Here is a 143,025-nt window from a genome sequence, read left to right as displayed (position 1 = left end):
CTCGCTTTAAATGGTACCACCTCTGTTGAGGTTCCAAGCATACCGTACCAATACTAAAATGTGACGTGAAAACACTGCAGATCACTAATTGGTTCAGACAGAATCGTCACTACCAGCGTCATTGTATTTGCGACACGAGACACTAAACCCGCTAGATTTAAATAGCCAGTAGACAACAGCCAACGCTGTAGCACCTGTTTTTAAAGTATTTGCTTGAAAAAATAAGTAAAAAACTTCAAATTCTGCCATCAGCCTCATTTTAAACACATTTCTCCATCTTGCAGTTAAAAACATCCACATGCCGAGAATCAAGAACACCATCCCCTCGATAGGCTCCATTGTTCCTGTGTTGTGCGTTTGAAATGTGGCGCGTTTACGATGATGTCATGGCAGTAGAGGCGGCAACTATAACGATCAGTCCCACCCACTTTGAAGCGGTACTAACTGCAGTGGGAAAGCAACCGAGCTAAAGCAAACCGAACTGTGCCGTACCGAGTCGAGTCGTACCACGCAGTGGAAAAGCGAAGCGAGTCGAACCGTACCGAGCCGAACCATGCAGTGGAAAAGCGCCTTTAGGATTAGGTGTGAGGGTGGGGTTAGGTTTAGGCAATCAGGTGGATTCAATGAGGGGGATAATTTAGGAGAGTCTCGAAATTCAGCATAACACCAGTCCTGTGTCTCACTTCGAAGGCTGCGTCCTCCGGAGGTCGCATACGTCATAAAGGATGTCTTATTTCAGAACAGTAACTATTATAAAATTGACTGTTAGTGGAGCATATATTTTTGTAATTTCTTAATGACTTTGGAATGCAGTGGTCAGTTTACTGAAATGAAGCAGCCTCAATGACCAAAGTGTGCTGCACAAGTCCTGAAAAGTGAAGCCAAAATGTTTAGTTTGCCCCAGGTGGTTGGTCCCAGTATAGGTCATAAACCCTGGCCTCTCTATGTAATCTAATGGGACGTGAGACAAACTAAACAATCAAATTACACTTCAAATAACTTTTTTTCAAAAGATGATTTTTGTAATTTTAGGTAGTTTTTATCACACTGATGTAAGTTCAAGTGTTTGTTTTTAAATAAGTTTGGCTTTAGTTAGTTGTTGCAGATGCTATAAAAACGGGAGTGTGACGTCATGATTGACAGCTTCTCTGAGCGAAGTCACTGAGGCACCAACAGACTTTTTTTCGGGATCTTCAGGATAAGATTGGAGTTTTAACTTTAATTTTTACATTTCCATAACCGTTTATTTCACAGCGACATAATGAGCTGTTTTGCACGGTTCTGCAGTAAATTGTGTGGGCGGGGCCTTGATACTAAGGCTCCACTTTCCCACTCACTACTGCAGAGATAATCAGAGCAAGAAGTCAGCACCATAAAGTTAAGATTGGAGGCTTCACTTTTCTATAATGGAAGAGAGTGAAGGTGCGTCGTCCATCTTTTTTTATATATATACAGTCTATGCAACAATGATCTCCGGAGGACGCAGCCTTCGAAATTAGACAGCTCAGATCTCGCCATTTTTTCTTGTTCGAGGAGCCATTTCACTCAGAGACCCTCTCCGTTTCATGCAGACTTTAAAATTACAGGCAGGTGTGTCTAGTCAGGGTTTTTGTGGACATGAGCACAAAACACATGCTTTTTCCGAATGTAATTGTAGCAAGTGTTACAATTTGGTGTATTTTTCATAACGGGGATTAGGCTAATTGCAAAGCTGTGACGGTAGAACTTTCGAGAATGTTTAAAATAGTTTAAAACAACCCAACACCCTATTCAGGCCTTTTTATAAAGTGTATACAAACAGTATTACTTTAATCCATCATGAATCGTTAGTATATCAATACCTTGAAAGCGATAACATGACTCTCTCTTCTCTCCTCAAGGTAAAAGTTCTTCATAGCTGAAACGGCGCGAAGACCAACTAATTAGTGATGGGTCGTTCGCGAATGAGCCGGATCTAAGAGCCGGCTCTTGTAGGTGAACGACGGGAGCCGGCTCGCATATCTGAAGAGCCGACTCTATTTTTAAAAATATAGCCTATAGAAATTAAATCATTATGTAGGCTAATAATGAAATAATGAATGATTTTAAATGCATTTAAAATAATTGACTAATTCAAAAACCAACAAAAACATAATTATATAGGCGTAAAGGCGCACACACATTTGTTTCGACTGTCTGATCAGCCTCACATTCTGTTCCTGTCAATCATACACGCGATGTCAACCAATTAAACTGCATGAGGGAGTGCCGAGCAAACTTACACACACACTAGAGATGCGGATAAACCGCGGATCAGGCGGATGACGTGACGAAAAATAATATTTTAATTAAATTCGGGCGGGTGGCGGTTGAACCAATCAAATGAAAAAAGTTTTTTCATGCAAGCAAACCTGCAAGCTATGCCCAGCTGTCAGTACTATTGGAGGAGGCCTAAACGTATCTTAGATGAGACCGCCTGGGTTATTTTGTTATTTTGTTTCGATATTAATTATATTTTAAAACAGCCAATCGTAGCCTACTACCACTGTGGAATATGCATTTAAAAGAGAGATTATGGTCCGATATGACTCAGAAATGACATCGGGCAATTGCAGCGCAAGATGTTCAGAAGAACGCAAGAGCTAAACTTCTACAAGCTCAATAATATCCACATTAAAAAGTAAAAAAAGAAGGTAAGAAAAATAGTCAGTCATAACTTTGCCCATTAATTAGATGTGCAAGGCAAGCAGGCTAGTTTTTGGGTTGTTATGGACAATTAAAAATGTGAATATTCACATTGCACAGTTGTGTGGAGGTCTTTCAGCGAATTAAAACATATATTTTTTAAAGAGCCGTTTGTGAGTCAAAAAGAGCCGGCTCTTTTCAGTGAGCCGAGTCAAATGAGCCGGCTCACGAAAAAGAGCCGGAATGCCCATCACTACAACTAATGTAGCTTGCAGCCCCCTCTGTTGGTGAAAATAATCACTACACGATTGCTCTGGTAACCATATCAAGGTTAACTAATAAAACACCAAATCAGGATTTACATGACATGAATTCCCTGGAGTGGAGCGTGTTTTAAGGTAAGTTGATCGACGCACAAATCCACGGCACATTTGAACCTCTAGTTTAATGCAGCTCGTGGAAGACAGAACACAAAAATATTACATTTTTAAAACTAACAATTAAATCATCATTAATTCACTATATTATTGGTTGTGATAATCTAACCAAATAATTTTGAACATGTCGATCTGGAATCTCATTACATAGCCAGTCATTAGCTTAACTAAAACAACACAGCACTCATTGCTTAACATTTCAAGTTCTCTATTCAAATGAACCGTTTTCCTTCAGCTGTTGGAATGAGCCTCCTGCCACCTACTGGATTAAAATGGCACATTTATACTCTTAACAGACTTGCTTAACACTTTGCCCTTCCTATATTCTCAGAATTGGTCTACACTTAAAATATTTAATTAATATAATGAAAACCCTAAGCCTAATGGGTTGATCAGATGCTTTTCAATCTGCAAATATAGAACTTCAAATTCAGAAAGAAAAAAAGAAAACAAGCAAACATTTTATCACAAAAAAACAGGTTTATTTAATATCTCTTTCTTTTTTTAAAATAATTAGATTTATTCTATTCATCAAACCCTTTCTTTTGAATTTTTTATACATATCAAATTTGGGCCATCATAAAACACACAATGAGCTTGGGAGAGTTAAAACAAGGAAGAGAGAGAGAGAGAGAGAGAGAGAGAGAGAGAGAGAGAGAGAGAGAGAGAGAGAGAGAGAGAGAGAGAGAGAGAGAGAGAGAGAGAGAGAGAGAGAGAGAGAGAGAGAGAGAGAGAGAGAGAGAGAGAGAGAGAAAGAGAGAGAGAGAAAGAGAGAGAGAGAGACGTGATTAAGCCAAAAAAAAAATATATATAATAAAATACATCCTCCTCACATGTAAAATCCACAACCACGATTGTTGGGACTTCAAATAAAAGAAGAGAAGAAAAGGGGCTGAAGTCCCATGAGAACAACTAATGATCTAGCTCGAAGTGCTTTTTAGTTCTAGCCTGGCCTGGCGGCTGGTATTTCAGAAGAGAGATTATGACCTACCGGATCAGCGTTTACCTACATAGGCCCTAAAAACCCCCAACATAAGCAGGATTTCATTTCAAACACTCCATGAACAGAAAGAAAAACCTTGTCTCGCTCAGCTCAGTCATGTAGATGACATCCAACCACCCTGAAATCGAAAACTAATAGAGCTGAGCAGTGGAAATCTGGGTGGAACATGAGAAAAATGTCCAGAATATTCTTTACGAAAAATATATATGTCACTTAACGGTTTTAAAAACACTGGATGAGCTCTGAACACTGTGTGCCACCAAAATTCCACAAGTCCGAGAAACTGAGCTTGACATACTCTTGGTAACAACTGAATTTCCACATGGGAATTCCCAAGAGTCTCCACAGCAGACAGCATGATGCTATGACCGGATAATTTCCTGGTTCACAAGTTAAAAAAATAAAGGTCCTCGGAGAGGTTTGTCCTCTTTATTGAGCACAGGTAACCACCGTAGCCGACTGCGGCCCATCTTGGACGTTAAGATTCCTGGTCAGCGAAAAGCACCTGTCCATAATGTACAGTAAAGGACCAGGCTGATCATCCTGTAAAAGAAAAAAATGCACACCACAGAGAGGATGTATAATGTTTTTTTTTTCCTCCCCAATTCTGTTTTCCGTATATTCACGTCATGGGTTTATAGTTTGCGTCCCCTGAGTCAGGGGAGTCAAATTATGTCTAGATGGAAAAGTCTCTCTTCATAAAAAAAATAATAAATAAAAAAATTGTGGTGGCAGCGGGATCCTCATATAAGACATCTTTAATCGCAGGGTGAGCACAGACCCTAAAGTCCCAGGGCACTTCCTTGGAGAACAATATCGACATGGAGACACTGAACAACTTCTGAACTGAAAGTTTTTTTTTTTTTTTTTTAAATATATCCTTTGACCATAGCTGATTATCATTTGACCATATTTTTTTACAACGAGGAGTGCACATTAAGTCTCTTCAAATTTTCTGTTTTTTCTTTTCTTCCTTTCAGTGTAGTAGTATGATACAGGAAAGAGGGAGAGGATTATTTACAGTGCTGTTGAAAGAGAGGAAATGAATGAGGGAGTGTGCGGTAAAGTACGCAGCATGAGAAGCAAAGAGGGGTCCCTGTGGAAGAGTAGAAAGGGATTGGTTGGGGCCAAACAGAAGGTTGGAGACGAGGTCCGTGTTAGGTGGGAATGACGCCGTCGCTGTTCTGGATGCCCCGTCTGAGCTCCAGGTCCTCCAGCTTCCTCCATAGATCTTCCCGTTCCTTGTCCTTCTTCCTTTCCCTACAGGAAAGTGAGAAAGAGGTTATCTGAACTGCTTTGTAAAGTGCAGGAGTTTAAAACAACACTTTACACTGTCTGTTTCTTGCCTTTGCCTGTCTGATTTGTAATTGGCGGCGAGTTCATCGAACAAAGCGCTGTTCATCTCCATGAATGCTTTGAGGACATTGTAGATCAAAGCTGATATTGCCCTGATGGTAGAGAAAAACAGACATGAACATCAAAACACTTTGTCTAAATTATCTACTCTGCTATTATTATACACCATTTCAAAGTTTGGGGTCAGTATAGTTTGACTATAGTTATATAGTATAACTAGTATAGTATGGGGTATAGTTTTGACCCCAGTATAGTTTGGGGTCAGTATAAAGTTTGGGGTTTTTATATATATAAAAAATTCAGCAAGCCCACATTAAAGTGATTAAAAGTGACAAATCTTTTGTAATAATAGAAAAGTTTTAAGGATTTCAAATAAATGCAGGCCAGTCAAGTTTTTCCACACCAAACTCATCCAACCATGTCTTTATGGATCTTGATCTGTGCACTAGGGAAAAGTCTTCCCCAAACTGTTACCACAAATTTGGAAGCAGAGTGTTGTCCAAAATGTCCTGGTATGCTGAAGCAATAAGATTTCTCTTAAGGGACCAAGTAAGGGGCCAAGCCCAACCTATGAACAACCCCATATCATTATCCCTCCTCTACTAAACTTTATAGTAAGCACAATGCAGTCAGGCAGGTAACATTCTCCTGGTATCCGCCAAATGATGACTTGACCATCAGACTGCCAAACAGAGAAGCCCAATTTGTCACTTCCCAGAACACGTCTCCACTGCTCTAGAGTCCAGTGGCGGCATGCTTTACACCACTTGCGCATGGCATTGTACTTGGTGATGTGAGGCTTGCATGAAGCTGCTCGGCCATGGAAACCCATTCCATGAAACTCCTGGCGCACAGTTTTTGTGCTGAAATTAATGCCAGTGGAAGTTTGGAACTCTTCGGCTATGGAATCAGCAGAGCATTGGCGACTCTTGCGTACCATGCGCCTCAGCACTCGTTGACCCAGCTCTCTGACTTTACGTGGTCTTCTGCTTAGTGGTGGAGTTGCTGCTGTTATTAAACAATTTCACTTTCCAATAATACCACTTACAGATGTCTGTGGAATATCTAGCAGGGTTGAAATTTCACAAACTGACTTATTGCAAAGGATTGGCATCCTATCACAGAACCACACAGAGCTCTTCAGAACAACCCATTTTGTTCACCAATGTTTGTAAATGTAGACTGCATGGCTAGGTGCTGGATTTTATACATCTGTGGCAATAGGTCTGATTGAAATGCCTGATTTCAAGAATTAAGAGCTATGCCCCAATACTTTTGTCCATTTAGTGTGTGTGTGTGTGTATGTGTAATATATATATATATATATATATATATATATATATATATATATATAAAACATGAAACTCACGGGTTCCAATGCTCTTTGGAGATCCTGTAGAGACTGGCAAACATGATAGGCAGGATGACGCTAGAGTTCTCCTCAATCAGACTCATGATGTACTCATTGTTCCAATAGTACAAGGCTCGCTCTGCCACCTGAAACGATATACATTTAAAAATGTATCAGTATTTTTAGATTGCAGAACCTGAAGCATTCACTTGCACTCAAATGTGCCATTTTCATGCCAAAAACACAACTTAACATGGAAGTAGAGTTGATTTTAAAGTAGCAAATGTTCTCTTTTTATTTAATAGATATTTATGCCCAGAATTGTGTGATATTAATGAACAAACATGCTAATTTTACAGTGGACTGGTGACGTGAGCAAATGAATAAGGGTTTCTCTGGGAAATTGCTTTTGAATATCTTCAAGTTAAGGTTTCTAGCTATTACAAGATATCACAAGGTTTGTGAGGAGGATTTAGCGTGGAGTGTGTTCACCTGAAAATGGGGGCTGGACACACATCTAGCAATCTGTTTGAAAAGAGGCTCCTGGATCTTAACAAACTGAGTGGGCTCGATCACATCTAGAATCTCCTCCAACTCTCCAAGAAACATAACCTACAAAAAAAAATATGTTATAGAAATGTTTAGGAAAAGCATGTGAAGGATTTCTCTTGAATAATGCAAGAAAACAATAGTGGAAGAAATCATATCTTCACTTTCTATGACTTTTTAAATTATGGTTTGGTAGAAGATTCAACAACTATTTCTTTTTGAGAGCAAGTCACAAAAAATGGACACTGGATTAATGACTTGCAGGTATGATTCTATAAAATGAAGACATTACCTCTTTTTGACTACAGGTTTTTGGCCAAAATTTCAACAAGCCTCTGATCACCTGAAAAAAAACACAAAAAACAGGCAAACTAGTGAAAATCCTTTAGGAACAAGCCAAAACAAGATGGGACTTGATGAAGAATGAGGAAGATAATGGTGACAAGGAACACTTACAGGTTCTGTTAACGTGGGATCTTTCTCTAGGAACTGTACAATACAATAGGCCAGCTACAAAAAAAGGGTGATTTTAGATTAATATAAATGCATTTCAAATGTTTAGATTCATAAACTGTTCCATAAACAATCAAGACAAGGATTCTGTTTCTTCTGTCCTTGAAATGCATGCAAGCAAGCACAGACGTGTATAGATAAACAGTTGAGTGTGTGTACCTGGGCATGGAAGAGAGATAAGCTCCTCACTGTGTGCAGAGGCAGCAGAACTTTCACCAAGAACTGTTTGTGCTCAGCTTTGAGAGGAAGCGCAAAACCATTGATGATGCTGTAAACCAGAGACGTATGAGGCTTCACCGCTGATCTGACATTGATAACCATGACAAAAACTGATAATATGCAGGAAACTGAGACATCTAAATGACACCTAAAGGCCCCGATATACTTCAAGCAAAATCAAAGAATGAACTGGTGTGACGTCATTTCGAACAAAATCAGGCGAAAATGAAGTTCGAAACAGCTTGTCAAAACGAACATTGCGGAAAAGTTCGCTCCGTCTGGTAAACACCTTTTGAACTACCATTGGTGATTACGTACTAGGTAGGTGTGTGCTTAGGCTCCGCCTTCTTTGACATGGATCAATTTGAATCTTGAGAATCATGAATCATCTCTAGTTCATTTATCCTGTTCAGTCAGTTGAGATCAGACGTCCACGAGTGAAAACACATTGGAAAGCTACTTTATAGTTGTAATTCTGATGAAATAAGACTAGCACTGGTTTTCATGTTTAAACCTGCTTGCTTTTAAGCAATCTATTGTATGAAGTGCTATATAAATAAACCTGCCATGACTTTACTAGTGTGCCGAATTGCAGAGCTCGTGCAAACATATCCATGTTGCTATGATCAGATTCTTGTGCTTCATTTAAAAAAAAATTGAAATTTTTCAAATTTTGCCCCCCCCCCAGCAAAGAACGAAAAAGAACTTCGCTGTGAGTATATCGGGGCCTTAAGACAGGGTGGAGTAAGATAAAACAGGAATGTGACCTCTGTGGGTCGCACCTTTATGTCTTCCCAAACTTTCAGTTTCTTAGTTTAAATTTCTCAATATCTCTTTCAACCAATTAATAGGCTCTAAAATATGACATACCTTCCCAAAATCTCCAGCAGTTCAGCTACACCATTGAAGCGCTCTGTCTCATATACAAAACTGCCAGAGCAGGACAGGAGGAAAAAGAACTATGTCAGCATACCATTATATTTCATCTTGAATATACACAACTAAATAGCGTGACAGTTACTTACCAAAGAAAAATGTTGTTGATCTGTTTTCGGATGAAGGCCCTGAGGCCGAGGAACTTGCCATAAATTCTGTGCAGAACGGTCTTCAGGCAGTCCCTCTCCCGTGGATCCTCGCTATCAAACAGCTCCAAGAGCTAGAAATTAGGAAGACTTTTATTGACTACATGATCTTCATCATAAGCAATGTGTATCGCTCTTTGAAAAAAGACTGTCCATGCATTACCTTTATAAATACACAGCTACTAAAACAAAAAAATGAAACAAAAACCAACCAAACCAAACCAAATATGGATCTGAGATTAAATTAATTATGTGAGAAGAGTACTAGTTCTGTAACAGCACTTTGGGGAAGTAGTTATCAGTGACATCAGTAAAATGTACAGTTTAGTGTCAATTATTCTAAACTATTTGACAGCAAATTGCCACAACTGACCTAGGAGAAACTTGAACTATTCCAGAGAGCTATATCAGTGCTGTTTTACTAGCAATAATGGCTTCATTTGATTTATACTAGGATGAGAAGTCATAACCGGCAATCACTCACCTGTAATACAAATTTCTGGTCAATGTATTTTTTGGCAACGCTGGGCTGAAATTCCTGACTTTCTAAGAAGCGAATGAAGAACTCATAAACAAGCTTAAGCAGAAAAGGAAGAGAGAGAGAGAGATCAGAAAACTTGTCCTTGAAAATGAGACCCTACAAATATCTCAAGACCTTTATAACGCCAATGTTTGAATTTTTTATTTTTTTTTACATGTTTGACCATTGAAATATAAAAAGAAAACCAATGCATGTAGAAACAGACAAAGTGTAAATTAAGAATTTTCTTTTGCATATGATGGCAGCCGGGACTCTGTACCTGTAAGTGTGGCCATGAGGCCTCCAGCGTGGGCTCATCTTCCTCTGGGTCAAACTCGTTACTGTCACTAGGCGGAAGAGTCCGAAATATATTGTAGGACACCTGTGACAAATAAAAAGGAGGAAACCCTCGAGTTATATCTGAAATATTGATATAGTAGGGGTGTAACGGTACGTACCTCGGTTTTTAAGTCACGGTACGGGTTCGGTACAGCGGGGGAGGGGAACTAAACAAAATTGCTTTTTTATTTTTTATTAAACTGTGTTTGTTTGTTTGTTTTGTTTTTTTAACAAATGTGTCTCTGTTTAAATAAATTAAATTATAATTAATTTTTTCTTAAGGATAACAACATCTATCTTAGCTAATGCTGTAAACTATATGGGTAGCCCTTACTTACACATTAGCCCTTACTTACACATTACTGTAATATTAAAGGTTACAATTAACAACAGATCCCAAATTATTAAATTCAGTTGCTATAATCAACACTAAAATAAAATAAAAACATGTTAACTGCACATAAGGCAGGTTTTGCATTAACTTCTAAATCTAATGATAAAGTTAATTTTCTACTTCAATTCATTTTTGAATTATAACCATCTACACAGTGGCTGTCATAACTTGTTTTCATGACAAATTTATTTAAACATACATTAAATAAATCAAGACATTAAGTACATAATGAATAAGCTAATATATAGTGCTAATATCATTTCTCTAGCGAACTAACCTGCTGTCGACACTAAATGCCTGAGGTAAATATAATGCTACGTGAGATATTATTCTCAAGCAGTTTTATTGATATCTTTCAGAAGTTGAAACTGGTTGAGAGATGTAAACGGAGCGATCGACTCTTCTTCTTCTGCGCTTTTTACTGGTAGCAAACAGCATTGCATTACTGAGCGCGCCCCTTCTGGACTGGAGTGTGGATTGCGTGTGATTGCATGCACCGAACCGTGACGTCTGTACCGCACAGTTCCGGAAGTATACATGTATCGTTACACCACTATGATATAAGCATATAAATTAGACGATAACAGAATATACATTTTCCAATCACACAACATGCTTCTAATCTTTTAATCTCACCATTTTGACAACCTCGGGGTAGGTCTGCTCAGTCAAGTAGCCCCGGCTGAGGGTGACGTAGTCCACCAGCTCATTAAGGGTGGACCGCTTATACTCTTTCATTTTGAGGTCAGAAAGTGTGTCCATGAAGTCAAACAGAGTACAGCACTGCTGCAGCTTCTTGAGGAACAGTTCTGGTTGCTCCTGCGCAGAAACATCTAGACAGAGAGAAAGAGAAATTTAATGCAAAACAGTAGTACTAGAATTCCACAAATGGTTTATATCAACATCCTTGACTTTCCAACTGTAATCTGTCTTGTGTTTCGGGACTGTTGATGGGAGGCCTAAAATACTTCACATATTAGCTTGGAGATCCATCTGGCATTTGACCCCTAAATATTCCAAGTGATAGGGGCTTGAGTTTTAAAAGCCATTCAAGACACAGTAATATATGTGCCACAACCAACCATTACAGTGGCAATGTTCATGTAGGTACATAGGTTTACTGACAGTATTTGAACACTTTAGACAAACAGAAAGATAGCGCACACACACTTTAAGCATAAACACTGCACAAAGTAGATTTTTTATAAAACTATAGATATACTGTTCACAAATGAAGTTAATGTATTTGGATATTTTGTGGTTGTCAAGCTTTAGTCTAACATGTTCACGATTAATGTGATGAACTACACTTGGGGAGCAATGAGTTTATACATCCACAACAAATCAACTAGGCAGTGAAATATACTAGAGATGCACCGATCGGAATCAGCCAATTTTCCGCATGATCAGCCCGGACCGGGCCATCTAAACTTGGTTTCAAAAACATTATAAAATAAAAAATAAAATAAAAAAGTCTAACCGACTCTAAATACGGACATTAAATCTGGGGACAACATGACACAGACTTGACAGAACAATCCCATCTTGACAAATAAGACCTTTCTTTCACACAGTGACAGGTTTGACTGCATTCCGTTGCTTTTATTTATTTTTTATTTTAGTACAACCAGCTCTATCAGAACAATTAAAATAGCTCAAAGCCCTGTGACACCAACCACTATCTTCATATGACCACATTAACAGAACTTACCTTTCAGCAGAGGCAGCTGCACCAGCTCTATGGGCTTGTCCTGAGATCTGAACTGGGACGAGCTCTGTGCTCGCTTCTGTCTGGCTTTTCTGACAGACTTCCTGGTGAAGCCGTCCACCTTGTCCACAGACGGGGCTGTGGTGGCTGCTGAAGACATAACCCTGTAGAGACAAAAAGGAAACAAACAGAGAAAAAGTCAGTTATAATGTGCAGAATGAATGAAAATGAGATTTTGTGCAAAAAGAGATTAAGACATTAAGACATAAATAAATAAAAATACATTAAGACCCATGTTTTAATGCAACCAAGTGAAAAGACTCTACGACCTCAGGTCTTAGTGACAGAAGCCTAACATGCCTGCTAGGCTGCTAGCAGACGTGCGGTAATACAATACATTGCGAAAATAAACATGTACAATATAGTTATCGTAGGCACTTCAAAATACCGTGAATAATTCCTTATTAAGAAATGCATTTTTAGGAAGAATACTTTTCCATCAACCGGTTAAAATTTACAACTGCCTGTATGCTGCATCAAAGAGGCATGCTCACACTGATGTATACAACAACGTTCATGAGAAGCATGGCGGATTGCTTTGATGGAACAGCAGAAACGTAGCATTTACCCTGTAACCCCTTAAACAAACCAGGCTGCACTACTTTATGGCCACGTTCATTCACACAGCAGCAGAATACAGAATCCTGCATTTGAGTCCTTAATACATTTACGTTCACAGACAGTTCAGTTATTTATGGGAGTGACAACTGCATTACATAACCGAACACACACCAGTAAATTTTCACTGAAAAAACTCTGAGGTGTGGTAACCGTAGTATAAGCAGAATAATTGACTCTGGGGTGTGCATCATTTTTCTGATAGTTCAACGGCCCGGCGTCAATTATTCCTTACTTAATAATAATGTCAACATGTACTAATACATTATTCGAATCAAAGGTTTTATCTGTTAACATTGGACCTGAACCTATACTGAACAGTTGTATTTTTATTAACTAACATTAAAGAATAATAACTACTGTAACAAATCTAGATATTGCTCATTGTTAGTTAATGTTAGTTATTGGATTAACTAACATTAACTTATGGGACCTCATTATAAAGTGCTTCCATTTGTTCTCTATAGTTCTTTTGCACTTTAATCTGTTTGAAAATGTGTTTACATAATACATTTTTGTGTATTGTTTTATCGTATTTGAATGTTCTTTTTGTTATATTAAAAGTTATTAAATCTGTTGGGAGGACAACACTTTTTGGTAACTTAATTCAATACCGTGATAATATAATATGATGATAATTGCTGAAGCTTTTATCATGGTATATTAAAAATTGTCTAATGCCAATAATATTAATCAAACAAAAAATGTGAGAATCATTCACTGCTCTTGAGTGAATAACTTTGTAGCCTTAAGGATCAATATTTAATTCAAACAGAGAAGAATATGCAGCGTTTTTTTGATTTATCCCATTTCTATAGTTTTCCCTAATTTGAATGCTACTCTTAAATAGTCTGTACCTGAAAAATGTATTTATATTTCTTATACTGTATTTGTACTACTGTTTTTTAATTTGCATCTTTGTTCAAATTTTTATATCATAGAGAAATTAAGTAACAAAAATAACTATCTTGATACATGTTTGTGAAATAAAATTAATCATGAAATATGATTTTGGTGTAATTGTTCAACCCTAAATGACGTGATTGAGAATATAATTAACCTACATCATGATGATGCTCATGGATTCAATGTCAAACAAGTGTGATTTATTTTGTGACAAGCAAACTTTTTTCTTCATCATTGGAGTTTGATGAGGCAGTTGAGGTCAGTAATAACTTCAGTTTAGCTTGATCTGAAATTAATGAATTAATAAAACAACGAATTTTATGTTCAGTGTTCTATCTTCTATTTTCTAATTACTTTTTCTTGTTTTAGGTTTTTGCTGTAGAATTAGTAGAGATATTTTAATCAGATAACCGTATTGAAGTCACAACACTAATCTAAGGGACAAATGCAAGTGAGATGCCTACAGAGGTGCATTTAAGGATGCACTCCAGATGCAAAGTCTGTTCCAAATTAAAATCTTCACTCTGAACCGGTTTCAGCCTTTCAAATTCAAAGTTGGTAAACGGCGGCGAGACATCACAGGTTAAATTGTACTTAAATTGAATGGAGGGGCTGGTGTCCCTGATGCTTCTAAGCCTTACGTAAAGGCTCAAAACACACCAAAAGGACTGCTGTGCACTGGGATTACCGTGGGCTGGACAGGACAGGAAGTAATCAGGCTTTAGTACTCCTCCCATGCAAAGCAAGAAGTAGAGGAGAGGCAGGAGGAGGTGGGAACACTGTACACGTTTAGCAAACTAGGCCATATCTTCACTAAAAAAAAGGGAGGAGTGGAGTGTTGAAAAAAATTATGGGTGACAAAACAAAACCCAAAACAAAAATGAAACTGAAGAAAAAAAGAAAGAAAAAAAAGGACATGACTGAAGATAATGACTTGAAGTTCAATGAATAAAGGACCGTTCACACCTCACAACCAAGAATGATAACTATAACAATAAGAGACAACTATATTAGCGTCCACACCAACGTTCGACATTGTTCTATTCATTATCTGCATGAGCAGCACTCGTCCACCCCTTTAAATGCTTGAGCTCTTTAAAGCAGGATGATGGGCTGTCAAAGTTTTTATTGTTCATCAGCTGGAATATAGTTTCTCTGTGCTGTTATCATTATAGTTAGGTGTAGTGTGGACTCTGCCATTACATTTAAAACTATTTTTAAAACTTTATCTTTATCGTCCTTGGTGTGAACCAGCCTTAAGTCAAGAACCGTTGAGAAACACTCATTCAAACAGATAACTCAAGAATTCAAGTTTATGTTTTAAGTCCTTAAAAAGACCATAATGTAGATTAATGAAAATCATTCATTCAGACTAAGAACCAGTTCTTGGTTCCTAACCCCACCTGTCTTTTCAGCTAAAATGTTAACATCCTGACACGCTGCTATGGTAGGAGCTGGATGAGAATAACAGACAGCTGATTAATTTCACAGCAGGCACAAATACTTTGTTCTCCAGAGAGAATCTACAGGGGGTCTATGGATATGACCTTCTGTTCCGCCCCATGTTCTACATTTGGGTCATGTTAATTTCAGGTCCATCTTATTAAAAAGAAACCTAACTGAAGACCAGATAAAACAAAGTGGCTATTAGTATTAAACACTCATAATTTAACATTCCATACTGATCTGAACCTTCGTGGGTTCAAAGTTAATGGTCTAGGGCCTTTCGCTTTCTTCTGGATTCCTGTATTGGGTGTTGGCTAACAGAGTCCTCACAGTTACGGTTATTGTGCAAATCAAAGTGCTCTCATTATGACAGCTCACATCATCAAGAGTCATCCAACAATGATCATAAAACATCTACCAATTAAAAGCATTGTATCTGCTGACAAGGAAGGAGCAAGACTCATCTGAAAGTTAGAGTAAATAACACATAAGATATTTGTTTAAGTCTACTTTTCTGGTAGGTTGAAAGTTCGCACCACCACAACTGCTCTGCCTTGTCCTGATGTATTATCTCCATGTTAACACATGTGTCTTACCCTACTTGTGTTGAATCTCCATACTTAGCTTCATTAAACTTGTTTCATTATTAGTGAAAATGCCTTTTATTTTGACAACAAAACAAAGGGAAAAGTTTTGATGTTTTGCATAGCCATTTGCTATGATGAGCATAGCTGCTGAGTGTACATCTGATTTTTTACAGACCCTGTAATAAATACAAATTCCCTTGGCATTCAAAAAAAATGACTAATTGTGTAATCCAAAAGCAAAAGGGAAAAGCCTCCAAAATGAAAAGCAATGACAAATTTAAGCAAGCTCTCATGCTAAATAAATACTCTTTGCTTATAAATTTCACAACTAACAGAGTGTGTAACTGTCAGTTATCACACTGATAAATGTGAGGCTGTCATAACACTAGTCATAAACTAAAAGGACTTTGGAAGCAAAGCCATTCCATGTAGGGAAGTCATTCTGCCATCCCTGAAGTTGCTTGCATATTGAAAAACAAGAACAAGTCATATAAAAGGGCTCGACGATAAGGACTATCCGAAGGCTGTCACGTATGCATGTGTAACATATTGGATCTGTGCATTCGGTCTTAAAGTGACAGCAGCCTGATATTCCTGCTGCCATCTGTTTTTAATGTTGACCTAAAAACAAAAACTTTGAACCACCAGAAAAAAATCCTTAGCATTGAGCCCTATAGACAAGTAAATTAGCCTATGTTTAACAGCTATCCCGACTGTATTAGTAACATAAAAGGTCACCAATCTAAAATTACAATAAACAATGAAGCCATAACATTTCTGACAAACTCTTCAGCAAGAAGCAACTAAACGCTACACAACCTTATACTGACATGGTTTCAGTGATCTGTTATTCATATGATGAACTGCATGTAGCCCATGGATGCCTTACCAAAACAGAGATGAACTTAAGACCACGAGACCCTTACGTAAAAGTGAAGTTTGGAGAACAGCCGACTGCTTTTCCATTCTGCAGATTTGTTTACATTATGGTGGCTGTAATATGGCCCTAAACGGCCAGCCAGTATGAGCCTGGGATTTAAAGCTGAGAGAAACAAAGCACCGCACATTTAACAACGGTCCAGGATTTATTCCCCATTCACCTAACAGCATTATAAATCAACACTCAAGATACCAAGTTGTTTATTAGATGTTCAAGGTTTCATACAGAAGGACTTTGCATATATCGGTAAGAGAACCACTGTGATAACATTTAAGACAATTCATTTAACTTAAAATGTTAGCTCACCTTCTTTAGAGTTCATAAACTGAACTATTGAACTTCTCATGTCATGACAAGCAAGGAAATGCCAAATGGAGAGTCAGGACTTTGACATGGCTGTTCTAAAGCATAAAATGTCTTCGACTGAAACTGCTTGGTTATACATTTACTTAAGAGCATAGGATCATTGTTGTACAGCATGACCCACATTCGGTTAAGCTTCGGCTCACAAACGGACACCTTGATGCTTTTACAATCTCCTGTAAAACACCCAGGCAAAATACAGAATTTGTTGTTTTGCTGAGACAAGTGTAAAGCTGTCCCACTCCCAAGACAGCAAATCAGCCCCAAAATAATACACTCCCTTGAATCATGAACAGGATGCGGCCAAAGATTTCTGGATGTTCTCCAATTAAAAACAGTGTTTACTATGTGGTTGATTCGCTAGACAAACTGATGGTACGGATAGACATGATGTAAAAAAAAAAAAAAAAAAAAAAAAAAAGGATATAGAAAAAAAACAACAGCAACAACTTAACAGTTTGTTGCATAAGTGTAAATCTCTGAAAAACAACAGACTGAAAGTCAATTCATTTCCATTGTAGAGTAACTTTTGCAGTTACACCGTTATGTGACCGCCAGAACGAATGATATAGCCTAATCTAATCAAAACCATTAGATTAGCGAAGAACACCAATATTTATTTGCATCAATTAGCCCTAAAAACCAATTATATTCTGCTTTCAAATGTATTAGTGATATAGTCATACATTCATCATTCACTCATTTTACCATGGTGAATAAATGGCTGTTTCATGATAGATTTGTAGGTTCCATGCAACTGAGGGCAAAATATGACAATCGTATACAAATGTCAGAAATAGTGGAACTGCTGCTTAAAGGGTTAGTTCACCCAAAAATGAAATTTCTGTCATTAATTACTCCCCCTTATGTCGTTCCAAACCCACAAGACCTTCTTTCATCTTCGGAACACAAATAAAGATATTTTTGATGAAATCAGAGAGGTTTCATTCTGACCCTCCATAGACTGCAACTTCATTGCAACTTCCAAGGTCATAAAGGTAGTAAAGACATCATTAAAATAGTCCATGTGACTCCAATGGCTCAACCTTAATGTTATAAAGCGACGAGAATACGACTTTATTCAACTCTTCCACGTCATTCCCCTACGCTGTTGACGCATTGTAAACACAGTGCAGCGCTTCCTGGTTCTAAGTCAAAACGCCGGCTAACTATTGGCTAGCTCCTGCGTCAGCATCACACGCATGTGTCCTGGTGCTCAAGTGACCAGCGTCGGCCAATAGTGAGCCGGCGTTCTGACGTGGAAACAGGAAGCGCTGCACTGTTAACACGGAGTAATTAATGACAGAAATTTCATTTATTGGGTGAACTAACTTTAAACTGTGATAATGGTATAGTTCTCATTGGACTGACCAAATTTAGACATGCAAACGCACAATTTTAGCTACAATGTTTGACACTTTTTTTTAACCTTGAGCAATTCAATTATACAAGACACTATATTGTTTCAAAATCTTAAGAGACATGCCACATCTGACTGTATAGTAACCCTTTCCATCTTCAGTAATAGCTGCAACATTTTGTTATTTGCCCCAAATAAATTCTTTCACTAGTATATTTCAAACTTTTCAAGACTCAAATTTAGAGCATACTGAGAGACAACAGCTAGAGTCTGTGTTTGTTTTATAAGGAAGGGCCCTGTAACATACAATTGACTCATCTCATTGATTGGAACGCCTGACTCAAATTACAACCATATAGATAGTGTCCCTTTAGATTTAGACACTATTTTTGACAAAGCAAACACTTGACCAATTTTATGAAGTTAACTTTCCTTCTATATGTTTTGGTAGTCCAATACTCAACTATCTAAACCAAGAGGCAACAGACAGTTCTGACAAGTTACTCATGTCGCTCAAGATTTAACTCTTTTTATTCGTATACACAAAGTGCATTTTCTGCATCTCAGCAAAAGTGATGGGTTTGATCTTGCACTGCACTTTCTGATTAAACGCATGCCCTTGAGAGATATAAAAAAAAGTGTCCTGCCTCAAAATATAAGCACTATCAGACAGAAAACAAGAAGGTCAGGAGAGTTTGAATCAGTGTGGCTGAAAAGTCTCAATTGTCAGTCCGTGAAACGCATGACCGCAGCTGTGGAACAAAAACAGGTGTGGAATATATTGCATTCCCAAGAGCCTGAAAGACAAGGCCATTAAACAAGACTGTTGACTTGTTAAAGCCAGCAAAAGCACAAGAAAACCTGAAGGAGACAACCCCAACACCAGATATTTGGAATTATGTTAACATACACTCTGGACATGGACCATATCAAATGGACACTTCAAAAAGGTCTTATACAAGCTGCTAAAAAAAAGATTCAAAACAAGATTGTGGCAGATTTAGAAAGAGGCGATGTTCTCATCCCACCAAAGGCTGATCAGACTCTCACAAGTGCCTGAGAATATACCTCAACATTTGTGAAGAAAACACAATAATCATCACTGCACAGTGAACAACCGGTGCTCATTTCACAGCAGTGACAGTGTCCCATACCAGAATGAAGAAGGCGTTGCTGAATACCTCAAGTGCAGATATGTAAAAAACTGAATGACAAGATTATAATCAAAGCACGATCGTGCCTCTAATCTAAAATTCTGAGGTCGTTTCGTGTTTATAGGCAGATAAACTCGAATCGACCGCAGAGGTTTAGATTTTTTTTTAGAGAGCATAGTCCTCTAGTTTAAAAAAATATCTTGTCCACTTCTTTAAATGATCTGACACTGTCTTGTTAAATATGAGTCTAAAATCACTCTTCATTTAATAATGATGTGTGCAATTGGGCTTCTTACCTCTCTTGATGGTTCTCGGGTCCAGGTGGCTCGTTTTAAGCAGCTAACCTTGTACTTGCAGGCGACCCAGCTAGCCAGCTAACTCAATCGCTTCACTTGCGGACTATTTAAACCGGTCTAAGCTTTCGAATACAATCCGCGTGTGAATGGTGAGGATTTTTCCGACTGAAGACACACCAAAATCCCCGTTTATGAGATAATTATCAAGCCGCCTGAAGGTATGTCAGCATTGCACTGCTAGCAGGAGCTCCCCGCACAGCTAATCCCTGTAGCTGCCGTCCCAGCCTGCACCAAAAGCCACATTCATACACATTCGCTGACCGACTACATACCCAGATGTTGGTCACTAAGGTCAGATTATCCTTCTCCTTACTGCTAACCTCACTCAAATAGCGACTAATTGTTAACCTGTTATCGTAAGTAAATGTTAGCAGACTGTGCTAGTGCTCTGTGCCAATTTTTTTTCCTGGCTCAAAACAGACCGCTAAACCTAGCATGATGGAACGCTGGTTTGTGCTATTTGGCCAATGATTGGCCAGTTTCTGCACAAATAACGTGTGGATTGGTTCCTGGAGTTGTCAATCAAAAACAGTGTTAGCTACGCCTAGAAAGTCAAAAGTCATTGATGTCGAGGAGCTATGGAGGTAGGTTGCGGCGTAAATGTCTGAGATGGAGATTGGATGAAGGCAAGGACCTGAAATGCCCGTATGGCAAGAAATGTCACCCGAGCTGCGGTCCGCTCGCTCTCTACATGCTCAGTTTATCTCAAATTAGGTAAATTACAACAAATTAATTACGCTTATATAGAAAGCCGTAAGACAAACGATTCCACTAAGGGTTTCTATTCTTAGAAAAGGATTTGAGGGATTGTTTACCCTGTTCCATTACTGAGTCCTCACTTTGAACACGATGTTACATAACACGAATGACACTGACCAGTGATGATGTTTCTCCTCGTTCATTTATTCATCTCCATCTATTCGTTCTCGCTTCTTCTCTCAACTGAGCAAATGTAATGCTTCACAGTTGCCACGTTGTTTTATAGGCTACAGCTTACAATTACTAATAATTTTCTTTATTTACTTAAACTTGTTCATAATTCTTCACTTGATAACATTTAAATCTCTTTAGTTGTCAGGTGATTTTTAATGAAGTATAATACGGCTTAATTTGGTCGTGACTCGGTATATTAAGGATAAGGAATTATTTGAGTGAAAAAATCACTCATAACACAAAAGATTCTCACGAGTCGCTGCCTACTGGTGTAATTATACAGTGCACGAATCAGCAAACGAATCTTTTGGTGAACGAAGATTCGAGTAGGCTAACTGATTCAAAATCCCACCACTAATTGCCTTTGAATGTCCGTTCTTATGAAGATTAGTTATTTAATTGTTTTAGTTAGTTATTAAACTACACCATTACATGATAATTACATTAATATTATTTTTTTTCAACAAAAGTTCAACAAAAGAGCCCATTCCACTGTTCCCCACGATGCACTTTGTACTTACAACCACACGATGGCGATAAAGTACCTTAACTTTGTGGCTGCCATTCTCTGTGAAGGTTCAGTATGATGAACTCAATGAACGTGGTTTGATAAAATATGAAAACTGTTCAAAAATCTTCCCTAGTTGATGACAATTAGTTTACTTTGTCCTATTTTATAAGTATAAATATTCCATGTAGTCTCATTATGAGGTCTTTTTTTTTTTTTTTTTGAATTGGAAAAACGTTATTTAAAATTAGTTTTAAAGCAAACACATCATGTCACACTACTGATGTCACTACTTGAAATTTCATGCCAACTACCCTCCCAATAAATGGGATTTTATTTATTTTTTTATTCTGCAGTGAATGTGTAAAAACAACCTGAGTTAATAGTGAATGAGGAAAAATACAACCCGAGTTAGTACACAGAGCCTAAATATGTGTATTGTAGGAAGACGCTTGACTATAGTGTGGAAATATATGTGCAGTAGGAAATAAGCAAGGTCCTCTATAACTTACACACTGGGTTAAAATGAATACATCATGCAGAAAGTAGACCTTTGTCCAGAGATCTGACAAACTGAGAAACAAACTCAAGCACACACACACTTACACTGATAAGGTGAAAACACTGTTGTAAGTGCATTGAGTTGGTCCTAATCAAAAAGCCATTTTTCACAAACACCATGCTGTAATTTATCACACAAAATGCTGTTATCACTTTGTAATGGAATTATTGAATAAAAATAATAATTTCAGATGACAAGAACACAAATACAGTGGTAATTTATACTAGTTTCTATTCACTGTCAGTACAGAAAATGGTAAGAGCATTGCAGACGAGGAGCCATAGATTATAGATACAGTACATTTGTGAGTTTAGACGACCATGAACGGGCTCAAAGTTCAGTACAGGTAGAATGTACAAGCTTCATTCATAATGCATTTACTCGTTTCATCTAGCCTTCTGTGATACCCACTTCACCTCAGTGCACTGTATAATGACCGTTGAAAATGGCTGATCATTCAGTTATGGCACTTTTACCATGTAACTGATCACAAATGAATATATGCTCAACTGTTTCCTTTATACTGGTGCACAGGTAAATTGTTTACTAATTTGTCACCATCTAAATATGTTACCAGAAACCTGGTAATAAATTCCACATAATGTACATTTAAAAAAAAAAAAGGTGAAAGGAAAAGCCTTCAATTACATAACCAACAATGTCTTTTTGCAAATAAACATTAAGTATGTGTAATGATATTTATGTCTTTTGCACCATCAAAACTGTTCACAGAAAGACAGCTGTGGTGTCTTGTGCCTAGTTAGAGGATAAAGTTGCCCTGAAAACAAGGACGCAAGGCACTGGGGTTTCTGAGAAGTGAGCAATGAATGTATATCAGAGATCTGTCCTCCATGGCTTTACAACATTTTCTTGTGAAACTAAACACGCTAATAAAATAACTGCAAGTACAGAGTACTAGTTCAATGACAAACAACATATCAACTACCTAGGTTAATACTGACAACTTGTTATCTGAAAATATGACCATAATCATATTTAAACGATTAAAACTGCAGAAGTGAAGACAGCAGGGAAGTTCAGTCGATCCATTAAATAAAGCCACACTGAGTGAATTTCTGGAGAAACAAGGATTTCAAAGTATCTTCTCCAAACTGCTGACAGTATGGAACAAACCGGATGTCTTAAAGCAGTCGAACAGAGACATGCAGAACATCTGCAGCACAAGCTGACAACACGTGACAGCTCTGAATTTCAATGACTCAATTTAGCCTAACGTTACTAAAAGGGATAGTTCAATCAAAAATTATAAATTATATATAATTTTAATGCCATAATGAAAGTAAATTGGGTTAAATATTTGTTGTCTGTTTGTTTTTTCTTGCACATTCTGTTTGTCTTTTGTATTTTTTGTCCATATAATGACAGTCAATGGTGTCCAAAAACTGGTCTATGTTCCACAGAGTTTTACAGGTTTGTGCATGACGATGAATAAATCATTACATGAATTTTCATTTTTGGGTGAACAACTAATGAAAGAAAACTGAAAAACACCAATGGAAAATGTTACAAAAGTCTACTTTCAAGTTGCAATTATTTGTTTAAATTAAAAATGGTACAATTTGCTTGAGTTTACTGAGCTATTCACTCACTGCATAAATAATATTACTCGCTGTAGTAATACTCGAAAACATATCATATATCGTGTATAAATACTATACTGACAATGACAGAATGTTAAGAGAGATATGTGGCTTTCATATTCAGAGCAGTATTTTCCTAGCTTGGGTTTCAGAGCAACACATCCACAGGAAGTTCATGTATACAGCATTCATACTGACAGGAAGCTCCCTCCCCTCATTCTCTCGATGCATTACCTCGTATTGTGAGGCCTGAGTTCAACCCGCTTTTAGATAAGAACAGAACTTTCTACAGTGTCAATTTGGAGTGTCTTTCCTTAACCGTTGAATGAACCATTGGGGTCACAGCATTGAATGGATCCACAGAAGAAACAAGCCCTGGTATAAATGAAAAATTACAAATTGTTATGAGAGTGAGCCCTTGAGGGAAAACCATGACAAGGATACAAATGTCTGTCAAGGGTAGTCACTCGGGTTAGTTCGTTTCAGAAGGATGAAAACAGGACCGCAGACTGAGACAAATTCTGTATATAATGAGAAACATTCCTGCGTATTAGGTTCAGGATGGGTGGGTGTCAGTCTGCTGAGGAGAAACCACTGAAGACAAATGCAGGAAACATTTGAGACCTTTCTGAGAATGGCTTATAAACATCACTGTTTGAACAGGTCACATGCACTCACTTTCACAAAAATCTCCCACAGAGGGCAACAAATGTGCCTAAAAACCCTGCTTAAAATGATTAGATTAATAAAATCTTCAAACAAAACAAGTGAAATAAATTAGCATGGAAATGGAGCAGGTGAAATTATCAACATCATTTGTGTTTGCATCCAAAAGGCTTTTTTTTTACAACAGCTGTGGACCCTGACTAGTCCAGGTCAGGTATAGATTTTAGCTAGGATAAAAACCAGATAATAACAAGGATGACGTGGGGATTTTCTTCAGGATAAGCCAAGGAAGCTAAAGAGAAGTGGGACCAGGAACACGCAGCAGTAGGCCACTGTGCCATAAACAATAAACCGATATGCAAGTTCCACTTGCGCATGTTGTCTAGCCTTCCGCACGTCATCTGAAGGCACACCGAAGATCTTGCATGCCAATGGGATCGCCACAACCTTCATGGCAGCCCTGACGGCCAGAAGCACCGCCACTCCCACCAGGAGGCGCAAGACTGAGCGGGTCAATAGGGCCCTGTCGATCAGGGGAAGGGTGAGCGGTAGAGCTTCTTCAGGAGGATCTGGCTGCAGACCCAGTTGGTGGTTCAGACGGGACGCCAACGCGGCCCCGACAGCTGTGGCCAACGCCTGGGCCGTGTCGCCGCGGGATGTGCTCCATGAGTCCAGCGAGAAGGCCACCAAGCTGAAGCCCACGTGCACTAGCAGGACGACCAGAGGGGCGTAGCTATGGGACAGGTAGAACGTGTCAATGTCATCCAGTAGGGGGTGAAGGACCGCCAGGATGAGCACACTGTAGAGGAAGCCTGTGATCACCTCCTGTAAAGATGAAGGCACAATCTTATTAGACAGAAAAATAATGAATGGTCCTTGGGTTATGATACAAATCAAGTCAAACGTTATTCTGATTTTGACACATGGTGCAATTTTTAAATAAACTGGCATTTCACATTGTTTATTACTACTGGCCACAGTGGCCAGGCAAACATATGAAGGTCAGTGAAAACAGGAGTGGTACTGCTTGATACAAGTTAACTGCATATAAACAGTCATTACGGGAACAGGAATTGGGTGCAGAATTAACCAAAACATCCATAGCTTACAAGAACATTAATCCCGAAATGAAAAATGCAGTGAATTCTACAGTAAGCCGAAACAGACCTGAGAACAAGCTGAAAGAATATAACATATTGTAGATCTGATTAAGAGGTACCATTTATTTAGGTTTTACACTAACTTCAGCTGCTTTATTTTGTGGGTGGCACAAAAAGTTAAAGCCCATGTTCAGGGCACTTCTCCACTTTGTGTGAGATTTCACAAGACTGTAGACATCTTCCCTTGTGTCTTCCAGCTCAACGTTTCTTACACTGCAGCCTTGTGAAAATTAGGAACTGATATTTATGAAAATTGGCAACTGAATCTTGTAACATTATTCCTTCAGACTTCCTGCTTTTTGACATTTTAAGTCCATTCTGACCTTGTAATTTCTTTGCAAAGAAAGGACAGTCATTATTTAACATTATTTAATTTAACGTGTTTTTATTTATTTGGCCTCGTGATGTTACCAACCCATATATTTTTCTGGTCACTCTTTTCAATATAATAAAAAATGAATGCTGACAATCTTCAAAAGGAAAGGGGATCTTCCCATCTTCCACAGAAGAAAGTATGTCAAACGGTTTTGAAAGGCATGAGGTAGTTCAGTAAATTATTATTTCCCCCAAGTCGCCTGATCTGATGTGGTGCATGTTCAAGGTTAACAGAAGATTAGAGACTAACTTTGGACACTTCGCGATAACACTACGATCTGATCGTCTTTATGTGATACAATCATGCTGATATGTACTTAAAATGGGTAAAAGGTCAATGCAACCTGCAGAATGAACTCTTCTCTTTAGAGATTGCAGACACTTAGGCTACACAAGTTCACACTGTCAGTCCAAATCCGATTTTTGTGCATATCCGACTGAAATCAGATCAGATTTAGCAAGTGTGAACAGCAAAAAATAAAATAAAAATAAAAATCACATGAAATCTGTTTTGAGCTCGTTCATATGTGGTTTGAAAACCTATTCAAATAACATTTCTGGAAATCCGTTTCATTCTGACTGCCTCTGATCGGATTTCGGATGGTTTATGTGACTTTCTCACGCCACGAAAAATTAAAATATCAGACGTTGCTATAGGAAACATGCTGAAAAATCGCTGCAGAAACAAGGTTGTGTTGTTGCAAAGTGCAGGATTACAACATTTACAACATTGTCATGTTGTAAATAAGACAACAACTCTATTGCAAACCCCTCCATGTTGTTTTGGCGTATACCTACCAAAGCAATGCCATTGCCATAGAAACCAATGAAGATATTCCGGAAAACTAAAGAGCGGCATGGACACACAAATCAGATCTGTACAGTTGTTACACACAATTTGGACAGTCACTGTTAGATCAGATTCCAATGGGATACACAAATAATCGGATTTGGACTGTGAAGAATAACAAATTTTAAGAATCTATTTCAAATATGCTTCCGTACATAACATGAATGATTCTGCTAAGCAAAGTTGCAATTCCTGTTTCTCACCTTTTGGAGCCCCAGCTCCAGACGTTGAATAGTTAGGCTGACTGGATTAGCATATATGTGTTTGAATAGTTATGCTGATTGGGTCTGTTTCTCTTGAGCAAGCCAGATAACCTGCCTAACCAGTTTTTACTTGATAGAATCAAATCATCCCTACATTTGCATGCTTTGTTTGGATTTGTCTCCACCTTTTTCAGTCCCTCCTCCTCGTAAATGTATAAAAAATTATACTGTATAGAACTAAATTAGACCGTTGGACGAACTGCAGCAACGCTCAATAAAGAATAACTTCTGCTTGAACGATATCCCAACATCTCCTGGTCTTGCTTCGATGAAGGAATAAAGTTTCCAACAACTGACAGTGTGAACAGTGTGAACATATATACATGTATAATGTGCACACATGCTTCTCCATATACTGCAGGCCAAAAGACTCAAATTCTTTACAGCACATTCTCTCATTTTGTACTCCTGCTCTAGTCCTTCCCTCTATCGCTCTTTAGCGATAGAAGTTAGAGGGCTGAATGGGTGCTGGAAAGATCTAAGCTCTCCTCGAGACTTTCTTTCGTAATCCGTTTTACCAAAGATCTCTGATCATAGGCTTTTCAGTCCTAAGCTGTCAAACAGCCCATCAGGGGCTCAACAAAAAGAATTTTTCTCAATCCTGGCTTGGTTGGCCCACTAGTTGAGGGCACGCATCGGTTCTCCCGCGTCAAGAAAGTGCATTTGAGCTTCCACAAGAACCAATGTACAGTTGAGCTTCTGTTTACCATATTTAATGAGCCCTATGTGTGTTGATCAATGTTTAGTAAAAGGCTGTTAAATCTGTTTATCATATAAATTGATAATGTCTCTTCAGAAGACTTGGATTAAACCGCTCGATTCATCCGGGTTACTTTTACAATGTCTTTATTAACTTTTTAAAATGTCAAAGTTCTGGCATGAACTTTCAGTGAAGGGACAGAGATCCCTCAGGTTTCATTGAAAATGTTTTCATTTGTGTTTTTCGAAGATGAACAAAAGTCTTATAAAAAGCAAGATTCTGAAAAAAGTGAGATATGATGCAACAGCCAAAGATGTCAATCTGCATGTGTACAACCAACAACAACAAAAAAGTTGATATATGCAACAAATTGCTATTAAATTAATTCAATTAGCGATTAATCAACATACTTTTTCTGAAAACCGTCAGTGCAAAACATGACTGATTTGTTGATAATAACTTGTAACTATCGTTTCAAAGTTATTCTCGTCATTTTGAAATATTCTGATTAGATGTTAGTTAGTTAGTTAGTTGGACAACTTTTGACTTGGCATACATAAATCAGTACAATTTGCAACAATGTTCAATGTTCACACATCATTAAAAATAAATTGTGTGTAATCAATCGACATAAGATATAGTGGGTTATCGAAACACCCTTAATGCTGAGCCCCGGTCTACATACTTAATTGGATTGAACTGTTCACACAATATTCACACAGTACACAGTCTAAACTTCCTAAATCATTGAGTGTGCACATTTCCACAAAGATGACTCAGCCACCTTCGTCGTGAGCACAGCATTAAAATAACAAGGTTCCCATCACCTAGGCAACCAGCATCTGCTTTCTAAATCTGTCTGTTCTCACCAACAGCTTTAAACAGATAAAGACAGACATCCTTTATTAAAATAACAGGTGTGTGAAGTTGGTCATAATTGTTACTGCATGTGAAACCTGCAGAACTGATGACTAATACACAGCATGTTGATTTTGATGACTAAAGCAAAGCTTGTGTTTTGAGCTGTCTACACATCAAAATGTAAATGGATCCCCACTGGCTCATACAAGCCCAAGGGAAGCAATTATCCGATCAGAGATCTTTTGCAAGAAAAGCATGGAAAACAGATGAGCAATCGAAGATCAGAGGACACTGAGTCAGCCGTGATGACTCACTGATTTGCTTAGTTTCAGGGGCTCTACTGACAGGAGAGGTTTGCAAAGACTGAAGCAGCATTTATTAGGCTTCTTCTTAAACTGTTACTAAAACCTTAGTCACGAAGCTGCTGGAAAGTTCCTCAACCTCAAAAGCTGTGGAGTGCAAATTATAGTGCACAGCTGAACGTGCCTGAACTACATAAAACATATTAAGACACTCTAAAATAACAATCATGCACACTTACTAACGTGGTCAGATTTTAAAGAGATAGTTAATCCAGAAATGAAAACTCTGCCATCATTTACTTGACCTCATGTTGTTCCAAAACCTATGACTGTCCCTTTTAGGTAGACAGAATGATTAAATGTGATGAAAACATTACTCACCAGGACAGAGTGCATGCCCATATAAATCCTGCTGATGCACACGAGGACACTCCAGAACAGAGCTAAGCTCAATCCAATCATGAACGGGTACTGTTGAACACACAGAGAAGAAAGACTTATGAGGAAACTGCAGTTCAAAAGGCAGTAAGATAATTTCAGCACTGTTAAATAACATGATCTAAATTCTTATCAGGGTATAAAAGCTATATTTTAGCAATAAAATACACATAAAAATATAAATGATCCAATATAAATTTCCAACACAGTGCATAATGTAGTGTACAATACTGTTCAAAAGGTTGGGATCAGTAAGACTTTATAAAAAGGACATTACAGGAAAAAAAAAAATGACATTCAAAAGAGAAAGGGTTATTTTAAATTGTTATATTTCACAATTGTACTGTTTTTAAGCAAATAAATGCGGCCAAGAAATTCTTACTGACCCCTAACTTTTGAACACGTATTCCCCTCCTACTGTCCCACACATATGCAATAACATGCTGTGTATATGTACAAGGCCAAATTTACCTCATATTGTGACATAGGCAAAAGACATTTTTGACAACAGCTCACTTAATATGATTTTATGTTAAAATGTGTTGTTTTTCACGTTAACTCAGGTCTATTTTGACCGAGAACAATGCACTGTGGTTTTAATTCAGTGTGAGCAGCGCAGCAAAAATAGACTCAGTGCTTTAAAACAACAACTTCTACTTGTTCTACTTGTTCTAACTCCTGCTACTGCCACGCCGCCTCAGTGTGCAGTTTGAATGCTCTAATCCAGTGATCTCAAACTCAATTCCTGGAGGGCCACAGCTCTGCACAGTTTTGCTCCAACCCTAATCAAACACACCTGATCCAGCTAATCAAGGTCTTCAGGATTACTAGAAACTTCCTTGCAGGTGTGAGTTGGAGCTGGTTGGAGCTAAACTGTGCAGAGCTGTGGCCATCCAGGAATTGAGTTTGAGATCACTGCTCTAATCTGTTTACAAGGGTGCCGAAAAAAATACGCTCTGCTTACAAGTGTGAAACAGGCCTTAAAGGACAAAAAGCTTATAATTTAACAGTACCTATGATGATCAGTGACAAATAAAGCAACAGTATCAGGACAGAGTAGGGCAAAGTTCCTCAAGAGTCCATCAAGGATTGAGACTAGCAGGCACAATGTAAATTTAAGATCATATGTTTGATGAATTCCTACTCTAATACTAGAGGAAGACCATGTGCAGTTGGAAGAGAAGTGGATTGAAGTAGCTGCTGATCTGCAGAAATGCTGGATTTCTCATTATTCAGACCACAGATCTATTCATTTTTGGCATTAGGCTAAACTTTCTTTCTGTGCTCATGCATTTTTTCACTCCAGTAGTCTGGGCAATATACCAGTACCTCCCACAAACCCATCAACATTGACTAGCCTGTGCATATGTTAAAAATTTGAACTAACTTGACCTCACTGGCTCTCATCTGCAACTTCCAAAATAAAGTTTAAAGGGGTCCTATTATGGCCTTTTACCCAGTCTGGCCCAAACGCGTTGTTAGTTCCTGTTTTGATGAAACCCCTCCTTCCAAAATACAAAATGTACTGTGATTGGTTAGCTGGCCCAGTTTGTTGTGATTGCCACAGTGTTTGGGAAACGTCACACCCCTTTCCATAACCGCGAGTTTCATTTGCTCAGGTATAAATATTAAGGATGGCGTCAATTTCAAACCAATTCAAGCCTGATTAAGAAAGTTACCAGAGAAGAGGATCGTGCAGAACGAATTTCATGCATGGACTTTGCAAGCATGGAAATGCTTTCCAAGCATTCACAGGACGTTTCAGAATGGTATAGTTTTTTTTTGTAATTTTCTTATACATTGTAGATACAATGTTATACACCATTTAATCATGCACTCATCAAAAAAAACTGTTAATACAAAGAGTAATCGATCACAAAACCATGGTTAATTTTCCTATGGGGCGGCAGACAGTCTTACAAAAGTGAGAGCTTACAAAAGCTACAGTAAACACTAGATCAACACTAATGTTGCCTAGCAGGCAAGCAGAGTCAAACAGCTTTGCCCTTTGTTTACATCATAATATAAAACTTTGAACTGTTAATAGAAAACGCAACTACAAATTGAGGAACAATGTTTAAAATAAATTTTACCCACTAAGTTCAGCAGCCTTAGGAAGGTCAAACAAATGAGTTTTGGAAACAGGGTGGAAAAAAAATAGTCTCTCTTTGACAGTGACAACACTCTCTTCTCTAATGCAGCTCAACCAGGCCTCGCACCTTTTTTTGCATATTCTGTGGGCGGGGATTATTTAAACGAGTAACATTGTGACTTCATAAAGCCCGGAAAAAAAACGTGTTGTAGTCCAAACAAGCCGTTCGTTGTAGTTCTTGAAAAGGGGATTCTGTTAAATAAAATATCCCCCTTTGGAGTGGACTTGAGTTTCTTTGCAGATCTTTTTTATGCTCAAACAACAACACACACTAATTAAAGTTGAATAAGTAAAAAAGCATAATAGGACCCCTTTAATACAAATCTTCAGTTTTCCTTAAATGGTAAATCTCTTTTACCATTTAAGTACAGTGGTTGTTAAAGCACAAACATGAATACAAAACTGCTAGTTTGGCAATGGCAAAATACTTGAATCAATCATCTGCAAAACATCAACAGGCAGGCACAACGGTGAAAGAAGAGGAAACATGTTTGAGGCTATTGTTTCTAGTTTCCTGCTAAATTTAAGGGATATGAAAGCAAGAAAATCTATTGAGACTGTTCTGTTTTGTGCTCAAAATGATGGTTAAGACTTCAGCCTTCAGTAGGTACAAGGCACATTATCAGTCAGTTTCTGCTAACTTCAGAGGAAGTGCTGGGGGAAAAGGATGATCCTCCATAAAAATCTCTGGCGTATATAATAGATGTATCAAAAGAGTTATCATAAGCAATCGCACAACCTCTTCTGACTAGGCTATATGCTAATTATTGTTGAATGTAATGATTTATTTGACACCAACAGGCATATGATTCAATCAACCCAGCAGAGAAATCCATATTTATGAATAATAGAGTGCACTGCATAGACATTTACTGGTTAAGTAACAAAGCCTGCATATTTTGCAAAAAGATGGAGATTAATGTCCTGTCTGGAAATGCATTCACTGGGAACCTCAGTTTGCCAGATGAGTCAGTTCTACAATAATATGGAAAAGTAAAACTATTTTCCACTGAATGCAATAGACTGACCACTTTTGTGATCTGTGAAAATCAATAACGTTTGAACTTTGAAGACACAGACAGCAATCATTCTAGCATGTCTTCCCAAAGCATGGTCAAATGAACTGAATACAGAAAGAAAAATCATAACTTCCCCTTAAGAGAAACAGCTTATTTCAGTGTTTTTGATTCTGCAAGATGTGGTCAGTTTTAAAGAACAAAGCATTAAAAATAAAGGCCCATTCACACCAAGAACGATAAATATAAGGCCATCCTTAAAAATATTTTGGTTTGCAGTAACAACAAAAAAGAAAAGAAAAAAAGGGTCGGTAGGTAGGTCTATATTTTTATATATATAAAAAAAAATATATATATAAAAAAGTATATATTTTTTTTATAAAAAAAATAAATAAGCGGGGGTCGGGGGGCATTTTTCACCGATGTCTAGGGGCTGTTTACACCAGGCCACTTCATGCGTTTTCTCAGATCGGATTGCAATCTGATTTATCAAAACGATTCCATTTACACCTGGTTACATAGGCTAAATGTGTGTGTGTTTTTTTTTGCGGATAAATCCGATCTTCAATTCCCGCTATATGCAGATTTAATGGAGTGCACGTCACCGAAAGCAACAGTTATAAGATACATTATTTTATTGATCATCAGCTAAAATTTCTGAATCAAAGCCCGCAATAAGAGAAAGCGGAAACAGCCCTGGTAAGATCATTTCGTTTCTTTACATTTAATGAAGATGATTGTGTGTTAAGCGTCTGCGACTTACTTTCACTTTGATTTGCGATAGCACGTTGATGCTCAGCTTCTCATCTGCGGCGATGCGTGTTGCAGTAGTGTCGTCATATCTGACTAAAACGTGACATATAGCCTATAACACGCTCTCACATGTTTATTTTTTAATAAACCATAATTAACAACATATAAAAATGAAATAATCTTTAGAGTAAAGCCGCAGCCATCATTACCAAGCGCGAACCATTGACAGTGAATGAAACGAAGCGAACTGCAGGCCGTAGTGTGACATGCGTAAACCAATGGTGCAAACATAATCATAGATGACGCGCCACGGGTTTTTATTTAAAAGAAAGAACGTAGCTTATGTTTGTATGTAGGTCTAGGCAATTTATATTCACAATACTTAATAACTAATATTATTTTATTGCATTTGTATTAGTTGTTTGAAGAGTTAAAAAAAAATCGGTCGGTCTTAACGCATTTTACAACCGGCAAGTCGGTCGGACTAAAAGGGAAAATAAATAAATAATTGGGTCGGTACTAAATTGACAGGGTCGGTCGGGTTACGGCAAACAAGAATATTTTTAAGGATGGCCTAACTGTGTGTCCACAACAAAGCATGATATCATTCTGTTTATTCGAAAAGCGTGCAGCAGTTTTTGTCGTCTGACACTTTAAATGTCACTCTTTAAAGCAGGATGGATTCTGATTGATTGTCATTATATTTATAGTTCTGCAGCTGGAAAAAAATCATTCTGAAAATGATTCAAACTATATTGATTCTCTGTGACGTTATCGTTACAGTTGTGGTGTGGACTCTGCTATTCTTTTATATTTAAAACGATTTTTAGAACTATGTTTATCGTTATCCTTGGTGTAAACTGGCCTTATGCCTTAAATTCTATGCTTGAATAAATATGATTAATTCAAACTAATGGTAACTTAAACATTTTTAATAGCTCATTTAATCTAAGGATGATGAGAGGCTGGCATCAAATGTATGGAGAGTATGTATGTATGTATGTAGAGACGGCAAAATCTTCAAAGGGTTAAGTTTGATTGCGATAAATGAGAATGAGAAAGTTCTGCTGTGTCAATAAATGGCAATACATAATGACATTTTTGGGATGAGACCATTACATAACTCTCTTGATGCTACATCAGCAGCTGAGGTATGATGTGAGAAGAACACATCCTTATCATCAGCCTCTTTTACTGAGACACTGACTGCTTGCTAAAGGCAGGTTGTTTTGATAATGAGGACAGATGTTCAGAAAGAATATAGCACACCTAACACAGAACAGCAAGTCTTTTTAACATGTACCCCATAGACCTAGCTTGTATTTGTTTTCATTGACTTGCATACATTATATTTATCAAATGTGCCAGAGGGCCCATGATGAAGGTTTTGTACAGGGCACAATAATTGCCAACTGTGGCTCTCCTAGTAATTTTTCCAATAGTTACAAGTATCTATTTTTGTTGTACTAGTGCTTCAGCTCATTAATTGTACTCATTTGGCAATGGTAGGCTTGACAGACACCACTGCACCAGTATCCAAATCCTATACTAAAAATATTTCTTATGTCAGTAAGTACAATTACTTTTAACTTGTCATATGTAATGACAAGTCAGAATGGCTACTTCATAGGACTAGGCTATGCATTCATATAGAAAGCCTAAGTCCCTCCCCTTCCGGTCGACCACCATGGGACCTTATTTCGGAAAAATATTGTATGGTAGTCAATGGCGAGAGACAACAAATATTTTGATCTCGTTTGAATTGTGCCCTGATTTACACATATGATGTTTGTCAATTTAAAAGATACATTTTAAAGTCAAGAAAGTCGCAGCTTGATGTAAAACTGCTGAGGTATAAGGCTATGTTCACACTTAGCGTCTTTTTTCAAACTGCCAGCGTCTGTTCTACATTATAACCCTATGGAGTAAACCGTTTTTTCAAAAAAGTCCTGAGCGCTTTTTTAGACGCCACCGCCGGCGTCTTTTTCTGCAGCTCAGAGCGTCTTTTTAAGTTGAAAAAAGTTCAACTTTTCTGAAAAGAACGCCCTACGTCAAGCGCCTTTTTGACAGCTGACCAATGACAAGCGAGTAGCGAGACCTGTCGTTTCCATAACAACAAGAAAAAATGGAGACGGTGCCGGTAGATAAACTAATCGTCCTTGTTTCGGAGCACACGTCTTTGTGAACCGACATTCTCCTCCCCGGTAACTTCAAAAGCCAACGCAAGAGTCAACTTTCTCTTTCTCGACATTTTTTGCATCACACAGCACTAGGCTACTGTTGCAGCTGTTGTTATAGCAACAAAAGACGCGCTCGGCTGCTATTTGTAACCGAACGCTAAAAAAACGCTGTTGTCAACTTTTTCTTGTCAAAAAAGACGCTAAGTGTGAACATAGCCTAAGACTGTGAAAATACGTAATTACAAAGACTACAAACCCAGAAGGCGCACGTGTGACGTCATACCTTTTCTCTCAATGAATGAAGCTAACTTTACTGAAGCTAACGTCTGTCATTTTTTCTATAGTCTTACGTTATAATCGTAACGTTACGCCGTCATGCCTGAGTGTTTTGAGCCAGAACACACACATACAAGCAACGGATCTTGTGACGTACATAGTGCGAGACGAGAGATGTAGTTCATTGAGCGATTTTCACATAAAACTAAACGTTACTCTTCTGTTTTATGACAAACTGCGACTTTCTTGACTTTCATAATTACCTTTTAAATTGACAAACATCATATGTGTAGTTCAGTGCACAGTTCTGTCGGAATAAAAAGATAAGTTGTCTCTCGCCATTGACTTCCATACATATTTTTTCGAAATAAGGTCCCATGAGCCGGAAGCGGAGGGGAGGGGCTATGCATTAGATACGTTAGGTCAGAGGTCACCCTTCTGCAGGAACTCGACTCTTAAAACACACAAATGGCTGTTGCCGGAAGCCAGTGATTATAGCATAAAAAGGTTTAAATATGGATATTTTTCTTAGAAAAACCCATTGCCTCGCTTGAGAAGGCCTTTATTAACACCCTGGAGTCTTATGGATTACTTTTAGGATGAATGGATGCGCTTTTTGGAGCTTCCAAAACGTAGGCACTACTCAATGTTATTACAAAGCTGGGAAGAGCCAGGATATTATCAGATTGTGTCTGGCTGAAAGAAGAAAGTCATATAGCCTACAACTAGGATGGCTTGAGGGCGAGTAAATTATGGGATAATTTTCATTTTTAAGAGAACTATTCTTTCTTACAAATGATAACTAATGGTAGTGATACACAAAATTTGTGATTTGTGGCCAGTGGCAGTTACAGTGGAACAGTACTAGTATATAATGCATGAAGATGAAAAGATACTAATCACTATAGGAATAAGTGGTAATGCACATTACGTAAAATAAAAATAAATGGTAGTTTAGGAAAATTGTTAAAACAGATTGCCATAAACAGAAATAGTCAACTTTCTACTTGCTTCATGTGGGTAAGATTATCGATTGGTTTTGTGTGTGGAAGTATAGGCTTCTGTAACGTTACCTCCCACCGGCTGCATGTGAGCATGAACAGAGAGAAGGGCAGCGCGGTGCCGGACATGGCATGTGTGGAGGGCATGCTGTACTCCGTGTTGTAGAACACCTCAACTTTGACCACAGGAGGAGACGGAGGACGGGTCCACCGGACCAGATCTTTCGTGGACTGGCCGAAGAACAGCACCCAGGCCCACACCACGATGAGCTGCCGGCTCACATAGGGATCGACGTTCCACATCAAGAATGGGAAGAACACGATGAAAAACATCTCATTGCCCAGCTCGGTACCAATGGTGAAGAGATAGAAGAGAAACTTGTTCTCGATTATGAACTCCTGGCCAACATCCCCAGTCAAAGAGTTCCTGCGTAAAGGCTTCACTCTGCCTTTGGAGTCCCTCTCTGCCTCTAGCCCCGAGGGTGCGTTGAGAAAAGCAGCGGGACATTCTTCCGGTTCAACATCTCCAGCGGCATTTAAACTTTTTCTCAGCCTTTGGCCCGGGAGTCCGTGTGCTGAATCCCCACTAGCCGCGCGGTCTTCCTGACATTCCCCCACGCAAACACCGTTGACCGCAAGCTTCGCGTCACTCTCGCTAGCCTCGGTTGTTTTTTTAGGAAACGTCCCACGGACGCCGCAAAACTGCTGGAATCTGGCGACATGGCAGGGATCCTGTAGGTATCGACAAAGGCAAACGAATCTGTTTAACGCCTCGCTTGCCATGGTGAAACCGAAATGGCTCTTTTACCCTGAATCAATATCACGCGCGCGCTGCTCGCGAGATGCTGTAAACACAAGCGCGTGCAAAGCTGCGCTAAACAATGGCAGATTATATTGTACGGCACATAGCTTTACAATCCTCGAGTCTTCAAACCACAAGAGACATTGGTAAAATAGAGTGGCTGTTTGACTAGGGACTAGGAAGTGCCCGGCCGTTATTAAGCAGGGAGGGCGACAGATGAGGCATGTAACGTAACGTTACGTAGTTGAAGGCGGGGACGCGCGCTGGTAATGACGCACAGTAGGTCCCGGTTATTTTCAATTACTGTCTGCAGAAAATATTTAATCACTAATAAGTTATAATAACTATCATGAAACAGGAGGATCTGAAAATGGGCGGCGCTCGCCACATAACGTTAGTCAGGAACGATGAGTCCGAATAATAAATCTTCCTCATTAATTAACTGTGCATATTCAATGGATATTATTACGTTTTTGGTGTCATTTTCAAATGTAAATGATCGTACAGGACGCTTCTGAAGCAGCTCGTTTAATGGTGTTTTCGCGTGGTACCTGTTACTTTTCTCCTCGCTGGTCAGGCTTAACCAATCACACTCGTTTGGAAGAACTAGCCTACTAAATCATTTTGTAGGGATTGCTGGGGATTTCTATTTGTACGAATGGCGGAAAAATACTCAGAAAAAACTCACTTAAATCATTCGTTTTTTAAGCAGATGTCTCAAAGACAAAAACGTAATTTATAAGATTTAATTGTGGCCTTTGAGTTTTCGGCTAGCGCCCCCCGAAGGAGTAGCTAAATATTTTTTTGTAAATATCATTGTCAATTTTTAACCTGTGCAACAGTATAAATTTAAAATTCACAAGTAACTTTTCAAAAAAGCAAGAAACTGATGCATAAACAGAACAGGAATATAGCATAAAACAAGACAATTATTTCAACCTATATAGGTCTAAATGAGTAAAAGAGATCAATTTGGATCATGAAATACCTCATAATTTAGAATAATTATTTTTTTAGTTTTTATTGATCAGTTATCTTAAGAATAGAAAAAGGGAAAGGAAAATGTGGACAAAACTGATTACATTACTGTAAGTTACAACTACCTGCAGATCAAATTTGTGAAAGTTTTTAGGTTGATATGCAGAATTAGTCAGATTCCTCATTTAATAATAAGGTTTCTTGTGTACACATGTCGAGGATATGTGTAATGAGTAGTTCTGCTGACACCGGTACAACTGCATCTCATGGATGGTTTAAACAGACAAAGAGCAGCACTACACAACACTGGATTCAGACCTTTAACACTGCCTTCTCATGCTGATTACAACATATGACTATGTGGAGCACACTGGGCACAGAGGGAGCTTTGTGGTCAGGGTTTCCCCTAAATTAATCGGATTTCATTTACCCTGTGGGACTATCATAGACGTAACGTCTTGTGGCCACTGTAAGAGTGATGTCAAAGATGCTTAAATTTTTTTTTAAAGAACCTCGGGTGCAGTGACGTTTTGAACATTTCTCCACTAGAGGGAGACTTTACACAGCTATTGATTTACTGGCAGTGTTGAGATATTATATGAAGAGTTCAGATGCAAAAGCCTCTAAGTGCCATCTGAAATTTTCTTCTAGAATGATCATTTTTATCAAGCTCGTATATTTAAGTTCAGTAATTTCACTTAAATGGCAATGAAAATTACCTATTAATTGTAATTTAAGTGAAATTACTGAACTTAAATATACGAGCTTGATAAAAATGATCATTCTAGAAGAAAATTTCAGATGGCACTTAGAGGCTTTTGCATCTGAACTCTTCAAATATATATATATATCAAAATTTTAAATGATTTGGCCGAAGCGTGTAACATGAAGAACATCAAGGCTTACTAATAATATAAACGCTCACCTGTGCTTTCTCAATATGAACATTGCATCTAGCTAAGCAAGAAAGCAGATTTGTAAGCTGAATCATACCAGAAATGCAATAAGAGGATGGTTCGATTTCTTTATTTTATTTATTTATGTATACACGCATATGTAAATGTATATAAAAAAATAATAAACATAAGAAATAATGAAATGCTTTACACTTCAAGTATTCAAATTATAAAATAAAACTCTGGATTACATAATGCAATGTTTGACAACTTCTCAATTTAACATAGATGCTAGGATGAAAAATGTGCTGTTTTGTGCAATTTAACTGACACATAATTAATGACTTAGTGCAATATTTCACCACTTGAATCTTCTCCGGTCTTTGCGTCTCACTGGAAGAGGAAAAACAAATACATACACGTATACATCAAGTAATATAATACACAAGTAATCAAGTAATATATACACAAGTTAAATGTATCACAGTAAATTTGACTGTTTATTAAACTACACTTACATGCATTTTTGTCTTCCTCCATCACACTCAGAAGCCAGTCCTGTGTCTGTTCTGGCTCCCCTTTTTCAGACAAAATACATCATATCAGCACCAACTTCTGACCCAAAATTTGTTTGTTTTATATGTCTAAAAGAGGGCCTTAGCCAGTTCTGACCTGGTCTGCCAAAGTTTTGATAGGTTCTGGTCCTGAGGGATGGGGGTCTCCCTTTACGACCAGACAGGGCTTGAGTTCCAGAGCCTGATGTTACCATCTCAACCTTTCTGTGGCGCCTAGATTTTGTTCCCTTACCATGTGCCAAAGCCATGTCAAGAGAGAAACAACCCATTTTCTGTCTACAACATGAGTTTCCAAAGAGTTGACTGTACAGCCAAATAATTGAAAAACAAACATACAGATAATTAATATATATTTGTATTCTAAAAGGGATCTGAAAGGGGCCGTGAAAATGCAGTTTCAGATTTTTATATAGTTTCTGGAGGTTAGTGTGTCAAAAAAAGAAGCTAAAAACAATATTTTCCCATCCACATTTTCACTCTGTCACACTTAACCTTGACAGCAGTATCGCTCTTGTGATCGATGGACAGACAAGAGTTGTTAAGATGATTGATTTACATACTCATGCTAGGGGCATGTAGAGGAAAATTGTGACATTACAAATGGGGCAGTTTCAATTCCTGGCGTTTCAGAAGCGTGGAAAACAAAAACCCATGACCCCTTTAAACTGAACAATGACCTTAATGATGTCAATGTTTTGTGAGTACTGTCCTCAACTAAAGCAACAAGCAAAACAGTATTTGTAGCAACAAGAAAATCTCAAACCTTTGACACGTGACCATATGATTTGGACTTGATGGCGGCAAGCAGATCAGCTCTACTGGAGGACTGCAAAAACAATGCCACAATGTTTAATTTCCATAAATTCAGACACCTTTTTTGTATCCATATGAAGCAGGGTTTAACTCGCCTCTGATTTCTGAGTGGTTTCATTTTTAGAGTCGTTATCCTTTGCAGCCTAAGTACAAATGAAATAATACACACTAGTAAGACAATTAGGCCTATATAAACTGAAAAAAACAACAACAAAAAAACACTTCAAGGACATTCAGAAATGAAAACTAGTCAATGCATAGTATTACAAGTCCACCAACTCACAGTGGTTTTGTGCTGCCACTGCTGGTACTCAAAAGTACATTTCCGAAGCAAATCTGTCAGGTTAAGCAGTGTCACTCCAGATGATGTGGGCATTGATGATTTCTTCAGTCTCTCATAATGACCGTGCACGTTTGCAATTTCCTGCATATAAAAAAAAATACGTTTATATGTATTAATTTCAAATAATCAATTACTAATTATTTCAATCCTCCATTAATTTCAAATTATTTATATGACAAGAAAGATTACACAAGTCAGAACTGTTTTAAATAGAAAATAAATATTACAATTAAAACATTTCACTATACTAAATACTCACTCCTAGCATTTCAAAGGAAGCAAGTTCAGCCACTCTGTCCTTGCGGGCCCGAAACTCTTCGTTCACATCATGCTGAACACGTTCGCTCGCTTCAAATGTCAGCTGTGAGTCAGTCACATTCAGAGAGTTTTCAGACACTGTTGGAAGATACACCCCAAAACACAACAGCAGAGGTAGAACATGCTGACCTTCTTGGGCATGGCAGTGAAATAAAAGGCCTTAGCTGACAAAAGCCTTTTTAAGATGTAAACAACATCCAAATGCTGGCAACTTTTTGCCTCTGTGATAAGCTTCTGCACATCGTTCCAGTCCTTCAAAGCAATCCTGATCTGGGTGAAACAGACAATCAACTGTATGTTTCTCATATTCAGAAAAAAAAAAATTACAGGTAATGCTGAATCATCGAGCTTGATTAAAAAGAGTGAGAGAATAGACATGGATCACCTTTTCCTTTGGCCAAACAAGTTGTGTATTGTAAAGGGCATAGATCATATACAGGCCTCCAACCCGAATTTGAAAGCTGTATGGGGGCAGAATGTATCTGTAGGCTATGGTGAAAGAGAGCCGCGTGAAGGATCTGTTCTCATGGTTGGAATGAGTTCCACTGATGAAAAAAACAAAAAACAGGAGAGTGACCGAAAAACATTACTCGTTTCACATTTACTTGATTACAGTAAAAACAAAGTCTAACTTATTCACTCAAATGTTTAAAAACTAGCCTATTATATCTCTTTTTCCTTCAAAATTAAAAGATAATGCAGAATGGCCTGGCTGATTTTTTATTTTTTATTTTTTTGCATACAATGTGAAGGGGGTGGATTGGAATCCACTGCTGCTTCAATGTATATGTAATGAGTGATTATAATCAAGGTATTAATCAATTTTTTATTTTTTTTGTTCTAAATATCAAATGAGTTGAATGACTGCTCTGGAGATTTTACTTTGTTATAGAAGTTACCAGTGTGATTACTGAAATGTTCTTTTCATGTACTTTTTTTAATGTCAGTATTTGATATTTGAATATGGTAACATTGCTTGCTTATTTACTATTTACATAGCTTGCCCATTGCTTCCAGAAGTTAAATAGGGAACTGTTTTGTGTTTGAGAAAGGTCTTAAACGTGTTAAAACATATAGGGGTCATTGAAGTCTATAGTTTAAGGGACCATTTGTCAGTTAAAGCCTATATTTTCCATTAGACTAAAGTGTCCTATCCTGAGAGAAAGAACTTGTTATCTTGATGTTTTGAGACGAGACTCCTGTTTATAGTTAGAGCCTGGCCAAATCCAACCTTGGAAAAGATGTGTGTCGGTGTGTGTGTTAGTCTTCTTGCTTACAGGTTAAGGAACCACTGGCATTATTGGAGATTGACTGAGTTGTTGTTCTGGACATGCTGGCACCCAGCAACCCAAATCTGCGACCTAGAAGGTCACGACGTGCCTAACTTCAGGGTCTGAGTGTCAGCTGCATAATCTATGGAGATATGCTTCAGTCTATCTGTATGTGTGGAAAATTACTATGTTTATCATTATTTCTTGGCCAATGAGAATCATTCAACCTGTAAGCAATGACGTAGCTTAGACCTTGGAAATGGTATAATTGCTGTGATCTTTGTAACTGTAAGCGGGGCGGCCTACGAACTCCTGTGTGAGTCTTGAAGCTGACTTCTGCTGATGAAACTGCAAACTATCTTCAGTAAAACTTTTCTTCAATTTTTTATAATTCTGACTCCAGGTCTTCTTTCAAACATCTGGTCCTTGGGTCCTAAACCGTTAACCCCTAACAAATGAAAGTGAATGGAAACGGACTTTGCAAAAATGGAAAAAGACCCATTCAAATAGTCTGACAATATTCCAGGTTTTCCAATTCTGAAAGGTAATGAACACACATTAAAAAAAAAGTGTGCTTGCACACATTAAAATATGGGTCATCAGTTCTGACATCAATTATGATCAGTCATAAGACACAAAGGAACCAATGACAACTGACTTCAAATCAGTAAGAGTGGCTGAACTTCATTAATGCTGACAGAATCAGCTTGATCCAGTTTTTTAATTTAGCTGACTTAAAAGGATAGTTCAGTCAAAAATTTAAATTCTGACATTTACTCACCAACCTTTCATTCCAAACCTGCACGACTTTCTTCTGGGGAACATAAAATAAGATTTTTTGGAGAAATGCCTCAGTATTTTTCCATTAAAATTAAGTCAGTGGTAGGCTAACCACAAATTTGGTTACCAACACTCTGACACCCTGATGAAGGCATGTAGCCGCAACGCGTAGGTGTACTTCTCACCAATTTTTTTAAATAAGCCAGGAATGAAATAAAGGCTTTTTAACTTTTTTCACTAATATTCGAGTGCCTTGGAATTCTTGTCTTCAGAGATATATTATCCCACAACCAAAGAGCACCGAGATTTTATACACCCCATGCAGCACTTATGTTTTTGCATTAAGCTTTGGTTACCAACACTATTCAAAATATCTTCTTTTGTGTTCCACAGAAGAAGAATTAAAGTCATACAGATTTGAAAACGATATTATGGCGTGTAAATATAACAATTTTTGGGTGAAGTCTGTTCCTCACACACAATTGGGTTCTCTATGAAATGTTAAATTCTCCTTTAGTTTTTTCTTCCAAAGACAACAAGTAACTTGGTGGTGTTTGGAACAAAATGAGTATGAGTGAATGACAATTTTCATTGTTGGGTAAACCATTTAAGTGTGGCAAACATCTTAAAACATCATAGTGCCTGTACGGGTGACCTTTAGGGATTCAATAGCAGTGAATAAATTAACAACCATATGCACGCGCCTGATTCGAAGATTTTGATAAGCAATAAGTCAATTTAATTATCTTTAAAACCACTTAACAATTAACGTTTAGTACAATAAATGTCGTAGTGCAGCGCTGTAAATGTGTGACTTACGAAAAAACACTAGAGAAGTCCATCTCCCTCCATATGGCAGAAAACTCCTCAAACCGAACCGTCTCGGTCTGCTGGAAGCGGCCCAGAAGCTCCTCGCAGTCGCTTTTGAAAGGAGCCCAGTAGTACTCGCACTGCTTTTCTACACAACCACACACTCACGTGAGAACCTAGCACTGATATCAAGCAACCATGTATGAAATCATATTTACAGTAACTTACTCTGCGCCATCACCTCACGTCCTCGAACTTTCCTGTTCACAGAATGGTGATTATGTGAGTGCACCTGTGCGCGCGGTGATTTAACAACCGAGCAGGTGATATTGTGTGGGTGCGATCTGTTAGGCCTATAGCTTACGAATATGGTTCAAACCGGGAAAATATAATCAAAATATATTCATATGAATACACGTTGCTTGCGACATTACACAATAGCAATATTGTATTATAATGTACCCTATTGTTGCACATTATAAGATCACGTGACACAGGCACGCTCTAATCACCCATTTTCTCACTCAGTGAAAAAACAACGCGTAGCAAAGAGTACACTGACAACAGGCAAGAGAGAGCAGGTTATTTTTGATAAAGAACAAAGTTTAAGCTTTCAAATTATCTTAGTGTTATTACAAAATTCAAACAATAAATAGCCTACCGTTTTGGCGCTCTTTAATGTGACGTGGGATCGCTGTAGCAGTTCAAGCGGTAAGTGTCGTGACCAATCTGTCCTCCTCTTAATTCAACACAAAGCACAGCACCAAATAAACATGAATGAACATGTTGAAAGATACATTTTACTGAAATTTATGTCATCGCTCAATCGGTGTTTCAACCGCGGAAAGACGTGAATAAAACAGCTGGAGAACAAAATGTCACCTAAAGCCATTCAATGACCAGCATGTTAGTTCGAGAGGATCCTTTTGCTAAATATATGCACTAGCCTATATTACATCATGTTTATCATATTTTTAATCTTACATCATTAAAAAATATTATAAAATTATTATACCTGGAGGAAAGAGATTTACACTTTGATGAACATCTCACCTTGTGAGAAGACAAATTGGGACCAGTCATTGTGGATGAGGTAGGCTACAGGCTGTTGGACAGGAACAGTAATGTCTAGTGAAAACACTGTTGCTGGTTTTGCATGGTACCTGCCCGTGCCAAAATACTCTGGAGGGCATATGCTCTTGTATTCAAATATTGACCGGTTTGGCAATGACACCTACGAAAACTATCAATAGATTTTTTGATCAAATCAATTTCATTTCTGATCTTTAAACTATCACTCTAAAATGCCTGGTGTGGTGACAAAGAATCATTGACCAAATGTACTAATTGAAGAATCGCCAATCAACACTAGAATAAAGGAATGTAGTGATATTTAAGAGCTTGTGAATACTAATTATTCTCCTCTCTCCCTGCATCCTTCTTTTCTCCTATCATCTACATTACCAGTCCTAATAGGCATCTCATCAAGCGGATGAGGATGGTTCTCTGTTGTTTTGGTGGTAATTTTGCAATACATACAGTATATAGGGTAACATGGGGGGAGATGCCCCCCCTTCAAGAACAATGTGAATTTACTTTTAAACTGTAACATATTTAGATATAAATTTAGCATGTGAAGGATGATGATGCTTCAGCCAATGTGTTATTATAGGAAATAAATAGAAACATTTGCTAATTTAGTTGCTATAACACAAAATGTAAATTATTAAGAGGGTTAAGATGAAACCCTCATCATAAATTAAATTTAAGTAACAACATGCCATTTGGGGCCTTCTGCGCCAAATCTGGGGGGTCATCTTACCCCAAGGGTCTAATTTTATCTTTTTACTTCAAAAATAAAAACTAGGCTATTACTCCACAAATCCAAAAACATTGATGTGTCCACAAATCCCTCATTAACAAAAAGACACAAAAAGCTTTGATATTCAACAGACACAAAATGAAATGCATTCATCTCAAAACTGTTTCGGCTGACTAAATCTCACAAATGTTAATATTCAGATGAAATGACAAAAACACACACATACATTACGTATATATAACACTGTATAATACTATATAACAAGTATATATAACACAATATATAACATAACACTCCACACTTTGCTCTTCCTCTTCATCGTTCCTTCTATTGTTGGCATCAACATTCAGTGCACCTGTGCACTCTGAGCTGCAGGCTCATATTTTGTAGTTTGATCGCATTATTAGAAACAACAATTTTGAGCCGTTGTGTGTAAACGATGACAGCTGTGTTGCAGTTGTGTTTAACTTTTGCCGCTCTTGTTTAGCGTTTTGCAACACAAGTGCATCACAGTGCAGAATGTGTTTTAGTGAGTGAGAATGTGTTTAGAGTTTTGCAAAAAGAGTGCATGAGATTGCAAATGGTGTCTAACAGCCTGAACTTGTTTAAGGTTTTGCAGAAAGAGTGATTTATTTGTGTCAGTTTAGGCCTTTGAGAATTTGGTTCAGAGAATGGAGTTTAGTGTTTGTGAAAAACTGTATTATAAAAATGGCCTTGTATGCAATTGTAAAAATAAATGTGCTTCTTACAATGGCTTCCAGCATATATTTACGATTATAATATTTAAAAAATACAACTTTTTTTCTTTTCTTAAAGACAAAGAAAAACTATTTCATATTGTAAAACACAGCTGTTTTACTGCTTAATGTAATTAAATTACAGTTTTAACTTTTTAACTTAAAAATAGTAATTCAGAAAATGAAAGAATGTTCATCATAGAAGTGTATTCAAGTCACATATGAATTACATTTTAATGTACTTCTGAATAACTTAATAGATCCAGATTTAAAAAAAAAAAAATTTATATTTATATATATATATATATATATATATATATATATATATATTATAAAGTGGTATGTCAATTGAAACATGCGCCACAAAATTCTGGTCCACAATTGTCTTTTACTGATTTATGCAATAAACAATACATTTAGTGTTAAGAGATTAAAGGAGAAGACTGGAGACTGCAGAGATAATTGAACAGAAGATTACAATAACATAAAAAGAAAATGTCTTTCCTATTGAAAAACGAGAAAAGTTCATAAAATACTTGCAGGACATTGTCAACAGGCTGAATTAATCTGAAAGCATAAATGAAAAATATTGTCTTACTTAAAACTAAGCATTTGTGTTCTAATGCATTATAAATACTTGTAAAACTGGGACAAATGATACATCAGCTTTGCATGATCTAAAACTGCTCATGAAGCAGAAAAATGGTTACCAGCTATGGCTTCTTGCAAGCATTAAGAATCTACCACATAGGGAACTAAACAAATAAAAATGAACACTAAAAATATAAAAATCTATTGCATAATTAAACTATAAATCTGTTTTAACCTCTTAATGAGAAAACCCATCATGAGAACATCATACCATGATTGTAAATTCCCTTTTTTTTGCACATTCTCCATTACTTTGTCTCTTTTACAATTCATATGTGCTGTTCAAGAGAAAACTCAAAAGGTATGCAAGTAAATATCAATGCAATGAAAAGCAACACTCACAAACATACAACAGCGTTTAACCATTGAGCCTATGAGTGCACACACAGAGCTCTTACGTAACCGTTACACAACAAAACAGAGAAAAAATAAATTGTTCAATCTTTCATTAAAAGTACATATTTGTAAAAATGGTTTTGTATATTGCATGGACTGCTGGTATTCTGTCTTAAGAAAATAGATTATTGTGCGACTGTAGCTACAATACACACACTTTGGGGGGGATAAAACACAACGGGAGTTTTTATATAGGTGAAAGTAGGGAATCCAGAGGGAGTGTGTGAGATTGCACGCATCAGTGTTGGGGCAAGTTGTGCATTTCACATTAAGGCTCTTAACTCTTGTGATGCCACTGTAAAGTTACATTACGCTTCTCTGTCTCCAGGCCCTCTACACACTGGGATGGATGGACTCCCTCTGGGCTCCTCTTCGCATCACTGACGGGATCAATATAAGGTGCAGGTCATTTATTACATTTTTAAAACACTGGGGTTTATAGAGAATAAATGGGGTTTGGAATAAAAGGAGACATATGGAGGAAGATTTCAGGGGTCAAGGGGCGAGAGAGGGATGCAATGTCCAGAATGGCTAAACACAGCAGAGTTCAGTTGACTTGGTCCAGAGCACGCAGGAGCTCCTCTCCCTGGAGCAGATGATGGCGGTCCTGCACAGGAGCGTTGACTTCGCAGTCATAACGAGTTAGCTGAGGCAGCCCGCCGCTGCTCTCCAGAGAACTGCACAACAGACGACTGGCCACATCTACAGTCAGGGGAAAGAATACAAACTGATTTACTGACAACTGTATTACAACACGCTAAGATTCAAAGAAAAAATAAGTGTTACCTTCAAATAAAAAGTGCCATACTAAATATACGTCATTTTTTTCAACAAATATCTTGATATTTAAATCATGATCATGAATATGGCTTTCCTGTGTTTCTCACAATGGCTTTCATCAACTTGGTTACACAATAGTGCTTTCGATAATATTTTGAAATAAGGGACTGTTCGTTATTTATTTAAGGGGCCACCGGAGGAGTTTTGAGATCTGTTGTCAAAAAAGACATGACCCTCCCTTCGCCAGCAATAAATTTTTCTAGGACCCTCCAAAATGATTGTGAAAAAAGGCATGACCCTCCCCGATAATTTATTGATTAGCCTACTTCTGTACTGGTTTGCGCTTGGCAAAGATGTTCAGATAGCCATTGTTTGTTTGTTTTTTTAAACCATAAACTCTTGCTTTCTCATCTTGGCTGTAACGATAGACCAAACCTACGATTCGGCTCGTATCACGATTTTTGATTTTAGATTTGAAAAAAAAAAATCATGTTTTCGGTGCTGATGCGGTGTGACTCGTTCAACATGTGGGTGGCGTTGCGAATAAAGCATCTAAAAGCTGTCACAAAGAACCGGCAAAAGTAATGATTATTAATATGTCATATATAGCTAGGAGACAATTTAATTGTTTATTAATAAACAAGTGTTTTCTGTGTCTACTGCAAAGATGAAGTTGACGATGCGTCGCGATCTTCTCAGGACGCGCCAGAGAGAAATGCACATTTCATAAGCAGAAAGCAGTCTGTTTTCTTTCTTATGAATTGTTCTGTTTAGACATTTCAAGCTTTCTATATATTTCTTAGGTCTGTGAGGCAAGTAGCCTACCTTACGCTGAGTTTCGGTTCATTTATGAGACAAGAGTCCAGTTCACTCGCCCGCGCCTCCGTGTCATGATTATCTATTTTCTACTATATTTAGACTACTTCTTATTTATTAAATCCAGATGAAACATTGATTAAAATTAAGATAAAATTAATAAAAAAACGAAATTCACTTTAAAGAAAGGCTTTGTGCTTTCTGTTTGAGGTCTCTGTGAAATTTTTAAAGTCGCTTCAGAGCAGTCATGTTCGTAATGGAGAACTGTCACGCCCGTAACATTTTTTTTCTTCACATAAATGCGAACACGAAAAATAAAATAAAAATAATATAATATTTTATGTTCTGTGGAGGCCGATCTTTATTCATCCGGTGGGTATATATATTTTGGTTTGCACAGTGTAATTTATAGAATTACTAAAAAATATTTTGCCACCTAAAAGTTAAAGATTTATTTGTGTCACGTCACATGTGTATTTCCCTCATATTAAATATAAAACGCATGTGTAGACTGATATTTTTCTAATGTCTTGACTCCTTTCAGACGTTTCAAATAAATGCATTTTCAGAGAATTTTTATTTTAAGTTTTGACTGCAAATGTCACGTCCATTCACTGTAATCGCCCAATTTTAACGAATTTATCCTCAACTAGTTTTTGTGGTGTAGGTCTATGTATTTTATGTTAACTTAAATAATAGCCTACTAATAGTGATGTGGTAGCGCTGCGAAAATCGCGAGTCAACTTCATCTGTCTAGCCGACACTGACATAAAAAATAACTGTTTTATTTAAACTATTTAAATGTCTCCTGCTATATTGAACATATTTGCCTGTTCCTTACAAAACACTGACAGTGGGGTTTTTGACGGTTTTTTTTTTTTTTTTTTTTTGAGCAGCTGCGGACAAATTATTTCGACACACACACAATATTGATAAACAGGATTTTTTTGTTGCTTTTTTAATACAATAAAAATTTAATTTAATTTATTGTTTAATAAAATTATAAGCCTATTATTTTTAGTTTATTAACAGCAACAACAGCTGTAAAGATGAAGTTGACGATCGCCATCTCCGTAGTAGTGAACACGCCTATAGAGAGAAATGCACATCATTATTTCTTTTCGTTTTAAATTGTTAAAAAGACATTTCAAGCTTTCTTAAAATATATTTCATGTCTGTGAGGCATATGCTGAGTTTCGTTAAGTTAGGATGAGATGCGCTCCTGTTTACGAGCAGTGCAAGTGACCACGCGGGCGCATGATGATTGTGTTGTCTGCTATATTTTGTATTTGGCAATTGGTTGATAAAATTGTTTTTTAAAATTAAGATACAATTTATACAAAACGAAATTCACTTAAAAAAATCGTTTTCTGCAAAACAAAACTTAATTAAGTGGTCAAAATCATGTCTGACCCGCTCCATGTCTCTCGATATTGCGTACTCGTGTGTGCGGTTCACTTTTCATCATCAACATAGATGAAAAAATAACATTATTATATTTTAACAAAAATGAAACTAAATGAGCTTATTTAATGGTAACAACACAGTAGGCCTACAGACTCTGTATCTGTACAAATTGCTGCACATTCATTTTATTCTGAATTTTGCACACACAAGTTGAAAGGCATTTGTTTGTGCATGCATGTAAAACATATCTGCAACATTTATCAAGTTCTGATAATTATGCGTGCATTTATTAATTATTATCTTAATGAATAATGTAACAAGGACGAAGCATGTAAACTGTTTGTTTAGAATTTGGATCGATCATCGCAAATAGATCCGAATGAAGAAACGTACAAAACCATAGTAGAAAATGGGTGGGCCCGGACCTAAAATGCCCAATGGTAGCGCCGCGGCTGGTGGTAGCCCTACATTTTACACATCGTGGAAACAAAATAAGAATGGAAACTAAAATATGCAGTATCGCCCTACAGCGCACATTCTATCAGCAGTTCTGGCGCCTCAGTCCCAATACTGTTAAACTCGACGTACATTCACATCACATGTTAATGCAGCGGTAGAGTTACACTCACAGGACACTGTGCACTTAACAACAGTTCATTATTTGCTCGTGTTTTAAGTCTTTGCCGGGTAAACATTTCTTTGGCATTCTGTTCTGACATGATGCACGAACTGAAGTGCGCGCGCACTGTCAAACAGCGCCAAACTGGATTTTTGTTGGGTCAGACCCATCTGATATCGAAGGGGGGCTGATAACGCGAGATCAACATGGAGCTAAATGGAAAAAAATGGCACCAAACAAGCCACTTTGAAATGTTGCTGTTTTAATGAATATAAAAGTTGGGTGACCCTCCCCCTAGACTAAAAAAAGTTGGATGACCCTCCCCTCAACAAAGAATAAAAAGACATGACCCTCCCCTATTTTCCTCCGGTGGCCCCTTCCATAAATACCGAACGGTCCCTAAGACATGTTTTAATACATGCACTGCTTTTTTTTCTTCTTTTTTTTTAACCTACACGCATGTAAATAATTAAAGTGCATATTAATTAATAACAGCACTATGCTGCCTATATTATGATCTAAATTGTTTTAATATATAGTGCAGCCTTAGAAAAAGGTCTAATGAGGCGGTTCATGGATTCCCATCTGTGGAATTCGCCACTGCCGGTATTTTGCTGGTTACGCGACACTGGTAAATTTCAATCGACTATTTTTTTAAATCGACTACTCAAATTTAGTCGAGGAATCGTGACAGCCCTACTTATAACTGTGTATACACGCCAAAATAGTATTGCTTTTATTAGTAGAACGCGTTTAAAGTGTTTATTATAAATAATTTATCCATGCATTATTACTTTTTTTCAAATGTATGTGCACTCTTAATCCTTAAATCAAAAATGTCAACCTCCCCTCCACCTCCTAATGACGTAGTTTTACTTCATGATGCATGTCTCGTGGAGGGCTGGGCTAAATATTCACCACAGCTGACTGCAGACTGGCAACTTCCTACGATCCAATCATTTTCCGCCCAATCAAGTCTCGCCCTACATTTCTTTTCTCATTCCAGAAGTCATTTTACTCTGATATAATGTCACAATAGGGAAGAAAAGACTAATCGCAACTTCCGTTTCATGCCGACTTTAAAATTCCATAAAATAGATGGTACAATGATGATGGTCTCGTCACTCACCAGAGGGCAGTATAAGAATGGTTTTGTCCCCCCCGAGCACACTCGATCCTTTAACTTCTAAAACCTTTGCTCTTTTTCCAGGCTCGATAGCACTGTCCACACTCTGAAGCAAAGCACCCTGCGGGAAATAGCAGAGTGGCCATTAGCATGGCTGTTACATAGAAAACAGATCTCAAAAAGATCACTTATTTTGTCAGCCAAGTTAAAAATATATGCAAAAATAAATAAAAAACTGGAATATATAGTGCATAAAACAATTAAAATGTAATACAATATTAATATTAAAAATAATATTTAACAAAATAAAGTACTTTTATATATGCATCTTTACATACAATCTGTGTATAAAATCTAATAACATACTGACCAGTCCAACAGCCTCAGAAAGAGATGTCACTTCCAGCTTTCTCTTACGTTGGACATTCTGGATGGCTAACATCTTTGGAGACAGCTCTCTGAGAAATTGGAGCAACGGACAGAAGATCAGATAATCTACAATTATTGTCATCAAAAAGTAAGTCCAAATCAAAGCTCTTATGCTCATGATAGAACTGTTTTGGCTCGACTCCAATCTACTTAAAGTTTAATACGGATCAGCTATCTGATCCCTGTGCAAATCGATTGTTAATGATGCCAGCAGGTAGTTGTGCCAACGAGAGCTTTACCTGTTATTGAGCTGATTGCTGCTCTTTGGGGTGGGGGATCGAGCCGGGGAAGCGTCCCGACTGCCGCTGAAGGGCGAGACGGGAGCGCTGCACACCTCCTGCAGTTGATGCAGTGGTGAAGGGGCCTGTGATGATGGCTCCTGCGTCACTGCGCTGCTGGAGGAAGAGGCTGGAGATGCTGGGGAGGGTAAGGGCTGGAACAGGGAGCTCATGGCTGAAACAGAGAGAGAGCTGGAGGGGAGCGGATCCAGTGGAGAGGGGGTGCGCAGCTGGAAGTCATCATCCATTGGGATGTATGGAGCCAGCATTTCTAGGTCGAGATCCCCCATGGCCTAGAGGTCACAGAAATGTGTGTTCTGAAGTTTATGCAAATGCATAAATGACCACAGAGAGAGAGATATGGCAGATAAAGGTTTACCTGGGAGTTAAAGGGGGTCTTTGCCTCGGTATCAATAGCAAACAGTTTTTCAACCAGGTCCAGTTTGAATTCAGAACTGATGTCAGAGTCCACTTGGAAACAGTAATCCATGGGGCTGTTGGGCTAAGAACAAAAAAAACAAACAGCTAAAGCAAATCTTTGAGAGACACAGAATCTCATTAGCCCTTAAAAATAAGCAATCATTTTGAAATGAATGACAAAATGTTTAATTTGTCTTTACCCCCGAGGAAATGAGTCCAGATGTGGAGAGTTTGTTTGTGGAGTCTGGAACACAATCAGAGGCAGAGCTGAAAGGGAAGTCCTCTGCTCCGGACTCTAGTTTGGACAGAACTGGGCTGGAGTCACTGGGTGTCAGAGTAGACAGACTGATGGGCAGTTTCTCACTGCTGGAGGGCAGCATGACATCATTGTAGAGGGGCACCTCCTTCTGCAGCTGCATCTCAGAGTCTGGAGGGAATTGAATACTCTTAATTATTATCGGCAGCACACCAAGGAATTGTGTGTATATTTATTATTTAATTTCTTTCAACAATAAGATCATGAATCCATATTTCTCAAACAGTCTAAGAGGACTAGTTAATGTCTTTGTACATGTTTCTCTCTTTAAAAGATTAAAAAGCTGTTGAGAAAACACATTTGGTTATGTAATGGTACACTACCATTCAAAAGGTTTGGGGTCAGGAAGATATTTTTTTTGGAAATAACTTGGACTTTTACACTGTTACAAAAGATTTATATTTCGAATAAATGCTGTTCAATGTTTTTGAAATTGATAAGAAATGTTTCTTGAGCACCAAACATCAACATATTAGAATGATTTCTGAAGGATCATGTGATGCTGAAGACTGGAGTAATAGCTGCGGAAAATTCAGCTGTCATCACAAGAGTTAATTACATTTTAAGTATATATTAAAATAGAAAACAGTTATTTTATTTAAATCAAAATAATATGTCATAATATTACTGTTTTAGATTTATATGACATAATATTACTGTCAAATAAATACAGCCTTGAGAATGCATAACTGCATAAGCGACTTCTTTCAAAGACATCACAAAATAAAATCTTACTGACCTCAAACTTTTGAATGGTTGTATATGTACACATGACAGTGTCAGACACTGTTGGTCACCAACTAGCTGTCGATCGCAAATATGCGTTCTTCAAATTCTGGTTGTCTTACAGTACTTGTGGGCTGCACAAGGTAGCATAACTCCAGGTCACAAACCATATATCATTAATGTCATTTTATTTTGAATTACACTTTTTGTAACTCATCTCGGCTAAACGAGAAGAGAATATAAATATAATAAAAAAACACTCGCTCTTTGCTCAAGTTGACTTGAACCGCCAGCTCTCAATAAAAGCGAATGACATCCGATTATTGCAAGTTGCTGTTAAAGTGAGCAAAGCTTAATCTGTTCCATTTAAAAATGTAACCATCCACCAGAAAGCACCTGAGTTGTTGAAGTCCAAAGAGATGATGACGTCTCCTGCTGCAGGTGCCAACACAGTGAGGGCCTCAGGCTCCGCTTTTAGCTTCTCATAAAGGTCAGAGCTCTCCATGGGACACTTGAGGGTATCTGTCTTGAAGAGTTTGAGCATGTCCACCTCAGAGGCCTCATCTTTCATTTCCTGGCTCTCTTTCTCTACAGCCTTGGGCTCTGTCATGGTCTGCTGCAGGGACAGGACAACATCCCCCTCCACAATGCCACTGGATGGGACAGAACAGTTAAGTTAGAGATATGATCACAGACGCACTTTGGTCTCTATAAAAATGTTGATCCACTAAAAATGAAACAAAACTGGATCCGTACCTGAGAACGAAGTTGACGCACACAATGCACTGTGGCTGTGAATTCTTGGGGTTGTAGATAACGGTGGCCTGAGTCTCCACCCAAACAAAACCACCTTTCTTAGCCATCATGCGGTACTGGCTTGTGGTAGCCTGGCCCTTTGCGAACACTGGAAAAAAATAACATTCTCCAATTAGACATCTTTTGTAGCAGTTTTGCATGTTGAAGTAAAACCTCTAACATGATCAGGTAGACATTGTCACCTGTACTAAATTAGTAAACTATGGCCAATAAGGCCATCCTTAAAAATATTTTGGTTTGCAGTAACAGCAAAAAAATCGGGGGTCGGGGGGGGGGAGATGGGGGGGGGGACATTTTTCACCGATGTCTAGGGGCTGTTTACACCAGGCCAGTTCATGCGTTTTCTCAGATCGGATTGCAATCTGATTTATCAAAACGATTCCATTTACACCTGGTTACATAGGCTAAATGTGTGTGTGTTTTTTTGCGGATAAATCCGATCTTCAATTCCCGCTATATGCAGATTTAATGGAGTGCACGTCACCGAAAGCAACAGTTATGAGATACATTATTTTATTGATCATCAGCTAAAATTTCTGAATCAAAGCCCGCAATAAGAGAAAGCGGAAACAGCCCTGGTAAGATCATTTCGTTTCTTTACATTTAATGAAGATGATTGTGTGTTAAGCGTCTGCGACTTACTTTCACTTTGATTTGCGATAGCACGTTGATGCTCAGCTTCTCATCTGCGGCGATGCGTGTTGCAGTAGTGTCGTCATATCTGACTAAAACGTGACATATAGCCTATAACACGCTCTCACATGTTTATTTTTTAATAAACCATAATTAACAACATATAAAAATGAAATAATCTTTAGAGAAAAGCCGCAGCCATCATTACCAAGCGCGAACCATTGACAGTGAATGAAACGAAGCGAACTTAGCCTGCAGGCCATAGTGTGACATGCGTAAACCAATGGTGCAAACATAATCATAGATGACGCGCCACGGGTTTTTATTTAAAAGAAAGAACGTAGCTTATGTTTGTATGTAGGTCTAGGCAATTTATATTCACAATGCTTAATAACTAATATTATTTTATTGCATTTGTATTAGTTGTTTGAAGAGTTAAAAAAAATCGGTCGGTCTTAACGCATTTTACAACCGGCAAGTCGGTCGGACTAAAAGGGAAAATAAATAAATAATTGGGTCGGTACTAAATTGACAGGGTCGGTCGGGTTACGGCAAACAAGAATATTTTTAAGGATGGCCTAATTATCTAAATCCAGATACTCACGGTTTTGATGCGTCTTGGTGAGGTGATCTGAATCCAGGGCATGATAGTATTCGTACACTGACCTGTTCAGCAGATCATCTGGTTCATATCCCATCAGCTCTGTGATCCTTTGAGAAAGAGTCAGAATGTGTGTGAATTAAGTAGCAACATACTAAAACATTTAATTGAATGGTTAGTTAATAGTTTTAGGTAAGAATAACAACAACACTGCTCAAAACAAAACAGTTCTGCATTTCTAGCTACTCCGAAGCCGAGTCAGTGTAACAGCTTCACGGTTAGCAGAGGCTTAAAATAAAACACTGGCTTCTGCCACTAGGTGGCGTTAATTACATTCGTAAAAGTACAGAATACAGGCTTTTGTTCTTTGGCATGCTAGACCAGTTCTGCAGCATTGCTTTAATTCAAAGAGATGTAAACAACTCGTTGGTATGCACAACATTCATTGCTAGGTATAGATACCATCAAGGTAAACCCAAACTCAAAAAGAAAAGACAAATGTGAAGTGGGGAAGGCAAAACCTTTAACACGAAAACAAAATAAAGGGAAGAAAGAAAAGATGACATCTGCCAATCTGTCTATCACCTAATCTGGGGGAAATTTGATTGTAGTTGTGTGTATATAAGAGCATTACATCTCTCTGCTAACCTTTCATCACAGTACGAGAACTTCATGTCCAGAGTGTGACGGCTAAGGAAGGTCTTGCTGTCCAGAGGCACCTCGATGTTTGAGGGATGAGGAATGGGCTCACAGATGAGCACAAGGTAAGTCAGAGGGGGCTCTTTAAAGCCAGAATCCTCTGAACCTTCGCTGCGCTCCTGCAAACGGACATGACCAGCGCAGTGAAGAACCTGTAGCAGGAAAGAGAAGGGCGAAACTATTGCAGTCCATTTATAGCAAGTCAGACATGCATAAAAATAATTTAAAGGATGCTCTATGCACAATAGGACTCAAGCCAGTTTCCTTTCCTTCTTCCTTGTTACATTTTGTGTATTCTTGTAATGTCATAAAAATGAATAAACCATTTAAAATCAAGTCAGGGAAATACAATCTTATCTTCTAAAACAAATACCTAAAAATCTACCAGGAAAGGGTCAAGCTAAAGGGGAAAACCATATATAAGCTAAGAGATTAGTGAGAAAACTGCATCAATTCAGACATCTCACCTTCCACGTAGCAGACTTGATATTGACAGTACGTCCTCTGCTAGTGAGAGTGCACTTCATACGCAGGAAGAAGCTGCGCTCTGTGTTTTGTTCCTTGGTCTTTTTGGATCCTAAACATGGACAAAAAAAATTCAGTTTATGCATTTTTTTTTATTAATCGCTGATGCATTTATCTGCAGAGAAAATATTTTTACTAGGGGTGCGCCAAAATATCGATATGGCGATATCTCGCGATATTTTCTCTCGCGATCGATTCTCTATGTGCTCTTGCCAAGTATCGATCTTAAAAGCCGTTAGGGCGGGCGTACACGGTGCGAGTTCGGACACTCGGGAGGTCGTGAGATATTGCACACGTTGCGAGTCAGTTTAACTGATAATCGCGTCAAAGCAGCTGGTACACGGCACGACTGTCCTGCATGAATTTTATCCCAAGCCGGCAGCAATCCCATCGACGTGGTTGTGTATGATTTGGCAATAGGGGACAGCTGGTGAAAAAACATGTTTAAAAATTATCGGGAGGTCGGGAGGTGCTTGTAACGTGCTCGGCTCGGCTTGTAATTCCTCTCACACGCTGCGAGCCGCGACCATGCGAGCATCACCGATTCCACTCGATTTCTCCCGAGTGAAAAAAATCATCTGCAGCAAAACAAAAATAGTGTCTGTGACTGTTTTGTTGCAACTGATAAGACACAAGTTGTTTTTGTTATTGTGTTTCATCCAAAAAAATAAATGGAGATTCATTTTCCTAATTAAAAAAAAAATTATTTTTATTTCTTAAAACATGATATATTGTGAGTTATTACTGATAATATATCGATTATCGCCATATTGTGATATTATCGGTATCGTGAACAATGTATCGCGTATCGTATCGTATCGTGAAGTACCCAGTGATTCCCAGCCCTAATTTTTACCATGCGTGACTCACCTGTCCTATGGACCAGCATCTCTCTCAACTCCTCATGGTCACATGGGTGTGAAAATTCAAAGACGCTGTGACCGGTCAGATCAAACTGAGAGAAAAGAGTGCAGAGATAGTTAGCTACACCATAAGCTTTAAATCTAAACAGCACAGACTAAAATGTAAACATCTGGCTACCTGTGTAAGGCCCATGCTCTTGCTGACATTCTCAGAGAGATAAACCATGTCTCCATCCTCAGATAGCACCATGAGGAAACCCTCCAGGGCCTTCAGATAAAATCCATTCAGCTGACTCTCCAGCTCATTTTCTTTCTCCGAGTCATCTGCACAGTCAAACAACAGCAATTTAACCATATAAAGTCATAGTGGCACATTATGCCTTTACACACTCTCAGAAAATGGCACCTTTACAGTTACAACAGCAGGATACATATTAGTACATAAAATGTACATACCAGTACTGTAATGCACCCTTGAGGGGAAGATAAGGTACATGTTAATACCTAAAGGGGGCACTATAGTACCTATGTACTCTTGAGAGGTAGATAAGTTACACAGAATCTAAAGGGTGCATACTGGTACTAAAAGGCACCCGTACATTAAGGCACATAATAGGGCAGTTTGTGGGGAAAAAATTAAATTGCATTATTTTGTGATAACAATAATTATTATTATTATTACAACTAAATAAAAAAATATTAGACAATATCCTAATCATTTGTTAACATGTATTCACTACTTTAATGAGCTCATTGTTTTCTGCCTTTAATGCAATGTTGGCTAACTGTGTGATTTGTATATGTACATTTCTGAAATGCATAATTAGTCCCAGTCACCTCTGATAGCAGATCACGCTAAATTGTAATGTAACTATGTATTGTGAAAAGTGCTTTACAAAAAATGTGAATTGAAAATAAGAAATACTACTATTGTAATATTAATTACAATTAAAATAATTAAGTATTTAAAAAATGACATTATAAAACAACTTTTTTTACAGTACAACTAAAATTACAATACTAATATTTACGGCTGTCTTAATTTCATTAAAAGCTTACCTAAAACAACAAAACTTTACAATAAGGTCTCATTAGTTAACGTTAGTTCATGCATTAACACATTAACAATGAGCAAGAACTACATTTGCTGCAGAGGTTATTATTATTTGTTAAAGAATAATTCTTTGTTAAAATACAACTGCTAGTTCATGTTAGCTCAGATCCATTAAATAATAGTTACAACTTTTGATTTTAAGAAAGTGTTTCATAAATGTTGAAATTAAATTAACTAACATCAATAAATGCTCTAGAAGTATTTTTCATTGTCAGTTTATGTTAACTAATGAATTAACTAATGTTAAATAATGGTGCCTTATTGTAAAGTGTGACTGAACAATAAAATAATCAGAGTTTTATTCAATCAATATCTAGGGCATGTTGTAGTCCAGATTAAAATGTCAAAATATTTAAGTTTGAAAATAAATAGCTTTAAGTATTTGGTGCTGTGATGAACACCATTGCAAATACAATGCAACATTTTTGAAACATTTCAATACTGCAGTAGCGCAACTGCTTTGTTTATGGGGTAACCGCAGCATTTCTGTTGTTCCATCAACGCCTCTGCTGTCAGAGAGTGAATGTGCATTTTCATTCAGCGCATCTCCTTCACTCGTTCCGCCATGTGCTTCTCATTCAGCCATGTGCTTGTTAACATCAGTCCACGCATGCCTCTTTGACACAGCATACAGCAGTGTTGTGAATTTTAAACGGTTGATGGGTAAAGTACTCTTAAAATGCACTCAAAAAATCTGAATAATTAGTAATAATGATTCACCGTATTTTTAAGTGCCCACGATAACAATATTGTGCATGTTCATTATCGTGATATCTCGTATTACCGAATACCGGCACATTATACCTGACCCAAACTCAAAGCAGAAGCGGACGAGCAGCATTTACTGCAAACACAGTCTCTCTGAGACACTGAAAACACCAGATCATGAGCTGCTTGTGTGTAAAGGAACACTGCGCCGCGGCTGAACGATTAATCGAAATCGAATCGCGATTTGAAACGTTGCGATTAGCTAATCGCAAAAGGCTTTTTCATTTCCTTCTCTCTGGGCCTCGAGTTTTTTCACGTAGTAAAACTGCGTAGCGCATCTGTGCTGTACGTCACACGTAGGCTCACTATTGGCCGACGCTGGTCATGTGTGTGATGCGTCTGACGTACAACCCAGAAGCGCTACGCAGTTTTACTACGTGAACTAACTCGAGACCCAGAGAGAAGGAAATGAATAGTGGAATAAAGTCGTTATTTTTGTTGTTTTTTGCGCACAAAAAGTATTCTCGTCGCTTTATAAACTTAAGATTGAGCCACTGTAGTCACTTGGGCTACTTTGATGATGTCTGTATTAGCTTTCTGGACATGGACAGTATACCGTACATACATTTTCAATGGAGGGACAGAAAGCTCTCGGACTAAATCTAAAATATCTTAAACTGTGTTCCGAAGATGAACGGAGGTCTTACGGGCTTGGAATGACATGAGGTTGAGTCATTAATGACATAATTTTAATTTTTGGGTGAACTAACCCTTTAAGCGTTTCCCAACCCAAGCTGTCAAACTTACATCATCAGAGAAGGAACGCCATTCCAGACCGGAAGTAACTTTTCAGACTTTGATTAAAGATTACGACGGCAAACTATTTTTTTCTGTGTATTAACTTGCACGGATTAATTTTTCATCACAAGACTAATAATATGCGCTAACAAAGTAAATAGGGTCAATTTTGATTTCAGTTGGACTTTAATAGAAAAACATTAAACATTTACATTTTTGAGATAAGTTTCTTGTTTAACCAGTAGTTGTGATAAATAGCCTATAATAAATCAGGAAACTAGATGAGGTCAAATAAACCATGTGTGTGGGTTGACATTCTCTTGATTTGTGCTTATAGGTGAAAGTGCAATAATTCTGATGAAATACATTTCTCAAATGACAATAATATTATGATTATAATTTTAAGCAAAATAATTGGGACTATCAATTTAACCATTATGCAGCAGGACGAAAATGTGACTAAGTTTTCATTGACGAAAACTAGACTAAACAAATACAGGATATGGTTGACGAAATATGATAACTAAAAAGTACATTTGAGGCGGGACTAAGACTAAATAAAAATAAAAAAACGGACAAAATGAACACTAACAGAAAGGTACACTGAATCTACTAGACTACAAGGTAGTGGAGGGGTCTAAAGTTAAAGGCATGTTGTACTCCTTTAATTTAGAGTGTGTGCTGCACACTACTGAGAATATTGAGCTGAAGCTTGACTTTACAAAATTAAATCGCAATATCTGTCAGAAAAATCGCAATATCTGTCAGAAAAATCGCAATTAGATATTTTCCCCAAATCGCACAGCCCTAGTGTATATTTAATTACATTGCGGTTTATAATCGTGCTTGGCCATAATCATGATTTTGGTTTGATTTAGATTAATCATGCAGATATACATATTATATCTAAAAGGTACAAACTAGTACTAATATGCACCCTCTGAGGACTGCCCCAGTGACTGCAGATTGTACATATTTCCCTCCTTGCTTCATGTTTACAGCATCTCTAAGGTTTTGAATCCGTTTTGCATGCGGTGTAAATTTTATGCGCCTCTAGATACAAATATTCATATCAGCGAACTGACCAGAGATGAGCAACTTCCTCATGCGCAGATAGCTGATGGCCAGCCTCATGATGGAGGCTTTGTCCAGGTGGGAGGTGACATTGTGTGGCAGGGGAAGCTGGTGCGCTAACTCGTAGAACACCTCGGACTCCTTTCCCCTGCGAGATCTCGCTGCATCCCTGGACTTCTCCTTCCTGCGCTCCGAGCTCACCCTGGAAAAATAAGGGAGGAGATTGCGGCATTAGTTTGGCTCTGTGTTTGTGAAAAGAGAGACATCCTGCGCTAATGCTTGAGGACAGCAACAAGGTCTACTTTTTAAAAAAAATCTCTCATTTGCATGGCGTCAAAACTTGCAGTGTCAAAGGACAGACAGATAGTTTCATTGTGACTGGCTGGTGAAAGGTTGTGGACACAGTGTGAAAGACACAGTTACAGCCCTTGGAGGTCAGCCAACGGTGGTAAATGTTGTCGTGTCTGACAGTTTTCAGATTTCCTAGCATAAACTTTTCGGTGCACTACAAAGAACAAACTTTAACATACAAACAAGCAACATCTGGTCTTACAAACAAGCAAGGTCGGGATTTGGACAATAAACAGTTCATGGCAATAAAATAAACCCTTTCCTAACAAATAGGTCACCATGAAAAGGTTTCCTGATAAAATTAGTGTCTAAAGAAGCATATCTATTACCCTTGGGACCTACAAGACAGACTCCCACATATTTAATACGTGTTTCACTTAAATGCAAGAATGGAAAGCTCTAAAAAAACAAGCCAAACTATGGGCAACAAAGAGCAATTAGGCTATGTAATGCACACCCTTTAACAAAAGATCCCTTACACACTAATACCCTCAGGTGTTCATTCATGATTTACTGTTATAGAAAGTTGTTCACCGTTAACAAAAGCTGCCATGACACTAAGGAAAATTGACTAAATCCCGAATAAACTCGTATTTTCTTAATTCTTTTAGAATTTCACATTCTTGTTCACATTTCACAAACTTGAAGTGGTTTAAACAGAGATAAAAAAAAAAGAGTATATTAACACCTATTATCATAGATATAGAGTGGTGCAGGTATGATGTCACTTTGTATGCCAACCGGCAGTTAACATCACACTGGTTCCCTCGACAAAAACACAATAGGATTTTTTTGGATTATCGCAAAAAACAAGTTCTGTGATCAACAAAAGTTTATGATACTTGCACATTTTGTCCTCCAAGATAATTTTCACAGATTAACACAACTTTCGAATTTTGAAGCCTAAATGGCTATAAAAGAACTACACCACGGTCGCTCTACTTCAATGTCATCACCAAGCTTCCGAAAAAAATTCCCAGAAAGTTTGAGTTAGAATAGTTCATATGAGCAAAAATATAAGCATAATGAGGCTGTAAAAGTGGACTGAGTTTACCTGTGTGATGACGTTTACTCTCCTCGACGGTCTCTGTAGTCCCATTTAGCTACTTGTTAGCAACCGCCTTTTTCAAGACACGTAACAGCTTAAAAAAAGTCACGAGTGGGTAATGCTGATGTATTTTATGTCATAGAATAAAACATGAAAGTGTCTTGAGCTTGTGTTAACTACAGACCTTATTTTAGCCATTTAACCAAAAATCCATTGACTTCGGGATGATGGAACCAGAAATGCAAAAATGCTAACTTGTTTGCGTGTTATGTCATACCTGCACCACTATTTTTATCTATCTCTAAAAGATATTAAGCATCAAACGAGCTTCAGATTAGATATGGAAACATTATTAAAGGTATGGTTCGGAGTAATTTCGGTACGGTACCAAACTTCTACAGTAGTACAAATAGGTTCTGTACTCATAAAACGAGGCATTGGAAAGTTTGTAAGTACATCAGGAGTTTATATAAATAACACTTGCCTGATGGCTTATGCTACAGCAAACCCGGACGTCGAGGTCACTTCCGTGATTTGGGAAAAGCCCGTAAAAGTCCTGGCAGAAAGCGATGCATAAGGATGTAGTGTAACGACGCCCAGTTCCAGGAATGCACTAATATTTTGTTGGTAACAACTGGTATTACCAACAAAATATTAGTGCATTCCTGGAACTGGGCGTCGTTACAGTGAACGTTTTCAATTAATTCCCATGGAAATTGATCTAATAATAGTCTAAAATACAGGGGAAGCTCTTAAATACGTCTAAAAGTATTTTTAAAAGTACTGAATCAAAAAGAATTTTTCTGAATTTGCAAAAATGCTTCTGACTCTTACTGAAGACAAGCAAATAGTGAATTGACCAATGAGGTCTCTGTGCAACTGCCAACAAATCTACATAGGCCTATTCCCCATAAGAGCTCAAGGTCAAAGCAGCAATGAGAAACAATGAGCAGGCCTTGCGTCAACTGTCAAAGGCATGCAAGACAAAGGAAGGAAAACGGTTAAGACAGCCTAGTGACCTGGCAGGAAAAAAACAATTTTGAGACAGAAGGCTCCCATCCTCCCTATCAAAGCGCTCTCTGAAGTAAAGCGGAAATCATTTGGCCAGAAACGGAGGAAAACCCTTGTGCACAGGGGTTGTTCATATGCGCATTTCATTGCAGTTTTCAGCCTGTTTGTGTCTGTGCACAGTATCAGTATCTTATGTAAGTTCCATATATGGACTTCTTAATAATATATGTCTACATTTCTGACTGTTTTCAGAGTAGCTGGAAGACCCCTTTGGCAAAGGAAAGCTTTTTAACTTAACTGTAAATGCATAAGTATGAGGTTGCATTGTATGGTTTTAAAATGCAATAAGAAGAGAACAATACAAGAGTTTCCTTTGAAACGGGTGTTTCTCATCATGATGACAAGATGGCAAATAAAGCAAACTGATAATAACCGTACGTCATGTTCTGAAACCGCATTTGTTGTTGATGCAAATTTAATTGGTTGTATTCTCTCTGTCTATTTGCAAAAGCAATCACCAGCTTCTCATGTTTATAATGACTGGTAAAACTTAATTGCCCGTTTGATTTCTTTTTTAATTTTCTAAGTTTATGTTGTAATAAACCCAGTACTAGGGCTGAACGATTAATCGCACTTTCCATGTAATCGCACTTAAATCGAGATGGCTTATCGCGATTTTAAAATCGCAAAGGCTGCAATTATTTTTTATGCGCAGTTTGTCATTGATGTACGGCTCTGTAAACGCTGCTCCATCTGAAAGCACTGTGAGTTTGAGTCACTTATAACGTGCATTTGAAAAAACAACACGCATCAAACATCTTTCCAAAACATGAGAAGCATTTATGAACCTCTTGTCCAACAACAGACAACATTTAATAACATGCATTTACTCCAAACTCACTTCATAAAGACAGCTGAGCTCATCCTTCTGTGAGATGATGTGCCTTCTTACACAGAATAAGGCAGTCGTGTATTTATAAGTCATGTTTAATCAAAGCGTTTCAATCTTCTGTTTATTCAGCTACAGCGATAGGGATTTCCTGGAATGATGCTCTGCGTGGGGCATATTTATCGTGTTTGCGTGAGAGCGCCCTCTGGCGTTCAAATGGGGCAGTATTTACTACCAATCAGCCACACTCTACTGACAAGCTGCGCATAAGATAATCGCAAATCGCGTGCGGTTTTGTTGCGATTAATCGTTCAGCCCTACCCAGTACACAGTACAAAGTACCTTACCCATGTGAATCGCAAGCCCAGTATCAATCCTCTACAATGCGAGTAAATCACTCGCATATGCAGCTAAATTTTCATGCTAGGCAACTAAATAATGTCTATCATCATTAGCCAATAATAAAAGCATGGCTAATAAAATGTTAGATTTCACCCGCCAGTGTTTGAGTTAGAAGCTAAGTGTAAGTTTAACACCGATATATTTTCACTCGCTGAACACTCTGACTGAGCACTTGAGTTTCGTACTATTCCAATTCATCTCAATGGATGCGCAGCATATTTGATGTAAAACTCTAGTGTGAATGTACGCGCTACATGTAAATTATACTCTTTGTTGTATCTTCCTGTTAAAATAACTGAGTTCAGCCTTTAAAAGCAAGCAAAAGCCACTGCAAATTTCTTCAGTAGTGCGCGGAACTAACGCACAAATGGAAATCTCATTGGCTAGCACTCACCTATTACTGTCCCCGTTTTAATTTCAGCAAATCAGTCTGAGCGAAAGCAGACAACGTGAATGATTAATATTCATTAGCCCATCAGCTCATCAGACCGTAGCACATTTTATATTGCTATTAGTAATAGAATTAGTAGTAGTATTTTTTTTTTACAGAAACGCCACCGTCAGTCCTAAGTTCTGTTAAAATTATAAAAAATAAATCTGTTAAATCTGCTTCTGTTGCATAGAACTGAATAAAGAATAATACATTGTTATTTAATATTATTTTAATTTGTGCTGTCAAAATTAACACGTTAACGCATGAGATTAAATTTTTTCGGTTTAACACGTTAAAAATATTTGACGCAATTTTTCTCCATCATCCTTTGGCTAGCGCGTCAATATATGATCACGCTCTTATACATGCAAATAATTTTGAACCATTCAAGCGCGATAAGACAAGAGAGAATGCAGTGCAGTACTGGCGTGCATCTGTGAATCTCCTGTCGGTATGACACACACACGGCTCGTGTGCATAGAAAGTATGTGGCATAGCTCAAATAAGTTAAATGAAGTCTTAAATGAAAGTAAAGAGTTGATCAAATGTGTGTCAGATGTGTGTGTAAATCTTGACTGACAAAACGATTGTGGAAGATTGGGTTTTCAAACTAGCGAAGCGAAATGTAAAAGTGCCTATTTAAGCACTTTGTCATTGTACTGTTTTGTTGTTGTGTTTTTCATTAAAATGAATAATGAACCCACCATTCAAGCAATTGACGCTCCCGAATTGCCGCTAATAAAACCCGCACGGGAGTTCATTATGGTGCGTGTCCACTGGTGCGAAGAGAGCAGAGCAGAGCAAGCATTTTCAGTTCATTCCTATGGAGGTTCCAGAGCTTCCAGAGGAATTAGCGTAATTGAAAACGCTCGCTCGCTCTGCACCAGTGGACACGAACCATACAGAAAAAGCGAGGAGGAAAAAGAGGGGAAAACTCCTCACCATCACATCTCTAACTGGGATCAAGAAAGGACCCCGAGCTGGGACTTGAACTCAGGTTGCCCGAAGCACACCCGAACTCTCTCGAAGCACTGCCTACAAGACAATCAGTTCTGACAGTCAGAACATATTTAGGCTAAATGTTATAATCTAGAAAAGAAAAAAAAATCAGAATTGCGAGATATAAACTGGCACACCTAAGAAAAAAAGTCTGAATTAATTGAGAGAAATAAACTGGCATTTCTAAGAAAAAAGTCAGAATTGTGAGATATAAATTGCCAATTCTGAGGAAAAAAGTCAGAATTGCGAGTTTATTAATATATCTTGCAATTCTGACTTTATAACACGCAATTGCGACTTCATAATGCAAATTACTGACTAGTTTGTATGGAAGATACAGTTTTGCACGCCCTAACTGCTCAGCATACTGTAGGCCTATATGGATTGTAACATATATATGGCCTAATCCTACCTACCATATAAGAACAGGGCTTCTGAGCTCCTAAAAATACCTTGTTGACCACTGATCAGTAAACCAAAATTGATGCCAGTCTAAAAGGTGGTCTGTTTTATGGCATGATTCCCAGTCTAACTGGATTCATATAGATCACATACAAGACCTTGAGACACAATGACTGAATCAATAGACATCCCCTTGACCCGAGGATTTTAAAAACACGCAAAAAAAAAAGGGCTGGGCGATATGGCCAAAGAAATTATTGTTTATAATTAAACATCATTTCTAACATTTATCGAACTCATGTTATCGTTTTATCGAGGAAAATTACATCACGATAATAATTATTGTTTTAATGCCCAGTCCTTCTCCAAAACAAGAAAATATGATAAGAGGGACCCATTTTAACATTCAAACTGATAGAGGACTTGCAGCTGTCTTGCCACAAGACTGGGCAGGAAGTTGCATTGACGTCAATGCTGGGAGTGATTAAGATTTGAGAGAAGAGCATGTAGTTGCTTGAACTTGGATGCCAACCAAATTCATGACAGGAAAATATTGCCACTGAAAACAGGGTATTACTCACTTTATATGGGGCCTATCACACTGTATTGTTTTAACTAAAAATAAAAAATGAGATTATGTTCTGGGCAAGATTCATATGGTCAAATTGACACTAATAGGATTGAATACAATTCACCAAAAATCACATTATGACAAAAAAACAGCAAACCTTTAACATTAATATTCCTTCACACATTACAAAAAAATAACTACTGTAACTACTTTTGCAAAAAAACTAAAAACAGTTTAACATTTTAAACAGAAGTATGTAAAAGCAGTTCTGTGTGCTTTCCTGAAGCTCAAACAATAGAGCAAGATGCAAGCAATACCAAGATCATGAGAAGTCCAACGAACTGAATGATTCTGTATGAGCTGATAAAAATGTACGCCTTCAATGCAATGCAGTGTAAGTTTCATTGGATTAAAGCATCTTCCAAATTAATAAAATATAAAGAGGGTAGATATGAAAGACTAAAAAACAAAATATATCCCAAAAAAAGTTTATTATGGGTCAGTACAGTTGGATCTAATGATGAGATATCAAAAATCTAAATAGAAATGTTGTACACCCATTCCACAACACATCAAAATGTTGACAACTTGCTAATGAACCTAAATGGGGAAAAGTAACAATATTATATCTATATAAATTATACGTTTATCAACCAGTACTTCTAAAAAATCAAAAAGGGTCAAATTGACACCATAACATAAAATAAATGGTGGCACACTGCGTGTATCTTAGCTTAACTACAGTGCCAGTCTAATTCGTCCTGTGAATTCATTAGTACAGAAAAACCAAGCAACTATTTCCAGACTTAGCAATGAGAACACTGCTTTCCATCTCATCTAAACTTTGAGCCCACACTAATGACAGTCCTGACAAATAATAAGACACTGTGTCAGCAGAATCCAAGGATGAATTCCAGCTTCCAGTCCTATATCAACAAATATGCCAGACGAGCTGGCTGAACGAGGGCAACGAGTTAGTGTGACCCGTGGGGTCAAGTGGTTTGAGGGGTGAAGAAGGGATCAGTCATATTACTAGTACATGGCTCTTTTATCTCACAAATAAACGACATCAAAACATTCAGAGCTTAAGTACACAATACAAGAATACCAAGTAAAAACCACTGAACTAAAAACAAAGATTATACCATTTAACTCCACTAGTATAATAGACAACAGTAAACGTTACAGCTGTCTGATCATTTCACTATGGAAAAAGAAGCGGAGTAAGTTATGTATTTTGTGCTTATTGCAAGCATTCATTTGACATATAATCAGCTTGTTTATGCACTCCCAGTGAAACTGAAGTATGTCTATACTACTATAAACTGTTTATAGCGGTTTAAGCCATAAATCAGTGGAAGTTTAAGTTAGCATACCGCTAGTTTCATAGCCTATTTCCACAGACACTCTGCTACCTCGAATAAAGCCAAATATTGCGTTACAAAGCAAAAAATATCACTCTTTTTATTGTTTGTAAAAATATATAATAGGCTTTTAAACACAAATAGCCGGTATGTGCGCTTTAAACTTGCTCGTAAATCCAACACAAAATGGCGACACATTCGGTGTGACGGGGGATGAAGATCTTTCTGTCTGACTAGCAGTACATGGACATAACAAAATCCGATCAGCAACCACTTTCTATAAAACAGAAACGGGAATCCCTACCTTTTCTTTTCAGTGACAACTCCAGTATCCATTCCTGGGTAAAACCACTCAGTATGTTAGGTTTTTCCAAACCGCGAGGCCAGAAAATCAAGGACGTGGCCACCTCTTGCTAACAAATAAAAATGTTTCTAAAAGAAACCGAGCAAACGCGATAAAATTGTCCGATTCAAGTCCGGTGTGGTGTGTTGAAAGCGTCAGAACGGTAGAGATCAACCCTCCGGTTCGCTGAAGGTCAAATCATTTGTCTGGCACCCAATCGGTGCAGCTTCTGGTCGGTACAAAGAGTTAGCCGTGCCTCCTACTACTCTCTCTATGTGGCCCGCGCGTTCACGCTGACGGGAACGCGCACAGACGTCGGTGTCGCATCAAAAACTCTTTCACACCGAAGGGGCATCAATCCAACCAGCAGTTCAGTCGACCCCCACGCTGTGATGTAATCACCACTATTGATTTGACCACAGATCGAGTAAATGTGAATTATTTGCTTATCCTACAACCAAGTTTTTTTTTTTTTTTCAGTTAATGGTGTGTTGTTTAGTATAAAACGTCTAATATTTTATTATTATTTTTTGAGATTATAATAATGATCAGGTAACTGAAAACAATTGTTTTCCAAAATAATTACATCAGTAACCAGCAAGAAGACCTTAACATTGCCTGCAACCACACAGAACACATTAGAAGCAACCAGCCAGAACACTCTAACAACCAGTTAAAATAACCTAACGACCAGCCAAAACACCAGCCATCTAATAACCCTAGCATGTTTAACAACACTGTAAAAGAAAAAAAAAAAATATATATATATATATATGATCAATAAGTTGACAACGTTTTTACATTGGTTGAGCTCATCAAAATAAAAAATAGCCACTAATTTTTAAGTCAGTTTAATATAATTTAAGTTGAAGTGACTTAAACATCCAAGTTGATTGCACTTAAAAATTGAAGGCAGATTTTTTTTTTACAGTGAACATACTGGTACCCAATCTATCAAGCCAACAAAAACTTTCTTGACAAACCTTACTTTTCTATAGCATATCTTTATTTAAAAATGCACACAGTTATAAACCAGGTTATTCCTTTACTCATTAAAATAAAATTTTAATAAATCCTATGAACACTGACAAAAATCACTTTCAGAATGATTTTATTTTTCATCTGATGAATGATAAAAACACTGACAGATAATCAGAATTCACCCAAGAATTTAAAGAGGTATAGACTACATGACATACAGAAAGCTGGTGTGCGTTGTTGTGGACAATATTGACAACTTACTGTTATAGTTACAATTTTGGTGTGATATTTCTGCTCGTATGGGAAGTACTGATGTTGATGATGAAATGTTTTGCAGAAATTTCAGCAGTTTCCTCAAGTGTGTTAATGTTAGCCTATTTCTTTCTGCTGGTATAAGACCTCATTTTGCACCAATCACCAATCTAAATGATAGGCCTATATTCAGGTCCGGTAACACTTTATTTTAAGTTGACGTAGTTAAATGTAACTACATGTACTCACTATAGTAATAAAAGTAAATTATGCATAATTACAAGTAACTAACCCTAAACCAAACCCTTACCCTAACCGTAACCCTATAGTAAGTACATTAAAGGGATGGTTTGGAGTAATTTCAACCTAGGATCTTTTGCACCATGAAATTACTATGATAGGCCTATATTCAGATCTGGTAACACTTTATTTTAAGTTGACATAGTTAAATGTATTTATTTATTATTTTTTATATTAGTGCATATTAGTGGCGGCGGGTGTTTGGCTCGAGGTCATGGTGCAAACGACCCTAGGTTGAAATGACTCTGAACCATCCCTTTAATTAACATCAGTACTTATTTGAGTAAGTACAATGTAACTACGTCACCTTAAAATAAAGTGTAACTTCAGGTCCTTTTAATGATTATTTATAAGTGGTAGTTTAGATTCATATGTAAATGCACATATTTAAGCTCACAATTCTGTCAAATTCACTTAAAGATAAAATTGTTCCAGTATTCCATGAAAATAGTTGTTAATGCTGTTTATAAACTGTGTCAGTGGATACAGCATCATAGGAGTTAAGTGTCAGGTCCAGCCAAGGCCATATGGAAGGTTTCTGATGTGGAGGCAGTGACTGTTATTGACTCATGATCACTGAGAGACATAACCAGATGGACAACATGACTGAAAAACCAATGAAACTGAAATAATCTAATGGTTTGTGCATGACCAAACATATATGATAAGATCACCTGACTGTATAAAGAGTGATACATGTTTTTAATATGGATATATGAAAGAAAAGATTGGAGCTTGTGTGTCAATTTGCTGTTTTAACCAAGTTTCAGTCTACCAGCACCTGACAGCTTTGATCAAACCTTTAAGCAAAGAAGTTGCTTTAGCAGGTGTTAAACTCTTTCACCTGTCAAAGTGGGTTGTGAAGGGCTTTAAGGCTCTAAAAATAAGCAGTTGCTTTCTCTCTGCAATTCAGGAAAGATTAGAGGAATTATCAGGTTGCTGTTGGGAAAAGTTTCATCAAAAGCAATCAGCTTATCCTTTACTGCAAAATAACACTGTAAACACTGTTATAAATCATTTATTTCCCAGTACCGTCATCTTTTGTAACATTGTGCAGGTGACTGTAACTGACCAAGATGTTTGTTTTTAATAGTTAAGCATTTGAAATGAAGGTGGAAAAGTGAACAGCCAAACTCTACTGAAGACCGCAGAAAACATCCAAGCTCCTGAATTAGCTGAGACATATTTCAGTTCCAGTAAGAGCTTAGTCTGCTTGCCAAAACCATTACTTTTGAATTTGAATGTAATACAATTGGCACATGTCTTACTAGAGGAACCCAGTGAACTTCTCAGCAGTGCTGACTCAATGAATGGTTTGAGTCATGAAGCATCCATCCAGCCAGACATGGCTGGTTTTTGGCAGTTTAACACCATACGCCTAACTGGGAAAATCACCAGAGCACCTGACTGCAAGTCAAAACATTTCACACACAATCACTGAAGATTCAGATTTCATCATATGGCCTGCAGGAAAATGGTCTTGGAAACAATATCAACATTGGTTACAGAGTGAAACATAATGTAAGTGAATGGAGCCAATCCGTAAATGTTAAAATACTCATTGTTTCAATACACTGTAAAAAATGATCGTAATTTTAACGGTGAAAAACTGTTAATTGGTTAACAGAAAGTTTCCGTACTATATACGGTAAATAACTGTGATAGATGTAATGGTACATTTGATGGTCTGGTACAAAACACTCAGGCATGACACTGTAAAAAATTAAACAGCGATTTTTACGGTAAAAAACCGGCAGCTGTGGTTGCCAGTAGGCCTACTTTACCGTCAAAAATACGGTAGCAACGTTATTGGTTTTACAGACTTAACTTAAAATTTACAGTAATAAACCGTAATTCATTATCTGATATAATGTGAATTTAACGTCCTATTGAAGTATTAATATCTGTTTTGTACCATTGTAATACACTGATAACCAACAATCACAGCAGTGATGAGTCACATGATCAATCAAAGCTCATCACAAGCAGCTCTTCCGCAAGAAATGTAATAATAATATAATAGAAGCTGCACAGTGTCATTCACACAAGTTATTCTATCACAGTTATTTACCGTATATAGTACGGAAACAGTTTTTCACTGTAGCATTTTTACAGACTTTTACCGTTAAAATCACGATCATTTTTTACAGTGCAGCTCAAATAATACACAAATTTGAAAATAATGAATGTGCTTTTATAAAATTATGAGCTTTACATGTTTTCTTACAAATCATCCAAAAAAATGCCCACATTCACTTTCATTGTAAGTGACTCATCGTAACCGTGTTTTTGTTGTTTTTTACAGAAAATGAGTAAAAAATATTAGCATTATGCCACAAATGCTGTTGACTGATGATCTTAACCTGTAGCCTACAGAACCCGCAATATTCCTTGAATCTGGCATATATATAACTAGTACCAAAAATAAAGTGCTGGACAATAAACAAGCAGACCAATACATTTTCTTCACTATCTCAGAAGTGAAGATGTTTGTCTATCTCAAACATGTTTGTCACTATAACTCACTATCACTTATATTGTCTGCCAGAACATGATGCCAAAGAAAATGTGTCAGAGGCAGAGCCACAGAGTTTCCAGTTAAACTGGTTTAGGGCAAGTGTGTAAAACCCCATATTGGGTAATTCACCAAGTCACTTTTAACAATAGAATGCTTGAATAGCAAACCCCCCCCCCCCCCCCAAAAAAACCAATCCCTTCAACCAAATTTTCAGACATGAAATTTAAGCATAAACAATCAAAAGGAAAAAAGCAGATGAATGGGGCCATTAGTCCAGTTGTATAAGCTGGTTACTGAATGAAATTGAAATGAGTTGGCAGTGTCAAATCGACCTGACTCTAAATATGGATAATGTTCATAATAGCATCCTAATCTCATTAATCTCATCAAAGTGAGCAGCACTATTGTGCATTATGAGTGCATTAACGCTGCTTCAAATACAGGGTGAGTTCGTGAGAACAACAAATAAATCGAGGGTAATAAATAATTCATGGAGGATTTGCAGGCCTACAGATAAATGTGACATGACCGCAGCTGTTTGTCTTTGAGGTGTAAAGGATATATTATTTTGTTTTTCTCATGAAAATTTAATGTTTCTATCTCAAGCCACAGATCCCCTGATTCATTATTCAATACTGGACAGGTGATATGTGTCACATGTGGTTTAGGTAAACCAAAATTGTTCTTTACAATCTGTTACAAAAGGAATTTTCAAGTTTATTACTCAGACTTCAGTTAGCAATACTTTACAATACATAAATTAACTCATTGCAATAACTCAATAACAACAACAATAGCACTGGATGGTGCTGTGGAGTATATTGCATTTCCTTCTTCTAAATTTTGAATCGTCTCCATATTTTTGTCGTAGCAACAAGTCTGTCAACGGAGTGCATTACAACAAGTTCGCTAGAGAGAGTTGATAAGGGAAAGTAACATAATCTAAATAAGCCTTGGCTAATGTTAGTTCCATCGCAGCTCTGGAGCTGTGTAAGTGAAGTCTTTAAAATTGTCCTGGTGGAAAGGGAAAAGGCTGTCCTCTATTGGTGTAAGACAGGGTTCCTCTTGGGTGAAGTCAGGGTCAAAATTTGCCACATCCTCAATAGATTCCTACAAACCAAAACCAAAACATTATTTTTGACCAATATTAACACTTTTCAAATTAATCGGATATTGGTTATTTAATGTCACATCAGCTGATAAATAGCATAATTTGGTGCATCTATGAAGAATAGCACTCAACAACAGTATTTTACTGGTAAAGTAACTAAAGTAATTTTACTTAAATCACTTAAACGTTCACTTTAAGTATGTATATATATATAATTAAATATATTAATATAAGTATTGTAAAATGTCTTCAATTCTATCAAACAATTTTGTAAATATAATGGAATAAATAATAATAATAATCAAGGCTATTTGTTACAGTGTGGAGGTGGATCCAAATTAGCGATCAAAGACTTCAGATTTTGCATTGGTTAACATGAACTAACTATAATCAATATATTTTTACAGCATTTATTAACCTTTGTTAATGTTATAAAATGTACATGTTCATGTTATTTTACAATACATTAAAGGTGGGGTATGTGATTCTCTTTTTTGTCGATTTTTTCAAAATCACTTGAAATCCTATTCCTAACCCACTTACAGCCACTGAGTTAGAAGCACTGAAATGAAAATTAAGCAATTTAATCATCTGTGGAACGGGCAAAACTCCAGCCAATCATTTCCAAGACCACCTAGAATCATTGGACAGTAAGTTCGTCAATCAAACGGTCGTATCATACCCCCACCCCCCTCCCCCCATTCGGATGGGTGGAGTCAGGGCCAGCGTTGGAGCAAATAAGGTAGGACCATTTGAGTTGTGTATTTTCAAAATCTGCCGGCCGTTTTGCAAATCCCATACCCTACCTTTAACTGATGTTAAAAAATAAAACTTTTGATCTTAAAAATGTATTAGTAAATGTTGAGATTAACATGAACCGAGATCAATAAATGCTGTGGACATATTGTTCGTTGTAACTCATGGTAAATAATGTTGTTAACTAATGTCAACAAATGAACCCTTATTAATGTGTTACCAGTGTTTTATTAAATAAATTAAAATGAAATAAATTAAAATAAATCAGTAATCAAAAATTGGTTCTGATTATTCAATATAAAGAAAGTCCATAACTGAATCAATATTGGTCAGTGTCTACATACAACACACAGAAGAGAATTAAACAGTAGAAGTGCAGAGGTAGGCTTACTATTCGAGGTGTGAACGGTGGTGTGATCTCTCGTTTGTTCAGCTTCTCCCAGTCCAGTCCTGTGAAAAACGGGTGTGCAGTGATGGCCTCTTCCCCTCCATCTCTTTCCATGCAGCCTAACCGACACGCTGGGTCTCTGGTGAGTAACTGGGTAGATAGCAAACACAAATCTTCATTATTAAGCTTTCGAACACAGTGCTTGAAGAGGGCACTTGCTCAGTCTTTCAAATAAATGCAAATGCTGTAAAAAAAAAAAAAGTGGTAACAAATGTTACCTTAAAGTGGGACTTCTACCTGATTTCACAGAAAATGTTTGTTTTTTTGCTATAAATGAATGTACTGTATATAAGTTGGTTCAGTTATGTCAAATAGCATTGTAGACTTGAATAAAACCAATTAATTTAGATGTTACCATTTTTAGATTACCACTTTTTCATTGCACTTGGTTGCCAAAATGGTCTCTGTCATACTGGTCTGCAACATTTACTGTCCACAATACTGCATAGATCAGATCACTGACTTAAGCCCTTGGAAAGGAGATTTTGGGATATTACTCCACTAATACAAGAAGACCTCTACTTAGTCACGTGATGTTAATCCTTCTACCATGACACAGCTCTTTAACCCTTCATGGAGCACAATGTAACGAGGCACAAAGGGCAGGGATAGCCTGTGATAGTGACATCTTGGGTCAAACAGCAGCAATGGGGTCTGCTCACAGGCTGTGCTCTCTGCTCCTTATTAGCCTCATCATGTTTTACTGGTGCTTACATATCAGGGCCAAGACCCTCAGAACAGCCAAGAAACATGTTCACTCTGAGCTCTTTAAATGAAGCAAGATTTGAGGTTATTCTGGTGAGAAGAAGAATCAGAGCTTGTTGAAGACTAGAACAGAATCAGGTTTCAGTATGAAGGCTTTTTTATGAAATGTTTGCACAATGGTAGAGGAAGAGAGTGGTTTAATCATAAGACGTCACTGCCAGGAAAGTCACAGATTTCCCAACATAGCTGCCTGAGATGCAAGTTAAGACTCTGGATTGTGTCCTTAGAGTAAATGTAAAGAGACTGGTGTAGTAAAAGTCAGATAAATGTACTTGTAGTGCAAAACAATGGATTTGATTCAAGTGGCGCCTTTGAGTACGCTTACATTAAAGCTTTAATTGAGACAGGCCTTTCTTTGTGTGATTTCTAGATAATCAAATATTTGCATGCATCTCACCTCTGTTTGGAGCATGTGCTTAGGCCAGTTGTATTCCAATTAACGCGTAAACATACTGGACGAAATAACTGAAATACCCGATTTACATGCAAATCAATAACCCACCATGCACGTAACCGCGTTTACAAGACTGTATAAAAAAAAACAGGTTGTTGCCTGCCTGGTGGTGACGTCAAAACGTAAGCATCCATGTATTACACTCTGTTCATTATGTGAGTTGTGACATTAAATAAAGCATAAGAAACCCCAGTATTTCAGAGTATTTCAAAATGTCAGCGGGAAAGACTCTCCTCTAGTATTTGAGGTTTCTACAACTGTACCACTTGTCCTGTGGCTGCATGAGATGAGAACACATTTTTTATACTTCTTGGGTCAAGAAAAAGCCAGAGTTTACTCGCCTACCGTGAAACACTCGCTGTGGCTGGATGTGCTTAATCTGCCATATAAGGATGTATTTCTCTCACATGTCACACTTCAGTAAGCTGACAGAACGCAGATTAAGAGTTTACATGCTGGGAGAAATCGTGGAAATGGGCAAAAATCTAGCTGTGTCGATCAGTTTATTCTTAAGCTGTTTATGACCTTTCGGCATTAAAGGAAAAAGGTTTAACGCGTTTACATGACCACACACGTTGTCGGCTTATTAAGCGTTATCGGGTTAAGAGCGTGCATTTTATAAAGACAAATTGTTTTGGTCTGACTTATTTTAAGTCATCATGTGTAATCAATCTGATTGTTTGACTGCAGATCTGGACTCACTCCTCTAAGGATGTCCTCTGCCTCGTTGCTGAGCCAGGATGAATAAATGATCTCTTCTTTGAGGATGCACTCAAACAGCTCGTCCTCAGTCTCCGCTTCAAATGGAGCATGTCCCGACAGCATCTCATAAAGCAGCACGCCCAGAGCCCACCAGTCCACTGATACGCCATACAGCTCCTCCAGGATGATCTGAGAGAGACACACAGCATTAAACATCTACATGTGAAGAGAACGCACACACACACACACACACACACACACGCACACACACATTAACCATCATCTTATATATCCTCTTATTGTAATGTTCACCTCAGGTGCAATATAATCTGGAGTCCCACAGAAGGTGCTAGTAAGTTTTCCATTAAAGATTTCCTCTTTGCACATGCCAAAATCTGCCAGTTTGCAGTGGCCATGTCTGTCCAGGAGAATATTGTCCAGTTTCAAGTCCCTTTAAAACACAAAACAGAATGACAAAACTCAAATTATTAATAAATAGTAAAATAGCAATGGGTGTAACCATCAAGTAAGTGACAACAAGGTAAAAGTTATTATTATTAAATAACAATAATTAATCATTTACTTTTTTTTTACAGATGTAAAAATGTTTTTCTGCACTTTCTTCACTTATTTTGAGACAAAATGTGTGCAATTCTGCTGAAAGGATTTAAACGTTAAAATGCATCAAATGAAGCAAAAAGTAATACACTCTTATCGGAAGCTAAAAGCATTATTGAATGCTTTACATAGCCAACATATTTTATTAAACAGCTGACGGATTTGTATAATTTTATGAATGAAAGAAATTACAACTGTAATTTATGTGTGCCTACACATAAGTCATAAATAACAAGCTGAAAGACAGCCTGCGGTAGCACGAACAATGTAAACTAAATATCACAAAACATACAATAGTGAATAACAAATGAGGTTCACAGAGTTCAAATGGTATTGACGCACAATGACAAATGAGCGTGTACTGCAATGCTTGCATGCTTGACACAAGTGTGTAGTATCATTCAGTCTCCTGTCATCAGAGAAGGAAAGGCCATATTGATCCAGTGGAAAAGAGAATGACGGAATGTATATTGGATTAACAGCTTCTTGTGGCCAAAGGTTTCCAAGGAAATGTGGTCTAATTTAATTAGAAAACAATTAACAGAGAACACATTGAGAGGTGACCTCTTTACTGTGTTGTTAAAAGTTCATGACTGTGCCGCATTACTTAGTAAACAACAAAGAATAGAGTGTTTTATAACAACACTATACACACATGTTGTTCCATCTCCCATTACTTCGTTCAGTCAGGGTAACACTGGAGCCTCAACACTGGACAAAATATCCCCACAAAGATGACAATATCCGAAATCCGAAGACATTTTTTGGTCCCCATGATTAAAACAGTTTATAAATCATACTAAGATATATATATATATATATATATATATATATATATATATATATATATATATATATATATATACAGACCCTTAAACTTCCATATATTATAGATTCAGGGCCCACAACTTAAACGATTTCAAGTATTTAGTTGTTTATTTGTACATAATTTGGTCTTCCAGCTCATAAAACCCACGAAAACAGGATTTCAAAAAATTAGAATATTACATGAAATCACACAGTAATTACACAGTGATACCATGGTCATTGAACCAGGTTTTGGTTATTTTGGCAGTGTGGGCAGGTGCAAATCCTACTGGAAAATGAAGGAAGCATGAAGTGCTCTGAAAATGTCCTGGTAGACGGCTGCGTTGACTCTGGATTTAATAAAGCACAGTGGACCAAAGTCCTTTTTTCTGATGAGAGCAAATTTTGCATCTCATTTGGAAACCAAGGTCCCAGAGTCTGGAGGAAGAATGGAGAGGCACACAATCCAAGATGCTTGAAGTCCAGTGTGAAGTTTCCACAGTCTGTGTTGTTTTGGGGAGCCATGTCATCGGCTGGTGTTGGTCCACTGTGCTGTCCACTCAACGCAGCCGTCTACCAGGACATTTTCAGAGCACTTCATGCTTCCTTCAGCAGACAAGCTTTATGGAGATGCTTCCTTCATTTTCCAGCAGGATTTGCACCTGCCCACACTGCCAAAAGAACCAAAACCTGGTTCAATGACCATGGTATCACTGTGTAATTACTGTGTGATTTCATGTAATATTCTAATTTTTTGAAATCCTGTTTTCGTGGGTTTTATGAGCTGGAAGCCCAAATTATGTACAAATAAACAACTAAATACTTGAAATCGTTTAAGTTGTGGGCCATGAATCTATAATCTATGGAAGTTTAACGTTTTGAATGGAATTATGGAAATAAATAAACTTTTCCATGACATTCTAATTTTTTGGAAAGGGTCTGTATATATATATTTGAAAATGTAAAAATGCAGAAAGTTTTCTGTGATGGGAGGTTTAGGGGCAGGGTTAGTTAAGGGGATAAAATATTCAGTTTGTACAGTATAAAAATCATTATGTCTATGGAAAGTGCCCATAAAACATTAAAACACAATGTGTGCGTGTATGTGAGTGTGTGTGTGTGTTTCTGGAAACTTGTGTCTTCTTGTTTCTTCTCAAATAATTTATACAAATGTTATTCTCAAGTGTTATGAATCAGATAATTTACACAAATGGAAAAGAGAAAGAAAGTCAGAGACTACTACAAAATCAAAAAGATATCTTAACTTCCTTTACTTTATGCCTAGTGAACAAGCACAGAGACATGCAGAGACTCACGCTCACAGTTTCTCACAGGGCTGGCGCTGGCAAAAATAACAGCATGGCAAACTCACCAGCCTGGCCATCAACCACAGCCCAAATCTGCAGCTGGAGGACTGGCAGAACTATTGCAGAGTCCGCAAAAATGGGCAAATCTCTGTTCTGCTTAACCATCAGTGACGTAACCGAATGCTTTCCTCTCTACGTAAAACAACCCAAGACTCTTGCAATGTTGCAACAAAAGTCTTCAAACACCAAGTATTCTGATTTAAAAAAAAAGGGTTTATCATTTAATTAAAAAAAGAATAAAACAACAAAGGAGAGTTCGTCATTTCTGATGCCCTTTTGGAAACCAGATATAATTTAGCAACGGTGGAACAATTTGAGAGGTCAATAAACACTCTGCATTTGCACTTTATCCAAGCCTCCGTGTATAACAGGCTTACTATTCAGTGAGACTAAAACACTAAAGTCATTAATGAACTCTTCATTTCCTTCATGCACTGTCCATTCTTTTTGAATAAATCCAGTATAGTCTAGTCCTCGGATTAGAGCAGAGCCAGATTACACAGCATTACAGCATCTAATATAAGATCAGGGTTAAGTAAGGTGAAGTGGAGAAGAACAGCTTGATGACACAGAGGTCAACGAATCGTTGTATTGCTGGTTTTATAAAAGGTGTGTTACAGGTTTCCCTTCAAAATCAATGCTGAAATATTGTGATGGGATTTTTAATATTTATTCAGAATAATATGTTGTGCTATATTGCACTTTGTAACAGAAAAAGAGTCATGTGATAAAAACCAGAGCAGGCCGCTCTCTCACTCTCCCTCCCTTGCTCTCTCTGTCTTTCTGAGTAAACAGCTTATGTAATAATAGCTCCATTGCATGCTGGGCAGGCCTGTGATGTCAGCTCAAGTCCACACTCAAAATGTCCCCATAGTCCTCTTACAATACAACACTGCCATCTTTCCCAGGACTCTACTCTTCTCCCCATAACCTTCACTTCACAGAAGCGTTATAATTACCCTAAAATAATTTGCTTTAAAGCCCAATAAAATCGAAAGGAAAGGTGAGAGTGGCCATAAAGAGGCCCATATGATTGTAAAGACGACAGAGGGTCAGCAAAGTTCACTGGAATTCCAGAAAAGACCCCACAGGGAAGCTTGTAAATGCTGCGAGCCTCATTTGAATGGGAAAGCAGTTTGCCAGATCTGTTTATATTTGGGCTTGGCTCGGCTCTAATACAAGGGTGATCGGAAAGCTTATTCAGGTAGACAAAGGTCATGTGATTACTGCCAGGAAGAGCTCAATGTTCCGACAAGGAATAGGAAGACTAAGTCTAGGGCGGAGACTGTCTGTAAAATCTGACGAACTGTGTCAGGACATGTGTAGACTGAACACATGCGCATGTCAAAGCAAACAACTGAAGGGCAGTTGCACTAGGGTGTGAAAATCTACAGTAATTTCAGATGAACATAATGAATTTCAAATATTCTTTCCTTCTGACAAAGGAATCACATGTTTTGTACATAAAAAAGGTCTGAAAAGATAAGCTAACTTGGACAGCTAGCTCCAAAATAATGTAGCAAAATTTAAACCAGAGAGAAAAGATAAAATAATGAGAGGAAATGTGTGACATTAACATGATCCACAGTATTCCTCACCTGTAAATTATTCCTTTGGAGTGAAGGAACATCAGGGCCGAAATGATCTCCGCGGCATAAAACTGTGCTCGTGGCTCATCAAAACGCCTGCACTTCTGGATGTGGAACATGAGGTCACCACCATTCACAAACTCCATGACAAAGAATAACCGATCCTGGGAAATGAAGAGCACAGGTTAGCAAATACAGAGAAAAATAATGTGGAAAAACATGTTATAAAGTATAAAAGAGTCAAATACAAAGGAATATATTCAATATATTCATTCTATTACTTCTTCCAGCATTAATAAACATGTAAACCTGTAATATGTACAGTATTTTAACTTGTGTTCTATAACACATTGATGCTATTAATGTAAAAATTACTATAAACAACGATTTATATATTATATTTTACACAAAACATCTATTGCAATTATAAAACATTTATTTAATATACACAACTGTTCAAAAGTTTATAAATGTCTTTACTGTCACTTTTTATCAATTTATCAATAGTATGATCAAGTGTAAGTCAACAAAAAACTTGCATCACTTCCTGTTAACGTTTTCGGCATGGAAAGCAGGAAGTGAATACCATTACTAACCAAGACGCTCCATCTACTGTCTACATTGGGTATTGCAACTGACATCACTAATTTAGATTATTTCTAAAGATGGGCTTTTGGGTGGCTTTTATTTTAAATTATGCTCTCAGAAAGTGTAGTAATCTTATGGACTGTATATCAAGTATCAGTAGCATTTGATAGCATTAAATGGACCAACTGCTAATTCAGCTGTCAGATTTTTAACCCCAGGAAATATTCTCATGAAGTTTCAGGAGACTGAAGTATGTTTCAGGAGACTGAAGATAAAACAAAAGTATTTCAGGAATTTAAACAATTTTTTTGATATGATGTCAAGGGGTTTTGCCAAAAAGCATTGTGTTTCCTGGTTGAGTGAGGGAAATGGAGTGTCTACATTCAACAACACTTGTCAATGTGGCAACCGTGATGACATAAGTTAACCTCTACTGCAAAGTCTAGCGTGATTTCTACTAGGCTCACGTTACAGATTAGCTACCCAATAACATGTCAACAAATCATACACTGAACAGAATTCACCCCTGACCGGATTACGGCATTTACTCTGGTTTCCCGAAAGCTGTTTGAGAAGCATTTCTAGATTCTTCTATTGTCCTATGAATGAAATTTTATAACAAGGAACCAAACTTTCCTTTATCAGAGTTCAGTCAATGTACACTGTAATGATACTGGTCATTTTCTGTGAGGACATTATCTGTTAAGTTACGGACATTTCCTTTACCCTAAAACACGACGCAGCGTAATGCGTAATTCAGGGTAATTCAAGGGTAAGCCTTATGTATGGAATATGGGATTTATCAAATCTTTTACAATATATTGTCATTATTTTACCTCTATTCATCATATGACATGCTATTAGCACCTTAAATCCGTTTGAGGATTCTTACCACAGTCTGAAAGCAGTAGTAGAGCTGTGTGAGAAATGGATGTTGGTGGGCCAGAGTCAGCACTCTCTTCTCAATCATGGTTGCCTCGACATCATCGTCTTGCAGTATGACATCCTTCTTCAGCATTTTCACAGCAAAGACCCTGTGGTCACTTTTTAGACGAGCCAACATCACCTACAGATGCACACATATACACATCTGTGGTTAAAAGTGCCAGGACGTTCTTAAGACATATTGAGAATTTATAATGATCAAATGCAAGGGAATGTAATCTCGGTAATGAGGCATAGTTGCATGTGCAATACCTTGCCAAAGCTGCCTTTTCCCAGCACTTGCAAGAAACTAAAGTCTTCCAGACCAACTTTAACAGTCTCGTCTTCTTGCTCCTCAAATGCTGGTGGTATGCTTTTAATGGAGTTCTGACCCTTTATTCCTGTCATGTGCAGAGAACTCTACGGAGAAAAAATACGGAGAAAAATATACTCAATGTACACAAATTTGGAGAAATATCTCACAAAGACAATAAATGTGCATATAACCAAAGCAAATATTATTGATATTCGAGATGGCTTTGATGAAGATACCTGAGAATTTCGTTTGGAGAGTGTGTTGAGCAATCCAATCTCTGACAATTTGCTGGCCAGTGCCGTACTGTTCACTCCGCAGTTGGGTGCAACATTTTGTTCACAGCGTTTGTGGATGTTCATCTTGCAACCTGAACAAATCCACACCACACAGATGACAACAACAATCTTTGACTACAAAGCAGCCGTGTATTCCAATAAGTCGAGTAAATATGTGCTTACTCTTGCAGTGGAGACCCTGTTTGATCAGGCCGTACAGGAGAGATCCGCAGTGGTTACAGTATGTGGGAACTTTGTAGTTGTGTTCTCTAAACTGGTGGGGTAAGTTGACGCTGAAGCCCTGCCTTTGGCCCTGTACACAGAATAAAATGCATGTCAAATGGATCCACAAGACATAATTTTGTCATCACACAAGCATTTACACACACTCACTCACTCTCTTACCTCATTTAAATCTTTCTTCATACGTGGACACTCACTTACAATCAAGTTATGACACCTCTTATGGACCACACACGCGCACACTAGAATAGTAAGGCAAAAAGTGAATGTTGCTATTCCTTGTATATGCATATGGGAAAATGATGATTCCACTAATATTAGTAACCATACACACCTTGACACTGATAACCTTGCTTTCCAATAACACCCCTGGGAAAAGATTATATTTTTATTACCACATGGCATCCCATACATTAATTGAGGCTATGTGCATAATGATGTGTTTTCTATGTAAGTCTCACCAAATGAAGTTTTTGCAATGGCAGCAAAAAGTAGGCTGGGGAAGGAAGGTTGCCATAAACTTATGACCGTAGACTTGGTGGACCTTTCTTCTCTTTAAAGCTTTTTGCCCCTCTCTTGTAAGTTTTTTATGGGGTCTCGGTCCATTCACAGCTTCATCTGTAATTGATGGCAACACTCAGTCAGTCAGCACAATCAAAATGCCAACAAAATTAACTGTAAAGTTAAAACTAACTGTTGTGGATAAGTACACATGAAAGTGGGACATTTACAAAGAATTATGAAAAGCTGGTTATGATGCTGACATTATTTTTTTTAGAATAAAACTTAAAAAAGAGATTGAATACTATGTTTAAAGACAAAAATATAACAACATCTTTATTAAAAGACATAAAATGGTGAAAGATTTTTTTTCTACTGTCTACTGTAAATGTTCATGGCAGATTTGTCACAGATATATACACACATAAACAAACACTTTGTATTATAATTACACATCGATAATTTATTTTTATATAAGAATAATAAAGATTTAGGTAACACTTTAGTTTAGGGTTGAATTAACTAGTTGCTTATTAGCATGCATATTACTAGGATATTGGCTATTACTTATATAAGGCACATATTAATGCCTTATTCTACATGACCATATTCTACATCCCTAATCCTATGCAAAACATAAACTTAACAACTACCTTACTAACTATTAATACGCCATAATTAGGTGTTTATTGAGGCAAAAGTTGTAGTTAATAGTTAGTTAATAGTGAGAATTGGACCCTAATCTAAAGTGTGACCAAGATTTATATTTTAAACATTAAACATATTTATAGTTAATGAAAACAGCTAACCATCTGTAAAGGAGCCGGTGAGAGAGATGGATACATACACACTTCCCTCTGGTTCCAGATTCACCTGGAAGAGGAGATAACCGGTGAGAAACAATATAATACACTTTAAAAGCACAGTAAAAACTACTGTAAGTGCTGACACTATGATAAATATCACTTTTATATCAAATATAATATCCTGTAGAGATTCATAACATTTGTGTTTAATATTTAATTTAGCAGTTGCAAAAAACAAAAAATCTTAAACATTTAAAAATATTTTTTAGTTCACATTGATTATATAAACTGTACAAATAGCATGATAGTCTGCACACAAACTGAAAATATTTAAACCAATTTTTTTTTTTTAAAGCACCAGACTTTCCACTGAGCTGATAACACTGATGTTAAAGGTGATACATTTAGCTAAATGGACATGTTTTTTTAAAGCGAAGGATGTGGCTATATTGTTTGATGTGGTTATGACCATGACAGGTCACAAAATGCTGTGAGCTTTTATTACTCTTCAATGTCTGTATGTCTTATGAGTTAAGGTTGTCTGATTAACTTTTATATTTCACTGCAGCATATTAACAGTCGTCTCTCTCCCCCCCTCTCTCTCTCTCTCTCTCTCTCTCTCTCTCTTCTATCACAATCTGTCATTCGATCTTGCCATCTAAGTCATTCTTTCGCTTCCTATCATTCAGCTTGCCCTGTGAAGTGGGAGGAATTCCTGTAATGCGAGGCAAGACGAGGAAAGCAGGACTAGCTGGTTCAGGGAGTTAAATCCATAGCACACACCATGAAGCACAACAAGTGTTTAGGGATAGAAAGGTTTAAACATTGACCCACGACACTTGAAAAGTATAAAATGTAAAGAGACAAACTCAGCAACGCATACGACACATCGTTTTCATAAGTACATACACATTATCTAGGTTGCCAGGAAACTGCAGAACAGATGCAAAGATTAACAAACTCTCAGCTGTGAAACCAAAGCAGAGGTTTAACCTACCACCAACTCAGTTATATTTGGCAGCTGGCTTTAAAATGACACCAAACCACTCAGCCGAATGGAAATCAAATCATTACAAAATGTAAACTTGAGTTCTGGTGAATGCTATTGCAAGTTGTACATGTGGAAAGCTTAAGATTTACAACATATGGGAGGTTTATGGGTCAAAGAGAGGAATCTGGCTAGTTTGGTTGAGCAGCATGTTTGCACTGGTGGTACAAGTTTGCAAGCGCGTCCCCCGCAAACACTGATAAAACCACACTTGCAAAATAACCAGCACGTTTTCTGCAACCTAAACTCTTCAAAATAAAAGTTCCAAAAGTTTTTTCCCCCCAGAAAGAACCAGAAAGACTTTATATTGTCATAATGGTAATTTTAAAATGATCAGTAAAAGTTAGGACATGAAGCTGATTTTAGGTAATTAATTTTTTTGATGGTCCACTTTAGACATTATATGCAACTTTGCAACTAGATTTAAATGAATTAACATTAGAGTATTAGCAGACTGTTATGTTAGAGTTAGGTTTTACGGTTCAGTAAAGTAGAATAAGTTGACATGTAGTTGCAGAGTTACTTATAGTCAGTATAATGTCTGTTGGGGAGTAACAGTATAAAGTGTTAGCAGATATTAAGCAGACAGTCTACTAATACTCTAATGACTGCTAGTTGACATGTAGTTGCAAAGTTACTTATATTTAGTAGAATGTCTAAAGTGGACCATCAAAATAAAGTGTTACCATATTTTAAAACTCTTATACTATACAAATGAAGCCTATAGCAAATACTGTACATACTAAAAAGTAATGATTTCATGTTCTATGCCAAATTTGTAACCTTGAAAAATGTACATTTCAGAAGTTTTAGTATGAAACATAACCTTAAACACCCACAAAAAACATCATAATCAGATTTCAAAACATAACGAGAAAAACAACTGCTTGCAAGGGCTCATTTGACCACATTTTATCACTTGGACTAGAGGGAAAGCAGACACGAGTATGTCAAACCACACATCACCGTTTACCCAATAGATGTAAGAGAAGGTGACGCTCTGAGAGTTTCCGTGATGCATGGTGGGGTGCAACATGTGGTTCTGAGCACGACCTAGTTATTGCACAGATGAAAGCGAAAGGACCCTCTGACAAGAGCACTGACAGGCCTGCAGTCAGGAAAGACTAAAACTACAAAGAAAAGGGAGCGATGGGTTCCACATCTCTCTTACTTTGCATTTCATTGCATTTTGTATGCAAATTATATCAAAGTATTAATATCAAAAGTAAAAAAAGAATGTTCAGGGAATGACTCTGAATATAACATTTAAAGAGATAGTTCACCAAAAAAATTAAATCCTTTCATCATTTACTCACCCTCAAGTTTTTCCAAACCTGTATTAATTTATTTCTTCTGCTGAGCACAAAAGAAGATATTCTGAAGAATGAGGTTAACCAAACTGCGCCCCATTGACTTACATAGTATTTTTTCCAACTTTTTTGCAACTGTTTGGTTACAAACATTCTACAAAATATCTTCTTTTGTGTTCAGCAGAAGAAAGAAATTCATACAGATTTGGAACAACTTGAGGGTGAGTAAATGATGACAGGATTTTCATTTTTAGGTGAACTATCCCTTTAAGTGTTAAGGTTCACAACGATAGATAAAATCGCATGCTGGAGGAGGTAGCCATAGCAACAGCTGCTCGATCGATGTTTCATAATTTACATGGATAAAACAAAAAAAAAATTCATGTTACAATTGTATACATCAATCACTATATCTATAATTTATCAAACAGTCAAACAGTAAATAATGGTGATGATCATGTCAACATGTCTGCCCTAAATAACTATTGTAAAACTCCTCTTGTTCCTCTGTCTTGTATGTTTATTTTTTATTTTTTATACCAAGTTACCACACCTCTAGTTATATAGCCTATAGTTAAGGAACAATTATGTTATTCACAGTGAAAACTCACCCATCCTTCAAAAGTTTGTCTTGTGTTTGATGGCACTATCAGTTCGTCAAGCTGGATTCTGTAATTTGCGACAAAATCGTCGTATCCTATAGGGGTGTTATTGAAAACAGCCAGTTCCAGCTCTTTGCCATTCGAGATGTATGGGCAGAATTCATCATCGAAGGTCGGCTTGTTGGTCTTCGATTTTGTGGCGGTTTGTCCAACTTTCAGATTATCGACTTTAACAACGATGTAAGGATCCAGGTGGGTTTTCTTATGAAAGGTGTGGCGGGTTGAAAAAGTTGTTGGTTTTAAATCCACTGCCTCCCCGATACGCAGCCTCAGATATCCGTTGAATTTCATAGTCGAAACTCCAATAGGCTATTTAATATTCGATGCAATAAACCGAACAGGCAATAAATCGAAAGATTTCACCTTTCAATTAACACTAAATCATAATAGGCTAAACTAAGTTACAAAATAATACGTTCTGAAGAAACATAGAACTGACATAGTCACAGTCAAAAACCTGAAACAGCGAAACCACAGATGAGTGCTGAGCTCTCGTAAAATTGTCAAGAGTAAACCTCCCTCTCTCTCTCTCTCTCTCTCTCTCTCTCTCTGTGTGTGTGTGTGTGTGTGTAGTTTGAGCTATGCGAAGCGTCACGAATAGATACATGAAATGGGTAGCCTACATTCCGTGTTTGTGCCGTCATCTAGTATAACTATGCAGACAATGCGAGCATAACAAAGACAAAGTCGAAGATTAGACACACCTGACTCTGTGCTTCTCCTACCAACAGACAACATGGAAATCCATTTAGAATGAATCACAATTAGGGCTAGACTCCAGTAGGTTTTTTTTTTTTTCAGTGCACAACTACTAATGATGTCTATAAGTAAATATGAAGCTTCAAAACATTAAATCTCTCTCGTTATGTAACAGGAGCATAACTGCACTGTGTAACAGGCCAACATCTTTTCCAAAGAAAACAGAGCAGAACAACTTTTAATAAGATGTCAGCTAGCACTAGAGGAAAGTGAAAGTGGAAGAGAGAGATATTTATCATTTGTGACACAAAAATGTTAAATGTGAATGTCAGCAACTGAATCTAATATCTGAAGTCTAATACAACAGGGTCAATATACTGTATGTGTGCATACACACGCCCACACAGTTTATAGAATAAAACAAAAATGGTCATTATATATATATATATATATATATATATATATATATATATATATATATATATATATATATATATAAATATGTATATATATATTCACTGTAGGCCTATATATATGCCATTTTTTCAGACCTTGAATAATGCAAAGAAAACAGGTTTATAAACATTTTTAAGCACAATATATGTTTTAAGGGTGGTTAAGAATTCAATATTTGGTGTAATAACCCTGATTTCCAATCACAGCTTTCATGCGTCTACCAGCTTGGGTGACTTTATGCCACTCCTGGCACAAAAATTTAAGCTTTGTTTGATGGCCTGTGACCTTCTATCTTCCTCTTGATCACATTCCAGAGGTTTTCAGTGGTGTTCAGGTCTGGAGATTGGGCTGGCCATGACAGGGTCTTGATCTGGTGGTCCATCCACCTTCATTGGCCTGGCTGTGCGGCATGGAGCATTGTCCTGCGGGAAAACCAATCCTTCGAGTTGGGGAACATTGTCAGACCAAAAAGAAGCAATTTCTCTTCCAGGATAGGCTTGAGTCACACACCCTTCTCAAAGACGTCACCAATCCTCCACCAAATTTCATAGTGGGTGCATGTGCAAGACACTGTGGGTTGTAGGCCTCTCCAGGCGTTGGGCAAAGCTGAAAACTGGACTAAAATCAGAATCAGGCAGATCCGATATTTATATTTCATATTAATATAATATATAATATAATAATATATTCTTTATTTCAATTAACTAAAATTTTTAATTGTTTTAGTTAACAATAACAACACTGGACCTCTTTGATGTAGCCTACAGCAAGCACATATTTTATGTAAGTTCGAGACACATGAATCATGCTTCTCGAACTTACATAAAATATTTGCCTTCTATAGTGCTATGCTCAGTTGTCCAGAAGAGGGCAGTGTTGCATAACGCTGCATTGTGGCATCAAACGTCACCTTTACCAATTTAGGTTTCTAATTTCAAAAATGCTCTTCCAGACAGTTGCGGTTCTGGCTTATTTGGTGCCCTAGGCAAAATAAGACATGTTGTCCCTCCAACACCCCCCACCTCCCCAACAGTAGGCTACGTTAATGCACATTGTCTATATATATATATATATATATATATATATATATATATATATATATATATATATATATATATATATTACAAATAGTTACAAAACGATTCTGCAAGTAACACTGAATTTTTGTAATCCCTAAAATTGTAATCCCTAATTTTAAATTCAATGCATTCAATATAATGCATTACTTTTAAAAGTAAATTTCCCCAACACTGTTAATGTGACATTAAACAAACAACAACAAAAAAAAAAAAAAAAAAAATGAAAACACAACACCTGCTTCGCCATCACAGCCCTGCAATGTGAATGTCAGCAAGTGGGCTACTGAGTTTCTATATTGGCAGCCGAACGAGTCAGGCCTCAAACTGTGAATAGCACCTCATTCATCATACTCCATAAAGAACCCCAGGGAACACGTGCACCATAACCACATGCATAAAAATAGACACTGCAGATTTACAAAGCCTCTCTCAAACACCTTCGAATGTCCGGGCATATTGATTTGAGGAGTCGACTATATGTTTCTTAAGTGGCATGAGAGCTCAGATTGCTCATGCATGTTCTTTAGTTCTAATTGTGCCATATGGTGTTTGAAACCAAACCCGAGCTTTTGCTGGTACTTATATACTAGAGGAACAATATCCACCTGCAAGCTGCTACCCATTTGCCACTGTAAAAAGTTGTAACCTGCAATTGTTACCTTAAAGAACTAATTCTTACCTGATTTTTGTTGGTAAAAAATGTATGTGTATAGGTTGATTCAGTCATGTTAAATAATATTTTTTGTATAAAACCCTCTGGTGCTCTTTTGTCAAGTGCCTCTTTTGTCATTTTTGACTGAAAATGTTTTGGTTTTTAGAATTTTTTACTTCACTGGAATGGTACGAAACTTGGTAAAGGTTTTGGCATTTGCTATGCACACACACAAAAAAATCATATACATAATTTGAAAAGGTCCTGAAAAAAAGAAAGAGTCACTTAAGACACTTGTAGCCTACTTAAATGGCTGCATTGGAAATGAATGGGAAACGAATTAAATCTAGTGGAAACGTTTGGTACTGCACCCAAACAAAATCTTACTGAAAGCTCTTTTTTATCAACCTCAAATTTGAAACACAACTTGTTTATATTTATAAAAATATATATATATTTCATATAAGAAAAATTTAAATAGCATTTCTGTGCATTTTCCCATACCAAAAAATTTAAACTTCTATAACTTAATATATATAACTCAAGTTTGGTCTCTTTTTAAAGAAGATTATTATTGAAGTGAATACGTATGTATGTATATATATATATATATATATATATATATATATATATATATATATATATATATTCACTTCAATAATAATCTTCTTTAAAAAGAGACCAAACTCGAGTCTGTGCTCCAAAACATTCAAGATATATGACAGTTTAAGTTGGACATTTAATTTTCAGGTCCATGCTCAAAAAGGGAATAAATGGAATATAACTACTGCATAAATATACTTTAGTTCCTTAAAATCCCCTAAAAACACAAAAACATATAGTACATTAATTTCATTGAAATAAAAAATTATACTGATTATTAGGGTGGTCCTTATCAAGTCCAATTTTTTTATTTCTTTTTGCAAAATGTTAGTGTCTTAACCTCTTAAACTGTTCCTTTTAACTTCAAAATTAGAAATATGCAAAAATGTTGACAAAAAAATTATATTTAGAGGTAGCTCTATCATGTGGAAGACTGCCTATGTTAAGCTGTGCGGAGTTACTGTGATATGCAAGTAATATTAAAAGTTGCTGCAAATGAACTACATTTTATTGAAATCAGAGCAACACTGACATGACAACAATGACAACAATCTCAAAAAAAGCACAAAGTTTTCAACAATCCCTCATTTCTGATGCTCAGCAGCCAGTGTTGACTTTTTGCAGTCTGGATAGATCCGTCGGTGATCTTCCACCACATGAAGGAGAAACTGCAATTGTTCTTCAGAGTGTGTGAGAGAGCCACTGTATTCTTGAATCAGAGCCACTCCTCTCTCGGCGTGATCATTGACTACTTTCATTGCATGTATGGTTGCCTGTGCCTCCTGATAATCTGCTTGATTCGGCCAAAGTTCCACGTCCAATTTCAAGGAACGTAATGTAATTTTTTAAACCAAAAAATGTGCTCTAAACCCAAACAGTAACCAAGGTGATCATCAATAGAAATATGTATTGACTCCACCAGGAAAGATAATTCTGCTAAACCGGGTCATGGATGGATTAATTTGAATTTAGTTTCTACAATAAGTAAACTGAGATATGTGTCTAAAATACATATTTAGGACTATATGCATTAGATGCTTTTATGGAGATTTTTTTGGAATTTTACTAGCCAGGTACAATACCAATTCAAATGATCTGTTTTTAAGAAAATCATCAAAATCTCAGAAAGTTTAAAGCTATTGAGCTACCAGTAATTATTATGTTACTGCCATAAAAAATGGCATGCTGTATTTTCTTATATACAATTTGAAGGGTTAAGAGCATGACAATTGGAGACTTTAAAAATAAGGACCACCCTACTGATTATGCTCCTTCTCTCCAACACAATGACATCACATTACAAATATACGTATGTAACACAATTGACTTTAGATAGTTGTGTCTATGGCTGAAATAACTCATGCTGCATGTAAAAACTTGTAGCATTGTTAATTCTCTGTCTATTGTGTTGCAACAGGCCTGTAATTAACCTTGCATGTCATTCTTATGTGGACAATGATGTTTACTCTCACCACATTCTATTTGTTTAAGGAAGATGACAGTAATTTCTGTCACACTCGACCTTTAAGCAATGATTCACAGCAGATCACATTAATAGGAAGCTTCTGATACAAAGTGGTCCCATTTGAAAGTTATCGACCTCATCTATAAGTTCTCCACCAGATCACCACAATTTACCTTTGAAGGAAGAAAAACAGCATGTTAAGGATCCGATTTAGGAAATAATGCGGACACATGTAACCCTAGCTCCCCGCTGCTCTTTCAGATGATTGAGAGTGCCCAATAAAAGCTTTGTCTATTTTCTTCAGTTATTCCTTCAAGGGCAAATAAGATTGTGTGTGTACTATTGCTTATGTGTGTGAGGGAGAGAGAGGCAGAAAGAGAAAGGTATGATTAAATTACAAATTATTATGAGAGTTTGTGCTCAATCAATATACAAATTGTGCAGACGCCAAGAAAGAGGTTTATGTCTCATGGACTTCTGCTTTTAGCACTCACACGTAGACCCACACACAACCACATACAAACACAGGCACATACAGTAAGCATGAAATGGAAACCTGTACTTTAGTAGTGAATTCTGTATCCATCTTAGTTTTTTTTTTTCAGCTTCTAAAGCGAGCGCTTAACTCTGTATTAATATGACTTTAAAGCCAGTACCAAACAGCCCAGACAATGTAAAACTGTAGCTGAAACCCAAATCCTCTGTAGGATTTAGCTGAAGTGGAGACTCCAGAGCTGGAATGTAAAGATGTGGATATGCAAGGTCATATTTTTAAAGCCAAAGTTGCGTTTCTTTACTGTTAGCTACAATTTCCACGCTTGTGAGATGAAGCCTTATGCCTGTGACTGTGGAACACGTGGAAAACATTTGACCACTAAAGTATAATTCAGCCCAGCTGTATGGACACGCCACTCTGAGGATGAGGCTTCAACCACTCACTGCATGAACTGATTCTCACCAGAGGGGAGAAACTGAGAGTGAAACATAATTTTCTCAACCTGGATATCAATAAGCCTTTCCCCATCCCACAAGGTGTGCTAAAATCCTGGTCTGGCCTTGCAGTGATATGGTGTTTGGTTTAGTGCTCTTCCTTGGTTTGCTGTTGATCAAACCGTTGTTCACTGTAGTACTGTTCGTCACTTATTGGGGTCCCCTGGAAACATTTCCATTGTGTTCTGTGCTATTTGCAGCGCGTTTCTGTATTTGGTTGTGTTGTGAACTTTTGCAGCGCGTTTCTGTACTTGGTTGTGTTTTGAGTATTTGGAGCACACATGTGTTGTGAAACTGATGAAGATGTTTTCTTAATTTGCGGGTGTTTTTCTATTTGAATGTGTTTTCTTCAGTTGCAGCGCGTTGAGCTCTCTCGGCCACCGTAGAAATGGCTTCTTGAATAAGAAAAAAATGTAGGGCGGGACTTGAATTTGTCCATCAGGAATGGATTGGATCGTTGTGGTTTTGGTATTGTTTTCTATTAAAACAGTTCAATAAACAAGAAGTCAATATTGAGTATCTTACATTTTAAACACAATACTGACTGTTACTTTGACTGTTTTTGTTCCTCCAATGAAAATTGTTCCAATCGAAATCGCTGCAGAACGGTTATGTGCCTTGTCCAAGCAAGAAGCAACACAGTAGTGGCATTCCTAAATCCTGAATGAATCACAATATCGATTGAATAAATGATTAAAATGACTCGCTCAGGCGCCACCTACTGGCATAACAGTGTAACCTGCAGAAAGATTCACAGCAAAATCCCCACCACTAATCCACAGACTGACAATGTCTGGAACAAACATTACCAGAAAAAGAGCAGAAATAATTTGTAATACTTAATTTTATTAAATAATTTTTGTATACTGAATCTTTTGTGATTTTGTACACGGCATCACGCACCAACCAGCGTTTTGATTAGACCCTTGCAAAATCAAATTCTGTGTGAAAACAAACACATCCAATCACAGTCACATTGCATAGCAAACTTTAACCACAATTTACTCAAGCCCTATCAACTTCACAAAGCGGCTCACTATGAACCCCATGGAAAGGCACATTCCAGTGACAAATTCTTCACCGTCAAGGCAGGTAAGCAAGTTGCCTGTGGATTTGTGGTCAGTAAATTTGGCCGAGAGGGCAAGCCTGAGGGTGAATGGCTATTTCTAGGAAGACTGAGCACTGCAGATGAGGGACATGTCTAAAATAATTGACGTGCTTGCTCCAAAACAAATAGGCTACTCTTCTGAGACCTAATGAGAACACATCATCTGAAAAAATTCAAAATAGAAAATCTGAATTTGAGCCAAGACTCATTTTCCGCGTCTTATTCACAGAATGGGCCAGTACATTCAGGAAATCTCTCGGAAAGCCTAGAGTATTAGTATCCAGGCCTCAACCGGATGCCTCAAAGCTCAGGGTTCACGCTTCTTCCTTTTCTTCCCTCCTGGAGTTAAGGGAAAGGGAAAGAAAGAAAAAAATTATGAGAGACAGAGCAAGTTAAAATAAAACATAAATCTCCCAGCATTTTTCTTTTGCATTGTTGCAGATTTATTAATTCACTTTGTTTGCTGTTACTGAGACTGAGACACATATTTCCATAATTAAATGGCAGTTCTCGCTCTATCCCCGTGCTACACGTCATCCATGAGCCTTAAGCTTTCACAACACAGCGCAGCATCCCTCAGGGATGTTTTACTCCAGGTCTCGGCAAAGGTAATCCCCGGCCTTAGACAACAAGTAGTCCTCTTACACTGTCCCATTCAGAAACAGCCCTCCCGCCCTGGCCTCTCCCTTTTCCCCCACCATCAGCAGGCCAGCTGTCACTGTAAACTGAGCCAGGCGGACCCTCGCGAACAGCTCAGCCTCTGCCCAGCTGCCGCCCCGGGATCTTATCAGCCACGAGACCATGCAGCACAGACAATCTGGACCTGGTTTGTGTTTCAAGGCCATTGCAGAATGACCTAAATGACATCAATAACACAATGGTGGAAACAAGTAAAAAAAAAAAAAAAGAGAGAAAGAAAGAAAAGAACTGGAAAATGTAAAATGCAAGAGTGAGAGATACAAAATTTGGTTACACTTTATTTCAATAGTCCACTTTATCCATTTTACGGTTACGCTTTATTTCAATATAGTCCACTTTAGACATTTTACGGTTACACTTTATTTTAAGGTGTCTTGGTACAGTGTAATTATATATTTAAGAACTGAGTAATATTAATTAACAACATGTATAGGGTTAAGACAGGATTAGGGTTTGGTTGAGGGTTAGTTGCTTGTAATTATGCATAATTTACAGTAATTACTATGGTAAGTACATGTAACATACGTATATAACAAGGACACTGTAAAATAAAGTGTTAACCACTTTGATAATACGTTGCAAGTACATGTCATCTAACTCTTACTAATTTCTTTGCAACATGTCAACTAATTCTCATTAGAGTAATAGTAGACTGTTAGGTCAGGGTTAGGTGTTATGGTTCGGGTAAGTAGAATAAGTTGACATGTAGTTGCAAAGTTACTCCTATTTAGTAGAATGTCTAAAGTGGACTATTGAAAAGTGTAAATGAAACTTCATAATGCATTTTGGATTTGATTTAACTTAAAAATCCAGATATGCATTACGTTAGTACAAACATCCAGCAGCAACATAAACACAAACCACATGATGGCAACTTTTGGGCAAAATGGCAAAATTTCAATCCTTTCAATTTAAATTCAACATGAAAATAAAATCTTTTTCATTCAGAAATCATCTAATTGCACATGTTAAATGGGTTGCCATGGCAGTGCCCATTGACAATAACACAACAAAATGAGGTACAAATGTTTCAGCTTTTAGAACGTCTTCATGGCTGAAGTTGATTTAACAGTGAACTAATTTAAATGAAATCTGTTTTGAAATCTGGTGAAGTATTAGCACTCAACTGGATACTGGAATGTTCTTCATTGATGATAAGCAAGAAAGTAAAAATTGTGCACCTCCTGGAGAAAATGGATGGAGAATGTTTTCTCTATTGTGTTTAGAGGGCAAAAAGTGTATTTTAAAAAGTAAAAAAGTTTTTTTTTTTAAATGTGTATTTATAGATATTCTTTATATACAGTGAGGAAAATAATTATTTGAACACTCTGCTATTTTGCAAGTTCTCCCACTTAGAAATCATGGAGGGGTCTGAAATTGTCATCGTAGGTGCATGTCCACTGTGAGAGACATAATCAAAAAAAAAAATCCAGAAATCACAATGTATGATTTTTTAACTATTTATTTGTATGATACAGCTGCAAATAAGTATTTGAACACCTGAGAGAATCAATGTTAATATTTGGTACAGTAGCCTTTGTTTGCAATTACAGAGGTCAAACGTTTCCTGTAGTTTTTCACCAGGTTTGCACACACTGCAGGAGGGATTTTGGCCCACTCCTCCACACAGATCTTCTCTAGATCAGTCAGGTTTCTGGGCTGTCGCTGAGAAACACGGAGTTTGAGCTCCCTCCAAAGATTCTCTATTGGGTTTAGGTCTGGAGACTGGCTAGGCCACGCCAGAACCTTGATATGCTTCTTACAGAGCCACTCCTTGGTTATCCTGGCTGTGTGCTTCGGGTCATTGTCATGTTGGAAGACCCAGCCTTGACCCATCTTCAATGCTCTAACTGAGGGAAGGAGGTTGTTCCCCAAAATCTCGCAATACATGGCCCCGGTCATCCTCTCCTTAATACAGTGCAGTCGCCCTGTCCCATGTGCAGAAAAACACCCCCAAAGCATGATGCTACCACCCCCATGCTTCACAGTAGGGATGGTGTTCTTGGGATGGTACTCATCATTCTTCTTCCTCCAAACACGTTTAGTGGAATTATGACCAAAAAGTTATATTTTGGTCTCATCTGACCACATGACTTTCTCCCATGACTCCTCTGGATCATCCAAATGGTCATTGGCAAACTTAAGACGGGCCTTGACATGTGCTGGTTTAAGCAGGGGAACCTTCCGTGCCATGCATGATTCAAACCATGACGTCTTAGTGTATTACCAACAGTAACCTTGGAAACGGTGGTCCCAGCTCTTTTCAGGTCATTGACCAGCTCCTCCCGTGTAGTTCTGGGCTGATTTCTCACCTTTCTTAGGATCATTGAGACCCCACGAGGTGAGATCTTGCATGGAGCCCCAGTCCGAGGGAGATTGACAGTCATGTTTAGCTTCTTCCATTTTCTAATGATTGCTCCAACAGTGGACCTTTTTTCACCAAGCTGCTTGGCAATTTCCCCGTAGCCCTTTCCAGCCTTGTGGAGGTGTACAATTTTGTCTCTAGTGTCTTTGGACAGCTCTTTGGTCTTGGCCATGTTAGTAGTTGGATTCTTACTGATTGTATGGGGTGGACAGGTGTCTTTATGCAGCTAACGACCTCAAACAGGTGCATCTAATTTAGGATAATAAATGGAGTGGAGGTGGACATTTTAAAGGCAGACTAACAGGTCTTTGAGGGTCAGAATTCTAGCTGATAGACAGGTGTTCAAATACTTATTTGCAGCTGTATCATACAAATAAATAGTTTTTTTTTTAGATTATGTCTCTCACAGTGGACATGCACCTACGATGACAATTTCAGACCCCTCCATGATTTCCAAGTGGGAGAACTTGCAAAATAGCAGGGTGTTCAAATACTTATTTTCCTCACTGTATATATATATATATATATATATATATATATATATATTTTTTTTTTTTATCCCATGTTTAACTTTCCAGCCCAGACTCGTTATAAAAACGTACCTGTGGCAAATTTTTTGCAAAACACTTTGCGTCGTGCACATTTATGGAATGCCAAAGATTACATAATAAATAAATAAATAAATAAATAAGTAAATAAATAAATAAATATACGAAAAAATTTAAAAAATTAAAAAATAGATTAACTATGAAGATGTTAATGTTGATAGTGTTTTACTTATAACCATTTCATTACATGAAACAAACAAACAAACAAAAACACTCAAAATATCTTCTTTAATTTTATGGGTCTTTTTGTTGTTGTTGTTGTTGTTGTTTTTACATCAATTAACATGAGGGTGATGATAGAATTTTCTGTTCTGATTATTAAATCTTAAGAACAATAAGTGCACAAAGCATGTAATGTAGAAACAAATGTGTTTCAGTGTTTGGCACAGGCGTCTCAGCTGTTTCTGATTCCGCTGTAGATGACAGCAACGTCCTGATATGATATCAAATGAATAAAACAATAGCTTTCAGAGTGCTGTACGGGTCCTCATCCCATCAATGGAATTCATGACACACCAGCACCTCAAACAGCAGCCTCTTAATTAGAACAAATGCCTTCCCTCCAGGCTGTCTTGCCATAACAGTGGGACTATAATTAAACTCAATTAGCTCATCAGCTTTAAACTGGGTTAAGTGATGTTTACTCAACATGGGCTAATTGTATGGCATATGGTAAGCTTGGCAGATGGAAGTGCAGAGGTGGGTTTGTTGTTGGATAGTTTGGGATAGGTCTGCAGTAAAGCTATTAGGGATTACCCAGGCTGATGGTGGTGGGTCGGCCCTGAGGGGACGTGAGGTTTGAGAATTCTGAATCCACCCTATATAATCAGCAGGGGGCTTCAAGCTCTCTTATAAGAACTCACTACAAATCACTCAACATTGTGTGTGTGTGTGTGTGTGTATTACACAGCAACATTCTTGTCTGAAAACAAACAAACATATATATACACAAATTAAATCTCTCTCTCTCTCTCTCTCTCTCTCTCTATATATATATATATATATAAGAAACAATAATTTCTGCTATTACAAATTGCTATAAAAATGCAATCAAAATAAAGCTTTCTAATGGCAACAGACTGATGTTAAACAATGTATTTCAGTCTCACTGTGGTTGGTTGGCAGGGTTGCTCTTTTCCATCCACCCAGGGAACAGTGACAGCTGTGGGGCCAACAGTGGGCCCGAGCTCCCCTGCAGCTGTCTTGTGTGCCTGGGGTGGAATGACTTAGTGATCCTCCTCTAACTGGACAGATCCGGACCAGCACAACACCTGCTCTTTCTGGCAAAGCACACGCAGGGCAACCTTGGTATGGGGTTATTGTGCAATAATTCCACAGGATAGGCTGCTTGTGGTGTCTTGTTGATTACATGACGTTACATCTGATTACCTTTATCTGTGTGTCATTTTTGCATTGTTCAAATAGAAAGCATAGATGAGGGATTCTTCAGGCAGAGCTTATAAGGAGCAGAGAAGAAGAAGGAGAACAAGGGGATTCTGGGAGTGGAGAGAACAATAGGCTGAAATGCCCTCTGTGCTCCTGGTTTTGCAACGTTCAGTATTTTTCTGTTTCTGTAAGTCAGCAAATGAATCATATTATAAATTCTGATGACTGCAGAATAACTAACCAGTGTCTTTTTTCCTTCCATTTTTTTCAGAGGCCCAAAGGAATTGACTTTGAAGAAAAGGTTCTTTGGATTTCTTTTCCATCTTTTTCCTTGACATACTGTAACTGAGCTTGATTCAGCTCCACATCTCATTAAGAAGGGATAGCTTTCTGAGTTGTTTTTTTTTTTTAGGTAGGTGACCTCTTAAAGGGGTGGTTGATTATGATTTCACTTTTTTAACTTTGAGATTGTAATGTTTGAGCATAAACAACATCTGCAAAGTTATGAAGCTTCAAAGTTCAAAGCAAATCGTTTTTTAAGGACTACAACAAACGGCTAGGGACTACACGACATTCCTCCCGGGTTAGTGACATCAATAACCCTAAAATTTACATATAAATGATGTAAAATTTACATAAACCCCAGGAATGCGATTTATAGATTATCATGACAGAATATGCTAATCAATGACTAGAACATAACTACACATAAGCTACATAAATTCATCCACTAACCATTCAGAAATGTCCTGTTGCATTCTACATGTTGTCACTTCTTCTTGAGTCTCTCCATCATTGTCTGACTCCGGTTTGTGTGAGGTAAAAGGACACAAGCTTTTGTAGCTCCGCCCTCTATGCCGGGAGCAGCAGCTCATTTGCATTTAAAGGAACAGACACAAAAACTGTGCATTTTTGCTCACCCTCAAAAAGTGACAATTTTAACATGCTATATAAAAATATCTGTGGGGTATTTTAAGATAAAACTTCACATACACACACTGGGGACATCAAAGACTTATTTTACATCTTGTGAAAAGGGCATTATACCACCCCTTTAATGTAGAGTCAGCAGAATAAAATGTAACGCATGAGGCCTTTATAAGGCTTCTGTTGGGGTCGACAAAGTACAAAGTATAATCAATAAGGACAATTTTCCCTCATTGACCTTCTCGATTTTCTTGTGCAGCGAACTTTATTTCTTGCAATGAAAAGTTGTGAAAATGATAGGAAAGACTTTAATCGCACCTGAAGTGTGTAGCAACTACCCGTCATTGGCAATTGGGTATGCGGTTGTACAATAAAAGAACCTCTATCACAACCTCTCCTTGGAGGATGTGTGTTATTAATCTCGTTGACAGACAAATATTCTGTATGGCTACCATCCGCAAGGGAGTAAGAGGCTTAGCAATGGCTTTTTTGGGACTCTACCCTTGCCAAGTTTGAGGAAGTGTGTGTTTAGAGCATTCACAATTGCCCTCTGAAGCTTACAATTATTGACATGTGGGGATAGAGGGGTTACCATACTGCTGCCCTTCCGAAGGACAACTGGAAGAGTTTGGAGAGAGAGAGAGAGAGAGAAGAGTATTGGGGAGAAGAAAATGCTGACAGGGTGATGCAGTAAGACGAGAACAGCATGGTACAGTGTAAATGGAGTTGGCACCGTACAGAGAGAGCAAAGAGATTCACAGTATATGACCAACTAGCTGGCACTTTTTGCCCATGCAGCTTTGCAGCAGAAGACATCTTAAATGCATGCTCAAAATCTCAAATAAACATCCGAACTTCTCTTATGAGTTGATCATTTATAGTTAATTTATCAAAATAGAATAAATATTATCAATTTGATAAAATTTTAAAATTACATTCATAACTGCCTCACTTGAGAGTTGTCTAAATTTGTTTTAGTGACCAAATCCGATGAAATAAATAAATTGTGAGTGCATAAAAAGAAAATAGACAACGGATAAGCAAAGTAGGACAATGTCCCTTGGGAAATAATCATCGTTCAGTTATTCCCTAGACTCAACAAGCAAACAAAGTACAGAAGAAATAGCTACAGAAACAGGATATGAAATCTGGGTTTAATTGTTTAAATAAATCGAATACGTATTTTCTTGGAAATGGGGTCTTTGAACATTTGAGCTTTACCAGATAAAGAGTTCCCAGACATGAACTATAAAAACATGGCAACATTTTAAAATATAGTTCAATTCATTATTTAAATCATTAATAAAGTTATTGTTAATTTAACAATAAGATAGATATATCTTATATTACAATAAACTATAAAATAATAAATTATAAATAATAAATAAAATAATAAAATAATATTTTATTTTAATATGAATTAAAATATTAAAATAACCAAGATTAATAAATTCTGTAAAAGTATTGTTTATTATTGTTATCATGATACCTAATACACTAACTAATGTTACCATGCTGCTAAGGGACCCCACATGCTTCACATCAAACCGAGGGTTCACCTCAAACCAGACAACAGCTGACCTTTGACCTCAAATTACACTAATACTTCCTGTGGTCCTTACTGCACATCTCATAGCGCAGATAGACGTGAGGGAATTCCAAAACACATACTGACAGAGGGGGCTAAACACATAAGGATGAATATACCAGGCGATGATCGAACATGTGGAGATGCTGCCATGAAGGTAAGCAAAACTTAAAAGGAGATTATCTCGGAGAGGCCATCAGCGTATTGATTTGCCTAGAAGTTTCTTTTTTCCTCTGTCAGAGCTTCAAGGCTATTTCCAGCTCAACACCGGCGGCTGTCCTTCCTGGTCTGATCCCCTAGGCAACCGATGTGGTCATTCCTTCCAGAAAATGGAGAGCTATGTGTAACCAAATACTAACAGGGGCCCCTGAAAAACCAGTACGTGTCTGTGTGTGTGTGTGTTTGTGGTGTACATTATGGATGAAAAAGGAAAAGGTGAGACAGATTATCTTATGTTTGGCATTTCTCAGTAATCATAAATAAATGGTATTTACATTTTTTAATTATTTATCTAATATTTTTATTTTAGATACAGTATTTTTGTCATGGAATTATTTCCATAAATTCCTCAAAACTATGCTAATTTAATTCTGTGTATCATAATACCAACTCAACCACATTTACACCCACATTTGTGCACCCATAAATTTTAGCCATTGTCCTGTTTTTCCTTCACATTTAATTCTTCTTCCCACTGTTCAGTTTTACAGACTATTTCATGCACAATCATTTCGCCTCCCTATCCATTCCCTCCATCTCGAGTGTCTTTCATATTCTTTCCCCCCTCCCTACGTTTGCCCTCCCTTTTTATTTCCCAACTCTCCCATATAATTTCCTTTCCACAGGCTTTGTTAGGCACCTTGAAACCTTAGCCGTTTCAAATAGCAATGTCTCTCAGCAGCAGGTCCTTGCTATAGCATTAGATGCAACTTGATCTGGGCCCTCAAGCAGAGCCTTGTTATTGGATAAATACAGGGCCTCCTGCCATGACCAGTCTGTTCTACAGGGGGCACTAGAGGAGAGAAGATTCGAGGAGAGCGAAAAGTGAAAAGTGTTTTTTATAGCTTCTTAGGATCTTTTAGCAGCAAGACATTTTGGTAGTTATTGATATACTTTATCGAAAGTGTAATTTAAAGTGTATTACATTGACCTTCAGTCTAAACTGTAAAAGGGAGAATGAGCAACTCTATAGGAAGCCGTCTAACTCAAACAAAGAGAGTACGTAGGCTGGCCCCACATTAGCAGACACACTCTCAAGCTCCATTAGGGACATAATGAAGATACAAATCAATCTAATCCTATTGTGGAGACATTCCCTCCCACTCATCCACATAATCCCACTGCAGTGAGGCTGAGTCCTGCTGGAATGCCATGCTGAGGGAATACAGATCTCTCGCTGAGATAATTAGCATTTCACAGCTCTGAGTACCACTTGCGTTGCCAATATGATCCACAAATGATCATTTTCCAAATTATTTCACAAAATGCTTTAAAAAAAAATTCCTTATTGATTTATAACAGAGGGATTTAGGTTGTGATTGAATGGAAAGTGTTGAGAATAAAGAAAGGAGCCTGTGAGTGACTGATGGCAAGTGATGAACACGAGAGTGACTTTTGCGGGCCAGGTCTTCTCAGCAGGGCTGCTTCAGGTTCTGTCCCACATGTGTTCCGCATAAAGACTATCAAAGGCTGAGTTCCCCCCTGCGGCACAAGCCCGCCCTGCTGTAAAGAGCCATCAAACGAAAGTGTGACAGACTGAAGGGGCTGTAATGGGTATATGAGGGGCTGGAGAGAGTCCAGACACACAAACACAAATGCAGGTCTGCATGAAGACATAAACTTGAGTTTTCCCTCTATTGTACTTGTGTCTCAAGCAGAACCACAACCACAATCATTAAATGTGCTTGACTGATATGAAAATATCAGGACATTCTTTGCTGTGTATTTTAGCTGATTTAACTATATCTTCATGGTTAAGATATAGTATATATAATAGATATATAAATAAAACCTTGCTGCTGCAAATATGATAAAGCTTTCATACAACAGTTCAATAAACAAGAAGTTAATATTGGATGTGATAATATTGGACATCACAGTGTTGTTTATTTATGTTCCATTTTTCCCGTAATTAAACTAGCAAAAGTGGATTCGGACACGCCCTAAGTGCACTTGCGCCGTGCGCTTTAGACCATGCTCTTAGATCATTAAAATAGGGCCCATGGTCTTGCAAGACTGTACAGGGTGTTCCATTTGACATTTTAAGTTTCAGAAGGGTGCTCACGACTGGCCTTTTTGCAGCCGCTATGCGTCCTTGATGCACACTTCTGCAGAGCCTACACTGAGATGAACTCTTCTACCCAACAGTCAAAGTGGCATTACGTCACAAAAGTGTGGACTCAGAGGAGGACTGCAAGCGCTTAGGATGCCAGTTGGGATAGGGCCAGACATGTTTTGTTTCTGAAAGAATCTAAGATTTTGACCGAATCGGTTAAGTGAATGATTCAGTGACTCACTCGTAAAGACAGTTATGTGTTGCTACATACTGGTGTAACAATGTAACCTGCAGAAGGAGTCTGAAATCTGAAGTATATATATATTATAAAAATACATATTAAATATATATTAAATACATTCTGCAAACAGCCTTATCCTATACAATGTTGTCGGGATCCTGGAGTCTATCCCAGCATCTCGGCCCACAGACAGTACATTACAGGGCTCTCACACACACAGACAGTACATTACAGGGCTCTCTCTCTCTCTCACACACACACACACACACATATGCAGGCATGCATGCAATATGTTTTTGTACATATCGCATACAGAACCAGAAAAGTGTCTGAGAGCTAAGTTGTGCAGTCCAGCACTTGTATTAGCTCTACTGTGAGGGATGAGTGGCACACCTGCTGAGTAATCTGTCATTACAGCTGGGGGACAAATCTCAGCTGCCCACACCAATCAAACTCTCCTCTGCCCACCCCTGAACACCCCCAACATTCCTCACACAGCTCTGTTTTCAGGCCTCTCTGTGTACGTGTGTGTCACAACACAGAGTGTCCTGTCCTGTTGTTTGTGTGGCTGTTTAATTTAGATTGGGTACTTATGTGAGAGCTGACATTACATAAAAACAATGCATGCATGGGAATATTTATACCAAGACAAACACAATATTTTATAAAGTGTTTGAAAGAAGTATCTTATGCTAAGCAAGGCTGCTTGATCAAAAACACAGTAAAAACAATAATATTATGAAATATTACTAGAATTTAAAATAACTATTTTCTATTTTAATATATTATAAAATGTAATTTATTTCTTTGATGACAAAGCTGAATTTTCAGCATCATTATTCCAATCTTCAGTGTTATTTGATCCTGCAGAATTCACTCTAATATGCTGATTTGCTGCTCAAGAAACATTTCTTCTTATAATCAATGTTGAAAACAGTTGTGCTGCTAATATATGTGGGAATATATAACTTTTCTTTTCTTCCTAATCTTTAATATATATATATATATATATATATATATATATATATATATATATATATAAAAAAAACTATTATATAAAATAACAATATATATATATATATATATATATATATATATATATATATATATATATATATATATATATATATTAATTAAAAGTAATTAGTTTCCTCAGTTGTGGCTGTATTGAATTCACTGTTTGATGTGACATGTTTGACAGAGACATATGAGGCGAATGAAACCATTATCTGACTGGACTGCATGCCTGTTCAAGTTTGATGTGCCTGAAGGCAATGACTTGACAACTGACAGGTGGAAATAATAATAGTCTTTACATCAAGACATAGACAAAACTATCCTAGAACAACCTTGAAATTTGTAACTTTTAAACTTGGTACTTGATGATACAAATTAAATAATTTTCTTTGCCTTTTGAGACACAAAAATGTTGCTCAAGAAAGGGAGTCAAGTGTCTAATGTGTGATTAACCTTTAGGCATAAAAGGGATAGTTCACCCAAAAATGAAAATTCTGTTATTACTCAACTCAGTCTCAGACTGAGACTGAAAATATATTTTGAAGAATGTTGGTAACCAAACAGTTTCCACTCCCATTGATTTCCATTGTATTTTTTTGTCTATATGGATTTTCTGACAGGGTTTTCTATTGTTTTTTTATTATTTATTATATCACTGAATGTGATATACAGTATTCATACAAATAGAGCAGGCAATGACTTAAAGGGTTAGTTCACCCAAAAATGAAAATTCTGTCAGTAATTACTCACCCTCATGTTGTTCCAACCGCGTAAGACCTTCGTTCATCTTCGGAACACAAATTAAGATATTTTTGATGAAATCTGAGAGCTGATCACTTCTCCATAGGCTGCTAGGTGACCGAAACTTGCTGGCCCAGAAAAGTTATTAAAGAGATCGTTAATATAGTCCAAGTGACTACAGTGGCTTAATCTTAAGTATATCAAGCGACGAGAATACTTTTTGTGCGCAAAAACAAACAAAAATAACGACTTTATTCCACTATTCATTTCCTTATTCAAATCAATAGTGTTGGGATCATGATGCTTTGGTGTGAAACTTGATCTAGGAGTTCCCAGCTGTGTTGAGTGCAATATACTGGGAGGCAAAACACTGACTTTAAGGGACTTTATTCTAGAGAGAAAAATTATGAAAGCATTCAGGATATCTGGTTGAACGGTTGAAAAAAAAAGAAAATCAGATTCAGAACACGCAAAAAGTTCAAATGAAGTTGTATGATTTCTGTTACAACACTTACCAGCTAACAAAAATATGTTCTAAGAATGTTAAGTTATAAAAACATAATTTCTGCATGTTCTCTGAAACTTAGTTCTCTGAACCAAAACACATGTTTTCTTGGTTATGCAATAAAGGTGCATTCCATTTTATCATTCTTTAAACATTATGGGAATGTTAGATTTGAATGTTCTCTGAACGTTCTGAAACGCCTCGGTTACGACTGTAACCTCGGTTCCCTGAAGAGGGAGCGAGACGCTGCATCGATTGACGCTGAGTGAGGGAACGCTTTGCATGATGACGTCTTGAAGCACATATAAAATCAGTCCAATGGTGTGACAGAACATCAGAGGCGGGTGACGTCATGAACCAGGAAACTATAAAGCCTGCCCAAAACAGAGCCGCGCTAGCTTCGTAAAAGTCTGAAGTAGTCGCTGACAGGCACGTAGGAGATATGGCAAGGTGACGCAGCGTCTCGTTCCCTCTTCAGGGAACCGAGGTTACAGTCGAAACCGAGGCGTTCCCTTTTAAGGGAACTCACGCTGCGTCGATTGATGCTAAGGGAACGTCTATACAAACGCCACCATAGCGACTGTGTCTGTCCAGTGTGAAATCGCGAGGAGCAGCACTAGGATGAGAGCACCTAGGACTCTGGTGTAGAGTCCAAGGTCAAAGAGTAGAACTTTACAAATGTGTGCGGTGAGGACCACCCTGCCGCATCACAAAAAACTTGGATGCCGCCATAATCCTAGTAGAATGAGAACGGTCAGCCATAGGTGAAGGCTGTCCGACCGATTCATAAGCAAGTGAGACAGATCCCATGTCGGCACTCTGGTACAAGCTGCAGGCCTGCAGGAAACGAGATACCAACAGATCTTTACTCAAAGATGTCCACCCAAAGGAATGTGGTAAGCACCTAAACCTTCAAAGTGGATGGGGATAGACCTGCAGTGAACCGCTCCTGCAGAAACTCCAGCACTGTACCAACAGGGCAGTTATGGGTCCAACTGACGGTCACTACACCATGAAGTGAAAACTCTCCACTTCAAGGCATAAAGTTTCCTCGTGGAGGGAGCTCTGGAATGTAGAATGGTCTCTACAACCTCAGATGAGAGACCTGTCCCTATGATCCACTTGTGAAGAGCTGGCTTTTGAAGTTTGACATGAGAGCGACGGGGGAGGAGCTTCTGGAAAGCGGTAACCTGCTTGGCTGCCTCCTGGAACCTCTCGACGACTTAATTTACAACGTCGCCAAAGAGGCCAGAAGGTGACAGGGGCGCATCCATAAGAAAATTCTTGTCCTTTTCTTTTATATTACTCAGATTGAGCCACAGATGCCTCTCAGTGGCCACCAGGGCTGCCATAGAGTGGCCTATGGATTTAGCCGTCTACTTGGTGGCCCTGAGAGATAAATCTGTGGCTCGACGTAGTTCGCAAAAACATGGTCTAACCACGTGCCTTGTATAACATATGGGTCCTAAACAGAGAGTTTAGCAACTTGAGACTCCCCCTGTTAGTGAAGCAAGGGCGTTAGCTAAACCAATAAACATTAAATTATTAATCATGACCTTTTCCAACCACTCAGATTCCCAAAGGTCCATAAGGAGGGTGTACAGAGGCTGAACTTCCTGCTTTGTCGTCATGTTGCTGTTGCTTGGAGAGAGGGCGGGAGCGCACTAAACACTCATCACTCATGTCCTCTTCTTCCTCTGATGATGAGAGATGATTTCCCGACAACTGCTCCTTGGTAAAACAAATGAACAGAAAATCTTCTGGGTATCCCACCAATTAACCCGAAAAGGGGAAAATGTCTTTGGAATCTTTTCCTGATTGCCAGTTAGTGCTGAGAAATCTGCGTCTTTCCGAGATGAAGTCATTTTCTTACGCTGTGCCAACAGCAACAAGAGCAAGATTGCTCACTGTTTTTTTCTTTCTCTCTTGCTGTCAGCATTTGAGGTTTAATTCAGGTTTGAGGAACTGCAATGCAAACTCTCACAATCCTCATGAGTTTTTTGTTTCTCCGTTAATACACCACATGGTGCCTACTGCCAAGATATGCGTAAGGAAAACATTCACTCACACAGCGAAAATCAGATCTCAGCAAATCAGAATATATGAGTCAGGGCACTCAAATACATTTTGCACCACTTACTGATGTAAGTAAATTGCATATGACTATATAAACATAATGTCTTTCCACTTCAATAATATAGGCTTAAAACTTATAGCATTGATTTGACAAGGATCGATCCTGGTGTTCACCAGTGACATATCATTCTTTGAATTGACATGATTGACATTTTCTCACACACACACACACACACACACACACACACACACACACGCACACACACACGCACGCACGCACGCACGCACGCACACACACACACACACACACACACACATCTGTTCATAACATCTGTGCATAAAAACTTTTCTTTTCGATTCTTATCGAAGGACAAGTGTTGTCCCTGTATAATAAACACAGAGGTGAGTAATGGCAGTTGCCTTGGCCACATCTACGGTTCAAGTTCCATATTCACACTGTAATACGCTGGGTGATTTATGATGAGCCGATGTCGGTCCCCTGCAGCTGGATTATAAAAACCTGACAGAAAAAACATGCCTAAGTAAAGAAAAGAGTGTGTGTGTGTGTGTGTGTGTGTGTGAGAGAGAGAGAGAGAGAGAGAGGCTAAAGTACTGGAGGCAGAGATAATGGCCAATAGTAATGGCAAGAGAGCACTCACTCCCCAGTTCTCTAATGACCATTTCTCATCCTTCTAGAGAATAATATTGATCACAAACAAATGAGCAGGCCAGATTAAGGTTGGCATGAGGACATAACATGGCCTTTAAAACAGTAATTCTGTGAGGTTATTAACAGCGTTGTTGTGTAAGTCTGTTCATGCGTGTGTTATCCGTTAAATGCTGCAGCTATTTTTACAAAAACAATGCCATGCACCCTTTCTAGAGTCACAAGAAAAGCTTAAAGGTGCAGTGCCTAATTTCCACATCATTACACAAACAACAACAAATGGCATCTTCTGAAGAAAATGCAAGTGGTGCATGCGGATGCAAAAGTCTCTCTACCACAATGTCAGGGTGTTGTGGGCAGTGTTGGGGAAAGTTACTTTAGTAATGCATTACAATATTGCGTTACTCCCTAAAAAAGTAACTAATTGCATTACAGTTACTTTTATGGATTACATTACTTTTGTGTTACTCTTCCTTGTCTAAGCTGGGCTTGCTTAGATGTTAGATTGTTTTTATTTTTTTGGCAAATGTAAAAGCAATTTTACCAAAAGTGAAATGAAGAAGCCTCAGGCTGAAGGAAATGCAAATTCACGTCTGTAGAGGGTGCAGCTCAAACAAACCATTCAGCTGTGCTGCTGAAGAAAGTTAAATGCTCTTACTTCACCAATAAAAAAAAATAAAAAAAAATAAAACTGTGATGTTTGTCTAAAATCATTTTTTGCTTATTGGTATGGTTGAATTGGATCACTGAAGGTCAGCAGCAAAGACATTGGTTACAGTTTTTCTCGAGTGTTTACACACATTTTCTGAAAGCATGCCTCATATTCTCAGAACTCTACACACAAATCCAAAAAAACACACACAATGGGCAAAACCCCTCAATTCTCCTGCAAAATTAAACTTTACATTCAAAACAATGTTATTTCTTCTCAAAATGGTATTTTGTTTTCAAATGACACACACAAACCATCATATGAATAGACATGTATAAGAATCAGTTGAACACTGATGTGCTCAATGTAAAACTGTATGATGAATGCAAAACACTTCTTCTCCATTCATCATAATGATTTAGGCCTTTTTTTTGTTCAGTGTTACACTTTCTACAGACAGTACATACATAAGTGTGTTGTAAAATATTTGAGAATATTGTTTTTATACTCAGAACACACAAATACACGGTAACAAATATATTTTACAGTTTTTCTCGATTGTTTACACACATTTTCTGAAAGCATGCCTCATATTCTCAGAACGCTACACACAAATCCAAAAAAAACACACACAATGGGCAAAACCCCTCAATTCTCCTGCAAAAGGAAACTTTACATTCAAAACAATGTTATTTCTTCTCAAAATGGTATTTTGTTTTCAAATGACACACACAAACCATCATATGAATAGACATTTATAAGAACCAGTTGAACACTGATGTGCTCAATGTAAAACACTATGATGAATGGAAAACACTTCTTCTCCATTCATTATAATGACTTAGGCCTTTTTTTGTTCAGTGTTACACTTACTACAGACAGTACATACATAAGTGTGTTGTAAAATATTTGAGAATATTGTTTTTATACTCAGAGCACACAAATACACGGTAACAAATATATTTTATTTTTCCCACAAAAACAATGTACACAGTGTCCATCCCAACCAACACAAAGTTGTACATACAGTGGTCTACATACAAAACAACAGAAGAATTGACTGTATACAGTTACAGTAAAAAAAAAAAAAAATCCAATGTTGGCATCCACTGCTCCATTGAAGAGCTCACCTGTTGCCCTTTTATGCTAAAGCTCTGATTGCTAATTGTAAAACTGTGTGACGGGTGTTTGCCCATGTGATGAGTCAGTGTGCATATTTGAATGGCAGTGTGTTCCTTGTGAAAACAAGAGATTTTCTGCATGAAAATTGTGCCAAAAGCAGAGAATTGTGTGTAGTGTTTTGAAAAAAGTGTGTTTTAGAAGTGCAATTTGAGTGTAAAGCAGGAATTGTGCTTGTAGTTTAGCAGAATTGGTTCAGGGGGTTGGTGAATGAGTTACATGTTGTGGTCATTGTGTCTCAAGTACCAGAAAATGTGTAAACAATTGAGAAAAACTGTAATATAGTGAGGATACAAAGTATATTTGTGTAATTGAACATATTTCATTATTGCAGGTTTGCATAGAATTCTGAGGTTGCATTTTACTGTTTTTATTGTTTTTGAGTAACTTGCGTTACTTATTTGAAAAAGTAACTCAGATATTTTGTTGTAAATTTAAAAGTAATGTGTTACTTTACTAGTTGCTTAAAACAGGCATTACTTGTAACGCGTTACCCCCAACACTGGTTGTGGGTGGTTGGCAGGGTGTTTCTATGGGGTTGTTGTTGTTGTTTTAATATTTGCTACTATGTGGTTACTATATGTTGCTATATGGTCGCTAAGGTTTTCTCTGATTGGTTACTAGGGTGTGCTATGTGGTGTTTAAATGCTTATAATCTATCAGGCAAAATTTTTACATCTAACTACTTAAAAAAGTAATAAAGTAATCTAAAAGTAATTAGATTTAAGATTTTATTTCAATACCTAACCTAAGTATAATAATAATATAAACACCATTCAAAACATGGGGTCAGCAAGATTTTTTAATTATACTGTTATTTAACTAAGATAAATTGAATTTATAATGTTACAAATTTCAAAAAAGTGCTATTCTTTTGAACTGTCTATTAATCAATGCATCCTGAAAAAGGGATGATGTTCCCACAAAAATATTAAGCACAACTGTTTTTAACATTGACAATAATAAGAAATATTTCTTGAGCACCAAATCAGCAAATTCAGCTGATTTATAGAATGAATAAATAGCATGTTAAAATATATTAAAATAAAAAAGTTGTTTTAAATTCTAATATTTCTCAATATTAATGTTTGTACTGTGTTGTTTAAATAAATGCAACCATGGTAAGCATAAGAGACTTCTTTCCAAAATCTGAAAGTATCTTACCAATCCCAAACATTTGAACAAAAGCTTCCCAAATCAATCAGCTGCTGATTTGCTGTTAACAATGAGTTCCCAGTCAATGAGTTAACAATGAGTAGCCCAATTCGGCGGGAAAGACACGCACTTGGCAACACTGGTACCAAACCAAAGGTGCTCTGAGGAACAAATTAAGTAGAACTCCCCTTTAGTCAATATTATCCCCATAGGAAGCTCTGTCAAACAGCGGGCCTGCTTTGCTTATGTAAACATGTAACATACTGGTGAAGAGTAATCATCCTCATGGGGAGCATGCAGGCACTCATCCATAATTCCTTTTAATGTGGGTTTGATCACTACGTGACAGACTGGAGTCAAGGCAGATGTGTTTGTCATCCCTTCAAAGAACAACCTGAAATACAAGTCTGATATTATGTTATTTAAAGCTATTTGGACTGATGTGCCTGTTTAATTAGATTAAAACCTTCTTATACATCATGAAAACAGAAGACCTAATTTGCCTTTCATTAGTTCTTTTCAGTGTCAAAATGTTTGCAAAATGAGAGGTATGGATTATTCTTTATTTGAGTTCCTCTCCTCAGGGGAGAAGATAGAGGCCAAGAAAAACACATTTTCTCAAGCATTTCTTTAGCAATAATGCCTGATAATGACGTTTGATGGAGAGAAATACCTGTGAAATGTGGATAGATGCCAGAGGGTGGGACACATAAACAATACAGCGAAAGAAGCCAACTATGCCAGGAGCTAAAGCCCTGACGGAGCAGACTTCACACCTGCAAGCTCTCCACAGCAGCCCCTATGCAAACACTGCAAAGTCAGGGAGAAAGAGATAGTCAACTGCTGATAAGATAAGACAAGACATTTCCCACATTGATGGGGCTAGAAGGAAAACTACTGCTTTAATGAATTTTCAGAGATCTTTCCTGATCAAAATATTGAAGGTGAATGTGCACTTTTATCTTGATTATTCACTTTTTTTCTGTTTTTCTCACCTCATTCCCTTTATCTTTAATATTCTGTCTTTTAAAGCCTGTATGTCAGCAAAGCATTATATTCTCAGACCCAGAGGTCCACTCCACATGCTTAAGCTCCTTCACTGAGCAACACTGTTTAGAAGTAATTACAAAAAACAACAAAACCTCAGATTAGCCGTTATCCATTGTGAAGGTGTGAAGGTGTATGTACACAGACTGTGTGTGCATGTGAGTGGCAGGAGCAGTTTTTAATGTAGATTTGACACATATCCAATAATAATCACAAAACTAAGGGCCTAATAAATATTTTTTCCATTTTTATTTTATTTTATTCATTTATATTATTATTATTATTGACCAATTAATGTAGGATATTCATTTTTATGCACAAAACATTTCAGGAAAAAACATTATTTAATTACTATTAATATTAAAATAATATGTATTAGTATTATAATATAACATTAATTATTATCATTAATATTAAAAAACAAGCAATGTAGAGGAAAAATAGGATTCATCGTCTGAAATAGTTTTTTTTTCACTAGTTTAATTTACATAGATATTTATTTATTCATCATAAAATTGCTATGCAGGAATAATGTGTGAGTATGTGTGTGTGTGTGTGTGTGTGTGTGTGTGTGTGTGTGTGTGTGTGTGTGTGGGTGACCCTCCTCCGTTGTTGACAGTACACAAGGTTAAAACATACCCTGGTCAGAGAAGCCTGGGAATGGAAGATTTGTTGGCAATACAAAATACTGCACAGTCATCACAGATGACAAAGTCACTACAATACAAGTGTCATATTTGTCATTTTAATATTTTAGCTTTGTTTGTTGCCATAAGTAACAGGGGGGAAAAAATCACTGAATTTGACAATGAATGTATGTCAGTGTATATCATTACAGTGTCCAAAGGCATAATCTTAACAACTCATCTGCGGCTGTTCATATTCATTGGTGGAATCCGATATGGCTGAACAATAGGACTGATTAGAGTGATTTTCCCATTCCACTAACTCACAACAATGGTTTTTGTTTGACCTCTAACTTCACACCTTTCTATCCACAGATAAGACAGTTGAAAATGCATTTAATTATATTTATTAAGGGTCAATTAGGGATGTCAGAAAGCAGGACTCTTGCCAAAAAGTAGCAAGACTCTTAACTTGATAATATAGTGTAAGATTATCTGTTGATGATAAAACTACAACAACCTAAAAGGTAATATGACTGAAACAAAAAGCACATTCTTCAAGGCAAATGGTTTGTCCCACTGTCAATCATTCTTAGAAGGTTAAGATCATTTCTTCCCCCTCCAGAGTGACAACTAAATTAAACACATGTATGCCTGCCACACAGGCCCAGAGATCAGAGCATTAAGATGACAGTTTGCCTGCAGCGTTTAACAAGACAATTTTTTTCTTTAGAACTCAATTAAAGGGGTGGGAAATGTAACACATTAACCGCCTACACAATATATTTGATACAGAGCAACCAGTCTTCAAAAATAGTTGTCATCATTACCTTGACAACAAGACAAGGGTGAAAAAATTGTTTGTAGTGGGGTGTCTCATCTTAAACGAGTGTGTTTACCCTTATGGTTTTCTGAGTTTCTGCTTATTTCCCTGTCTGTCAGAATTACCTATTGAACAGGTCCTAAGCATACAGATAGGCACACACTAATGCAAACATCCTGCATACCATGCACACTCTTAAAGGGATAGTTCACCCAAAAATTTAAATCCTGTCATCATTTAGTCACCCTCAAGTTGTCCCAAACCTGTATGAATTTCTTTCCTCTGCTGAACACAAAAGAAGATTTTTTTTTTATAAAGTCCTTGGGCCCATTGACTTCCATTGTATTTTTTTCCATGCAAATGGAAGTCAGTGGGGTCCATCAACTGTTTTGTTAGCCTACACATATTATTCAAAATATCTTTTGTTGTTGTTGTTGTTCAGCTGAAGAAAGAAATTCATACAGGTTTGGGACAACTTGAGGGTGAGTAAATTATTACAGGATTTGAATTGTTGGTTAAACTATCCCTTTAAGGCCCGTTCACATAAGGAAGGTAACTGTAAAGAAACTGTAGGCTATTAGCCAATGCAAAATAACACTCTATTAGCGCGCTGCAGTTATGTCATCTGTCTCTTTAAAATTGTTTGCATTCTGATTGGCTGTCAATATTTTTATCGTTCATCAGCTCGAAAAAAAATAAATAAAATTCTTAAAGTGATTCCAGCGATAGTGTTATAGCTGTGATGTGGACATCCATATTTTCGTAGAATTAGAACGATTATTAATTTAAAACGATATAATTATCGTTATCTTCCTTAGCGTGAATGACCTTTAATGAACGCAAAACATCACAGCAACCACGTATCTGTTCAACCTGGCATTTTCATTATCGGAACGCTCAACCGTAAACTTACAGCCATGATGATGTCATTTCTGGTGAAGTGAGGAAGCTGAACTCTGTTCAAACTGTGTTAAATTGATCATTATTTAAAACAAGCATGTCCAAAGAGTATGTGCCAAACCTCTGTCAGAAGAAATAAAAGAATGCTTGCACTGACTCGTTTTGCTTACATTCCATCCGAAACTCAGCATTACAGTCAAATCAAGGGCATTTTATCCTACATTTAGCATGCGCTGATCTCACAGATAACAGCTCAGTGCGCGGTACGAACAAACTGAAAAAATTCCCCTTTGCAAGACTGGTAAAACCAGACATGGGGGAAACCAAAGAAAGACGTGCACAAACAGATGCACAAAGCACATAGACAAACACACGTTCATGCACACATAGGCACTCTCGCAGACCATCACCTTCAGAAACATTATGAAAGTAGACATAATATCCCACTCCCTCCTATCTCGCTGATGTTCCTAAGTCTTCATAAATTTTAGCTTGTCAATTCATCATGAAGAATAGCCCCCTTTGTAGCCCAGGCTGGGGCAGGTGCTTAGTGGTAGCCCCCAGGCCACAGGTTTAGATGTATTGGGAACATATGGAGGGAAGGATGGAGGTTGCAAAAGGGTTGGGGTGGGTTGCTTCTGTGCAGTTGCAGTGCGACAAAGGATTCATTCATGGCCATAGTGTCGGACATGTGGAGATGCCACAAGCAATGAAACAGACAGCGGGTGGTGAACATATTTTAGAGGAATAGGGACTCACTCTCTATACCTTGATATCAAGACATAAAATGTCAACGAATGATGAATGAGGAGCATATCTAAACCATTTAAAAACCTTTGACGTTTTGATCAATCTGGTATAAAAAATATATAGCCTAAATAAAATGAAAAAAGCAACAATAAATAAATAAAATGAAAACTTTAATAAAGTTACCTGACTACTTTAATAAATCTAAATAAAATAATCAATCTGGGATCAAAATTATAAAATAAATACAAAACAATAACAAACAAAAATGAATGAATGAACGAACATTTCAGAGAAAAGATATTGGGTCTCCTTCATTCACTCTCTCTCTCTCTCTCTCTCTCTCTCTCTCTCTCTCTCTCTCTCTCTCTCTCTCTGTTTGGTCTCTTTTGGCCCGTCAACTGAAGCATTGTGATGGATTTGGTTGCATGTGTTTTGGATCATCTGCTGAAGCTCCAGGTATACTGAGGATTTAAACTGGCAGGAAATTCTCTGGTGAATTCCAACACCCAGCCCCCTATGACAAACTTATCATCCCACTCTTACACATTGATTCAACCAGGGAAATCTTCACAAGCCACCCAAGCAGCTAGTGAACAGAAACTAACAATGAGAATGGACTATTTTAAATTGTAAAAAAAGAAGAAAAAAAGCATGCAAGACATAAATCACATAAAACTTAGCAGTGTGCACATACGGATGTGCATGAGCGCAAGATATGCTCCATTTACAATGATGGATTGTAAAGAAACACGTCATATCACAACATTTCATCATACACTGATTAGAGATAACATCCTTATAAAGAGTTGATATTTCTATCAACAAGCCTTGTAGAGATTGACCAAGTGCTTATAACAATGATTTAAAATATTCAGCAACAAAAAAAAAAAAAAAAAACCTATACATCATCCTCCATTGTCTCTAATTGTTTCTAACAGACAATTTAAACCAATTATCAGCTAACAAAAGCCATGCCCACAACAACAGGCAACACTTCACCTAATCTAAACTGGAAATCTAAGGGATAAAGGTAGCACTGTGGCCATTATACAGCTGCATGCTCCCAAGGTTATACAGAGGTCTTATCCTGATGTTTGTAATTCACCATAACACAACTTCATGACAGCTCACTTCATTACATAGTCCATTCCTGATATGGCTGAATATCCCAGACATAGTTTACTGCCTTTCCCCTGCATGGGCTTCTATAAGCACTGGACAGTATAAAGTCTGGTACCTACGTACCTTCATTCCATCTTCATACCAAGAGCATGTGAATGCAGGGTTGTGCACAGAGCTGCTGCCAGGCATTCTGTTTGTGCCGGGTTTAATTTTAGGGATGCAATCACATCAAACTTCCCTTTGCTTTTGTGGGAGACTTCTGGGGCCTCCTGTCAGCTGTTGCGGTTGTTGGCTCCCATACAGACCTTCAGTTTCCAGTAAACAGCATGACAAACTGAAAAAAAGTGCAATCAAGGGGCAGATTGTCAGTGCCTGTCTGACAAATGGACAGACATAAACAGATGGAAGTTGCAGTGCAATATTTGAGACTCAGGAAATGCTTGTTTCTTACACAACCTAAATAAATAAATAGCATTGCATAATTTAGTTATTTTTCATATTTCGTTAATTTAATGTCTTTAAGTTAAAGGTGAAGCTTTCTAGACAATACACTATATCTCCAAAATAAACGTAAACATATACTCAAAATGACAGCATGACATTAAGCAAAGCATTGGCTCTTAGATTTAATTGTCTAAAAGTCAAATAGAGGAGTGCTGTAGCATAATTTGCTTCAATTTCTGCAACTTAGATTTATTTATTTATTTATTTTGCTTTCTGTGTCTCACACTTATATACTATTCCCATATTTATCTGCTATAAATTAAAGAAGTTTGTAAATATATTTTAACTCAAAACTGTGAAAAATTAATGTCAAGTATCAAAGAGTCCTGTTGTTATAACCAATACTGGGGTTTTAAAGTTTGTGTATGAATAATTTATTGTGGTAATCAAAAATTTCACCATCAGTTCACTTTAAACATTTGAATAAAAATAGTAAATATTTAGTAAATATTTTCATTTAAAAGCAAATCAAATATATAAATACATAAAGCAGGCTAACAACTTTAAATACACTGTGTGTGTTTCCTTAGGCAAATACAAGTAACTGGAAAACATAAAAACGTATACAGAAAATGTATGTGTGTGTGTATATATATATATATATATATATATATATATATATATATATACACACTTCACCTAATCTAAACTGGAAATTTAGATTTTTGTTTCAACTTAAAAATGTAAGTGTTTGTGACTGTGCTGCCTTAAATTTGTAAGTTTAGCAAAGTTGAAATGTTATGGAGAAGAAAGAATATAGAGTTATAAATAATAAAGTTGACTAGACTCTATTTAACAACTATTAAATTAATAATTTCAGTTCAGTCAGCTTGAAATGTAAAGTTGTCCCAACTCAAATTATATGTTCATTTCACTTGTTTTATAGTCCAGTCTACTTTATTTTAAGTTTAGATAACTTGAGCATACAGATATGCTCATTCAGATGATAGTCTTTAAATATTCATTAACAGATCATGACATAAAATTACACTTCTTTTTTTTGGGGGGGGGGGGGGGGGGGGGGGGTCTTATCACCTCCGGAGGGTAGTGATATCGCCTATTAAGCTCATTTCTGAGTTGTTTTTACTACTCATTCTTCAAGAAAAGGCATGTTTTGGCCTCATAGCAGTCAGTGATGACACAATCTGAACAGGAAGCAAATACTTTGTACATGTGAAAATGTGAAAACACGTTCTTAGTATTGTGTGAGCACGAAATGCAGCCTGCATTACCTTGCGCAGGTACCCGCGTTATAAATGGCACGGCACCCTTGATGGACGTTCCCAGCGCAAACATTTGTCTTCACATCCCAGTCGCTCCACCCCGCAGGGCCAGAGCGGCGAATCAAAATGCGCTCAGGACTTGGACTCCTTTCCAACGTGGGCTGTGGAGTTAAACTTGTAGTGGAACGGGGGACGCCAGATCTTATCCACACCACACAGTGGCCAGATACCTGATCGTGCTTGGATGGAGGGGCGAAACCCGATCGCCTGATGTGCTGCCTGAAACCCAGAGGAGTGACTTATCAGGACGCGTTCAAAATGTCTTCTTCCTCAAGCGAGGTCATTAGTGCCGATGAGATCAAGAGGGAGAATCGTGGGAGTGTCAAGCTGTCAGTGCTGGACCCCGCGGAGTTGCAGATGGAGAATGCCGAACTTTTGGACTGCTCGCCGGCCTCCCTGGCCTTTTCCCCAGAGCAGGTCGCTTGCGTCTGCGAAGCGCTGCTGCAGGGTGGGAACGTGGAGCGCCTGGCCAGGTTCCTCTGGTCACTTCCGCAGAGTGACCTGCTGCAGGGGAACGAGAGCATCCTGAAAGCTCAAGCGATAGTCGCGTTCCACCAGGCCCGCTACCAAGAGCTCTACTGCATTTTGGAGAACCACAGTTTCAGTCCGTCAAACCACTCGTCCCTGCAGGATATGTGGTACAAGGCGCGCTACACCGAGGCGGAGAAGGCGCGGGGCAGACCGCTGGGTGCCGTGGACAAGTATCGCTTACGCAGGAAATATCCGCTGCCTCGGACAATCTGGGACGGAGAGGAGACCGTGTATTGTTTCAAAGAGAGGTCTAGGAACGCGCTGAAGGAAATGTACAAGCGGAACCGGTACCCATCTCCAGCCGAGAAACGAAATCTGGCTAAAATGACAGGACTTTCTCTGACGCAGGTCAGCAACTGGTTCAAAAACAGGAGGCAGAGAGACAGAAATCCATCCGAGGCGCAGTCAAAAAGGTAGGACGCAGTTATAGTTGTATCTAAATCGTTGACTGAGAGGGGGACACGTATGATGGAATGCGCGAGACCGAATGGAGGACACGTTTCATCAATGTTTTGAAATACGAAGCTTTGAGCGCTTCTAGGTGTAGTTTTAAAGAACGTGGAGACCGTGACGCGTTCACTTTAAACAAAATTAAGGTTCTTCAGTGGTTCTTTAAAGTCACATAGTGTTATCAACGAATCATTTTCTTATTTAAAGCCATTTTGGGTGTAGGCTATATAGGGTTCTTGAGTTGGCTATCATAAAAAGTTGTTAAGATTATATTCGTCTCTGAAACCTTTGAAATCAATTTTAAAGTACATTTTTGAAGTAGGCCTACATATGATTTGGAGAATAAAACGTTCTTTGAAGAATTGTTTAAAAGTTATTCTTTTACATGCAAAACCAACATTTTGAGTAGAGTCGGTTCAGCTAATCAATATAAGCCTCTTTTAACGATGTAGACATTTTATAAATTGTAAGATTTGATTAAAAGGGTCACATTAATTGGATAAGCAAAACAAAGAGACGACAAACATTTTAACAGACGTGTGTAGTTGCTTTCAAACACTACCAAAACAGACCATCGGTTTACTTTAGATATGATCAGCCATTACATTACCATAGCCATTGTCTATGTTTGTTTCTGGATTTTAAAGCCATTGTCCCACCCTGATAATCACTCAGAGGGATCTGCACTCAATCTCCTGACGTGGCCAAAATCCTCTTCACAGCTTGAGGCAACTGAGGCAGATAAGAAGCAGCTCTGTATTTGTAAACTTTTGCTTGCATCTTGATTGTATGACACAGAGTTTCAAGCTGCGGTGGAAATAACTCTTAACCATGCCGCCCGCAAAATGTTGCTTTTATCATAAATAATAAATCTTAAGTCTCGTAAATAAGGGATGTCAGTTTTTTCCGTATGAGTCTGCAGTGAGCGTTAGCTTTGATGTTGCACTGTCACCCTGACAAAGATAATTATTCATTGTTCGAACGAAGATGCCCATGAACTCCTTACGCGAGAAAAGATCAACGGTTTGTCGTGTCAATAAGATCTTTGTATATAGATGCGACTTGCTCGAGTCACTCTGAACGATCCACCCGCAGCTGTCATAGTCTGTAAAGAGACCCTCCAAATGCCTCCAAGAGATCAGATCCTTTTATCTGATTTTTGACCCGCGGGGGCAAGAAGTCAACTTTAGAAATGATGGCTGAGATATTTACAGAAAATGATTTTATTATAGCGGTCTGTTTTTAGAAGCCCACAAGAGGTTGACTTTTACAGTAGCCTATTTATGATTTCAATGTGCTTACAAGTTAATCAATTGGTTTATAAAGTCTGTTTCCTAAAGTGTATCTACATAAGTGCATATAGGCTACTGATAAAGCAGCTAGTGCTTATACGTTTTTAATTTTGAAAAAAATTTTTTTTTTAATTTGCTGATTAACAGAGAAACAAAGAAATTAAGAGATCTATTAGAAATGTTACACACAGAACACATAAGGCATTATAAAATGAGTATGGACATTTATTAATTTATTGTTATTACATTTTCTGGAAAATATGAAGTAAACTACAACAATTCAAAATGAAAAGAGTAAATTCCCAAGAGTGCAAATGGTGGATGATTATGTAGGAAAAAAAGCAATTTCTCATGCAAAACACATTTTCAGCACCAAAGTTATAAATAAACACACACACACACACAAACCAAAGGGTCTATTTCTTAAACAATGATTTTTTTTCTTTCTTTTTTTTCAGCGAGTCAGATAATCACAGCACAGAAGATGAGTCCAGTAAAGGCCAGGAGGACTTGTCACCACGTCCCCTCTCCAGTGGCTCTTCTAGCTCAGTCGCACATGGAACAGCCCCCCCTACAGTTTACTTGGATGGAGGAACAACCACCGTCATCCAACAAATTGGAGATGTAAAAATGCCCTCACACGCAGCTGGAGGAATGAGTTTTAACGGTGACCTAGCGAGCGTGAATGCTCACTACATCAACGGTGGAGGCTACGTTCAATCGCACAGTAGCAATGCTCTCCTGAATGGACTTGGCACCACAAGCGGCCATTTCTTGACCTTTGATCCCCAGAGGGTCTCCCATCACAGTCAGGAGAGGCTGTTAGGTGGTTCTTCTGTGTCTTATGCTCCATTCCCAATGGGGGTTTCTGAACCTGCCTCTGGAAAGCTAGACGCCATGCAGACTCTAGTTTCCAATGCTGAAGATGGAGTTATTTCTTCAGTGGTCTCCTTTGCTTCGGCCCCCTCCACGCCATCTACTACCTCAGGAGCCCTTCATCTCAGCAGTTACAGTGTGGTCAATCTCCAAGGAAATGAAACCACCATGGGTCTTCCTCCTCTAATGCTGCCACCATCCTCAACATCATCCACTCACGGTAGGAGGACCTTATTCAATAAGATATATTGCTTAAAGGGATGTTCACCCAAAAATACAATGACTGTATGACTGATTTTCTTCTGCAGAACACTTAAGGAACATATTTTGTTCTGTCTCAGTGTCTGCATTCAAAATTCAATGAATGTCAACAACGTTGTTGTCTGCCATTTCCAGTTTAAAACGTCTGATTTGCGCCTCTGTGTCTCATGCATATGTCTTTGAAGATACAATAACAACAATACCTAAAGTAGTCGGAGCACTTCTAGTGAGCTCATAAGAGCCAGAGTAATTACATCATCGCTTTGGAGAATAAGACTGAACATTTATGCGGTTAAGCTTGCCAAAAGTGACCGCAGAGCTAGATGCAAAAGAGCAGAGGTTTTGCAAGAGAGCCTTGTTGGTCGCGGGCAGTTGGAGAGTATTGTGGGTAAAACTGTGAGAGGCATGTGAGGGTCCAGGTCAACTGGCTAGAGGATCATACCAAACGCAGGCCTCTCAACACGGTCCCCACCTCCCCTTCATGGCCCTAACCACTCACTAATGGTTCTTTCCATGAATATTTTATGGCCACATCAATAACAGCAAGGCTAGCTGCGTTCTGCTCCTCTCTCGCTCGTCTGTTTTATCCTTTAATATGCAGTTTACGAGCCACATAAAAACAAACCCACCCCTGGCTGAACTTTTGATTTAGAAGGAAAACAGTTGGGCCCAAACGATCCAGCAAGAAAAAGACGATATTAAAATTGTTTAGCCGAAACCCTGTTTCCTTGTGCCCATAATTTTCAAGGCAATTCAATAAAATATGTCTTCATAAAAACACAAAGTTTGATCTCCAGTGCCTCAGAAATACAAAGAAACATTAGCAATTTCCTTGCAATGCCATTCTTGTCTACGAAGCCAAAACTAGTGAGATGTAATTTCAGATTTTGTTCAAAATGTACAAGTCAGATGGAAGGAAAATATGTTCCTGACCCCCTTTACACAACAGCCCACCCTCACAAGCAATGACTGCGGGAAGCTACAGAAAACTTGTAGAAAACGTTGGTTCTAGTTTCAGAAAGTGAGCTAGTAAAGCGAGGGGAGGAGGAGTTCGGGCTCTGTGATTATTTATCAGACATTTGTGCAAGCCTAATGGAAGAAAAGTGTCTGGCCGAAAGCCAGAGGCTGTCACTGCAAGAGACGTGCCAAGAACCACATTCTAGAGTTACAAGGAAATCATAGCGAGTCTAACCGCAAACAGAAAATGAAAAAGGTGTTTCATTTTACAGTTCACTTGAAAAGTTCTGAAAGAAAAGAAGGAAAAGAAGTACAAAAAGATAGACTGAAAGAATGACCGAGAAGGAAAGAGAGAGAGAAAAGATGCGAGCTTCTTGAGATAGCAACAAAGGAGTCCCATCTGGATAAACAGATCACACCTTCACGCTCTGTCCTTTCTCTCTCATCCATTCTCAAATGAGTTGTATTAAACTGGGAGGGTTGATGTCCAGGCCATTCTGCAAAGATGTTTGGGTTTACCTTGAAGTCACAGCACAATATGTGAACTATGTTATTTTGAGTTGTTTCAACCATGTGTTTTATGCACTGAATGAAAAGGGAAAGTCTGTTTTCTCTAATGATATAAATATTATGGTTCTACATAATACAAAATAATAATTAAAATCCTAACTGTCCACTTAAAAAAAAAAAAAAAAGGTCTCTATAGATTAAAAACTGACATTTTTGACAGCCTTACGATTAATTTATAATATAGCCTACTTCATATATTTAACAATATATTTACGAATTTTGCAATAAGCTCTTCTTTAAAATTCAGTTTTCTTGCTAACTAACGCGGCTAATGATATGATGCGGCTAACTAATGATGCCGCTACAGCGATCTGCCCACGACACATTAAACGGTTTAAAAACGGTATTTAAATTTAGAATTACAAACAATATAAGACACACCAAAAACAATATACATATATATATATATATATATATATATAACTGCAACTTCCGGCTCAAATATAGAGCATGTGCGCGTCACATATAGCCTATTCAATAGTTTATGAAGCTTACTAGAGATGGAGAACTACATTTACTAAACTGGATTTCATTTTCTCTTTTATCCTCTATACAGGCTCTGCTCCTTTGGGCAATGTGGTCAGTGACTCTCCCCAACACTCGAGCCAAACCCTGCTCTACACCCAGACTGTGAAGCAGGAGCCTTTGGATGTGTCTGGAAACTACACTTATCATTCTGAAATGCCCCTGGACCAAGGAGGCAACCTGGGCTACACAGCCTCCCTTTTCCTTTCGTCTTCCTCCTCTAGTGGTTCTCTTCAACCCACCGTAACAGCCACAGTCACCTCTGCCCTCTCCAGCACCGAGGTACATCACGCTCTGAGTCAAGCTGGACGTGGTCTCCAAGAGAACAGTGTAGCCCTGTCTTCAGACTACAGGTCTCAAGATGTCCAGCTGCCCAACAGTCTGCATGTTGCTTCTAGGGCAGGAGAAGGCCCAGTCAGGGTTGTTTGTGGGGATCTGGACATGGAAGGGAAAGAGCTGGCCAAGCTGCAGACTGTACAGATGGACGATGATGGAAGCGACCTCTGATGATGTCATTAAAAATTAAGAGCAGCATTTCAGTCGTGATGGACCGGTTTTGTCTCACCACACTGTGCTCTTACGGACTCTGTAAGCACAAATCATTCTCAAATGAACCCTACCGATGGATATAAAATAAGAACAGTGCCTTCCTGTCCTCAGATATCCCAACTTGCACTAAGAGGGCTGCAGAATGTACCAGGCAATGCACTGACCGTTTGAAGATTATTTGGCTGCAGTGTCTTTACTCGCACCTCAAAACATGTACGAAAAGACCCATTAAAAAGCACAAAACAAATGTGCTCTGAATCAAAAAAAAATGCAGCTTTTTTCATTTTACAATATTTTACTGAAGCACAGATTTTTGTTGTTGTTGTTTATGGTCTTTTGTATTTAAATTCTTTGAGTGTGACGATGCAAATGTGATAAAGCTTATTTTGTTATGTTTGACTTGAGGAATTTTATGTTACAGAATTTTTGATTCAAACATACAACTCTTTCTATGCATCCCAGTGTGGACTTTGTTTTTTTTTTTGTGTGTTTTTTTTTTTTGTAAAGTATATAATCTTGACCATTAACTGGTCACATGTGCCTTCCTCATAAACTGTCAATATACAAGGAAGCTAGGCTAGACAACAAGACATTTGTTTGGTAGAATTTATGAGAAATAACTGAAGTATGAGCGTTTGTTTTTCTTGATTTGTGTGCAGACTGTTTTTAAATGATTTGGGCATATGCTGTCATTTACTTTTATCTTTAGAAAATGCCCGGCGCTGAGTTCTTTGATCCTTGCAGGGCAAGAAGAATATTCTTAAGGTGTGGTCACATTTATTGTAGTTCAGCAAATTTCATTGGCGGAATGCAGTCATTTCAATAGGAATCCACAATTGGGATATGTTGCATTAGGGTGAAAGGTTTCCCCTCACAGATTTCACAACAGGTTCAAATTTGTCTCGCAAATTCACTACATTGACCTACAGAAAGCTGCTTTGTTTGAAAGTGACTTCAGTTCATCATATATCTCTACAATATTGAAAATAGACAAATGACATTTTCTGTCTCCAAATTTTGCTAAGATTTCACTAATGTGACCGCACCTTTACACCAAAAGCGAGCTCTGTACATATACTTCAAGAACCATGAGAAAACCTAAAACGTCAGTCCTGCTTGAAAAACCTATTTTTTCTAAACCCTTCCACCCTATTAAATATTTATATTTGTACATATATAATGAATGATCCGAGGGTTGTCTATGTCACTGACACCGGTGTTTCACATTAGAGTCCTAGCCAGATAATTCAATAAGTAAAGGGAATGACATCACTTTCAATGAATCATCTCTTATTGGAAGCACCAGGTAAGTCGGCTATATGTTTTAACCAATGGCAGGCATGATGTTGGTCTAAAGGACATCCAAGACTATCCATTTAACCAGATCAGGCTACAACCTGGACCCCCTGGATGGCTGGCGGTGATCTCAGACATTACTAATGCATGGACGTACACATATGCAGGACGGTGGAGATCAAGCTTGTGTTCTCACCAGGGGCGTCCTCTGTGATCTCTAGCCAAAACCTGACAGCTGAATAAGCCCCGCTCACTCTTAAAGTGTCATATGGTACCTGTCATGACATTACTCAAAGGAAAGGTCATCCAAAAAGCCAGAGTATATGAGGAGAAGTTACATATCCTTATTAGATTTCCTGAACCGTCCTCACATGATCTAGCAGGAATAGACTTTTGGCCTGGACTCCAGGGCAAAAATGCAGGCTCATCGTTTGGTAGATTATGAACGGGTGATAGGAGATATATACTCTGTTCTGAATATTATTAAACAGGAATTTAATATCACACATCAACGTGTTGTAGCACATATAGGCAGCAGATATTTTAATGAATGAGACTGGTATCTATGCAAATTTTAATTGTTCAAGAAAGTGTGAAAGCAGGAGCCAAAATGCCCAAAGTCTGTTTACTGCCGTGGGAACATTTCCTTGTCTTGGCGCGCAGTTGTCTACACCAGCCCGTGTGAGTCAGCGCTAATTGAATGGCGCCCAGGTAGGATTTGCTCCCTCGCACAAAGGAGATGACAAAAAAGCACATTGGGTAAAGAATCTATTGTTACCTGCCCAAAGGTGACCCTGTCGCCTAGGGCACCAGATTAGCTGATTGCCAGGTATCAGGTGGCGCCTCCTGGAATACTGCAGGGTAAGAAAGCACTATTGTCTGGGGCTTTAAGCAAAGAAATGGTGGGCGCACGAAGGAGGGACATGTGTGTTTTATGTCCCCAATTTCCCCTTGGCAGACTATATGTCACTGTGCGTTTCATGGGAAGCAGTGTTATGTTGCTTTTCTGTATCATTTAAATACAAAATACGTCACTCCATCACCTTGTACCGTGAATGGGATGGTTCATCTTTTATAACAAAAGGCATAGAAGAGAACAAAAAAACACCTTTCTTTTAATTCGCTCTCCAGTTTCACTAAAAGAATGTAAAGTACAAGGAACTTAGTGTCAACCACATATATATATCATGAGAAAAGTACTGTACACCAGAATGTTTTTTTCATGGTTTAGCAGATTGTGTAGATTCACACTCCAGAAGACAGCAATTTTCAGCATATTTTAATTTTTTTTAAACAAAGTGAAGATGTTCATAAATCCTGGGAAAGACAGGCCATAAAAAATAAGAAACCCTGCAGAAGCTGGCTTATTAAAGAACCTGACCCCTGACTTTTTCTGGAGGTTTCATAGTGTGACATTTAGTGAAACACAGCAGACTGTGAAGCACATGTAACCGGACCCTTGTGCCCACTGCTAATGTGAGGTTAAGGGGCAACTGGGTCTGAGACCCACCACTTCTGTACACACTTCTTCAATCTAGAGAACAATAATCTATGTTTGTTTTATGAAAACACTGAGTGAACAAGTACTTCCAAATACTTTCATACACAAAAAACATCATAAGCAAAGGGATTATAAAAATATTTAATAATATTTATATATATATATATATATCAAATAAATATTTAAAATATAATTCTATATATCATAGAATTATATAATATATAATATAATATGTTCTAATATCACTAGAACATCCAAGCCAGCAGGGGTCAGCAGAATGACTTCAATATCTAGTCCATTAAATGTAAGGGATGCTCATAAGCTAGTTTTAAATGCTGTACTGAGAGCTTTGTGGCATATGGGTCTGCTTTGACTTTGACTTTAAACTTTACCTAAGTAGAAAAGTATAAGCATGAATGCTGATGGGTTTGTGGTATGAGGAAACCAAAGGCTTGATACCACACATATAAGCTTTAAAATACAACTCTAGAAAAAACTTGTTCTATCACATTCTTGTGCAGACAGCGAGTAGCTACTTTATGAAATAACCGCATTTTGTTATCATTAACGTTTCTGATTAGAATGGGGAAAGACATTAACAATGTGACAAACAAAATGATGAGTGTCCTAATCATGTCCTACTACTGGGAGTCAACACTTTTTCTTATTTATTTTTATTTATTTATTATTTTCGAAGTAGTGTTTGGGGCATAATAAACAGATGACACAATCACTTTTGTAAAAAAAAAAAGAGGAAAAAAAAGAAAGAAGTTCGAAAGAAATATCTTATTTCATACGAATTATATATATAAAAAAGTAGGCCTATGTAATTAATCTGCCGTCTCTCCCACCAGATGAACACACACACACACACACACACAGTCCTGATGTCCTCTACTGAGGACACAACGGAAAAAAGTATTTATTGTACAGTAAATTAAACTCTGCTTTAAAAACTCAAGAAACAATCTGAAAAAAACCCCCAAAAAAACAATCAAATACAAAATCAAGTACAAAAATAATTATGTATGAAATAATATAAAGGGTCTCTGTATGAGGTTCTCATTTTCATAAACCAAGAAGAGGTTAAAAAAAAATAGGCCTAATTATTAATTATTAAATTATTGATGCCTCAAATTACCCAATGTAGGCCTAATGTTACCCAGATTACCTTCACCCTATGACTTCAATAATTACATGTAAATGTCACTTTACATTTCAAACCAATTCTTTGATTCTCTCCTTACCAATGACCAAAATTAGATTTGTGTTGTTTTATTATTTTTAATTTAACTGATAATTAATTCAGGTATGTTTTTGTCTTTGGACAAAAATTGGATTGCTTTGATGTTAGCCTTTCGCATCGCATCATAGAACAACATGTTAGACTCTAAGCCTGCAGAAAATTAAGAATAACGTGTTTACGAACGAAATTTCTGCGTCGAACTGATTTAATATAATTTTTGTACATTTCAGATTTTCTGTTTAATACGCTTGGAGAGTCATTTACTTTAAGAGAATGACCTCATTGTTGTTCATTGTATAGCCTACCGTGATTGCTTTTTTGAGGGAAGCAGTTTATGGTGTGTTTACCATTGGTATGTGTGCCGGAGTTCGCGTCGACCTTGCCAACCCTCGCCTTTAGGCCATAAAAGAGCACATCTTGAAATGATCAAGGCCTGAGAACGGGCACGGCCTTTCGATTTCTGAGGTTTAAGGAGGGGGCGCGCGGCAATGTGCTGGAGACATTACGACAACCCGAGCGCCGTCAATCACAGGCCCGTGTGCTGTTACACTGACGCTGATACTTGACCCCACTGACGAAATAGACCTAAATGTCGTTAAATTCAATAAAGTCTAGTCACATACAGCAATGGAAAATTGGTTATGGATTGGGAAACCACCGTTAAAAACGTATGAAACGTCATTTAATCCAATGACATATAAAGTGATAGAGAAGTCTAAATAATTTACAAGACCCTCGCTGTAAAAATATTGTTGGTTTCACTTGAAGTTGAAGTCACCGGGTTGCCTTAAAAATTTTAGTTCATTGAAATTAGAAATTTGAGTTAATGCAATGAAGGAGATTGGTTTAATAAATAGAAACTCAAAATATTATGTTATCTGAACCACATTAATTATCTAAGTTGATTTGACGATAAAGTTGCGATAAATCATGAAAAAAATAAATACATGTATAGCCTATACGCTATACGCATTAAAAACGTTTAAGTAAGGTGTTTAATTTAGTAAAATGAGACAAAAATATTCACAAAACTTAAAGTGAACAAATTACACAAAGTCGTGTTTTTACTTATTCTAAAAATATCAAATGTAGCCTAATACAACAATTTATTTTGCATTTGAAAAGAAATTGAAAAGCCCAGAAAATATTCACTAGTGGTACATCTTTAGCGTTAACGTTTTGCTAAGTTTTTTTGTGCCTTGGGTGATCCCTCAGGACAGATGGACGGGGCAGCTTTCATTAGCCTGCTCCTCTGACCCTTCAGAGACAGTGGGCAAAAAGTTGTTTTCACAGGTGCACGGATTGGCTGCTAAAACCGATTAAGTCCTCGTTTTATCCCAGTGTCTTGAGGCTTGCAAGATCATTTCAGCCCATAGAGGGAACAGTGGAGGCTCCTTGAGTAGTCTACATTAACTGGCCCATGCGTAAAGAGCGACTTAAAAATGAACGCCGCGTCTCAAATTAAATTAAAAGAGGTGCTCCATTCTGGGTGAGTGATTGTGAGTTTCGCGTCGCCGCGGTGTCAGGTTGCAGATTTCTACGAAGATAAAGAAACGCGATCTATGCCTTAAAACAGCGTCTGCATGGCAAGGACCTCGACGAACACAGAACTCATTTACTAATGCATCGGTTTTAGATTTCACTGTACAGAGAGCGGGGAGAGGGCTAGAAAGAAAGAGCTGGAAAGAATGCATTTTTTTCTGAGCCTAAAGAATACAAATCATTTAAGTGCTGTAAGCTATGTTTGATGTTTTGATCTCAAGTTCAAATAAAGTAAAAGCAGAAAAGCAAAACAGAAAAAAACAACATGATAAATTTTGATTTAATATATAACTAAATTTCTCTAATTTTTGTTTTTCACCGATTTTGTTGAACTCAAATAAACAGCACTTGAAGCGGGTAATTTATTGATATTAACTGGATTTGGCTCAGTTTATCCTTATAAATAAATGCAATCTTGCATCTTTGTGTAACCAGCGCCATTTCAGTGATTCTACTGGTCTTGCATGTTCTGTCAAATAGCTTGAAGAGCCGGGGGCGCTGCTTATCTAGTGATAACCATTATGTTATCTACCAGCTCGAGAGGCTGATTGTTTTTAATGGAACCCCAAATATCTCCGCGCGCATCTAGACGTTGCGCGGAGCGCGTGCCTTTGACAATGGCACAAGTAGAGTCAATAACTGTAGCAATCAACTGATGATTTTGCTGCGGATCAGAATTGTCTACCTAATATTAATATGCAAATTGAGGAACGACTTTTTCCTCATAAATTAATAAATGAAGATAATGCCGTTAATTTGACTCGGTTTCCTTAACATAATATTGTTCATTAAAAATCTGCTAGGATTAAATATAAGCCCTTTAATGGCTTTGGGTGCCTTCAGACAGTTTCTAATTGATTAGTATCGAGGTGCCCGGCTCCCTCAGGTAGAACTGGAGACGGGGGATCCAGTTTCAGACCACCGAGTCCCCGTGGGAGGAAATGGAAGCAGAGTTCTCTCCGCACTGCTGCTGGGGATAGGGCAGCTGGAGAGCCAATCAGCAGTCGCGCAGTGCTCTTTTAGCGCGACATGAGTCGATAGTGAACAAACTGTCTTCAACAAACACCCAAAACTTCACGGCGCGCGCAGAGGACATCTCAAACCCCAAAAAATCTTGTCAAGCGACCTAATCGCTCCCATTGAACGAAGGCAAACGGGGTGTCACCCATTCCGCTTCCTTTATAGCATCTAGAGGATAGCGGTTTGGTAGCGGGAGTCAGACGTCATGTCAATGCTGCCTTCTTTCGGGTTTACTCAGGAGCAAGTCGCGTGTGTGTGTGAGGTGCTGCAACAAGGGGGGAACCTTGAGCGTCTCGGCCGTTTTCTGTGGTCTCTTCCGGCCTGCGACCATCTCCACAAGAACGAGAGCGTCCTCAAAGCCAAGGCTGTAGTCGCCTTTCATCGTGGAAACTTCAGGGAACTTTATAAGATACTAGAGAGTCACCAGTTCTCTCCGCACAACCACCCGAAGCTGCAGCAGCTGTGGCTTAAGGCCCATTACGTTGAGGCTGAGAAGCTGAGGGGGCGACCGCTGGGAGCGGTGGGGAAATACCGAGTGCGCAGGAAATTTCCTCTGCCACGCACAATATGGGACGGCGAGGAGACCAGCTACTGTTTTAAGGAGAAATCCCGCGGTGTGCTGCGGGAGTGGTACACGCACAACCCCTATCCATCTCCTCGGGAAAAGAGGGAGTTGGCTGAGGCCACAGGGCTGACCACCACCCAAGTGAGCAACTGGTTTAAAAACAGACGGCAGAGGGATCGCGCAGCGGAGGCAAAAGAAAGGTAAGCTCAGTCACCTGAGAACAAAATAAAAACGTTTCATACAGCCAGTTCAGCCCTTCATTCCACTTAGTTCACAGTTGACTGCTGATGATGCTATTGTTGACACGTCTAGGCTATAGTTTTGATTCCAAGAGCGCTGCTTTTAGTCGGTCCTTAAAATATTTACATCGTATCAGTGTAAAAATGTACAGTTGTTACATTAAGGGAAAAAAGTATAGGCTATAATATTTGTTGACTTGGATAAAACTCCTTATTTTAGCCTATGTTAGCAGATGGAGCACTTTTTTTTTTTTTGAGTTACCTGATCATTTCTTTTTACATTTTTATATTTGTCAGCAGTCAAAATAAAAGAGAACATTTCAACTTAATTATAAAATCTCTGAAATTGAAGGTTTCATTTCGATGGCCATTCAGTACAAATACATTTTAATGTGAAAATTTGTTCTTCTTCTTGCACAGTCGTCCGTCATGACCAAATTAGATTTATATTTGAGAAGACTACGAATTTATATTTTACACAGCGTATTTGATCTACAATATAATGTTAAATGTGCCTGCGTAACCCTCATCTCATTATCTTTGACAGAGAGAACAGTGAAAACAACAACACGGGCGCTAACAAACAGAACCAGCTTTCACCGCTGGACGGCGGGAAGTCCCTGATGTCAAGCTCGGAGGACGAGTTCTCGCCCCCGCAGAGTCCTGACCAGAACTCCGTGCTCCTGCTCCAGGGTAATATGAGCCACCCCGGCGCGTCCGCGTATTCCATGACCGGCCTCGGCGCCGCGCAGTCGGTACACGGCATGCAAGGACACCCACATCAACTCCAGGATTCTTTACTGGGACCTTTAACTTCAAGCCTAGTGGACCTCGGTTCTTAAGTGATTACGACTGAGCTTTTATTTATTTTTGTTTATTTTGTACCAAATATAGACTGAGATCTGCCACTTTTACTGTATATATATATATATAAAGGAAAAATGAACAGTATAAATCTAAATAAAAGTCCTTAGTTTTTCTCTGGTTCTCAGAGAAATACTCAGTGGTACGCTTTACCGTGGTAGATTATTACGGACTGACATTTGCCAAGTCGTTAAACTGGTCAGAAGACAAACCAAAAGCAGTTAATAAAGCGATTCTTTTGTTCAAACTCATAAGACGTTCTTCTAGCATTTCATCACACTGTTTTGCACCAATAAAATACGAAGATGAAGTGGAAAACTAAAATGCAAGTTCGCCATAAATCTGTGATATATAACAAATTAAATGGTGAAAAATTATTCACAGATGAAGCGCCATGTCTTTGTATCCCAACATGTAGCCTAAATAGTTCCAAATATAATACACCATTACGTTTAAATTATAAAAATGGTTAATTAAGTAAAATTTAAAATCAAGGGTGAAAATAACACATATTCGAATATTCTCTTCATGCATCAGAGCAAAGACCCAAAATATACCCATCTTAGACACATTATATAGCCTAGGCCTATTCTACAAAAGTACACTACCTGTTTGGAAATTATTGTAAATAATATCTTTTTCCCGCTCTTAAATATTAAAGTTAAACCCAATACCAAAACAATTCGTTTTAAAATTTCCAGTGTGCAAATATTTTGAGAAGAAATGACAGTCTACAGACCAATGGAAATTACAATTGGGAACAATAGCTAAATAACGATTTGTTAAAAGTATGGTAAAATAAATTAGTAGATAAAATACATGATTGGATGACCGTATTTATCCTCTTATGATAATAGCCCTTCTTCGTATAATTCTCTATATAATGTAGGCTACTCATGTCACAAACGTCCTCTTAATATTGTGGGTCAACAAAAAGCGGGGAGTTGTTGATTTTCCTTTAGCCTCAGGAGGCGCGTGTTGCTTTTGTGGTCGCAGTGCATCGTTAGGTTTGTAGTGGGGTGTTTACTTTGCGCTCTCCCAATGTTTGTTCTGGTGGTTCTGGGCCAAAGAGAAGACATACCAGCTGCGGGAGGCAAACTCACGTGGCTTCATTCATAAGTTTCTTTTGAGCAAAAACGCAAACATGGGTTTCGGGGCCAGCTGACATGTAGCCTACTCTTGTTGTTTAATTGGCATAATGATCTTAATACAATGATAATAATATTATGTAATAATAATGTCATCCACTAACTTTAACGCTTACAGAATAGCCTAACTAGGATACATTATTTGGCATTGGCTACTGTTGGCTTATTTAAAATATGGTCAAACTGAAGGAAAGACTTCATAAGGACCTCTGATCGTCAGCCCAGCGAGATGTCGAGTAACTAGGCAGTCTCCCACCCATCTTCCACGCACGCATGTCAGTGTAATTGTTTTTAACAGAGAGTACCGAGGATTTCCGGTCGCTAATCGGAACCAGTTGCTTGCGCTATAGGTTCGCATTAGAGCAATGGAGGCCCAGAACCGCCCATAGAAGGGCACTTCAATTCTGCCCCCAGGGTACCAAAACGTGCAAGTTTGATATTAAATGCAACATTCGTTGACAGCCGCGGGTACCATTTTAATTGATTTGTTTCTTATCTAAATTCTGTATTTTGTTTTAATTATTAGATAATCAAATTAGGGAATTAGGCTACTCAGACCAACTTTCTAAAATTAATTTATTATCTCGTATTTATAAATGTATTTATAAAATGAATTAACCGAGTTAATTGTTCAGAGATGTCTCTTAAAACAAAATAGACATAGCCTATGTCAAAAAACAAACAAAGAAGAAAAAAACAATAAAAAAAACAAACAAACAACAACAACAAAAAAACATGCAAACCAGTAGGCTACCAATGGCTTAGGAACCATAGTCTCGTGTTTTACTGATACATAATTTAAAAAATGTAAACATTGTTTATATAAGAACATATTTGTGGATATTTAAAAAATATGAAATTAGGCCTATTTGTAGAAAATATACACAACATTCTAAGTTACTGTGCTCTTAACAAATGCAGTCACCAATCACAGACAACCTATCAACATTTCTAAAAATACTACTTAGGATAATTCACTCCAAAAAAAAAAAAAAACTAAATTCTGTCATTATTTACTTGCCCTCATGTTGTTCCAAACCTGTGGAACATAAAAGAAGATATTTTGTGTGTGTGTTTTTATTTTATTTTATTCACAGTGAAAACCAATGGGGTCCAGTGTAATTTAGACATCAACATTTCTCAAAATATCATCTTTTGTGTTCCACAGAAGAAATTTAGTCATGCAGGTTTGATATGACAACAGGGAGAATATGAATTTAACATTTAGGAGAGCTATCACTTTAATAAATCTTAAAGGGTTAGTTCTCCCAAAAATGAAAATTCTGTTATTAATTACTCACCCTCATGTCATTCCAAACGCGTAAGACCCGTTCATCTTCAGATCACAAATTAAGATATTTTTGATGGAATCTGAGAGCTTTCTGACCCTACATAGACAGCAACGTAATCACCACTTTAAAGGCCCAGAAAGGTAGTAAAGACATCATTAAAATAGTCCATGTGACTACAGTGATTCAACCTTCATTTTATGAAGTGAGGAGAATACTTTTTGTGTGCAAAAAAACCCCAAAATACCAACTTTATTCAACAATTTCTGCTCTTCCGTGTCAGTCTCTGGTTTCTACGTCAGAGCGGCGTCTCAGTATTGGCCAGCGCTGTTCACGTGAGCACCACGACGTATGCGTGTCATGCTGACGCAGGAGCCAGCCAATACTGAGCCGGCGTTCTGAAGTAGAACCCGGAAGCACTGCACTGTGTTTACAACGTGAACAGCATCAGAGACTGATACGGAAGAGAAGAAATTGTTGAATAAAGTCGTTATTTTTGTTGTTGTTTTTTTCCTCACAAAAAGTATTCTCGTTGCTTTTATTCTAGAGTACGCTTCAGTCTATGTGGGGTCAGAAAGCTCTCTGACCATCAAATCATCAAAAATACCTTAATTTGTGTTCCAAAGATGAAGGAAGGTCTTATGGGTTTTGGAACCGTTTTTATGTACTGAATACTGAACTCAAACAGAAATATTAAACCTGTACAGATTTTTTCAATATGCCGCAACCATTTAAGAGTCAAGAAAAAAAGTAATAGTAAATAACTATAAGTAAATTAAAAATAAGAAATGGTATAAACTTTCAAAACAAGGTTTGCTGTTATAGTCACTTCGCAAAAAGCGGGCAGGTTGTTTGGAGCTCTATAGCGGACTAAGGCTGCTTTTTAAAGAATTCAGGTTTCCAGTCCCCCATTCCCTCTCGGAGCACAAGCTCTACAGCCCTGTAAACCAAGGTGAGCACACAAAGCAGAGGCCTGTGCTGAACGTGAATGAGACAAATAGAGTGTTTCTCATGTGGGAAGAAAAGGGTTCGGCTGTAATGTGAGCAGCCTTTGTGGGGTTTAGGAGGGGGAATGACTGAGTGCTATTTTCTTCACAGATAATAGTTTAGACTTTTGGGAGTTGTTAAGGGGGGGTAAGGGAGAACAGGTGGGCTTCATGGCTCCCTGCCCTTCCCCGTATTACCTTTTGTCACCTGAGCTCAGGTCATCCCTCGCCTCGAGGTTTGGCTCAGTGAGGCATCATAGGATTACAAGACGGGACAAACAAACAGCACACACACACACACACACAGCAAAATGTTTGGAAGCTGTACAGACCGAAAAGATTTGAAAAATAAAATGGAAGAATCTGTGTGACTACAGCAGCTAAATGATAAATTAACAAACGGATGGTTGAGAAAAGATAGACATAAACTGTTTAAACAAACCTTAGAATTTAGAAGATTAAGACGGTTCTGTGTGGGACGGCAAATGTTAGTTTGTTCTAACAGCTTATAATAAATCACTGGAAAGCTCAGGAATGGTTAGGCATTTGCACAAAAAAAGTGAAAGTGGTTTTCCATATGGTTGTGTGTCAAAGAATATGGCCTTGGAGAGACGCTGAGAATCCCTTATTAACTGTAGTGGACTCTGTAATCCCAATGGAACATTTATTGCAATACACATTCATAAATCAAAGAAACATTATGATCCATCAATATTATTAAATAACATTCTATTTTCTTATTTCATTATTAAAGTAATAGTCTTCCTAAGAAAAGAAAATTATGTCATCATGTGTGCACCTTCATTCCAAACCTGTATGACTGACTTTCTTTTGTGGAACACTTTTCTTTTGTGCTGTTTTTGTCCATACAATGAAAGTCATTGGGGTCTAAATCAACATTGGACCCACTGAATTTCATTGCCCAAATAAAATAATAAATTTAAAAAAAAAATGTGTTCCACAGAAGAAAGGGTGACCAATTCCTTCATAAATTAAAAAATTGTTTAGCAAATTATATATATTTTTAAATATTTGTTTACTCCTTTTCATTCTCCCGCCAAACTATAAACCCATGGTGCAAAACTCATTTCCTGGAGGGCCACAGTCCTGGAGAGTTTAGTTCCATCTCTGCTCCACAAACATACCTGTAGGACTTGATTAGCTGGATCAGAAGTGTTTAATTAGACTTGAAGCTAAACTCTTGCACCCCTGAACTAAACAAAGAATGAAGCAAGATGAACGAGCATAGTGCAGAACATTGTATCACCTTACAGGAAGTCATGACTAATGGCATCACCACAGTGACTGCGCGTTTCTCCGACTGCCAATCAACCAGCATTGTGTTCCATTACAATGACATCAACGTTTACATTATATACAATTATAATTGTTGTAATTATCATGTAGAAAAAAATTATAAAAAAAACATAATCAGAGCTTCAGACTTCGGTACACTCAACAGGGAACTTATTGTCAATGTCCCTAAAAAAAAAAGGCATCGCATGCCACGTTCCCCTATGCATTGACAAACACTTGGACTTGAGCAAACACGCGTCATAAAAGGCAGACTAAACCTGTGCCGCACACCTGCCGCTGCGTCATCTCTCTGTACAGCTGATTTCAGATGAGCTTCCTGTCTGGGGAAGCTATTATCTTTTATAGATTTGTCAAAAAGACAGCAATATTACTCCACCAATTTGGCATGACTTCACGCTTTTATCAGTAAAAACTCGAAGGTCACACGCTTTCCCAGCACCCTCGATGGTCATGGTCTGTTCTGCAGCGCTGGGTAACGGATTACTTCCAAACGGTCACAGAGGCTCAGGTTTCAAAGCCAAGCCCCACTGATAAACGAGTGGAGGCAGTTGTCACCCAGGCAGGGAGTCCTCCATCAGCAGCGTCTGAAGAGTAAGAGGGCAGGGGTTTTTCACAGACTTGTTGTGAGCTTGGCGTCAGTCGCTCCAGGGTTCATAGAGCAGGTATTTAAGGGTGATGACCACGGAGGAGCCGATGTGCACAGGCTCATATAAATTGACATTAATATGTACACACTCATGTTCACACATATATAGCCTACCACACACATTCTCGTTTTCTTAGAAGTTTTCCAGAATATGCGAGGCCTGTCCTGCACAGGAGAGTTGATATGAAGTATCAACTATATATATATATATATATATATATATATATATATATATATATATATATATATATATATATATATAGCCTACATTAGTGTGTTGGTGTGTATATACTGTATATTTTCTAGAATGGAAGCGTACGAATTGTCTGTGTGATGAATAGATCCATATTTATATATCCGTCAAATATACAATTCATGCACGGGCAGAATGGAAGGAAAATTCTAGAAAATAAATACACACACCAACACACCACTGCTCAAAAGTCTGGGGTCAGTAAAATTATCAAAAGGGACAGTATGTATATTAAAAATTATTTTAAATACAGATGTTCTTTTGAACTTTCTATTCATCAAGGAATCCTGAAAATCTATTGAGATATTAAGCAGCACAATACAATTTTACTGTATATTTGATCAATAAATGAACCCTATGTGAGCATTAGAGACTTTAGATATTGGAAACATAACATGATCTATACATAACTGCTAAATTGAATTGTTAGTAAAGTGAATATTTTTTTTTTTATTCCATACATTATAATTTTGTGATGCTTAACTGTTCTTATAGAATCTAAAATTATTGATTTTTCCAGTGTTTTATTGATAATGTATTTAAATAAAATAGTATAGACACTTTTAATATTGGCCATTTATGTAATCAGCATAACATGGACAGAATTTAAATAATGTGCATCCCTAGTTGAAATCATAAGTAATGATCATAAGTAATGATGTCATGGACAGAATTTAAATAATGTGCATCCCTAGTTGAAATCATAAGTAATGATCATAAGTAATGATGTCATGGACAGAATTTAAATAATGTGCATCCCTAGTTGAAATCATAAGTAAGGTCTTGATCCATTAAGAAGTGATACAACAATAATGATGATCTCAGAAAGTCTCACAAAGACAATGTCCCAAATGTACTTACTCATGTAGTGAATGCCCCATCCCCCTTCACTACGTAGCCTAATTAAAACTTTTGTTGAGTGCACAGTTGAGTGCAAAACGTATCCAACATTCCACACTTCCTTTTTTCAGTTAAGTGCATCATCTTGGTAATTAACTTTTTCTATTTGGAATTTTTAGTGTGAACACACTACTCGCACTATTTATACAAAAAAAAAAAACGTCATAGAATAGTGCACAAGAATGTGAATTGGGACGCACCAAGAGATCATTCAAGGTGAGTGAGAACACAGTTTACACACATATTCTGAAGCTCTAAACTGAACAAACCAAGTGGTCTTTTCACGCTGGACATTTCCACACTGGGCTTTTTTTTAAGTCGACTTGACAAACACAGATCCTTCCTGTGGAGAGCAGAGGTGAAGACACGCACAATTACAGAGGTGAAGAGGGGCATTG

The 143,025-nt window shown here is 37.7% G+C and overlaps 7 protein-coding genes across 7 annotated transcripts; 2 read left to right on the top strand and 5 right to left on the bottom strand.

Annotated features, from left to right (window-relative positions):
- Positions 1 to 3,561: 3,561 nt before the first annotated feature.
- On the bottom strand, positions 3,562 to 20,360 carry ppp2r5ea (protein phosphatase 2, regulatory subunit B', epsilon isoform a). Its single transcript, XM_084090591.1, has 14 exons — positions 19,866 to 20,360; positions 12,139 to 12,299; positions 11,064 to 11,260; positions 9,975 to 10,076; positions 9,659 to 9,751; positions 9,118 to 9,248; positions 8,963 to 9,022; positions 8,033 to 8,141; positions 7,817 to 7,870; positions 7,653 to 7,703; positions 7,304 to 7,423; positions 6,830 to 6,957; positions 5,451 to 5,552; positions 3,562 to 5,364 (listed from the first exon to the last, which is right to left on the bottom strand). The coding sequence occupies exons 2-14, from the start codon at positions 12,293 to 12,295 to the stop codon at positions 5,262 to 5,264; spliced, it is 1,407 nt and encodes a 468-aa protein (XP_083946717.1). The 5' UTR covers positions 12,296 to 12,299; positions 19,866 to 20,360; the 3' UTR covers positions 3,562 to 5,261.
- A 1,332-nt stretch (positions 20,361 to 21,692) lies between these two features.
- Positions 21,693 to 38,364, bottom strand: sgpp1a (sphingosine-1-phosphate phosphatase 1a). The gene is made up of 3 exons (XM_084092026.1): positions 36,595 to 38,364; positions 29,088 to 29,177; positions 21,693 to 25,020 (listed from the first exon to the last, which is right to left on the bottom strand). The coding sequence occupies exons 1-3, from the start codon at positions 37,303 to 37,305 to the stop codon at positions 24,469 to 24,471; spliced, it is 1,353 nt and encodes a 450-aa protein (XP_083948152.1). The 5' UTR covers positions 37,306 to 38,364; the 3' UTR covers positions 21,693 to 24,468.
- Positions 38,365 to 39,312: 948 nt separating this feature from the next.
- On the bottom strand, positions 39,313 to 44,434 carry snapc1a (small nuclear RNA activating complex, polypeptide 1a). Its single transcript, XM_084091299.1, has 11 exons — positions 44,337 to 44,434; positions 44,118 to 44,256; positions 41,633 to 41,792; positions 41,377 to 41,517; positions 41,189 to 41,290; positions 40,870 to 41,010; positions 40,682 to 40,729; positions 40,537 to 40,599; positions 39,871 to 40,000; positions 39,717 to 39,776; positions 39,313 to 39,591 (listed from the first exon to the last, which is right to left on the bottom strand). The coding sequence occupies exons 1-11, from the start codon at positions 44,344 to 44,346 to the stop codon at positions 39,557 to 39,559; spliced, it is 1,029 nt and encodes a 342-aa protein (XP_083947425.1). The 5' UTR covers positions 44,347 to 44,434; the 3' UTR covers positions 39,313 to 39,556.
- A 2,601-nt stretch (positions 44,435 to 47,035) lies between these two features.
- On the bottom strand, positions 47,036 to 70,671 carry hif1ab (hypoxia inducible factor 1 subunit alpha b). Its single transcript, XM_084090986.1, has 15 exons — positions 70,237 to 70,671; positions 62,474 to 62,664; positions 58,947 to 59,092; positions 58,776 to 58,860; positions 57,848 to 57,957; positions 57,330 to 57,532; positions 56,685 to 56,791; positions 55,388 to 55,535; positions 55,028 to 55,284; positions 53,790 to 54,016; positions 53,549 to 53,671; positions 53,131 to 53,462; positions 52,833 to 52,920; positions 52,466 to 52,583; positions 47,036 to 48,416 (listed from the first exon to the last, which is right to left on the bottom strand). The coding sequence occupies exons 1-15, from the start codon at positions 70,266 to 70,268 to the stop codon at positions 48,262 to 48,264; spliced, it is 2,322 nt and encodes a 773-aa protein (XP_083947112.1). The 5' UTR covers positions 70,269 to 70,671; the 3' UTR covers positions 47,036 to 48,261.
- Positions 70,672 to 75,022: 4,351 nt separating this feature from the next.
- On the bottom strand, positions 75,023 to 90,199 carry prkchb (protein kinase C, eta, b). The gene is made up of 14 exons (XM_084091226.1): positions 89,566 to 90,199; positions 86,600 to 86,663; positions 85,751 to 85,907; positions 85,624 to 85,658; positions 85,452 to 85,531; positions 85,230 to 85,359; positions 85,008 to 85,138; positions 84,729 to 84,875; positions 84,424 to 84,597; positions 82,953 to 83,107; positions 78,875 to 79,013; positions 78,563 to 78,751; positions 76,585 to 76,731; positions 75,023 to 75,436 (listed from the first exon to the last, which is right to left on the bottom strand). The coding sequence occupies exons 1-14, from the start codon at positions 89,905 to 89,907 to the stop codon at positions 75,290 to 75,292; spliced, it is 2,037 nt and encodes a 678-aa protein (XP_083947352.1). The 5' UTR covers positions 89,908 to 90,199; the 3' UTR covers positions 75,023 to 75,289.
- A 31,753-nt stretch (positions 90,200 to 121,952) lies between these two features.
- Positions 121,953 to 128,987, top strand: six4b (SIX homeobox 4b). The gene is made up of 3 exons (XM_084091757.1): positions 121,953 to 122,748; positions 124,536 to 125,173; positions 127,298 to 128,987. The coding sequence occupies exons 1-3, from the start codon at positions 122,015 to 122,017 to the stop codon at positions 127,771 to 127,773; spliced, it is 1,848 nt and encodes a 615-aa protein (XP_083947883.1). The 5' UTR covers positions 121,953 to 122,014; the 3' UTR covers positions 127,774 to 128,987.
- A 5,384-nt stretch (positions 128,988 to 134,371) lies between these two features.
- Positions 134,372 to 138,260, top strand: six1b (SIX homeobox 1b). Its single transcript, XM_084091758.1, has 2 exons — positions 134,372 to 135,185; positions 135,772 to 138,260. The coding sequence occupies exons 1-2, from the start codon at positions 134,626 to 134,628 to the stop codon at positions 136,064 to 136,066; spliced, it is 855 nt and encodes a 284-aa protein (XP_083947884.1). The 5' UTR covers positions 134,372 to 134,625; the 3' UTR covers positions 136,067 to 138,260.
- Positions 138,261 to 143,025: the final 4,765 nt, after the last annotated feature.

The sequence above is a fragment of the Abramis brama genome, assembly GCF_963993115.1.
Source record: "Abramis brama genome assembly, chromosome: 18".
Taxonomy (NCBI): domain Eukaryota; kingdom Metazoa; phylum Chordata; class Actinopteri; order Cypriniformes; family Leuciscidae; genus Abramis; species Abramis brama.
The sequence above is the reverse complement of the archived record's forward strand: the minus strand, read 5'-3'. Positions and strand labels throughout refer to the sequence as shown.

Bases quoted from the DNA above. Each gene is read 5' to 3' on its own strand.
- snapc1a (XM_084091299.1), bottom strand. The intron at 41,518-41,632 runs GTGATCCATGTC...TGTTTCACCCAG, and splicing joins TTGTTTGGCCAAAGGAAAAG to ATCAGGATTGCTTTGAAGGA. The intron at 41,291-41,376 runs GTCAGCATGTTC...ACTGACTCACAG, and splicing joins TCACTGCCATGCCCAAGAAG to CTGACATTTGAAGCGAGCGA.
- six1b (XM_084091758.1), top strand. From the start codon at position 134,626: ATGTCAATGCTGCCTTCTTTCGGGTTTACTCAGGAGCAAGTCGCGTGT. The intron at 135,186-135,771 runs GTAAGCTCAGTC...TATCTTTGACAG, and splicing joins GCAGCGGAGGCAAAAGAAAG to AGAGAACAGTGAAAACAACA.
- six4b (XM_084091757.1), top strand. From the start codon at position 122,015: ATGTGCTGCCTGAAACCCAGAGGAGTGACTTATCAGGACGCGTTCAAA. The intron at 122,749-124,535 runs GTAGGACGCAGT...CTTTTTTTTCAG, and splicing joins TCCGAGGCGCAGTCAAAAAG to CGAGTCAGATAATCACAGCA. The intron at 125,174-127,297 runs GTAGGAGGACCT...TCCTCTATACAG, and splicing joins CTCAACATCATCCACTCACG to GCTCTGCTCCTTTGGGCAAT.
- sgpp1a (XM_084092026.1), bottom strand. From the start codon at position 37,305: ATGGCAAGCGAGGCGTTAAACAGATTCGTTTGCCTTTGTCGATACCTA. The intron at 29,178-36,594 runs GTAACGTTACAG...TGTGTTCAACAG, and splicing joins TCACATGCAGCCGGTGGGAG to TACCCGTTCATGATTGGATT. The intron at 25,021-29,087 runs GTGAGTAATGTT...TCATCTTTACAG, and splicing joins TGGGCATGCACTCTGTCCTG to GAGGTGATCACAGGCTTCCT.
- hif1ab (XM_084090986.1), bottom strand. From the start codon at position 70,268: ATGGATACTGGAGTTGTCACTGAAAAGAAAAG. The intron at 55,536-56,684 runs GTGAGTATCTGG...ATTTTTTTCCAG, and splicing joins CACCAAGACGCATCAAAACC to TGTTCGCAAAGGGCCAGGCT. The intron at 52,921-53,130 runs GTAAAGCTCTCG...CCAATTTCTCAG, and splicing joins AGCAATCAGCTCAATAACAG to AGAGCTGTCTCCAAAGATGT.
- ppp2r5ea (XM_084090591.1), bottom strand. From the start codon at position 12,295: ATGTCTTCAGCAGCCACCACAGCCCCGTCTGTGGACAAGGTGGACGGC. The intron at 9,249-9,658 runs GTGAGTGATTGC...CCTAATTTCTAG, and splicing joins ACCAGAAATTTGTATTACAG to CTCTTGGAGCTGTTTGATAG. The intron at 5,553-6,829 runs GTGAGTTTCATG...CTCTACCATCAG, and splicing joins TCCAAAGAGCATTGGAACCC to GGCAATATCAGCTTTGATCT.
- prkchb (XM_084091226.1), bottom strand. From the start codon at position 89,907: ATGAAATTCAACGGATATCTGAGGCTGCGTATCGGGGAGGCAGTGGAT. The intron at 85,360-85,451 runs GTAAGAGAGTGA...TTCTGTGTACAG, and splicing joins TGAAGAAAGATTTAAATGAG to GGCCAAAGGCAGGGCTTCAG. The intron at 78,752-78,874 runs GTGAACATTACA...TGTCTCTCTCAG, and splicing joins CAGATTATATTGCACCTGAG to ATCATCCTGGAGGAGCTGTA.